Raw genomic sequence first — 134,074 nt, 5'->3', positions numbered from 1 at the left:
GGGAGGCTAAGGTGAGTGGATCATTTGAGGTCAGGAGTTCAAGACCAGCCTGGCCAACACGGTGAAACCCCATCTCTACTAAAAATACAAAAATTAACCAGGGGTGCTGGCATGCGCCTATAGTCCCAGCTACTCAGGAGACTGAGGCAGAAGAATTGCTTGAACCCGGGAGACAGAGGTGGCCGTGAGCCGAGATCATGCCACTGCACTCTAGTCTGGGCAATGGAGTGAGACTCCATCTCAAAAAACAAACAAACAAAATTCTCACCACCACCCTGCAGGGGAGCAATTATTATAACCATTGTACAAACGAAGAAACTGGGGATCAGGATGGTTAAGCAACTCACCTAAAGCCTCACAGCGGATAAACAGCCTGATCTTCCTCTACATCTGCTCCTTCTCCTTCCCTAGGCTTTCCCATCTCTAAGTGGCAATTTATATCTTTCTAGTTACCCTGGCCAAAATCTTAGAAGTTATTCTTGACTCCTCTCTTCCTATTATAGATCACTACCCACATTAGCCAATCCTGATGGCTCTACTTTCAAAATCTTCAGAATCTCACCACTTGTCAGATACTAGTGTGATTTCCCTCATCGGAACATCCATCATCTCTTGCCAGAATCATTGAAGTATCCACCTAACTGATGTTCCTGTTTCTCTTTTCCACACAGTGGCCTGAATGATGCTTATAAAACATGAGCTGAATCTGATCCTTTCCCTGCTCAAATTATCCAATGGCTCACATCTCACTCAGAGTTAAAGCCAAAGGTTCTGACTTTTCAGCCCAGGATTTCAAGACCAGCCAGGGCAACATAGTGAGACTCTGTCTCTACAAAAAAATAAAAAATAAAAAAATTAGCTGAGCATGGCAATGCACACCCGTAGTCCCAGCTACTCAGGAGGCTAGGGTGGGAACATTGCTTGAGCCCAGGAGTTCAAGGTTGCAGTGAGCTATGTTCATGCCACTGCACAGCAGCCTGGGTGACAGAGTAAGACCCTGCCTCAAAAAAGAAATAAAAATTTATTTAGAATTTAATTTTGGGAAGTTGTAAAAAATGTCAAAATCTTTAAAACTCTTGATTAAATAGGATCGCTTGTCATTATGAAACAATACTAGAGACCGGGTGCAGTGGCTCACGCCTGTAATGCCAGCACTTTGGGAGGCCAAGGCGGGCAGACCACCTGAGGTCAGAAGTTCGAGCAGCCTGACCAATATGATGAAACCCCCTGTCTACTAAAAATACAAAAATTAGCTGGGCATGGTGGCATGTGCCTGTAATCCCAGCTACTCGGGAAGCTGAGACAGGAGAATCGCTTCAGCCCAGGAGGTGGAGGTTGCAGTGAGTGGAGATCGCGCCATTGCACTCCAGCCTGGGTGACACAGCGAGACTCCGTCTGAAAAAAAAAAGGTAAAGAAAAACCTTTTGCAATCTCTTTTATTTTATTTTATTTTATTTTATTCTTTTCTTTTCTTTTTTTGTTGCCCACGCTGGAGTGCAATGGCGTGATCTCAGCTCACTACAACCTCTGCTTCCCGCGTTCAAGTGATTCTCCTGCCTCAGCCTCCCGAATAGCTGGGACTACAGGCATGCGCCACCACGCCCAGCTAATTTTTGTATTGTTTTTAAGTAGAGGGGGTTTCATCATGTTGGCCAGAATGGTCTTAATCTCTTGACCTCGTGATCCACCCACCTCCACCTCCCAAAGTGCTGGTATTACAGGCGTGAGCCACGGCACACAGCCAGCAATCTCTTTTCAAGAGCTGACAAAAGCTCCTAGAAAACCTTGTCATTTATTGATTTATTCATTTATTTTTATTTTTATTTAGAAACAGGGTCTTATCCTGTTTCCTAGGCTAGAGTACAATCACAGCTCACCACAGCCTCGACCTTCTGGGCCCAAGCCATCCTCCCACCTCAGTCTCCGCAGTAGCTGGAACTACAGGTGCATGCGTGCCCAGTCAAGTTTTTTTTTTTTTTTTTTTTTTGGAGAGACAAGTTCTCACTATTGTTGCTCAGGCTGGTCTTGAACTCCTGGCCTCAGGTGATCCTCCTGCCTCAGCTTCCCAAATGGATGAGATTACCGGCATGAGCCACCAAGCCCAAATTCTAGCTTTGCATAAGCGTATTTTTTTATATTAAGGCTAATTTGTAAAACCTTTTAAACAAATTCATTAAATTTTAGTCAGTTTGACTATACAAAATTCTCTTTCTCCCAATGTTCTATATCCATTCAGGGTTTTTTGTTTCATTTTATTTTAATTGATAAATAATTGTTTATATTTGTGGGATACAAAGTGATATTTCAATACATGTATACATTATGGAATAATCAGATCAGAATAATCGGCTTATATGTCACCTCAAATATTTATTATTTCTTCGTGGTGACAGTACTTTATTTTTAAAAATTTTTATTTATTTATTTATTTATTTATTTATTTATTTATTTTTTGAGACAGGGTCTTACTGTGTCACCCAGGCTGGAGTGCAGTGGCATGATCATGGATCACTACAGCCTCAGCCTCCTGGGTTCAGCTGATCCTTCCACCTCAGCCTTCCCAGTAGCCGGGACTACAGGCACACGCTACCACGCCCAGCTAATTTTTGTATTTTTAGTAGAGACATGTTTGGCCATGTTGCCCAGGCTGGTCTTGAACTCCTGAGCTCAAGTGACCCTCCCGCCTCAGCCTCTCAAAGTGCTGGAATTACAGGCATGATCCACCATACCCAGTAGACAACATTTTAAATCCTCTCTTTTAGCCAGGCATAGTGCTACATGCCTATAGTCTCAGCTACTTGGGAAACCGAGGCAGGAGGATTGCCTAAACCCAGGTGTTCAAATCTAGCCCAGCCAACATAGCAAAATCCTGTCTCTAAAAAGAAATTCTAGATTAGGCACGATGGCTCGCACGGGTAATCCCAGTACTTTGGGGGGAGGAGGTGGCAGATCACTTGAGGTCAGGAGTTCGAGACCAGCCTGGCCAACATGGCAAAACCCTTTCTCTACTAAACACACACACACACACACACACACACACACACACAAAACCTAGCTGGACATGGTGGCGTGTGCCTGTAATCCCAGCTACGCAGGAGGCTCAGACACAAAAATTGCTTGAACCTGGGAGGCAGAAGTTGCAGTAAGCAGAGATCACACCACTGCACTCTAGCCTGGGCGACACAGTGAGACTTCGTGTCCAAAAAAAAAAAAAAAAAAGAAAAGAAATAATGTATTTTAGTTATCTTGAAATATATAATACATTGTATTAACTATAGTCACCTTGCTGTGCAGTAGAACACCAGAATTATTTCTCCTATCTAGCTATAGCTTTGCTCTCATTGAGCAATGCCTTCCCTTTCCCCATGCACCTCCCCATTTCCTTCTTTCATTCTGAAACAACCTTAAATAACCTCCAAACTAGACAAAATTAATATTTTCCTTTACCCCCCAAAAATTCTTATACCTTATAAGTTTCCTAACCAAAAGTATGCATTAGTTTTCTTGTATATTTTGCATACAAACTTGTTTCCCTTATTATTTCTAGTTTTAACTACACATATTAATTAAAATTCTTAACCCTTAGTAACCTTAATTTCTAGCGAAAACTAGGAAGTAAGCAGTTACAAACTGTTACAGCAGCATTCGTAGAATGACAAATCTATAAATACATCATTTTATAATTTCTAGAAGTATGTGCTTTTATTTACTTGTTTGTTTATTTATTTATTTAGACAGGGTCTTGCTGTATTGCCCAGTGGAGCCATCATAGCTCACTGCAACCTCAAACTCCTGGGCCCAAGTGATCCTCCCACCTTGACCTCATGAGTAACTAGTACTACTACGGGGTCTTGCTCTGTCACCCAGGCTGGAATGCAGTGACATGATTATAGCTTACTGGAGCCTCAAACTCCTGGCCTCACGTGATCTTCCTGCTTCAGCCTCCCAAAGTGCTGGGATTACAGGCGTGAGCCACTGTACCCTGCCCCATAGTACAATTTTGAAGTGGCAAAGGACATATTTACTAACAGACCCAACTATCTCTAGTTCCTTTATAATAAGAAGACAAAAGTAGATAAACTTATGTTCAGCAATTAATGTTTCAGTATTTTATCTTGTTGGGAAATGATCTAGATATACAATGAATAGCCATCACTTAATTTAACCTAGTATAACTTTAAGAGAGTAAGTTACCGAAGAGATTTGGGAAATTATTTTTAAACAGACATATTATAAAACATAATTATTGGCCAGGCATGGTGGCTCACCTGTAATTCCAGCATTTTGGGAGGCTGAGGTAGGAAGATCGCTTGAGGCCCCCAGGCCTTGGAGACCACCCTGGGCAACATAGGGAGACCCTGTCTCTACAAAAATAAAAATAAAACCATCAGCCAGGAGTGGTGGTGCACATCTGTTACTCAGGCGGCTGAGACAGGAGGATCACTTCAGCCTGGAAGTTCGAGATTGCAGTGAGCTATTATCAAGCCACAGCACTCCAGCCTGGGTGATAGAGGAGATCCTGTCTCCAAAATGACGAAAACAAAACAAAACAAAACATGATTACTGTTAAAAGGTATATATATTGGCCGGGCGCGGTGGCTCACGCCTGTAATCCCAGCACTTTGGGAGGCCAAGGCGGGCAGATCACAAGGTCAGGAGATCGAGACCATCCCTGCTAACACGGTGAAACCCCATCTCTACTAAAAATACAAAAAATTAGCCAGGCGTGGTGGCAGGTGCCTGTAGTCCCAGCTACTCGGGAGGCTGAGGCAGGAGAATGGCGTGAACCAGGAGGCGGAGGTTCCAGTGAGCCGAGATCGTGCCACTGCACTCCAGCCTGGATGACAGAGTGACACTCCTTCTCAAATAAATAAACAAATAAATAAATAATAAAAAAAATATATATATACTTTTTTGTTTTTGACACGGAGTCTTGCTCTGTTGCCCAGGCTGGAGTGCAATGGCGCGATCTTGGCTCACTGCAACCTCCACCTCCCAGGTTCAAGCGATTCTCCTGCCTCAGCCTCCTGAGTAGCTGGGATTACAGGCACCTGCCACCACGCCCAGCTAATTTTTGTATTTTTAGTAGAGACAGGGTTTCACCATGTTGGCCAGGATGGTCTCAATTTCTTGACCTTGTGATCCCCCTGCCTTGGCCTCCCAAAGTGATGGGATTACAGGCACAAGCCACCGCAGCCTGCCAAAAGGTATATTTTAAAACTTTTATCCTACTTACATATATTTAAGTCACTTGTTCTTAACAATGATGCTTGGGCAACAATTATGCATGAAAATCTTATGAAACATTAGACAAAGCTAGCCATCATCAAGTTATTTCCCTGATAACTGTTTTACAGCACATGAATGTTGAGCAAATATCATGAAAGCAAAAACCTACAAGTTAAATACATGGGATTTTGGCCGGGCGTGGTGCCTGCAATCCCAGCACTTTGGGAGGCTGAGGCTGGTGAATCAATAGCTATCCATGGCTCCGAGAATGAATCTGGGGACTATTTGCCTGTTATCAGAGATCAATCTTTTGGGGGTCCCTGAGTCCTTTAAAAGCAGGAAGCCAGGTACAGTGGCTCACACCTGTAATCCCAGCACTTTGGGAGGCTGAGGCAGGAAGATGGCTTGAGCTTAGGAGTTCAAGACCAGCCTGGGCAACATAACCAAACCCTCTCTCTACCAAAAATACAAAAATTAGCTGGGTGTGGCAGCGTGCGCCTGTAGTCCCAGCTACTCAGGAGGCTGAGGCAGGAGGATCACCTGAGCCCTGGAGGCAGAGGTTGCAGTGAGCTGAGCTCATGCCACTGCACTCCTGCCTGGGTGACAGAGCAAGACCCTGTCTCAAAAAAAGAGAGTGAGAGACAGCAGGAGAGCCTAAAGTTTAGTGACTGAGTGGGAAGAGGGATTAGTTCATAGGGCCTATTCCTAGGTGATCTGCCACTGTGTAGAGAGGTGCTGTGTCTTCTGAACTTGTGAAAGGGCAGACACAGCATGGGGAGCATAAAGGTGAGTGGGGAGTCCCCTGAAGTGGGCAGAGCTTGACTGCAGAGTTCTGGCAATGGGAGCCTTAAGGAACAGCAAAGTGATCCTTGCCACTCACCCTAGGTGCTTCTGCCAAAGTAACTCAACCTATATGTCCCAGGCCTGGAGACCAGTGCTCTCTGTAATTCTTTCAGGGAAAGGGAAGTTAAAACAGGCACCTAGTGTTTAAGGAATTTTCTGGGGAAGCTGGAGGAGCTTGGGGAGTTTAAGGAATTTGCTGAGGAAGTGAGGCCAGATTTTGAGGAGGGCAGTTTAGGGGGTCTAGAGATCCGAGAGATCTTCTGGAGGGCCAGGGCCAGGGAGTTGGGGGTAAACAGGAGTATAAGAAGGTGGAGAAGGGGATTTATGGTGGATTTGGATTTCAACTTAGTTCTAACTGATTTCTGTGTTCTTGTTTTTTGATCTCATTAAGGGAGTTCCCAAGGTTAGCCTTTATACCTCTTTTCAATTTGATCTTCCCATGGGTATTAATAAGACAGTTGTTTAGGAGGAGAGCTGTAAATGTTTTTTTCTTTCTTTCTTTTTTTTTTTGAGACAAGATCTCACTCTGTTGCCCAAGCTGGCATGCAGCGGTTTGATCAAAGCTCACTGCACCCTTGACCTCCTGGGCTCCAGCGATCCTCCCAGGCTTAAGCGATCCTCCTGCTTCCGCCTCCAAAGTAGCTGTGACCACAGGCATACGCCACCATGCCTGGATAATTTTTGTATTTTTTGTAGAGACGAGGTTTTGCCATGTTGCCCAGGCTGGTCTTGAATTCCTGGGCTCAAGCAATCCACCTGTCTCGCCCTCCCAAAGTGCTGGGATTACAGGTGTAAGCCGCTGCACTTGATCAATTTTTTTTTCTCAAATAGTGCCAATTTGTTTATTCCAGAAGTGACTCGAACCAATAAGCTTTTTCATTTAAAGCCCCAGAGGAAACGTTCCAGGCTTAGAATAAATCTTTACTGACCGGGCACAGTGGCTCATGCCTGTAATCCCAACACTTTGGGAGGCTGAAGTGGGCGGATCACCTGAGGTCGGGAGTTCGAGACCAGCCTGACCAACATGGAGAAACCTCGCTCTACTAAAAATACAAAATTAGCTGGGCGTGGTGGTGCATGCCTGTAATCCCAGCTACTCAGGGGGCTGAGGCAGGAGAATTGCTTGAACCCGGGAGGTGGAGGTTACAGTGCACCGAGATCATGCCATTGCACTCCAGCCTGGGCAACAAGAGTGAAACTCCTAAAAAAAAAAAAAATCTTTCCTGTGGGTACAAATAGCATTCCCGATGTGGATGCAGAAGTTGCAGCCCTATGATCCAAAAAGTTCAGTCCCAGAGACAGCCAAAGAAAGCAAAGACCACCAGGCACGGTGGCTCATGCCTGTAATCCCAGCATTTTGGGAGGCCGAGGCGGGTGGATCACGAGGTCAGGAGATCGAGACCATCCTGGCTAACACGGTGAAACCCCATCTCTACTAAAAATACAAAAAAATTAGCCAGGCGTGGTGGTGGGTGTGAGGCTGAGGCAGGAGAATGGCGTGAACCTGGGAGGCGGAGCTTGCAGTGAGCGGAGATCGCACCACTGCACTCCAGCCTGGGAGACCGCGAGACTCCGTCTCAAAAAAAAAAAGTAAAGACCTTCCCTGTCACAGGCAGTTAAGGATAGTGTTTGTGAAAATGAAATCTTGGTTTGCCAAGGAATGTGGGACGACTGTAGTCATTAACCTGCTAATCTGCTCATCTTTGACAGCAGTTGTCCTCTCTCTGGGCAGGCATTAATTGGAGGGGACTTTCCCAGCACTAACCAAGCAATGGAGGTTGAGAGGTCATAGGCCCCTTATAGACTGGGACCTCTTATTAAGACAAACACCTCGAGAGCTGGCAAGGCCACACGGAGAGAATGCTCCTGTCACTTCATGTCTCGGGCTCCCAGCCTGTTAGACTGGCTGCCTGATGCAAGCCAACACTTGCACCCCTGGCTGGCAGAGACCACAGAGAATACCCTCACTGGTCACAAAGCCAAGCCATCAAGACATAAAACAAGACAAAAGGAGACCCTCATTCCATGATTCTCCTCCTTATGACAAAGGACACAAAAGATAGAGGCAAAAAACAAACAAACAAAAATGACTATCCCCAGGAGGCAAGGGATCAGAAACAAGTACTAGACCAAAAAATAAAAGAAAAAACCCCAAACCCTAGTGTGCTACACAAGAACACACAAATGTTTTATCTTGTTAATCTAAATTCAGAAAGGGGAAAAACAGGCCAGGTGCAGTGGCTCACGCCTGTAGCCCCAACACTTTGGGAGGCCGAGGCAGGTGGATCATTTGAGGCCAGGAGTTTTAGACCAGCCTGGCCAACACGGCAAAACCCCGTCTCTACTAAAAAAATACAAAAATTAGCTGGACGTTGTGGCGGGCGCCTGTAATCCCAGCTACCCGAGGCTGAGACACAAGAATCACCTGAACCCAGGAGGCGGCAGTTGCAGTGAGCCAAGATTGAGCCACTGCACTCTAGCCTGGGCGACAGAGTGAGACTCTATCTCAAAAAATAAAATAAAATAAAAAATAAGTAAATAAAGAGAAGAAACAAAACCAAAGACACATTTACCAATCTCACTTTGACCATACCCTGCAGGCAGAGATCTAGGAGCCTAATATGATAAGAATCTTACCTGGAATCCTGCATTGTGGCAGTACTGGAGCTAGCAGGTCCCAGACAGTAAGGTCCCTTTGTAACAGAGCCTATATTACTAAAAAAGAAACAACAACAACAACAACAACAACAAAAATGAGGTATTCTTTTTTTTTTTTTAGAAAGGGTCTGGCTCTGTCTCTCAGACTGGAGTGCAGTGGTGTGATCTTAGCTCATTGCAACCTCTGCCTCCCAGGCTCAAGTGATCCTCCCACCTCAGCCTCCCAAGTAGCTGAGACTACAGGCATGCACCAGTACGCCTGGCTAAATTTTTTCTTTTCTTTTTTTTTGAGAAGAAGTCTTGCTCTGTTGCCCTGGCTGGAGTGAAGTGGAGCGATCTCAGCTCACTGCAACCTCCACCTCCTGGGTTTAAGCAATTCTCCTGCCTCAGCCTCCCAAGTAGCTGGGATTACAGGCGCCCGCCACCATGCCCGGCTAATTTCTGTATTTTTAGTAGAGATGGGGTTTCACCATGTTGGTCAGGCTGGTCTTGAACTCCTGACCTCGTGATCCACCCACCTTGGCCTCTCAAAGTGCTGGGATTACAGGCATGAGCCACCGCCCCCAGCTGCTAATTTTTGTATTTATTTATTTATTTATTTATTTATTTGGCAGAGATAGGGTTTTTCCATGTTGCCCAGGCTGGTCTCAAACTCTTAGGTTCAAGCGATCCACCATCCTCAGCCTCCCAAAGTGCTGGGATTATAGATGTGAACCACTGCTATTTTCCTTTTTCTTTGTCCTTTTCCTCTTCCAATGGATAATTGCTTATACATAGTCATTTTGGTAGAGGTTAGTCACTAATAATTGATTAACTTCATACCCTGACCCTGGGGGGTTGCCCGCAAGACTAATGAATTTTTTTTTTTTTTCAAAGAACGATGATCTCTAGGTCATGCAGACCTCCTTGAAGGCATCCAGAAAGTTTGATCGACCTGGGGCTGTTAGCAGCTTTGATCACCGGGGAATATCAACTCCCACAACCTACCTTACTTATAAAAGCCCCCAGTTATGTTCAAAGGCAGGTCAGATTTGAAAGTTTGTCTCTCCCATGCTCACCCGTTGGCCAAATCAAATAAACCATTCTCTCTTCTGAAGCACTGATGTGTCACTGTTTGGCTTCCTGCACATCAGGTACTCAAACTGAGTTTTGGGGTTCTACAACTATAGAAGAGAAAAAAATATTGCTTCTTGGTACCCTTCTAAGTTCTTTGGCAGGTCTATGAATTAAATTGACATAGACAGATTTACAGGAGAAAAACATTTTTAATTTCATATGTATGCACAGGAGTCCCACAAAAATATAAGACCCCAAGAAACAACCCAAAAATTAAGGCTTATGTACTATCCTGAGCTACACAATAGGGGTTTGGGGCCTCTAGGGGTGATGGAGACATAGGAGGGTCGGGGGAGGAAATGGGTGGTGAATAAAGGGTGCCTTGCTATGTAGATACAAGTCTCTCAGGTGATAAAAATTGTCTGGAGTAAATCTCTTCCTGATATAGATACCCTCTCCCGTGAAAATTTCCTTGTTAAATGTAGATTTCCTTTATAAAAGAACAGCTTTTCAGAGCAACTCCCATGTCTGCAGTTTCTTAAAATAACCAGCTTGAAATAATCAATATCCCAAAGAGGTATATTTTGGGGTGGCATAGTCTAGTCACTGGCAGTTCTGTTTTGGAGTGGTGTGTCCTGAGCCCCTACTCAGGCTCAAGCACCTACGAAAAGGGTCTTTATCCAGAAATCTACGTGGCTTCATCTGTGACCTCCTTCAAATCTTTGCTCAAATATTACCCAACCATCCTATTTAAATGTACTCCACCCCACCTCCAGCTGCCCTGCCATCCTTTCCTCTACTATCTTTACCTCTCTGCTAAATCATTGTCAGACATGCTATATATTTTACTTCCTTATCATGTTGGTTATCTGCCTCCCTTACTAAAACGTAAGTTCCACCAGGCGCAGTGACTCACTCCTGTAAACCCAGCACTTTGGGAGACCGAGGCGGGTGGATCACCTGAGGTCAGGAGTTTGAGACACCAGCTGGGCCAACACGGAAACGCAGTCTCTATTAAAAATACAAAAAATTAGCCGGGCATGGCGGTGCATGCCTGTAATCCCAGCTACTCAGGAGGCTGAGGCAGAAGAATCTCTTGAACCTGGGAGGCAGAGGTTGCAGCGTGCCGAGATCATGCCACTGCACTCCAGCCTGGGCGACAGAGCGAGACTGTCTCAAAAATAAATAAATAAATAAATAAAAATAAATAAATAAAACATAAGTTCCTTCAGAGAAGGGACTTGAGAGTAGGAACTATTTTGTTGTGGCCCAGTGCTTGGCAATAAATACTAGTAAAAAATGTTGTAAGAAATGTGAAAGGAAAAGAGACCCCAAACTCACAAAGGGAAAAGTTAAGCTTGGGAACTGAGTCACACAAAAACTGCCTTATTTTGGTTCCTAAACAGACAGCTGCAGCAATGGAAGGCCGCATATTTCCCCAGGTGACCTTTCTCACAAATTGCTCAGGAGGAATTCCTTGTGGGCTCCAAAGTCCTCACCCTAAAGCCAAGTTCTGTTGAATCTCACCAGTAATGGACTGTTCCTCTTTTCCCTCCTGCCGCTCTTTCCCCTTTAAGAATGGAAATCCTGAAACTCTCTTTGGAAAAAGGACAGGCCACAGAGCCTTCTGTAACTTTTGTCTCTTTTTCCCAGGCTTATCGTCAACCTTGGCAAAATAAACCGCTAAGTTGATGGAGATCTGTCTCACACACTTTTTTTTTGGTTTATGGAACAAATAAATGAAGGTTCTGTGGCAGGATCCAAACCCAGGTTTGCTTGCCCCAGAGTCTGTGCAGCTGGGTTCCAGGGCTCCACTGATCTAAACACACTCCCAGGATGTGTGTGAGAACCCCTGGGCTGCACAGACAGCTGGAGAGAGTCTCGAGGGGAGGAACGGCAGGCCCTGATGGCTCCCTCTGAGAACCACAAAAGTGCGTACTCCACGGGGAACCGTGGAGGCCCCACCAAGCACTGGCCCACATCTGTGGTTGCTGTGACCTTGGCTAAGTCACATCCCACTCCTCCCAGCCTCAGTTTCCATAGCTGTGGGATCTTCCAGCGGTGAGATCCTTGGACCCTGGGGTGAGGCCCAGATACTCCTACCCCACCGCTGCCTCTTGTAAACAGAGTGAGAGATTCCTGGGGACTGGGATGATGAGGCAGGTAAAGGAAACTAGCTATTGTCTCTGGGAACAATGGGGAACTCCAGAGGGGTTTGGGCAGGGAGGTGGGGGAGGGGCAGTGGCTGGCTCCAAGGAATGGATCCAGTCTTAGTTTACTCTCTAACCCCTGACCCTTCCTGGGATTAACTGCCCTCTCCACCACCTTCCCATCCTCACCTCCATTAGCTCCACCCCACCTCCCTTGCCTGCCCCAGACATTTTCTCCAAGGCGGGAACACTAAAGCTGCTGTGGATTTCCTCAGCATTCCTGGAAAAATAACCATCCTCGTCAGCAACAAAGCCGCCAGGGAGCGGTTTCTTCCAGTTCCCAGTTTAGCCTTGTGTCATGGATCCTTCCTGTACTGCCCTGACCTCTGCCTCCCATGCTCTGCAGGCAACTTTGAGGAAACTGACCAAATCTCCTGTTTCCTTAAGGTCAATTGAAAAAAAAAAAAAAAGAGAGAGTATCTGGATACCAACCTGTGAAGGTGAGGACTGTGGGCTGGCACTAAGTGGCCCCTGGGATCTGCCTTTGTGGTCCACTCCCCAGATGCCCAGGGCCATCCAGAAACATTCTGGATGATGCCCATACACAGGCATCAGTTAATCGGGCCAGAGATGACAACATACATTGCGTGCCAACTGTGTGAAGGCCCGTGCAAGGCTCTGGGTCAATGGTGAAGAGGACAGACACACCAAGAGCCACCAGAGTGACAGACAGCAGATGGGGAAAGCAGGAATGATAGCAAGAGTTGCACTAGAGCTAATGGGTTCTTGCCAGACCCATGGGCACCGAGAGTCCTACCTTCCCACCCCTTCTGCATGTCTCCACCCAGGCGCTCAAGAGCATGCTGCGACAGGCCACTGCCTCCGCATGACTTGCATTAAAAACACGTGTCTGGGTCCCAGCTCGTGAAGTTGGCTGGAGGTGCTTCTGAGTTGGTCGCTCTGGCACCACATGCTGGCTCTGGGACCCTCTCTCAGGGCCCCTGTGGATGCCAGAGCAGGCTGTATATTGCACAGCGGGAGTTGAGAGTGGCACCTTCCGGAGCTGTGCTATGGGGTGGTCCCCCTCCCTAAATTGGGAATTATAATAATACCTACAGCTGACCAGATAAAGAGATGAGGAGAATGTGAGCCTCAGAGTTTGGCTACTAGGTAGGTGTCTCATAAATATTAGTTTCCTTCCTCCCACCCTTATGTCAGAGGCCAGCGGAGAACTTGCTGCTCCTTGGAGGCCTGATGCAAGGCACCCTGCTGCTCGTGGGCAGCACTTAGATCAGAGGCTGGGGCTCTGTTAATGCTTGAAGAATCAAGGGAGGCCTGCGGAGGCTGTGGCCCCTCGCTCTGTCATGTTTCACTGGCCTGTTGTCCTCTGGGAAATCAGCACTGGTGTGGGACCCTTCCTGTTTGTGGGAGGTTGAGGACAGCTCTGATCCCTAAACAAGGAGTTCTGACAAGGAGCCAGGGAGGCCTCATCAAGGGCAGGGAGTGTCAAGGGGTGATGTTACCAAGGAGCAGGTGGGGAGACCTTGGGGCCAGGAACCAGAGCCAGCCAGGTATAGGCAGTGTGGGTGGGGAATGGGCAGAGTTCTAGCCCAGGAACTGGGAGCTCAGCCCTGTCATAATCATAGTGCCTTTCTGCCTGGGACAACAGGCCAGAAACCACCTACCTGAGTGAGGAGCTAGGGCCTGAATGTGACCACTGAAAGAAGAGGTGATGCGCTTTGGAGAGATGGTCCTTTATCCATGACCATCATTCCTCTGCCCACCAATTCCAGGCAATGATAGACCCATGCACAGGCGACCGGGCAGTGGGACACACACTGGATATGCCGTAAGACATGAGCAAAATGGGCCAGGGAGTTGGAGGTTGCCTGAAAGAGTAGCTAGCACAGACAGATGGGATTCCCCAATCCACAAGAACAGTTGTTCTGGCCAGGGAGGAGGAGGTGGCCCAGGAAAGGAGCTTGTATAGAATACAGCCATTGTCCCCACTGCAACAGCTGTTGCCCACTGCCCCCCACCCCCCACTCAGCTGACAGGACCCTGAGGGTGGGAGGTGGGGGCCCTACCCTCTCTGGCAATGCCTCAGAGGGAACAGTCAGTTGTTGGGGCAGGAGACAGCTGTTTCCTGGACTGTGAGAGGGATGAGGGTGGACAGAGGAGCTTGAGGAGAAGGTAAGGAAGGACATGCCTAGCATATCTGATGTGGGGAGGGAAAGCAGCAAAAACCACAATGCCACAGGGAAAAAAATCTAATAAAAACCTGGTGGCCAGGCGCGATGGCTCACGCCTGTAATCCCAGCACTTTGGGTGGCTGAGGCAGATGGATCACCTGAGGTCAGGAATTCGAGACCAGCCTGACCAACAAGGTAAAACACCATCTCTACTAAAAATGCAAAAATTAGCCAGGTGTGGTGGCAGGCGCCTGTAGTCCCAGCTACTTGGGAGGCTGAGACAGGAGAATTGCTTGAACCCGGGAGGTAGAAGTTGCAGTGAGCCCAGATCGTGCCACTGCACTCCAACCTGGGTGACAGAGCGAGACTCTGTCTAAAAATAAAAATATAAATAAAATAAAAAAAACTAGGCAAGACCTCAGTGGAGACACAAATTTTTTATGGAGAAACCAAAAAAGAAGACCTAAATATTCGAATATTTGAGTGAATGAGGCAAGGTAATGGTCAGTAAAGTATTATGTTATAATTTTTTTTTTTTAAGAGGTAGGCTCTTCCTCTGTCTCCCAGGCCTGGAGTGCAGTGGCACAATCATAGCTCACTGTAGCCTTGACCTCCTAAGTTCAAGCAATCCTCCCACATCAATCTCCTGAGTAGCTGGGACTACAGGAACAGGCTACCATGAGCCACTGTGCCTGGCTATAATTGTTATAAAGATGTTAGTTCTGACCGGGCACGGTGGCTCATGCCTGTAATCCCAACACTTTAGGAGGCCAAGACGCTTGGATTGCTTGAGCCCAGAAGTTTGAGACCAGCCTGGGTAACATGGCAAAACCCAGTCTCTACCAAAAAATACAAAAATTAGCCAGACATGATGGCTTACTCCTACAGTCTCAGCTACTTGGGAGGCTGAGGTGGGAGGATGGCTTGAGCCCGGGAGATTGAGGCTGCAGTGAACAGTGATCATGCCACTGGACTCCAGCCTGGGTGGCAGAGAGAGACTGTCTCAAAAAAAAAAAAAAAATTAGTTCTCCCCCAAATTAATTTAGAAATTCAATGCAACTCTGACCAAGAATCCACCAATCTGTGTTTTTTGTCTTTCTGGAAGCTGATTATAAAATTTATATGGGAGTCTCAAAAAAGAATAAAATAAAATTTATATGGGAAAAAAAGACCAAGAATAACCAAGTTAATGCTGAAGAAGAAAAAGAAGAGGGGGGCCAGGCGTGGGGGCTCACGCCTGTAATCCCAGCACTTTGGGAGGCCGAGGCAGGCAGTTCACTTGAGCCTAGGAGTTCGAGATCAGCCTGGGCAACATGATGAAACTGTCTGTACTAAAAATACAAAAGAAAATTAGGGGGCACAGTGGCACACACCTGTAGTCCCAGCTACTCAGGAGGCTGAGGTGGGAGGATCACCTGAGCCTGGGAAGTCTAGACTACAGTGAACCATGATAGCACCACTGTACTCCAACCTGGGTGACTGGAGTGAGATCCTGTCTCTAAAATAAATAATGAAAGAAAGATAACAAAAATAAGAGGGCACTAGCCCTATAGATACCAATCTGGCCAATCTGGTAATATGGGAATGAAAACAGTGTGGCAAAATGCAAGAATAGACACAGTGACTAAGGAACAGAATAGAGAGATTAGAAACAGATCCAAGAACATGTAGGGGAGAGGGGGAATTGCTGGTCAGTGAAGGGACAAAAATGGTCAGAAATAGGGCTGGAACAGTTGGCCATCCCCAAAAGGAAAAATAAGATTTGATCCTCTGGCACATCAATTACAAAAATAAATTCTGGGCCGGGCGTGGTTACTCACGCCTGTAATCCCAGTACGTCTGGAGGCCAAGGACAGATCACTTGAGGTCAGGAGTTTGAGACCAGCCTGACCAACATGGAAAAACCCTGTCTCTCCTAAAAATACAAAAATTAGCTGAGCATGGTGGTGCACGCCTGTAATCCAGCCTGGGCGACAGACCAAAACTTAAAAAAAAAAAAAAAAATTCTGGTGGCATTAGAGATCTAAATGTATAAAGTCAAACTATAAAATATAGGCACTGGTGCCTGTAATCCCAGCTACTGGGGAGGCTGAGGTGGGAGAACTGCTTGAACCTGGAAGGTGGAGGTTGCAGTGAGCTGAGATTGCGCCACTGCACTCCAGCCTGGGCAACAGAGCAAGACTGTCAAAAAAATAAATAAGTAAATAAATTAAATTAAATGTAGGCACAGATCTTTAGGAATTTGGGATAGGCCGGGCACGGTGGCTCACGCCTGTAATCCCAGCACTTTGGGAGGCTGAGGCGGGTGGATCACGAGGTCAGGAGATCGAGACCATCCTGGCTAACACGGTGAAACTCCATCTCTACTAAAAATATAAAAAATTAGCCAGGCGTGGTAGTGGCGGGCACCTGTAGTCCCAGCTACTCGGGAGGCTGAGGCAGGAGAATGGCATGAACCCAGGAGGCGGAGGTTGCAGTGAGCCGAGATCACGCCACTGCACTCCAGCCTGGGTGACAGAGCGAGACTCTATCTCAAAAAAAAAAAAAAAAAAAAAAAAAAGAGGAATTTGGGATAGTAGAGAATTATGTGTTGTATAGATTCTTACAAACTTTTTGTTATGGCAATTTTTTAAATTATGAGAATAGTATAATAAACTCCTATGCATGAGCCACCTAGCTTCAATAGTAAGTTGAGATCTTTTGATACTACAAAAGATACTACAAAGTGAAAAGACAATCCCCCGCAGGCTGGAAGGAGATATTTGCAGTCCATATAATTGAAAAAGGTTTAGTATCAATTACAAGTAACATACTTTTATAATTAATAGGGCCAGGAGTGGTAGTTCACCCTTGTAATCCCAGCATTTTGGGAGGGTGATGCAGGAGGATCACTTGATCCCAGGAGTTCAAGGCCAACCTGGGCAACATAGTGAGGCCCTGTCTTTATTAAAACATAATATAATATAATCAATAAGAAAATGACAGAAAAAGAAACAAAGGATCAGAGGTGGCAATCTCCTGAAACGTGAGTAAGTAATCCATAAATGTGAAAAGCTAGTTATCCCTGACAATGGAGAACTGCAAACTATACCCAGAAAGAGTTACCACATCATACTCCTGAGAAGTGGCAAGTCATAGGGTACTGGAAGGAGAGGTGGTGCTTTTTTGTTGTTTGTTTTTTTGAGACGGAGTCTCACTCTGTCCCCCAGGCTGGAGTGCAGTGGCATGATCTCAGCTCACTGCAACCTCCGCCTCCTGGGTTCAAGCGACTCTTCTGCCTCAGCCTCCGGAGGAGCTGGCATTACAGGCGTCTGCCACCACACTCAGCTAATTTTTGTATTTTTAGTAGAGATGGGGTTTCACCATGTTGGTCAGGCTGGTCTCGAACTCCTGACCTCAAATGATCCGCCTGCCTCGGCCTCCCAAAGTGCTGGAATTACAGGCGTGAGCCGCCGTGCCCAGCCTGTTTGTTTGTTTTTGAGATGAAGTCTTGCTCTGTCCCCCAGGCTGGAGTACAGTGACTCGATCTCGGCTCACTGCAGCCTCTGCTTCCTGGGTTCAAGTTATTCTCCTGCCTCATCCTCTGGTGTAGCTGGGATTACTGGCTAATTTTTGTATTTTTAGTAGAGATGGCATTTTGCCATGTTGGTCAGGCTGGTCTTGAGCTCCTGACCTCAGGTGATTTGCCCTCCTCAGCCTCCCAACATGCTGGGGTTACAGGCATGAGCCACCATGCCCAACCTGTTTGTTTGTTTTGACACGGAGTTTTGCTCTTCTTACCCAGGTTGGAATGCAATGGCACCATCTCAGCTCACTGCAACCTCCGCCTCCCAGGTTCAAGCGATTCTTCTGCCTCAGCCTCCTGAGCAGCTGGGATTACAGGCATGTGCCACCACATCCGGCTAATTTTGTATTTTTAATAGAGACAGGGTTTCTCCATTTTGGTCAGGCTGGTCTTGAACTCCTGACCTCAAATGATCCGCCCACCTTAGCCTCCCAAAGTGTTGGGATTACAGGCATGAACCACTGCGCCTGTCCTGTTTGTTTGTTTGGAGACCGAGCCTTACTCTGTAGCCCAGGCTGGAGTACAGTGACGCAAATTCCGCCTCCCGGGTGCAAGTGATTCTCGTGCTTCAGCCTTCTGAGTAGCAGGGATTACAGGTGTGCATCACCACGCCCAGCTAATTTTTGTACTTTTAATAGAGATGGGCTTTCACCCTGTTGGCCAGGCTGGTCTCAAACTCCTGACCTCAGGTGATCCGCCAGCCTCAGCCTCCCAAAGTGCTGGCATTACAGGTGTGAGCCACTGCTCCCAGCCTAGAGAAAGAGTTTATAACACAATGATTTCAGAGGGCAATTTGGCACTATCTGATAAACCTGGAATTGCATGTTTATTATTTCCCTGGAACCCAGCAATTCTAAACTGTAGGGGTGGCTCTAGAGAAACTCCCATAGATGTGATACGGAGACATGTACACGGATGTCCAGGCTGGGAGTGATGGCTCTCGCCTATAATCCTAGCACTTTGAGAGGCCGAGGCAGGAGTTTGAGACTAGCCTGGCCAACATAGTGAAACCCTGTCTCTACTAAAAATACTAAAATTAGTTGGATATGGTGGCAGGTGCCCGTAATTCCAGCTACTCAGGAGGCTGAGGCAGGGGAATCGCTTGAACCTGGGAGGCAGAAGTTGTAGTGAGCTGAGATCATGCCACTGCACTCCCAGCCTGGGCAACAGAGTGAGACTCTGTCTCAAAAAAAAGGAAAAAAAGAAACCAAAATTGTCCATTCATGTTCTTTATAATAACAAAAAAAATTAGAAACAACTTAAGTGTCCATGAATAGGAGAATAGAAAAGTAAATTTAGATTTATTCATAAAACAGAATACAGCAGATAAAATGAAAGTACTATCTCATGTATCAAAAGGGATAAGTATCAAAACATGATACATAATGTGAGTAAAATAAAACCAAATGGCAAAAGGATATGGGCCAAATTACATATTTGTAAGAATTTATGATACATGAACAATAATATATATTTTTGTGGGTGCATATCCATGTAGTAAAAGTAGAAACATAGCCAGGTATAGTGGCTCACGCCAGTAATCCCAACATTTTGGGAGGCTGAGGTGGGAGGATCACTTGAGCCCGGAAAGTTGAGGCTGCAGTGAGCCACAATCATGCCATTGCACTTCAGTCTGGGTGACAGAGTGAGACCCTGTCTCTCACACACATAAAAAAAAAATTACAGCATAGATGGGAAAGACTGAATTTCAGGAGAGTGGTTCCCTTTCAGGGAGAACGGGCAGAGACGGCGATGTTCCACAAGGACAGGAGGAGACTATAGCTGTTTCAGTAATGTGTTATTCCTTTAAAAAAAAAGAAAGTGGCCGGGCGTGGTAGCTTGTGCCTGTAATCCCAGCACTTTGGGAGGCAGAGGTGGGCAGATCACTTGAGATCAAGAGTTGGAGACCAGCCTGGTCAACATGGCAAAACCCCATCTCTACTAAAATTACAAAAATTAGCTGGGCTTGGTGGTGCGCACTTGTAATCCCAGCTACTCGGGAGGCTGAGGCAGGAGAATTGCTTGAACCCAAGAGGCGGAGGAGGTTGCAATGAGCTGAGCTTGTGCCACTGCACTCCAGCCTGAGCGACAGAGCAAGACTCTGTCTCAAAAATAATAATAATAAATAAATAAATAAAAAGAAAATGGAAAGAAATAAGACAAACTGTTAACACTTTAATCTTGGTGGTGAATATACGGCAGTATTCTGTTTATTTGCTATCCTCTGTATTTTATTATTATTCTGCACACCATCTATGTAACATGGTGTGAAACATGTACTGGTCTCCCTAACCGCTGCAGTCTTTCTCTAGATCTCCCAAACTCTCTTCCATCTTTTTCCCTCCCTTTCCTTCCCGACCTCCCTCAAGTTTCTGGCTCCCCAGAAGTCGAGGCAGTGTGGCCTGGCAGTTAGGGAGTGCGGTGCTGGCAGGCAGGCCTCTTGCTTCCAGCTGTCCCCGAGCATCCTCCTTTCTGTCCTCAGTGTCTCCTTGGGTGTCTAGAGCTGACCCCTTTCCACCCTGCCTTTCCTCTCCAGCCCCCATAGGCAGGAGTTGGCTCTTTGTGCCAGGGATGAGGGATCCTGCTGGAGGTGAGGCTGCCATCAAGGGAGTGGAACAGGATGGGCAAAGAGGGAGGCTGGGGGTGACCTTGCCACGCCACGCCATGCCATGGCAATCCTGGGAGTGCAGCCTGCTCCCTGCATCATGGCCCAGAAGGACTGCAGGTGCCCAGCAGAGCTCTGCTTATCACTCTCCTCCTGCTCCTTGAAAATCCAGTGGATGCCCCTGCCCAGGCTAGCCTATTTTCTTCCCCCCTTGCCCCATCTTCCTCTTAATAAGAGAGTTCTGGAAATATGAGGGAAGGGACTAGAGACTTCATTCTAAGAGTGATGAGGACCTGGAATGGTGGGTTTGGGGAAAATACATTTTTCAATACCACTAAAGGCAAGTCCATACCAATTATGACAACAGATGTCGTTAAACTTCTCTGTGTTTAGTTCACCTGATGAGTATTCTATTTGGATCTGATAACATATATATCAAAGAACAGAAAATATTGGAATAGTTCTTTTTAAAGAGCTGCTACATTTTGAACATATCTCCAAGAAAGTGGGTACCTGCACAAAACTCTACCTATGGAAATTACTTTTTTTTTTTGGAGACGGAGTTTTGCTCTTGTCTCCCAGGCTGGAGTGCAAGGGCATGATCTCAGTTCACGGCAGCCTCTGCCTCCTGGGTTCAAGTGATTCTCTTGCCTCAGCCTTCCGAGTAGCTGGGATTACAGGTGTGTGCCTCCACGCCCGGCTAACTTTGTATTTTTAGTAGAGACAGGTTTTCACCATGTTTTGGCCAGACCAGTCTCGAACTCCTGACCTCAGGTGATCCACCAGCCTTGGCCTCCCAAAGTGCTGGGATTACAGGCATGAGTCACCGCGCCTGGCCAGAAATTACTGTTAGAGTTAGAATCATGCTAGAAGAGAGCGGCTGTGTGATTGGATTCATTTTAGGTGGAGAGGGCAGCTCTGAGACCAAATAATAGTAATAGTATTATTTCATAGAAAGACAATATGGGGTGATAGTTAAGCAAATGGACTCTGGAGCTATGCTGCCCACGTGCAAATCCCAGCTCCTCTACTGCCAGTGTGGAATCTTAGGCAAATAAGTCATTAGCCATTCTGTGCCTCAGTTCACTTTTCTGTGAAATGGAGCCAATTTGTTAGGATTAAGGGCATAATACAGGTTGAATGTTAGAATGGTACCTGGTATAGAAAACATGTCAGGTGCAGTGGCTCACACCTGTAATCCCAGCACTTTGGGATTACACCCAACCTGGGTGACAGAGCGAGACTCTATATGGAAAAAAAAAGAAAAAGAAAACATAACAATGTAAATATTCAATGACTAGTAGCACTCTTTGTTATATCCCATAGCTCATATTCATTTATCCTATTATTATTTACAAGTATATGGTTCAATTGGCCCTTATAATTTTCCCCTGAGTGTTCTCTTCCTTGACAGATGAGTAAACTGAAGTTCAGAGAGGGCCTCGGTGACAGAAAAGGGTGGTAGGAAGACAGTCAAGGTAAAAAAGTTTGCGCATCAGACCTGGGAGGGTTCCAATTCCAGCTGGGGCACTTTGGCCCTTAAGAGGCATCCTGGATGGAGAGCTTTGAAGTTCAAAATAGGAAGCGGTCACGTTAGCTGGGACCGCCATTGGTTGCTTTAGTCAACACACTCTTGTGCAGGCTCTCGAAGTACATCAGAGAAAAAGACAGTCCTGCTCTCAAGATATGGTCAGTAGGAGAGGCAGGAGGAAACAGGAAATTACAAGACAGAAAAAGAAATGGCCTGCACCTTAGGAGTCCAGGACACTTGGCCAAAGTGTGAAAAGTGAGAGCTGGCTTCCTGGAGGGTGGAGCTTTAACCCGAGGCCTGGAGGAGTGGCCAGAGAGAGAGGAGGGCTTCCAAGAAGAAAAGAGGGGGTGTCCTGGGAATGAAGAATGGGTAGAATGTGACAAACAGCCCCTCTATCCATGCTGTAGGGAGGGGGTTAGGGTCCAGGTGAGGAAGAATAGGAGCAGACGGGAGCCAGACAGTGGGGTGAATTCAGGAAATGCTTAGCGGACCTGAGGCGTCAGCCAGCCACAATGCTCAGGCGAGTCCTGGACGTCCTTCCTGGCTGTGTCACTTACAGAAACAGGGAAACCAGGACCCTTTTGGGCGATGAGGTGATGATCCATGTTCCCAACAGGATTCTGAAGCCCTGTGAAACCTAGCGTTTGACGTCTCTGGAGGGAGTGGATGGGGGGCAAGAGAAAAGTGGGTGGGGGAAGGGGGGTCAAGGAGAGAATGAAGCTGTTGTGGGGGTGAGCAGGATGGGAACTTGGAGATTCCCACGTCAGCACCTCATTCACCTTCCTTGGAAGACAGAATAAGCTCAGAGAGCTGTCCAACAGGTAGGAAAGTGCAGTTACAGACTCCCACAGGGATGGAGTCAGTTTAAGACAATTATTTTGTAATTACTTTGTAAATAAACACACACACACACACGCAAGCGTGCACACACACACACAGAGGCACTGATAAAGAGCAAGAAGAGGCCGGGTGCGGTGGCTCACACTTGTAATCCCAGCACTTTGGGAGGCTGAGGTGGGCAGATCACCTGAGGTCAGGAGTTCAAGACCAGCCTGGCCAACATGGAGAAACCCCGTCTCTACTAAAAAATGCAAAAATTAGCCGGGCATGGTGGCACGTGCCTGTAATACCAGCTACTCGGGAGGCTGAGATAGGAGAATCGCTTGAACCCAGGAGACAAAGGCTGCAGTGAGCCAAGATCCCGCAACTACATTCCAGCCTAGGAGACAGAGTGAGACTCTGTCTCAAAAAAAAAAAAATTATAAGAAAAAACAAAAACGGGCTGCGCACAGTGGCTCACGCCTGTAATCCCAGCACTTTGGGAGGCTGGGGGGAGCTGATCACCTGAGGTCAGGAGTTCGAGACCAGGCTGGCCAAGGTGGTGAAACCCCATCTCTACTAAAAATATAAAAGCCAGCCAGGCGTGGTGGTGGGCACCTGTAATCCCAGCTACTTGGGAGGCTGAGGCAGGAGAATCGCTTGAACATGGGAGGCAGAGGTTGCAGTGAGCCTAGATCACACTATTGCACTCCAGCTTGGGCAACAGGAGCAAAACTTTGTCTCGAAAAAGAAAAAGAAAAAGAAAAAAAATGTCCAGTACAAAAATGGGCAAGGACAAGAGGCTCAGGCAGGAGGATCACTTGAGCCCAGGCGTTCCAGGCTATAGTGCCTGATGACCCCCCCTGTAAATAGCTGCCATACTCCAGCCTGGCAACATAGTGAGACCTTTAAAAAATATATATATATATATATATATAAAATATGTAACTCTATATTCTTTGGGAACATATATATAACATATATGTTACATATAATATTATCTATATTTAATATATAACATACGTTATATATACACATATATGTAACATATATACCATATGTTATATATAATATATATTTCATATATATAACATATATGTTCCCAAAGAATATAAAGAGTTCATAGAAAATAAAATGCAAGCAAAAGCAAAAAATGAACAGTTGCTCAATCTCATTTGCTGTAAGAGAAATGCAAATTATGGCTATGCTGAGATACCATTTTTCTTCTACCAGATTAGAAATATGTAAAAACTTGCCCACACACGGTGTTTATGAGTCTGTAGGGGAAAACGGCAGTCTGTTATCTTGCTTGTGGGAGTACAAATTAGTATTACCCTTATAGAGGGGAATTTCCTTTTTTTTCAGAATTACTGATATACATACTCTTTAGCCCAATAATCCTACTTTTAGAAATTTATTGTATAAAAATATTTTACTGGGATAAAATAACATGTATAGTGTTATTTATTGCAGCACTATTTATAATAATGAAAGATTGGAAAAAACTGTCAACAAAGAACGGCTAAATAATGAGACTTTAATCCAGTGCAATACTATGCAGCTATAAAAAAAATAAGGAAGCTCTCGGCCAGGCACGGTGGCTTATGCCTGTAATCCTAGCACTTTGGGAGGCCGAGGCGAGCAGATCACTTGAGGTCAGGAGTTCAAGACCATTCCTGGCCAGCATGGTGAAACCCAGTCTCTACCAAAAATATAAAAAATTAGCCGGGCATGGTGGCGGGTGCCTGTAATCCCAGCTACTCGGGAGGCTGAGGCAGGATAATCGCTTGAACCCGGGAGGTGGAGGTTGCAGTGAACCGAGATGGCGCCATTGCACTCCAGCCTGGGCAACAAGAGCAAAACTCCAACTCAAAAAAAAAAAAAAAAGGAAGCTCTCTATATACTAATAGAAAAATATCTCCAAGATATATATTTTAAAATTGCTTTTAAAAATAAGCTAGCTATTGGGCTAGGCACAGTTGCTCATGCCTGTAATCTCAATACTTCGGGAGGTCAAGGCAAGAAGATCATTTGAGCCCAGGAGTTTGAGACCAGCCTGGGCAACATAGTGAGACTGTCTTTACAAAAAATTAAAAAAAAAAAAAGCTGGCCATGTTGGCGTGCACCCATAGTCCCAGCTACATGGCAGAGTGAGGCAGAAAGATCACCTGAGCCCAGGAGTTCAAGGATGCAGTGAGCCATGATTGTACCACTGCACTGCAGCCTGGGCGACAGAGGGAGACCCTGTGCCTAAACAAAACAAACAAAAAGCAACCACAAAAAAACAAAAGAAGCTAATGAGCTCATCCTGCTTTACTTTTTCTTCACTCAGCATCTTCTCAGGCTCTACAGCTGTGGCTGGGTGGCATCTAGTCTGCTGCTTCTGTTGCATGGCATTCCATGGTTTTCAAGCACATTTGGGACCCAATTTTCTCAGAGACCAGAGGATGAAGCTGCGAAGATATTCTGAGGGAGAAGAGAAGTGGGGTTGAGGCTGTTTCTCTGATGTAGCCTCATTCTTTGCAGTAAAAATGAAGGCTGTAGTGAGAGGTCTGGGGGAAATCAGGGCAGTGGGTGTGGAGAATGGCAGTCAGTCATCAGGAGAAGAAATCTAGCTTGCCACGTGGCCTCCATCGAGGTCAACCAGCATGAATCAGGAGGATGCAGGCAGCATGGTTTAGTGCCCATTCCCAGCAAAACTCAGCCACCTGGTTTTATGAGCAGAGGACTAAAAGGGACTAGAAAGTATGGGCTGCCTGCCTGTGGTTACAGGTCCCTTGGAGACAGCAAGGACATAGTGGGAATGGCCTCCCAGGGCACTAAGGCTGAGCTGGGATGGAGTTGCAGTGAAGTTGGATGGAAATGGAGCCTGAAGGGACTAGAAGAATGGTGTGCCTCATTTTCCAAATGTTAAATAACATTGTATATAGCCATTGCTAATAATATTTAATGCAAGCAAATGGTAAACACTAATGTCAAGGACTATTGTAAATCTAATATGCATCTTGCTTATTCAACTGTATGTCATAACCCTCATGCCATTTGTGTTATTTAGTTCAATGGCTTGATATTTTATTGTGTGTAACATCTAATGTGTATTTATTTATTTATTTTTGAGACAGAGTCTCCCTCTGTTGCCCAGGCTGGAATGCAGTGGTTTGATCAGAGTTCTCTGCAGCCTTGAACTCCTGGGCTCAAGCAATTTTCCTGCCTCAGCCTCCCGAGTAACTAGGACTACAGGCATGACCCACACCACTCCTGGCTATAACATGTTCACAATTGAAAATTTGTTTTTTTTTTTTTTTACTATTATAGATAATATCAAAGTTTTTTTAAAAAAGAATGATATGCCTAAGTGCTTCACTTTCATTATCGCAGTTGTCCATACAACAGCCCTCTGAGATAGGAATTGTCACCTCTAATTGACAGATTCAAAAGGACACTCTGTTAGAAAGGTAAAATAATTTGCCCAAAGACACATAGCTCGTGAATCTTCACCTTAAGCCACTATGCAAATTGTTGGGAAAAGAAAATAACTTTTATTTGGTGAGGTGGCAGGTGCCTGTAATCCAGCTTCTTGGGAGACTGAGGCCTGGGAATCGCTTGAACCCGGGAGGCGGAGGTTGCAGTGAGCTGAGATCGCGCCACTGAACTCCAGCCTGGGCGACAGAGAGAGACTCTGTCTCAAAAAAATAAAAATAAATAAAATAAAAATAACTTTTATCTGAGGAATGCAAATCCTTTTAATTATCAGACCCAGAGAGACAGTAACATGACACACAATTGCACCCTATACCCTGCACTCCCCTTTAAGTTATGTATTCATCTCTTGAAACTGCTTGCTATTTCTACAAGTAGCTATAAATTATCCTAATAATGGGACACCAGACACTATAGCCAATAACTAATCAATGTTATTTCTGAAAACCAGTGAGAATTCCTAACAAATAACTTTGTATCATTCCACTCACTGTCCTCCTTTTTTACCTTTCTTTTCTTTTCTTTTCTTTTTTGTTTTTTGAGACGGAGTCTCACGCTCTCACCCTGGCTGGAGTGCAATGGCGCAATCTCGGCTCACTGCAACCTCCATCTCCCGGGTTCAAGCAATTCTCCTGCCTCAGCCTCCCAAGTAGCTGGGATTACAGGTGCCCACCACCACACCTGGCTAATCTTTTGTATTTTTAGTAGAGACAGGGTTTCGCCATGTTGGGCAGGTTAGAACTCCTGACCTCGTGATCGGCCTGCCTCGGCCTCCCAAGGTGCTGGGATTACATGCATGAGCCACTATGCCCAGCCCTTTTTTACCTTTAAAAATGCATTTTGGGCCAGGCGCAGTGGCTCATGACTTTAATCTCAGCACTTTGGGAGGCTCGGGGGGGTGGGCGGTGGGGCAGATCACTTGAGGTCAGTAGTTTGAGGCTAACCTGGCCAACATGGTGAAACCCTGTGTCTACTAAAAATACAAAAATTAGCCATGCATGGTGATGTGCACCTGTAGTCCCAGCTACTCAGGAGGCTGAGGCAGGAGGATCACCTGAGCCCGGGAGGCAGAGGTTATAGTAAGCCAAAACTGTGCCACTGCACTCCAGCCGGGTGACAAAGAGAGGCCCTGACAGACACACACACACACACACACACACACACACCCCAAAACAAAACAAAACAAAAACCTTTTTGTTTTTTCAGACAAGGCCTCGCTCCGTCACCCAGGCAGGAGTGCAGTGGCATGATCACATTTCACTGCAGCCTCGACCTCCTGGACTCAAGTGATCCTCCCACTTCAGCTCCCCACACAGCTGGGACCACAGGTGTGCGCCACCAGTCCTGGCTAACTTTTTCTTTTCTTTTTTTGAGATAGTCTCACTCTGTCACCCAGGCTGGAGTGCAGTGGCACAATCTCAGCTCACTGCAACCTCCGCCTCCCGGGTTCAAGCGATTCTTATGCCTCAGCCTCCCGAGTAGCTGAGACTACAGCCGTGTGCCACCACGCCTGGCTATTTTTTGTATTTTTAGTAGAGATGGGGTTTCACCATGTTGGCCAGGCTGGTCTTGAATTTCTGGCCTCAAGTGATCTGCCCACCTCAGCCTCACAAAGTGCTGGGGTTATAGGTGTGAGCCACTGTACCCAGCCTAAAAATCCACTTGTAACTGCTGCTAATCGGGATGTATATTCAGAATAATTTGAATCTATTCTCCAGGGTTACAATCCTTAAGTTTAGCCCAAATAAACTCTCTACTTATGTGAAGTTTGCTTCATTTTATGTTTACAGAGTGTTCGTGAGTAACCAGCTTTGTTACAAACCGGAAGGGATAGTCCTGATTTGAGAGTTTTCTGCTTCCTTTCCATCCTGGCTTGAAGTTGGCAGCATTTCACCCTAGGCCATGGAACAAGAGGTGGGGTCAGCATCTTCCTAGGGTTCCCAGAACCAATCGGGACTGCCCGGGACCTCTCAGAGTCTCAAAGGACCTGCTAGGTTTTTGTTTTTAAAAGATGGAGTCTCCCTGTGTTGCCCAGGCTGGTCTCAAACTCCTCAGCCTCCCGAGTAGCTGGGATTACAGGCATGCGCCACCATGCCCAGCATGGACCTGTTAGCTTGAGGCTCTCACTGACCTCTCCCTGCTGTCTCTGGGGACTTTTGCTCATCACTCAGAGAAGCTCTGTGGAGAGCAGGTGGTGGCTGCCATCTCTTAGAGAGAGAGGGAGGACGACAAGTGGGAGAACAGTCTTTCAAAGAGGCTCCAAAGAGAGTGTGACCTATTCTTTCAGGCAGGACTGGAGACGGAGAGGAAGCAGGGAGGGCTGACAGGACAGGAAACGATTCCTCTGAAGGCGGTGTGGGGTGGTGATAATGGAGGGAAGGCGGCTTTATATCCAGGCAGACTAGCTTTAGTCTTTGAAGTCACAAAGAAGGCAGGGGCCAGGGCTGGTGCAGACAATCAGTCACCAGATTAAGGAAGATCAGAATCCCACCTGCCTCACTAAGCACACAAGGGCTGGGTTTAGTGCATGTGGAAGGAAGCTAGCGACCCCAGGAAGCTGCACAGGTACACAGAGACAGGAAGGGTTTAGCTTCATTGGGGATGACAGATCTCTAATCTAGGGGAAGTTGGCGGCGCTGTCTCTACCTGAGAGGCTGAGAAGCGCATGTGCTTGGGCTCCAGTGTCCCTGCCAGAAACCAGAAGGGGAGGCTGTGGAGGGCTCTCGAAGGATAGGAGGAGAAGTGCAGTTTAGGGGCTGCTGTGAGTGGCCTGGGTGTTCTCACTACTGCAGGGGGCTGGGGCTGGGGTTGGGGTGTGGGCACCTGGGACAGAGACCCCGAGGTCAAAAACAGGTGGACCCAGAAATAAGTGTTTCTTCCATGCCTCCTGCAAGGACAGTAGCTTGACAGGCAACAAATTTCTTTTTTTTTTTTTAATTTTCTTTTTAATTCTCAGCAAGGCAAGTTACTTCTATATAGAAGGGTGCGCCCTTATAGATGGAACAATGGTGAGCACACATTTGGACAAGGGAGGGGAAGGGGTTCTTATCCCTGATGCACGTGGCCCCTGCTGCTGTGTCGTTCCCCTATTGGCTAGGGTTAGACCGCACAGACTAAACTAATTCTGATTGACTAATTTAAAGAGACTGACAGGGTGAGTGCTTTGGTGGGAGTCAGGGCAGAGCAGGTAGCACGTGATTGGAATAAGTTAGGGTGGAGCAGGTGATCGGAATGAGTCAGGGTGGAATAGGTAATTGAAAAGGTTGCTTTACGAGGAAGTGAAGTTTAAAAATAGAAGGCAAAGAATTGAACATACTGACATATTAATTCTTTGAAAAGAAATTTAGAACTCATATCTAACAATCCCTCCCCTTGTATTTCCTTACAGCTTTCTTTTCATACTTTTTTTTTTTTTTTTAACATGTCTTGGCTTAGTTGCTTTGCTTGATTTTCTAAAAGAAGAAGCTTCTCTGGATAAGGTGGAGGATAGTTAAGGGGGGTTTTAGTAAGTGGACAGGCAACAAATTTCTAACAATAATAATAATGATTTGAATCTGAACACCTTTAAGGCAGGAATGAGTTCACCTATTGCCACAGTCCTCAGCCTTCCCAGTCCCACACCAGGAGGATTTGTTCATTTATTTATTTAATTTGTTTTTGAGACAGAGTCTTGCTCTGTCACCCAGGCTGGAGTGAAGTGGTATGATCTTGTCTCACTGCAACCTCCACCCCCCAGGTTCAAGCAGTTCTCCTGCCTCAGCCTCCCAAGTAGCTGGGATTATAGGCGCGTGCCACTACGCCCAGCTAAGTTTTGTATTTTTAGCAGAGACAGCGTTTTGCCATGTTGGCCAGGGTGGTCTCAAACTCCTGACCTCAGGTGATCCACCTGCCTTGGCCTCCCAGAGTGCTGGGATTACAGGCGTGAGCCACCGCGCCCGGCAGGTTCGTTCATTTATGTGACCTGCTGGCTGCAGGTGTCAGATTTTTAACCTTTGAGGCTCCTGCAGTGCCACCTTTGGGGACCCCAGTTTGAAGCAGCAGATGAGAGTCCTGCCAGCCCTGGCTCAGCCCCCGTAGAGGCGCTCCACCATAGGGCACACCACACAGTTCTTCACAGGGAGGGACTTGTGTGCTTAGCATCTGGCACTGCCCATAAACGCCAACTATGGCCTCTAGTTATTGTGACAACTGCACATTTCTATATGCTCCCTATCACCCTTGGCTGAGAGCTACCCAATCCTTTGGTCCTGGGTAAGTGACTTCCACCCTCGCCAGTCTTTTCTTGGCATAAAAACACAGAGACATGGAAGCCAATGGCATGTGCTATTTATTAGAATAGTATCCACAGATGGGGAGGAAAACAGAGGCTGTGCCAGGATGGGTGGTCAGCAGGTAGGTGTGAGCAGGACAGCAAGCATGGAGGGTAAGAAACGGGCTACAAGTCCCTTCCCTATTCTTGGCCTCCCCAGCCAGGGGGACCCTGGGGAAGCATCAACTACTCTTTAGTAAAATATACTCTGAGAGAGCGATGGTGGGAGAAAGCCAGCCATCAGAAGCCGGGTTGGGGAAAAAAGAGAAAGCCTCTGAGCTGGGGGAGTGGGCACGGAGGTCCCACTGCTGCAGTAAACACGGCACCTGGGACCCAGGCACTGCCACCTGGAGCCCATTTCATCAGCAGAGACCGGAGAGCTGAGGGCTACAAGAAGCACCCCACCCTCCTGGGCTAGAACCTTGCTGCTGCTGCTGCTGGTAGAGATGACCAGGCTCCTACAGCGCCTCTATCCCCACATGGTCATCTGCAGCCACTGTGGAGACAGGAAGCAGATCCCAGGGTGGGAAGAGACGGGGGCAGGATGCTGGCCCAGGGACATCAGAGCTGGGTGGGGGTGGGGTTGAGGGGCAGGCAGGTGCAATCATGCAGATTCCTTCCCACCCTTCTCCAAGTACCTGTTCCAGGTTCAAGCAAATATGGCCAGTATTCTTGGGGTCCATGGTTAGAAAGAATGCTGCGTTACAGAGGAAGCGGGGGAGAGGGGCTGAGTGCTAAGTCAGTGTTCCGAAAGAACCACTCCCAACTAGGTAGGAAGGGGCGACACCAGGTGTTCCTGGCTGTTCCCCACATAAATCCCCTAGCCAAGTGGGGAATTAATGATAGCAACTCACATAGCCTCACCAGAAGCCAGGCCCAGTTCTGATTGCCTTCCATAGACTAACTGGTTTAACCTGCACCTCAGTCCTTTGAGGGCAGTACTATTATTATCCACATTCTAAAGAGGAGGGAATGGAGGCACAGAAAGTTTAAGTGACTTGCTCAAGTCACCTCTGCCAGCAAGTGGCGGAGCTGGGCTTTGAACCCATTTCATGTGTGCCTTGTAAGGGGGAGGGGATCTGGAGCAGCACCCATCAGCGTGGGTGTTTGGGAAAGGGCCCGCGGCCCCTGGCCCAGGCTGGGGAGTGGGTAGATGCCTAACTCACTGAACATGGTCTTTAGCCTCAGGAAACAGCTGATGAAGCTGTCAAAGTCTATGATCAGGTCATCATCTGCATACCTGGCCACCAGGACCTGCATTACCTTGTTGTTCAGCTTGATGCCTGAGAGAGAGAGAGAGAAGTGGGGAGGGGAAAAGTCTGGGCCTCTGGACACTGCCATCCTCTTCCCTGCCCCAAGGCCCACTCCTGACCCTTGGCCACCTGCTTTCTCAATAGCCAGGCGCATCTCATAGGAGTTCAAGGTGCCTGAATGGTCCTGGTCACACTCTCTGAAGATGTCCTGAAGAGACAGACAGATATGGTAGGGCCACGTGCATGGCATGGTGGTTGAAATAATGAAATACTGAGGCCGGGCGTGGTGGCTCATGCCTGTAATCCCAGCACTTTGAAAGGCCGAGGCAGGCGGATCATCTGAGGTCAGGAGTTTGAGACCAGCCTGGCCAACATGACGAAACCCCGTCTCTAATGAAAATACAAAAATTAGCTGGGTGTGGTGGTGCATGCCTGTAATCCCAGCTAGTCAGGAGGCTGAGGCAGGAGGCGGAGGTTACAGTAAGCAGAGATCGCACCACTGCACTCCAGCCTGGGCGACAGAGTGAGATTCCGTCTCAAAAAAAAAAAAGAAAGAAATACTTTAGGACAGTTGGCTCACAGCAGTGGCCTAAGACCCCATGCCCCCCTCCAACCCTGGCCCACTCCTGATATTCCTATCATCTGGTGACCTAAGGGTTAATTCCAAGCATGGGTTGTCGGGGGGCACTGGTGCCCTGCCCAGCGCTCTTTGTGTGCATCCTTCATGACTAGATGATACCTAAGCTATACTTGTTATAAAATATTTTGACTGGGTAATATGCCACACACACACACACACACACACAGACCCTTTTCGTGTGTGTGTGGTGTGGTTGTGTCTGTATGTGAGTGTATGTGTGTGTGTGAGTGTGGTGTGGTTGGGTGTGTGTGTGTGTGTGGTTAGGGCTTGGGTTCTAGCTTCCCCTCATTAGTTCCATCTCTCCTAAGACCCTCTTTTCCTCACCCCTGGAGGCTGCCCCTTTAGTGCCCCTTACCATCCATTTCTTGAGTTTTTTCCACAGGATCTTGAACTCTAGAAGCCCCAGCTTGCCAGAGCCATCTTTCTGGAAGGTGGTCAAGGACATCAGAGAAGGGAGTGAAGAAGGCATCCCAGGGGATAGGGAAGCAGCGGGGGTTCCTGAGGGGACACACAAGCCCTGGGGTTCCGGTACTGTAGCAGCCAGAAGAACTGGCATCTTCTGCTACCCCAGAGCCTAATCCCCATCAGGGAGGAGGATGTGGCTGGCCCAGGGTGGCCATCTCTGGGCCAGGCTTGTGGGCAGGGGACAGGGCCAAGAGAGCACTGGACAGGAGGATACATCCATGAGGTTGATCATGCAGCGGCAAGCATCCAGGCCAAAGCCCTTGGTCTTGAAGCTTTTGACTGTGAGGAAGGGAAGGGGTAGAAAGGAGAGACAGGGTAAATGAGGTATCGTGGGGGCACTGGGAGTGATCAAGAGGGGCACAAAATATGGGGGAGGGGTCGTGTGCAGCAGGAGCGGAAGACTCACATTTGATGGCTATCCTGTTGAGCAGCCTCTGGAGCTCATACACCCCTATCTCCTTGCCCTAGGAAGGGGAACTGTGAACCCCACTCGGGCCCCTCCAGCCCCTCATCCCCCTCCCGTCAGCCCTCCGCCCATGGCCTGCTCACCTCTCCTGCCACTATCTTAAACAAATGTAGGAAGTCCTGGTCCATGTCATCCTCAGAGACCTTTTCCTGGGGGCCGGGGAGCAGGAAAGGGACCTGGTCAGAAAACTTCTTTCACAGGCCCAGGAGCTTCCTTCCAACCCCCAGCCCTACAGTCTCCCCTCACCTCTTGGAGTTGCTCAGCATAGTTGACTTCATCCAATTCCCTGGGCAAAATGATTGAAAGCTCAAGAGTTACCAGGGGGAGGGAGGTGGGGGTTTCAGTGGGGTGCTCTGGGGGTCATGTCACATCTTTGAAGCAATATAGGGCAGCTCCATGGAATATGGGTTCTAGTTCTAGTTCTGGTTCTGCCACTAACTGGGACTTCACCTTCTCATGCCTCAGTTTCCCTGACTGTAAAATAGGGACAAAGTGAGGGAGGACCCGACAGCAGCTCCCTGAGCTTGATATCCTGCAGCTCTTGGGTGGCGGGCCTTGGAGCAGTGAGCTGCAGCCCCTTACCATGACTCGCTGTGCTTCTCGGTGAAGACCCGAAGCAGGAAGTCAGCATCTCTGTGTGGCTCAAAGGTGGAGGGAATAATGATATATTCCCCCGGAGGCAGCCGGAGTTGGCTGCTCACCTCCCGTGAGTTGGCAAAGATCTCTGAGAAGCCGTGGTCCTGATACTTCGTGAAGAATTCCTTCTTCAAGTGGACATCCTGAATGTTCTGAAACTATATGCATCCTGGAAGTGGGTACAGGACTGGCATGGGAGGTTAGGGAGGGAGGGTCCCCCAGGGTGAACAGCCTGGCCGGGCAGGGTTGGAGGTAGGTGCCACCACCAACTGACCTGGCCTGGACACCATCTAAGTGGCCTGCAACTCCAACAGGGTCTCTTCCTTTCCCGACCCCTACCAGCCCTGAAGAGGGCTGGAATCCTAACCCAGTGACCCCCAGAGCCTCTCGCCAAATTCCACCCTTTGCCAATCCACTTGCAGCCAGGGGTGGAGTGGGTATGTGTCCAGGAACAAGCCCCACATCTTTATCTTCTGTACCTCTTTTGGGACCTGGGAAGGGAAGAAAGAGGAGAGTCAGATCTCTAGGGTGGTGAAGGGCCTCAGGCCTTCAGAAGCCAAGTGGGATGTGTATAGTGTGTGTCTGTGTGTGTGTGTGTTGTTGGAGGGGTATTAAGGGCACTGGGATACTGGTGGTGGAGTGGGGCACGGGCTCTGACAGTTCAAAGGTCCTGGCATTAACAATCCCTCTGCTGCAGAGGTGGGAGGATTGCTTGAGCTGGAGGTCAAGGCTGCAGTGAGTCACGATCATGTCACTGCCCTCCAGCCTGGGCAATAGAGTGAGACCCTGTCTCCAAAAAAAAAAAAATTCCTTCAGCTTTGGATAGGAAAGTACAGTTTATGCAAGGTAGATTTTTATCATTCCAGGTTAAGGGAAGGAAACAGAATCCCAAAGATGTGAGGTGATTTGTCCAACCTCAGATGGCTGAAAAGTGAAAGGGTTAGGATAAAAATCTAGGACAGTGTTTTGCTTTTCCGTGGAACACTCATATCCTGCAGGAAGTGAATAGAAGATTACTAAAATTGAGGATCGAGGACAAATAAGTTTGTAAAAATGTGAGTTAAACCAAGTTAAACAGGTTGCTCTATTGCAGAGGTGGCTTATCAGCACCTCAGTGTGCTTGTGTGCACCGGAGAGCTCAGGCTGCAGTAGTCTTTCCTGAGCTTTTTTAACCTTGAAGATATCTTTGAGACAGGGTCTCACTCTGCGCCCAGGCTGAAGAGCAGTGGTGCGATCATGGCTTGCCGCAGCTTCGACCTCCTGAGCTCAAGTTATCCTCTCACCTCAGCTTCTCGAGTAGCTGGGACCACAGGTGTGTGCCACCATGCCCGGCTAAATTTTTTTTTTTTTTTTTTTTATCGAGACAGGGTCTTGCTGTGTTGCCCAGGCTGGTGTTAAATTCTCTGGGCATCCTCCAAGTGATCCTCCCACCTCGGCCTCTCAAAGTGCTGGGATAACAGGCATGAGCCACCTCCCCCAGCAAAAATGTTATCCTGAGGCACCAGTCTGTTAGCCTGGTGGACTAATGGCCCTAAGAGTAGGGCAAGGCTTGTGTCTGTTTTGCTCACTATTGAACCCCTGGAGACTGGACAGGGGCCTGGCACACAGTAGATGCTCCATAAATACTTGCTTATATAAGGGAATGCAAGTGAATGAACAACATTCTTTTGGAGAATGTGGAGAATTTTGCAAAGCATGGTTTGGCTTGGGAAATGCTTATCAGGGCTTTCTCTTGGCTCCTGGAGTGAGTACTGCTGGTGGGGCAGACAAGGGGGATGGATTGTCAGGCGGGGCGTGTGGAAAAGTCTCAGAGCGCCTGGGAATCAGGACACAGGCTTGGCCTCTGACCCTTGGATGTGTGAGCTTGGGCAAGTGACTTCATGTCTCTGGCCCGCAGGCTCCTTCCGCTTCCTTAAAGGCATTAGTAGTTAGTATTCCTAAGACCTTTGGAACAATGCCTGGCACAAAGGATAAAATCTGTGAAGAGAAAACTGCCGGCTCTGGCTTGAAAAGCACAAAGCACCATTCAAGAGTCAGGGCTCAGCCTGGGCAACATAGTGAGACCCTATCTTACAAAAAATTAAAAAAACTAGCAGGACAATCGCCTGTAGTCCTAGCTAGTCAGGAGGCTGAGGTGGAAGGATTGCTTGAGCCTGGGAGGTCAGGGCTGCTGTGAGCCGTAATCACGCCACTGCATTCCAACCTGGGCAACAGATTGAGATCCTGTCTTTAAAAAAAAAATCAGGGCTGTGAAGCCTGTTGGAGCCTGTCCCTCTCCCAGGCAGGAAGTGGCCCTGGGGAGAAAGGAGTGAGGCCAGGCAGCCGGGTGTGGTGGCTCACACCTGTAATTCCAACACTTTGGGAGGCCGAGACAGGCAGATTACCTGAGGTCATGAGTTCCAGACCAGCCTAGCCAACATGGTGAAACCCTGTCTCTACTAAAAATACAAAAATTAGCTGGGCATGGTGGTGCATGTCTGTAATCCAGCTACTGGGAAGGCTGAGGCACGAGAATCACTTGAACTGGGGAGGCGGAGGTTGCAGTGAATGGAGATTGTGCCACTGCACTCCAACCTGGGCAACAGAGTGAGACTCTGTCTCGAAAAAAAAAAAAGAAAGAAAGAAAGGAGTGAGGTCAGGTGAGGGAGAGTGAGTGGCCGGGGAGACCAGCCAGGCACCCACCGAGTAGAGGACAAAGCCAATGGTCTGCAGCTGGGCTCCCTGCTGCCGTGCATGCCGCCAGTTCTTCTGCATTAGGGCCACCAGGCAGGTGCAGACCACAACATTGCCCTCTGCGTCATCCTCTGGGTCATCCCCCTCAGGAAGAGAGATCTTAAACTGGGGGTTGGTCCAGAACGTGCCTGTGGCGGAAGTGGGTCAGCATGGTTATACGGGGGCTTCCCTTGGCCACGCCCTTCCCAGGGTGGACCGAGCTTCCCCAGCCACACTGGAGCTGTCTCCTCCACAGGGGCTGTGAAATCTGACTAACCCTTGACCTCATGGACCCTGACTCCGGTGACTCATGCCCCAGGTCTGGTTTCATGGTGAGCCGTGGCCCATCCTTCACTCCCTGCACACCCCCTCCCCTCTCACCCCCTCACCCACCAGGGTGGTTCCTGCAGCCCCCTGCGGAGCTGCCTCTGCGCCAGCTGCCCTCGTAGAAGGTGGTGTGCCAGTAGCTCTTGTAGTCCCCAGAGAGTGTATCAGGCGTGAGGTTGCAGATCTCCAGGAGCGTGAAGTTGTTCAGGAAATCTTGGTAGGACATCCTGTGGTGGGGTGGGGGTGGAGCCCGTCAGCAGCACACTTGCATCCTCAGTTCCCTCTCCCTGAACCACCCCCCACAACCACCCCAAGCCTCCCCATCCAAGGCACAGAGAGGAGCGGAGCAGGGAGATGAAGGACCAGGGCCTGGGGTGGTGGTAAGAAGCCCACCCCAAGCCACACTGACCAGAACTCCCCGTCCTCCGTCTTGTGCAGCAGCTGCATCTGGATGTCTGAGGCCACCTCTTCCCACTCCCTGGCACTGGAGCAGAGATGGGCGGTGGAAGGAGAGGGGCAGAGGTCACGTGGCACCTCTTTCCTCTCCAGGGGACTGCCTCTTCCCTGAATGTCTGCCTGCTGGGGTGCGGAGCTAGATGGAGAATCTAGAGGGAGGAGCTTTGCCCTGTTGTACAGGTTGTTCTAGATGGGACACCAGTCGGTCCACCTGGCACCGCCTGCTGTATCCTCCGACCACCCCTCACCTGGGTTGGGGACACCTACCTGTCACTCCAAGCTCCATTCCACTCAATCCGGCCCCAGGGATTCCGGATCCGAATCAGTGTTTCCATTTTGCCTCTGTAGTGGACCTGGGTGGGCGGGGGTGGTTAAAGGTCAGAGTTATGGGGTCAGGGAGACGTTCTCCTCCTTCTCAGGGTCCTCGGGGTAGGGCGCATTTCTCAGGACTCACATCCTGAAGGCCAGTCACAGAGTAAGCGTGCCCTCTCACCAGCATCTTGTCAGTCATGGATTCCAGTTCACTATCACTGGTGACCTACAGAACAGAGAGGGAGGGAGAGCATGGAGGGCATGGAGGGCATGGAGGACCTGGACTGGGCACCCAAAGGAAGGGGCGAGCTCTCCAGGTTAATTTTTTTAAACTAAACTTTTAAATTATTATCATTATTTTGAAATAATTGCAGATTCACATGCAATTGTAACAAATAATACAGAGAAATCCCATGTATCCCATACTCAGGTTCCCCCAGTGGTAACATCTAGCAAAACTACAGTGAAATATCAAAACTAGACCGTTTTAAAAATTGTTATTATTATTATTTATTATTATTTGAGACAGAGCTTCGCTCTTGTTGCTCTTGGAGTGCAGTGGTGAGATCTCGGCTCACTGCAACCTCTGCCTCGCAGGTTCAAGTGATTCTCCTGCCTCAGACTCCCAAGTAGCTGGGATTACAGGCGCCCGCCACCACGCCTGGCTAATTTTTTGTATTTTTAGTATAGATGGGGTTTTACCATGTTGGCCAGGCTGGTCTCGAACTCCTGACCTCAGGTGATCCGCCCACCTCGGCTTCCCAAAGTGCTGGGATTACAAGCATGAGCCACCGCACCCGGCTTTATTATTATTTTTGAGACAGGGTCTCGCTGTGTCACCCAGGCTGGAGTGCGGTGGTGTGATCTCGGTTCACTGCAGCCTCAACCTCCCAGGTTCAAACGAGCCTCTCACCTCAGCCTCCTGAGTAGCTGGGACTACAGGCTCTTGCCACCATGCCCAGCTAATTTTTGTATTTTTAGTAGAGATTGGGTCTTGCCATGTTGCCCAGGCTTGTCTCAAACTTCTGAGCTCAAGCAATCTGTCCACCTCAGCCTCCCAAAGTGCTGGGATTGCAGGTGTGAGGCACCGTGCCCAGCCCAGAATGCTGATATGGATGCAATCTGTAAACCTTATACAGATTTCCCCAGTTTTACAAGAGCTCACTTTTGTGTGCTTTTGTATGCAATTCCATTATGTGTAGTTTCATGTAGCCACCACCACTGTCAAGATATAGAACATTTCTATCACCACAAGCATCCCTTGAGTCGCCCTTTTATAACCAAACCCATCTCTTCTCATGACTCCCCCTCCCTAAACCCTGGCAACCACTCATCTGTTCTTAATTTGTATTATTTTGTCATTTCAAGAATGTCATTTAAGGCCAGGCACAGTGGCTCACACCCGCAATCCCAGCACTTTGGGAGGCCAAGGCAGGCGGATCACCTGAGGTCAGGAGTTCAAGACCAGTCTGGCCAACATGGTGAAACCCCGTCTCTACTAAAAATACAAAACTTAGCCATGCATGGCAGCAGGTGCCTGCAATCCCAGCTACTCAGGAGGGTGAGGGAGGAAAATCTCTTGAACCCAGGAGGTGGATGTTGCAGTGAAACGAGATCGCATCACTGCACTCCAGCCTGGGTGACAGAGTGAGACTCTGTCTCAAAAAAAAAAAAAAAGAATATCGTGAATCATGCAGTGTGTAACCACCTTTGGAGGGGATTGTCTTTTTTTTTTTTCTTTTTTCTCAGCTAATTAATTTTTTTTTTTTTTTTTGGTAGAGATGAGGTCTCACTATATTTCTTAGGCTGGTCTTGAACACCTGGGTTCAAGCAATTCTCCCACCTCAGCCTCCCAAAGTGTTGGAATTACAGGCATGAGCCACTGCACCTGGCTAGGGTTGGCTTTTTTCATTCAGCATAATTCCCCTGAGATCTGTCCTAGTTTCTCTGAGTATCAATAGTTTGTTCTTTTTTATTGCTAAGTAGTATTCCACGGTGTGTAATAAACAGTTTGTTTAACCATTTACTCATTGAAGGACATCTAGGTTGTTTCCTGTTTCGGGGCTATAATGAATAAAGTTGCTGTAAACATTTGTGTACAAACATTTTTGGAGACATGTCTTCATTTCTCTGGGATAAATGCCAAGAATGCAGGGTCATATGTAGCACCCTGGGTTCATGTATTTTGTCGAGCAAATGTTGGTTGGGTGCCTATTGCATGCTGGGCTCCTTCCTAAGTTCCAGGGTCCAGCAGTGAATGAGACAAAGAAGGTCACTGCCCTCATGGAATGTGAGTACTATCTGGAGAAGATGGGCTATGAGTGAAAACATAGATAAGTAAGATAATTTCAGGTCACAATAAATGTTGGGGAGAAAGTAAAAACCAGATAGAAAGTAAACAGGGCTGGCCGGGCACCGTGGCTCATGCCTGTAATCCCAGCACTATGGGAGGCCGAGGTGGGTGGATCAGTTGAGGTCAGGAGTTCGAGACCAGCCTGGCCAACATGACAAAACCCCTTCTCTACTAAAAATACAAAAAACTACGCAGGCATGGTGGCACACGGCTGTAATCCCAGCTCCTTGGGAGGCTGAGGCAGGAGAATCACTTGAATCCAGGAGGTGGAGGTTGCAGTGAGCCGAGATCTTGCCACTGCACTCCAGCCTGGGAGACAGAATGAGACCCTGTCTCAAAAAAACAAAACAAAACAAAAAACAAAAAGAAAGTAAATAGGGTGGGGATGGCGACTTTAGACGGGGAGGTAGGGAAGGCTAGTCTGGGGAAAGGGCAGTTGAACTGAATGAGAAGGTGCTGGCCATGCAAATACTGGGGGAAGAGCCTTTTGGGTGACAGCAACAGCAGGTGCAAAGGCCCTGAGGTGGGACCATGCTTTGCTTACTTCAATGGAGCAACCCATGAGGGAGGATCGCTCCACGGCCTTCCTAAGGAGCCTGAGCAGGTTCTGAGGGGGCCTCTGGAGTTGGAAGCTCTGGGCCACGCCTCCTGTGAAGTCCTCAAGGCCCTCCATGGTACTGCCCCCTGACAATGCTTCATAGGACCCACTCAGCCTGTGGGCACAGAGAAGGCACTGTTGGGCTCTAGGATGGAGGTGAGGGGAGGGAGGGATGTCCTGCTACCCCCTCCCCTCCCCCTGATTCCAGCTGTCCAGACAGAGGCAAGGCAAGCCCCCTTCCTCAGCTCCCAGCACTCACTTGGCATACGCCTTCTCCAGCAGGGCACTCCAGAACTCACTGCGTTCGGTTGAGTGCACAAACACCAGCTTGTCATTCTTTGTGGGCAGCCGGTCATCTACCACCACGTTCACCCACTGTCCAAACTGCCAAATCTGTGGGTAGCAAACACACACCCCTTGCGTGGGAACCCTATCATCAGGCGCCTCCTAGTGGCCAGACCTGATGACACGCCAGTGTCAGAGGCTCCACTCTCCAGAATCACTGAATAGAGAGGGAAAGGCAACCCAAAGCCTGAGCCCGGCCCCGCCTCCTCTCCAGCTTCTGCCACGGTCTCCAGAGGGGAATTTGTCCACACGTTGCTAAGTCAAAGGGGCAGATTACAAAAATTATGTGACAGAGACTACCAGTGTCACACACACCCACACACACAGTGGAGAGGAAGAGAAGGAGAAGGGAGAAAGAGCCACAAATTGCTAACAACTATTTTCTTTGGGGACTTAAAAAATTAGCTTACATGATTTCTTTGGTGGGCAGATATTTCTCTGATAATTAGCCCAAAACCCACCCTAATAAATGCTATTTTTCAAAAGGAAAGAAGGTAAACTTCAAAGCATATATGATTCTTCCCCCGCCCCCCACAAAGCCACAGTGGCTCTCACACTGTCCTTCACCTGAAAATGGAAGATGCCAGCATAGTTTTTCTTGAAGCTCTGTCCTCTGGGCACCACGCGGTATAGCAGTTTGGGGCAGGTGGTAAGGGAGCCGATGGCAGCCAGCAGCCAGCAGTCCCCTGGAAAGACAGGCAGGGCTTTGCCACCCCTGAGCAACCCCATATGTGTGGGTGGGCCTCAGAATCCAAGGCCTAGGGGAGCAGGAACTTGACCCTGTACCCCATTCTCACCCCCCCGGCAGAGAGGCACCCTCCCTCAGCCCTCCCACTAAAGAATGTTCAGGAAGGAGGTAAACAGGGAGAAACTGAAGGCAGAGAGACTCTAGTAAGGTGAGTTTCTGTACATTTTCTTTTTTGAGTCAGTGTCTTGCTGTGTCACCCAGGCTGGAGTGCAATAGCATGATCTCAGCTCACCGCAACCTCTGCCTCCTGGGTTCGAGCGATTCTCCCGTCTCAGCCTCCTGAGTAGCTGGGACCACAGGGGCCTGCCACCCCACCTGGCTAATTTTTGCATATTTAGTAGAGATGGGGTTTCACCATGTTGGCCACGCTGGTCTTAAACTCCTGGCCTCAAGAGATCTGCCAGCCTTGGCCTCCCAAAGTGTTGGGATTACAGGTGTGAGCCACAGTGCCTGGCTGTACCTTTTCTATTATGTGAGAGCCACATGCTTTTGTTTTTCTTGAGTTTGGAAAAGAGGTACTTTTGGCCTCAGGCTCTAGGAACCTATTTTTTTTTTAAAGTAAATTTTTATATATAAGTAGAGACAGAGTCTCACTATGCTGCCTAGGCTGGTCTTGAACTCCTGAGCTCAAGCAATCCTCCTGCCTTGGCCTCCCAAGGTGCCAGGATTACAGGTATGAGCCACTGCACCTGACCAGTAACCTGCTTTCTTTGAGACAGAGCCAATACTCTCCACATTCTTCCAACAGATCCAGTCACCTTCCTGCACCCTGTGAGTACACTGGTGTGGCTACGAAGTTCCCAAGAGGTCTCTCCCTCATGTCACCCACATTATATTGGGGACCCAGGGCTCAGTATGTGCCCCAGCAGGGTCCCTGGAGCTAGGCATTGAAGTGGGTATGAGGCAGTGTCCCTGGCCTGAAGTTCGGCTAAAGGGAATCCTATGGGAGATGAGCACTACAGACCTCCATTGCCACCTGTCTCCTGGGCATCTCAGCCCTTGCTGGGTGGGGTCCAGGGGCGGGGTGCTGGGCATCCTATGCCAGGCTGAGGTTGAGGGAGCAGAAAGTTTCTATGATTACCAATGGCCTCTTGGCTGCCTGGAGAGAGGAATATCAAGGGCGCTCCAATCCCCCTCACTGTTAGAGTGCCTCGGAGAAGTGAATTCCCTCCTCCAGCCCATTGTCCCTCCAGCCTACTGAGCCACAGCAGCCACAGCAGCGGCCCTGGGATCTAAGGTCTCCTTGGCCTCTGCTCTGCCCACACCTTGCCCTTTTTTCTGCCCCAAGGGGACAGAATTCGGTCTCAGAGAAAGCCCACCCTGGCTTTATCCCTAAAGAGGCAGCGAGGGATCTGGAAGAAACCCTTGAACGGGACCAGACTTAGGGAGAAAGATCTACCCTGGGGCTTTCTATGGGAGCCCTGTGAGAGTGGGCTGAGTAGACCCCGTTGCCCTCCTATTTGATACCGCAGATTGATCAGGTTCTAGCACCTGTAGTGGTTTCCACAAATTCTTTGACCATCCTCCCTTCCAAAGGTAGAGCCTAATTCCTCTCCTCCTGAGTGTGGACCAGATTCAGTGCTTGCTTCTAACAAATAGAATATGGTGGAAGTGATGATGTGCAACTCCTGAGACTAGGTCAGAAAAGGCATTATGGCTTCCTCCTTGTCCTCTCTCTTAGATAACTCGCTTTGGAAGAGCAAGCTACCACGTTGCGTGGACACTCAAGCAGCCCCATGGAGAAGCCTATGTGGTGAGGAACTGGGGCCTCCTGCCAACAGCCAGCAAGGACCTGAGAGCTCCTTCCATGTAAGTGCACCCTCCTAGGAGCAGACCCTCCAGCCCCAGGCGAGCCTTCAGATGATCACAGGTTGCAGACGTCTTGACTGTAACCTCCTGATAAACCCTGAACTAGACCCATCCAGTGATTCTGCTTCTGAATTTCTGACCCACAGAAACCGTGAGATAAGAAATTTTTTTTTTAAGTTGCTAAGTCCTAGGTAATTTATTATGTAGTCAAATATAACTAATATTCCCCCCGCAAGACCCAGGCTGCAGCAGGCAGGGTCTGGCATCCAGACTTGGGAGGGGCAGGAAGAATGCACGGTGTTCTCACTGTCATCTCCTCAGAAGGGGAGGGACAGGGGAACAGAAGCAGGCTGTCTGACCTCAGGGCTCCCTGTTTCCAAGCTTCAAAAGACACCCTGGCACCCCTCCCCCAATCCTCTTGCCCAAGTGGAGACCAGCTTCCTGTGCCCCACTCACCGAGGATCCCCTGGCAGATGTCTGTTGGAGAAATCCCATCCATGATGAATAGAGGGTTGCTTATGATATCCTGCAGTGAAGGAATAAAGGTTTCAGGGGGCCCAGGACACCCCCTCCCCACCTTTCTCCCACTTTTGCTGGGGAATGATGCCCACCTTGAAGTTCCAGGGGAACAGATATGAGGGGCAGGGAGAGGGTACAGGACCAACTTGGCATAGCTGCAGCTTGTGATAGCAGAGGTTGGTGGGTGATTTCCTTAGGGTTACCTAGGAGGTTTGGCTTAAGCATATTCAGAACTGTCCCCAGCTCTGATGAAGGTGGGGCCTAGTGCCAGGGTCAGAATGGGGTAGTGGGGGGTTGAAGATTCTAAAAGTGATAGAGGGATCACTACAAGCTCCCTTCCATCCATGAGTCCATGCCTCCCTTCCAGTGCCCACCTTGGGCCGCTGCCAGGAGATGTTCTGCACATTTTTGGAGTTGGGGCCCAGGTCCTTGAAGCCCAGTGAGCTGGGTTCAGCAGGGAATAAGGGGTCCTCGAAGAGCTCCCCCTTTCTTAGACAGGCTGCTCGCAGCTCCTCAAAGCTCTGGTTACCAAAGTTCTGGGCGTTGTCGTGCTGGCCAACGCCCTTGGCCTTGAGCCGGCTGTTGTTTATGTGAGCCACCATTCCCGTATCAGTAAAAGTGGGCTCTGCTTAAGAAAAGAAAAGACAAATAACGCAATTAAAAAATGTAATAAGCTGGGCACAGTGGTTCACTCCTGTAATCTCAGCACTTTGGGAGGCTGAGGTGGGAGGATCTCTTCAGCCCAGGAGTTTGAGACCAGCCTGGGCAACATGGTGAGATCTCATCTCGACAAAAAAATTTTTTTTAATTAGCTGGGCATGGTGACGTGTGCCTGTAGTCCCAGCTACTCAGGAGGCTGAAATGGGAGGATCACCTGAGCCCTGGAGTTCGAGGCTGTGGCAGTTTGAGGCTGCAATGAGATGTGATGGCACATCAATCTGGGTGACAGAGCAAGACCTTGTCTCTAAAAAAAATAAATAAACAGGCTGGGTGTGGTGGCTCACACCTGTAATCCCAGCACTTTGGGAGGCCAAGGTGGGTGGATCACCTGAGGTCAGGAGTTCGAGACCAGCCTGCCCAACATGGCGAAACCCTGTCCCTACTAAAAATACAAAAAATTAGCCGGGTGTGGGGGCAAGATGCCTGTAATCCAGCTACTTGGGAGGCTGAGGCAGGAGAATCGCTTGAACCCAGGAGGCGGAGGTGCAGAGCTGAGATCATGCCACTGCACTCCAGCCTGGCCAACAAGAGCGAAACTCTGTCTCAAAAATAAATAAAAATAAATAAATAAATATCTTTTTTAAATGAAAGAAGACAGTCACAAAGAACCCCATATTGGCCTGGTGCAGTGGCTCATGCCTGTAATCCCAGCACTTTGGGAGAACAAGGTGGGTGGATCACGAGGTCAGGAGTTCGAGACCAGCCTGGCCAACATGGTGAAACCCCGTCTCTACTAAAAATACAAAAATTAGCTGGGCGTGGTGGCGGGCGCCTGTAATCCCAGCTATTCTGGAGGCTGAGGCAGGAGAATTGCTTGAACACAGGAGGCAGAGGTTGCAGTGAGCTGAGATGGTGCCACCGAACTCTAGCATGGGCGACAGAGTGAGGCTCCATCTGAAAAAAGAAAAAAAGAGAAAGAACCCCGTATTGCGTGATTCTATTTATATAAAATGTCTATAGAGAGAGACAGAACGTAGATTAGGGGTTGCCTGTTGCTTAAGGAGATAGGAGATTAGAAGTTGTTGGCTAAAGGGTATGGGGTTTCTTTGGGAGGATAATGAAAACAATCTAAAACTGGTTGTGGTGTTGGATGCATAACTGTGAATATACTAAAAGCCACGGAATTATACACTCTGTTTTTTGGGTTTTTTTCCATTTTTTTTTAAGAGGCAGAGTCTTGCCATGTTGGCTGGTCTTGTACTCCCACCACACCCAGCTGGAATTGTACTTTGGAATTATCCTTTGGTTTTTTTTTTTTTTTTTTTTCGAAACAGAGTCTCACTCTGTTGCCCTGGCTGGAGTACAGTGGCTTGATCATGGCTCACTGCAGCCTTGACCTCCTGGGCTCAAATTATCTTCTCATCTCAGCCTCCTGAGTAGCTGGGACCACAGGTGTGTGCCACCACGCCTGTCTGATTTTTTAACTTCTAATTTTTGTAGAGACAGGATCTCACTATCTTGCCCAGACCAGTCTTGGACTTCTGGGTTCAAGCAGTCCTCCAGTCTTGGCCTCCCAAAGTGCTGGGATTACTGGCATGAGCCACTGCACCCAGCCAAATGGTACGCTTTAAATGGGTGAACTGTAGGGTATTTGAATTGTCTCTAAATAAAGCTGTTTTTCTTTTTTAATGGCCTCCAGACCATCTAAACAGATGCTGCTATTTTTTTTTTTTTTGAGATGGAGTCTCACTCTGTTGCTCAGCCTGGAGTGCAGAGGCACGATCTCGGCTCACTGCAACCTCTGCCTCCCAGGTTCAAGTGATTCTCCTGCCTCAGCCTCCCGAGTAGCTGGGATTACAGGTGCCCACTGCTACATCTGGCTAATTTTGTATTTTTAGTAGAGATAGGGTTTCACCATGTTAGCCAGGCTGGTCTCGAACTCCCGAACTCAGGTGATCCACCTGCCTCAGCCTCCCAAAGTGCTGGGATTACAGTCATGAGCCACCATGCCCGGCCTAGATGCTGCTCTTTTAAGGAGAGTGGAAATAATGGAGTGTAGAGAGCAGAGGGCAGAGGGAAGGGCTGCTGGTGTTGAGCTGGGTCAGGTAATGGCTGAGCGGGTGGCACTGGGCGAGTGTCAGGGTAAGAGTCGAGTCAGGCTGACTGATGGATCCCGGGCCTGCCAGGCGGCTTGGGACTCTGGACATCCTGCCCACACCTCCGCCCCCAGGGGGACTGCAAACTGCCAACATCCCTTCCTGAGGGTAGCCTCCCCTCCCCCCGCCACCATCCCCACACAACACGACTGACTTCCCCCACCAGCAGGCCCAGGGGAAGAGAAGAGAGTGAAGGAAGAGGAAGAAAAAGGGAGGCCACAGAGCCACGACGAGTCTGCAGTCCTACCCGCGCATGAACCCCGAGGCTTATCCTCCTGTGATCCATCCAGGCTCTCTGCTGACTCCGGAAGACTCGGCCCTAGAATAAGAAAGAGAGTGGGAGGAGGGGAGGAAGGCTGTGGTCTAAAGTTAAACAGAGCCCAGCTGGGGCTGGGGTGTAGGAAGATTTTAGAATGAGGAAAAGAAGTGGGTTGGGGCGCAGCTACAGGGAGGGCAGCAGGGTTCTGGGGTTGTTTAGAGGTGAGACCCTGATTGAGCCCACAGAAGGGTGAGTCCCCCAGAAGCAAGAGCAGGAGGTCTCAGTTATTCCTCCTCCCCTGAGTGACAGAATCAGGAGACTAGTTATAACAGCAGAGCTGACAGCACTGAGCACCTTCTCTGTGCCAGGCACACCAGCCCTACAAGGGGGTACCTGCAATACCCTGATTACTGGAAAAGGGAGCAGAGGCCCAGAGGCTAAGCAGCTTGCCCGAGGTCACAGAGTGAGGGTTGGGTGCGAGGTGAAGTCCGTACTGCAGACCCTGGACCAAGCTAGCAACCTTCACTCTATGCTGAGCCTCCTGAAGGGAAGTGTTTCTCCTCAGCCTGAAGGCTGGCAGAACCCGCCCCATCTCTGTTAACAAAGGCATCGACAGACGATTTGTTGCTGAACTTATCCCTCTTCCTCTTGCCACTGCCCCAAGCAAACCCCTTCTCCTGTTCCACACGAGTACCTCCTTGGGATTTCCTCAGGTCGTATAATGACCCCCTGTTCTCCTGGTCCCCCAAGATCCCAACACACCGCATCCCACATCAAAACAGTCATGGAGTCCTTCACAAGGGCATCCCCTCCTAGGACCCTAATTTCTCATTGCTACCATCACTGTCCGAGGCCAGGGCCTTCAGACAACCCCCAGACCTCAAATGGCCTCTTGTCTCCTGAAGACCCTCTCCAATTCATCACATATGCTCCCCCCACCACACACCACACCAACTCCCTTTGAGTGAGGTTTTGAACCCTTTACTGCTTCCGGAAACTTTCAGGACATCGCTTTGCCAGCAGGATAAGGCCAGCCCCCAGAGCCCCCTCCAGCCCTGGGCCCACTACTCCCAGTACAGACCCATCCCTTTGACCCCTCTTGAGTGTTCCAGACTTGGGGAGACCCTGTCTGTCCAAGCAGCTCTCCTGAGCTCTGTGCCCCAGGAGAGACAGTCCCTCCAGCAGCCTCCTCAACCTCATCCTCCCCTTCCCTCCACCTAGCCAGAGAGCTGGGGATCTTCCCAGACCCTGTCACTATGTCCCTTGCATTGTCTACTGCACCCTCTTAGCATCTCTCCTGTCCTCCTCCACACAGCCCGCGATAGGGGCTGCCCCTGTGCAGAGCCATATCCAGTGCAGTAAGCAAGGACTGGAAGCCAAGCATCCCCTCACAGGGAGGCCTCCCAAAACATCACTTTATCTCCCCATGCCTTGGCTTCTCCACCTGTGAGATGGGTGATATTCTAAAGTGTTTGCATTTGTTTCTGACACAAAACTCACTCAATAAATTAACCTTAAATAGCAAAAATCTAGGCCAGAAGAATGATTCCCTAACTGGCCCCTTTCTTCTAACATCCTCCTCCCCCGCTAGTTCTCCACAGTGTTAGCTGAGATTTTGAAAATGCAAACCTGGGGCAGCATGGTGGCTCACCTCTGTAATCTCAGCACTTTTGGAGGCTGAGGCAGGTGGATCACTTAAGGCTAGGAGTTCAAGACCAGCCTGGCCAACATGGTGAAACCTCGTGTCTACTAAAAATACAAAAATTAGCCAGGTGTGGTGGTGCACACCTGTGGTCCCAGCTACTCCTGTGGCTGAGGCAGGAGGTGGCTTGAACCTGGGAGGTGGAGGTTGCAGTGAGTTGAGAGAGCGCCACTGCACCCCAGCCTGGGTGGCAGAGTAAGACGGTGTCTCAAAAATAAATAAATAAATAAAAAAAACATAACATAAAATAAAATGCAAACCTGATTATACATACTGCTCCCCCTCCCCAATACTTTAGATGTCTCTCCCTTGTTAGCATGACAAACCCAAACCAGGCTTCCACCTGCCATCTGGCCCCACACCTTTCTGCACAGGTTACCCTCATTCCTCTTCCCATCCTTGTGCCTCTGCCTGCAATCATTCCTGATCCCATGCTCACACTGGGTCCACTGGGAAAAAGTCCTGTTCAGCCTCCCAGTGCCTGCTTGATGCTGCCTCCTCTGTGAAGCCTCCCCTGTGGTGTCCGTGCAGAACTTGGGCTGCGCTAGCATCCTACACTTTTGTTAGGACACCCATCACTACCTGCCTTCCCTGAGTTGACCTGTCTGCCTCCTCTGTGAGGCTGTGAGCTCTTAAGAGGAGAGGGTGAGGCCACCTTGTATACTACTGAGTTTCAAAATGCTGGCTCAATAATGCTTGCAATGAATGAACAGATGCCTTGCTTGGTATTGTGGTTAATTGTTCATAGATGTTTTCTCTCTTCCACCCCTCCCCTACTCCCTATCCTGCAGCAACCCCAATATACTATATATTTTGTTTATTGTTTACCTCCCTCATGAGTGAAAGCCTGTGAGGGCAGGGATTTTTGTCTGTTTTGTTTGCTGCTGTATTCCTGCTGCTGTATTGAGTACATAGTAAGTGTTCAAATAGATACACTTTTTTGAGACAGAGTCTCACCCTGTTCCCCAGGCTGCAGTGCAGTGGCACAGTTATGGCTCACTGCAACCTCAAACTCCTGAGCTCAAGCAATCCTCCCCCCTCAGCCTCACGAGACCAGCAAGGGGAACATGGTGAGACCCCTGTGTCTACAAAATAAAAATTAAAAAAAATTAACTGGGCATGGTAGCATGTGCCTGTGGTCCCAGCTCCTTGGGAGGCTGAGGTGGGAGGATCACCTCAGGCTGGGAATTGGAAGCTGCAGTGAACCATAATCCTTCCACTGCACTCTAGCCTGGGTGACAAAGCGAGACCCCCCATCTCAAAAACAAACAAACAAAAAATAATAAGCTTGAGGAGACTCAGGATCCTGAATTTTGCTTCTCCATAGAGCCTGTAACTTGTGATGAGAAGATATTAGGAATCCTGCCTCAGTTATGAGTAGTGAGCACTTATATAGCATTTCTAAAAATAATAATAGCTAGCAGCATTTGAGGGCTCATGACAATAGAGCTTTCGGCTTGTGATGAGAAGATATTAGGAATCCTGCCTCAGTTATAAGTAGTGAGCCCTTATATAGCATTTCTAAAAATAATAATAGTTAGCAGCGTTTGAGGGCTCACTACATGCCTGGCACTATTCTAAACACCCGATGTGCATTAGCTGATTGAATCATCCCAACAACCCCACTGGTTAGGCTTACTCTTATAACTTCCCTGCTATAGACAGAGAAACTGAGGCAGAGAGAGGCTGAAATTCCTCAGACTCAGTGGGCATTAGAGTCAGGGCAGGCTGCTCTATGCTCTCAGCCATCAGGCTCGCTGCCTTGCTGGGAGGTCACCATGGTGAGGAGCCATGGCTGTGCTGGAGAGGGATAAGTGAGTCAACTGGCCTCGGTGTGGCCCCTTTGTCCACTGTACTGCAACTTGTGTGTGGTCTTTGTGAAGTCACTTCCCCCGTGTGGAGCAGCTGACAGGGGGTGTTGAGGATGGATAAAGGTGTTGGAAAAGGGGTGGCTTGTCCCTTTTTAGCAGAGCTAATGCCCTAGGCTGCACTGGAGCCAGAGAATTAGCTGTGTGACCTTGGGCAAGTTGTTTGACCTCCCCGAGCCTTGGTTTCCTCACCTGTGTATAGAGGCTGCTGCATTCTACCTGCGAGGGTGTTTCAGGATTGAAGAATGCAACGTGTGAAAAAGACTGGAGTTTAGCAGGTGCTCAGAAAATGTTACTCACCTTCTCCCCACTGACCTAGTTTGTCAACTGGTATTTGTTGAGCTCCTTCTAGGATCACATGGCCCATGCTCTGTGTCACATATGTGTCCCTCCATCATAGGATTTAATGATACTAGTGATATTACTCCAATATTGGAGTCATGTGTGTGCTTGTCTGTCTTTGCCACTGGTTTGAGCTCCTGAGAGCAAACCCTAACTTGTGTTAGGCATGTTTTATGGAGAATTTATTCTGGGCTGGTACTGAGGGGTCAAAGTGAATGCACCCCCAACATGGAGCGTGGAAAAGACCTTCCCATGCAATTCCTTCCCCAGGTTCAGCTCCATGGGCCGCAAAGACAGGAGAAAGTGCCATGAAAAGGGGCCACCAGGTTGATGGGATCATCAGGGAGGTTCTGTGGGGGAATGACTATCCCCCTTTCCCTATTCTAAGCACATCCCATTCCCCTGAGGGTGGGGTGCACTTTGACGTCCTGGTTCTGGAAGCATCAGGGCTGGGAAGCAGGGAAGAGGGTGGGTAGAGCCAGAGTCTGGGAGTTCTCCTCGCTCTTTTCTCCCTCCATTTTCCTCAAACCCTGTCTCTTCTAACCCAAGCCCTCTGGGATTATCTTAGAAATGGTAATGGAAGCTCCCTCACCCCCTCGGGCTATGATTACAGGTGTGTGTGTGTGTGTGTGTGTGTGTGTGTGTGTATGTGTGTCTTTATTCAAACAGACTGTGAGGGGGGCTGCGGGGGCGGGGTTAAACAATGGAGCCCCTTTCAGATGAAGAGGGTTCCGAGGGAAGGGTGGAAAGCAGTCCTGAGAGGGGAGAGCTGAACACTTCTGTTTCAGCCCCTGATCCCTATCTGCGAAGCTGGCAGATCAGGATAACTATTCCCATCTGACCTGGGTGGAAGCCAGGGCCTCCACAGACAGATTGAGTCAGAAGTTCTCAACCCGGGGTGATTACGGCCCCCAGGGAACAGGTGGCAATGTCTAGAGGCAGTGGTGGTTGTCATAACTGGGGCAGGTCTCAGGGGAGCTACTGGCATCTAGTAAGTAGAGGCCAGGGATGCTGCTGGGCGCCCCTCAGTGTAGAGAAAAGTCTCCACAATAAAGAATTTTCCAGTTCAAAATGTCAAGAGAGCTGGGGTTGACAAACCTGGGTTGAGCGAATCATCTAAGGTCATTCACACGATAAGGCAAACCACTCCATGCCCTTCCACCGTGCAGTCACTCCAGGCAGCCTCTACCCTGGCTGCTCCGAGGACTGAGGGTGTTGAGCTCTCCTGGGGGCCTGGAAGGACCAGGGAAGATGCTGTTGTTTGAGAAGACTGAAAGAACATCAGAGGGCAGGCCAAGGCAATTCAGGTTCCATCTTAACTCCCTTGTCTCACTTCCCCAGAGCCCTCTGTCCCCTAGTCACCACCCAGCCCAACAAGCCATTTCTCACTGTCTGGCCCCCAAACCCTGCTTCGAAGCTGCATACCCAGTCCCCAGGGTGTGAGGTCATTACTCAGCTCTGACTTGCAGGAAGGACTGACACACCTATCCATACCACCACAGTTGTCATGGAAAATGTCTTTAAGTTGGGCACTGTGGCTCACGCCTGTAATCCCAGCACTTTGAGAGGCTGAGGTGGGCGGATCACCTGAAGTCAGGAGTTCAAGACCCGCCTGGCCAACATGGTGAAACCCCGTCTCTACTAAGAACACAAAAATGAGTTGAGTATGGTAGTACATGCCTGTAGTCCCAGCTATTCAGGAGGCTGAGGCAGGAGAATCGCTTGAACCCGGGAGGTGGAGGTTGCAGTGAGCCAAGGTTGGGCCACTGCACTCCAGCCTGGGCAATAGAGTGAGACTCCATCTCAAAACAAACAAACAAACAAACAAAAACACCAAAAAAAAAAAAAAAACCCAAAAGAAAATATCCCCTTAGAGAGGGCAAAAGATCCAAGCTGTCACATGGGCTAGGAGCGTGAGTAGGCTGAGACAGACAGACCAAGGCTGCCTGTGGGAAGCACAGACAGATGGCCAGAGCAACACAGTAGCTCCCCTTATCCCTAGGGGTACCTTCCAACACCCCCAGTGGACACCTGAAACTGCGGGTGGTACCAAACCCTGTATATATCAATACTATGTCTTTCCTTTATGTACATACCTATGATAAAGTTTAGCCTATAAATTAGGCACAGTAAGCAGTTAACCATAACAAGTAATAAAATATAACAAATACAACAATACAATAACGGTAATGTGAATGTGGTCTCTCTGTCTCAAAATATCCTGATGTTTTCAGGCTGCAGTTGACAGCGGGTAACTGAAACTGCGTGGAAAGCAGGGGCTGCTGCATGTTAAAAGGCATGAATGGACAGGAAGCTTTCTGCTGCAGCTGCACATCCTGTCTCCTCCATCAGACTGAGAACCTATAGATCTTTTTTTTTGTTTTTTTGTTTTTTTGTTTGTTTGTTTTTTGGGTTTTTTTTTTGAGGCGGAGTCTCACTCTGTCGCCCAGGCTGGAGTGCAGTGGAGCGATCTTGGCTCACTGCAAGCTCCACCTTCTGGGTTCACGCTATTCTCCTGCCTCAGCCTCCCGAGTAGCTGGGACTACAGGCGCCCGCCACCATGCCTGGCTTATTTTTTGTATTTTTAGTAGACACAGGGTTTCACTGCGTTAGCCAAGATGGTCTCGATCTCCTGACTTCGTGATCTGCCCGCCACGGCCTCCCAAAAGTGCTGGGATTACAGGCGTGAGCCACTGCGCCCGGCCAGATCGTTTTTAACTAAATCTGTTTTATTTTATTGACAAAAAAAGTATATATCTGTTGTATACGACATGGTGTTTTGAAATATGTATTCACTGTGGAATGGCTCAGTTGAGCTAATTAATATCTGCATTACTGCACATACTTGTTATTTGTTTGTGGTGAGAACACTTAAAATCTACTGTCAGTGATTTTCTTTTTTTTTGAGATGGAGTCTCGCTGTGTCGCCCAGGCTTGGGGTGCGGTGGCACGATCTCGGTTCACTGCAACCTCCAATTGCTGGGTTCAAGAGATTCTCCTGCCTCAGCCTCCCGAATAGCTGGGATTACAGGCGCCTGCCACCACGCATGGCTAATTTTTGTATTTTAGTAGAGACATGGTTTCACTATGTTGGCCAGGCTGGTCTCGAACTCCTGACCTCAGATGATCCACCTGCCTTGGCCTCCCAGAGTGCTAGGATTACAGGCGTGAACCACTGTGCCTGGCCTCTCTCAGTGATTTTCTAAATGCATTGTTATTAGGGGACTATAGATTTAAGGACAGTTTGATTTCCGGCACTGGGAAAAAAACTAAGATGTTGTGTCAGGGAACTTTAAAAAAAAATAAATACTAATAAGTAATAATAATAAATAAATAAATTATATTTTGAGATGAGGTCTTGCTATGCTGACCAGGCTGGTCTTGAACTCCTGGGCTCAGGGCACTTCTGAAGAACAAGGACTGGGTTTGGGGTCACCAGCTAGGCCTAAACTTCCTAGGGTCAGGTAAACAGGGAGGGCCTGAGAAGCTGGGAGGCTGGGTCTAGGGGCCCATGGTCTCACGGTGCCCCAGGCTGAGGGTGAGGTACAGGGCTGACCTTCTGCTGGCCAAGGCTGGCTGCCCTCTGTGCACCCCAGCCCCACAGGAACAACTCAGTTCTGCCCAGCCCTCCCCTTCCCCCCAGCCCACTCTCCCCCGTCTCCTGGAGTCTGGTCCCAGGCTTGCCTCAGGTAGTCCTGCCCCTGCCACCCTGAGGAGCTCATCTTCCTGGGCTGAGGGACCTGCTTTTCCAGGCTTAGGAGAGGTTCTCTCTGTTCCCTAAAGTTCTCTTCTCTACGTGGGCTTTTTCACACAAACCCTTTTCCCCAGCAGCCATGACAGTGGGATGGCCGGCCCCTCTCCTCTCCCCAACTCCAACTGTCAGTGGAGAGGAGAAAGAGTTCCTGCCCGGCCTACCACCCAGTCTGACCACCAGTGGCCTATCCTTCCCCAAACAGTCTGAGAATGAGGCCCAGGTCCTGTCCTTAGGGAGCATCCAGTCTGATGGAAGAGTCACTGTCTGTACCCTCAAGGGGAACCCAGTCTGATGCGGGACACAGCTCCTCCCCTGGGGGGAGGCTCTAGCCTGCAGGAGGTACAGGAGTGGGGCAAGGCCCCATGAGTGCCTACCTGGGGAGTACAGCATGCTGGTGGCTAGCTCGGTGCTTGACAGTTGAAGGTTCTGGTGGGAGGGGGAGAAGAGACCCTCCCCCCAGAACGCTCTCATTGCAGTGGGATTCCTAGGTCAGCAGCCCGTTTAACAGCTGCCTTCCCTTTTCTCCTTCTCAGTAACCCAGCCCCTTACCCAGCTGAGGGCTACCCGCTTTAGGGACAGATGACCCAGCACCCCTGCCTTGCACAGCCTCCACCAGCCTGGCTGTCCTCACTGTATCACGGTCATCCCATCAGGGTAGGTCCCAGTCCCTTTTTTTCAGCCCAAGGTTTCCGGGAAGGGGTTGTCCCTGACACACCAACCTGACCTTTACATCCAGAAAGCCTTCTCATTCCCAAAACCCCCTTTCTCACTGACCTGGCATTTTTCCTGTGTTGCTGTCTTCACATGGCACCCTCCTCTGTGTCTCTTCTTCTTATAAGGACACCAGTCATATGGGGCTAGGGTCCCATGCATTTCAGTATGACCTCATCTTAATTGAACGAATTACATCTGCAACCACCCTGTTTCCAAATGAGGTCACATTCTGAAGTACTGGGGGCCAGTACTTCAACATGCCTTTTTGGGGGACACGATTCCACCTGCAACACTCTCCTTGCCTGGCCCCAGTCTGGCATGGTTAGGCCACTGGTCTGACCACATGTCCTGCCTCTGCACTGGAAAGTGGGAATGCTTTGAGCTAAGAACTCTGCTCCAGAGTGCAGTCTTCTCTGGAGTGTATGATGGCTGAGGACAGGGACTGTCAAGGTCATCCCAGTGCCCCTCAGCCCTGCCTGGTGCTAATCAGGCACAGAACAGGTGTGAGAGCACCCAATGGGATCAGAGAACCTTGTTCCAAGCTCTGATACAGGAGCTGACCTTGGGCGAGCCCTCCCCCTTTCTCCTTTCTGGGACTCAATCTCCTCATCTACGAGAATATTAATTATGGTTTGTTATTATGTGCCAAACACTGGGCTAAGAACTTCCTACTTATTTAATCCTTAAAACAGCCAGAGGCCATGACATTGCTATTCCCATTTTATAGATGAGGAAAGTGAGGTCTAGAGGTATGATGCAACTTGCCCAGGGTCACACAGCTGTTAAGCGGTCGAGCCAGGATTTAAACTAATAACTTCAGATTTTTTTTTTTTTTTTTTTTTTTTGAGATGGAGTCTCGCTCTTTTGCCCAGGCTGGAGTGAAGTGGTGCAATCTCGGCTCACTGCAACCTCTGCCCCCCGGGTTCAAGCGATTCTCCTGCCTCAGCCTCTCAAGTAGCCGGGATCACAGGTGCCCACCACCATGCCCAGCTAATTTTTGTATTTTTAGTAGAGATGGGGTTTCGCCATGTTGGGCAGGCTGGTCTCGAACTCCTGACCTCAGGTGATCACTCGCTTCGGCCTCCCAAAGCGCTAGGATTATAGGCATAAGCCACTGTGCCCGGCCATAACTTTAGCTCTTATCCGTATCTTCTGCTGCCCCCAGCTGTGAAAGGAGGAAGTGGTCTTTGGGGATCCTGTGGTCTCCCCTGCCCACTCCTGATTCCACTATTGCACCTCTTGGATGCCTCTAATGTGATCTGCCTGGACATGAACTCTGTGACGAGGTGCCAGGGGTAGGGTGCAGGCGGGCACGGGTGTTCCTCTCTATTACAGCCTCCCACCCTGGGGAAGGGCTGTCCTCAAGACTCTTGCTCAGTGTGCTGCTTGGGCATTATCTGGAGTTTCACATTTGGAAATGCTGGAACCTGGTTTTGAACTTCAGGCCCTGCAGGAAAGGGAAGGCATGCTGGGCAGATGAGGAATGAGAGGGTCTCGGCTAACCAGAGGTGGGGGCTGAGGTCTGTCCAGGCCATGCTTTGCAGACAAGGGGGCTTGCCAGGCAAATGGCGGTGGTGTGCCTGCCCATCCATACAGAAAACAGGCTTCGGGAGCACCGGGAAGCCTTCACACAACCAAGGTGCTCCTTTCAAAGCCATGCCAATATTTGTCCAACCACCAGCAGGCACTCCCTTGGCCCCAAGACTTTGGGGACTCTACCTGGGAGCTCATGTTTCACAACTGCAGATCTGACATACATAGGCAGGCTGAGGCCAGGACCAAGGCCTCAACTTTCACCTCCACTGTCACTGGCCCATCCTCCACCCACAGCCCGCCCATAAACACTGACCCTCCAAGCTGTGTTTGCCGCAGCTCCCTGCAGCCTGGGGCTGGACCTTGGGCGCTCTTTGCTCCTGCTCCTTGCTGGCGCCTGGGCAATCTTTATCAGGGTTGCTGTGTTTGCTGTTCCTGCTGTTGGTGGTTCCTGTTGACTTCTGTGGAACCTGGTTCTCCTTCTCCTCTGAGGTCTCTTTTCTTCCCTCTAAGAGTTCCTTTTTCTTCCTTTTCTTCAGGGTTGCAAAGTGATTTAGTGACAGAATAAGGACTGGAATGCAGGCCTCCTACAGTACATGCAGTACCTGCTGTGTGTACATGTGTGTGGGTGTGCACCACATGGCTCTGTGGGCCTTTGCAGGGTGAGCTACAGCAGTCACAGGACCTTTTTTCGAGAAGGTGATTTTTTTTTGTTTTTTTTTTTGAGACAGGGTCTTGCCCTGTCGCCCAGGCTGGAGTGCAGTGGCATGATCTCAGCTCACTGCAGCCTCCACCTCCCAGGTTCAAGTGATTCTCATGCCTCAGCCTCCCAAGTAGCTGGGATTACAGGGGTGCACCACCATGCCCAGCTAATTTCTGTATTTTTTGTAGAGATGGGGTTTCATCATGTTGGCCAGGCTGGTCTCGAACTCCTGAACTCAAGTGATCCACCCACCTTGGCCTCCCAAAGTACTGGGATTACAGGCGTGAGCCACCGTGCCTGGCGAGAAGGTGAATTTGAGCTGGGTCTTGGAGAATGGGTAAGATTTGACTGGAGGGTGGGAGGGGGCTTCTCACTGAGGAGATCAGGCCCTCCTGGGGAAGGGACAGATGGGCTGGCGCCAGGCTTACTTTGAGGTGCTCAGAAGGGCCTTCGTCCTGGCCCAGCATGGACCCTGTGGCTTTGCACGACCTTTTCTCCCTGAATCTCTGTCCCATGTGTGTTGCTCAGGGACTCAGGGGAATGATCAGAGTGGGCGAGGCTGGTATGGTGGCCACCTGGGCACAGGGGCCCTTCCTGCCTCTGAGATATCCCTTAAGTCTCTCCCCAGCCCCACTCTCTCCTCTCAGTGACACAGAAATGAGACTCTGAACAAGTCCCTTGCCCAGCGTCATGCAGGGACCTCAAACAGGCCCTCCAGATAGGAGGGTGGGGACCTGGCCCAGGTGCCCAGGGCAGCACAAGTCAGACACCTGCCTCAGAGCTTTTCTTTGTTTTTATTTTAAAGGAAAAAAACAAACAAACAAAAACAAAAAAACAAACCAAAAAAAACAGTGCAAAAACCCATTTTCCAGTGTCAGCCTTGCCCACCCCCACCCCCAGGCCACCCCAGCTCTGAGCCTGACTCTTCCTCCCACTCAGCACCCCCTCCCCTCTCATGCATCCCCTAGGGGCTGGAGGCTCCACTTCCCTGGAGGGCCAGATCCCAGGAGGAACTGTGGGGTGGAAAAAACGGAGGCGGGGGAACAGCCCCAGATCCACCTGCCCCCCAGGTCTCCAGCCACCGGCACCAGGTGCACCAGGTACTCCTCTTGGCTCTCATTAACCCTTTCCTGGTCATGCTACTAGCTGGGGAGGGGTGGGGGGTACTGATCTGGGGGAACTCCCTCTGCACCCCTCTTTGCCCCGGGGCCGGCTCGGGGCTCTCCTCACTGAGGTTGGGGGGCTCCATCCCTCCCTCCATCATGGGGGAGAGCAGTGAAATCCCCAAGTTTAAATACCTTAATGAAAGCAGGGGCTGGGGAGGAAGGGGCTTTAGATCTAATAAATTATTAGCGTTTTAGTGTCCGTGGGAGTGGGGGTGGGGTGGGGCAGGATATGGCCTCCAGGGCCCCTCCCTCCCCTTACTGGTGAATCTCATTCTCTATGAGGCTGTCCTCGCAAGACTGGAAGTCTGTGTCCGTGAGGGCGTCGGGTGGCATCAGCAACTCCTCATCTTGGGATGAGGATGATGGGGGCTCATCCCCTGAGCTCCCAGGAGCCCCATCCCCATCCCCGTCCACCTCTGAGTCCTGCAGCACCTGAGCGATGTATTTCTGAAGGAGGAGAGGAAATGGGGGCAAGGTGAACAGCTGCCCCTCATGGATTGTGGGAACACCAGGGCATGTAGGACAGCAGAGTGGGCAGGGCCCTGGGGGGCGGGGGCAGCCCTCCAGGGAGACCAGCTCTCTTCCCGCCCCCATGGGGTCTGGCACAGGTTCCCCTTTCTGCAGGACTAAGGGAACACTGGGCTTTGAGGCTGAGTCTGTCAGAGGCCCCTCCCAACCCTTGAGGGCACTCACCGCAGATTTGGGGACAGCAGCAGCAGTGGGGGGCCGTCCATTGCTTCTGGGGTCCACAGTATCTGTCTCTGTGTGCTCAATCTTGAGGGGCCCAGAATGAGTCAGGAAGTGGGGGCATGTCCTCAGCCCTGATCATGACCCCACGCCCGCTTGGCCCTGTTGGCGCTGCCCTCAGCCCTCGCCAGCCCTGTGGCCCTCTGCATTCCTCCCCTTGAGCTCCTGCCCGCAGCCATCCGCCTGCCACCCTTGCCCCACACCTTGTAGTTGTGGGCACTGAGGTATTTGAAGTGTCCAAAGCAGACGTGGCAGAGACAGATGACGATGGTGATGACCAGGACCACAAATGTGAACATAGACGTGGGAGCTAGGAACCCTGGTGTTGGGGGGCAAAGAATGGGGTTGCTATCTCCTGTGGGCCTCCCCACCCCAGCTTCTGATACCCTCTGAATGCAGTCCTCACTCTCCTAGGTGCTACAGACTGGCCCCAGCCTCTCCCAGGCCCCTTGCCTGCCACCCCCAGCCATGTGGCTTCTCCTGTGGCCTGCTCTGGCTGGAATCCACTCTGCTCGCCACCCCCCGTTCCCTGGGTAGGGATCCCTCACCCGTGCGCATGGTGGAAAAGAAGAGCAGCCAGAAGAGGCAGAGGATGGGCGCGGCCACCACCTGGTTCACAGCCCCTGAGTGGATCTTCTTGTCCAGCTTGGCCGGCAGGTAGGCGTAGTAGAGATTGTACCTGTCTACCAGGTGCTTCAGCAGCATGTACATGAGCCCTAAGGGAAGCCACATGGGCCCTGACCTCGGAACCAGTGCTGCCGAACCTTTTGTGTGTCTGTCACAGGTTGTTCTGGTCCTGAGAGTGCTGAAGGGTTGGCCCCCTCCTCCTGCCCAGGCCCCAGGACGGGATAGTGCCCCATGCCCCAGCATGATCACAGAACTTCAGCTTCCTCCGCTACAACCCCTCATTCTGCACTCCTCATCAGGAATTCTACTATTGGAAATCTAGTCATTTGAATCAACAAGCATCTTCTTAAAACCCATATCATTTTTCTCTAACCCTGTCCCTAAACAGATACGTATAAATTAAGGGACAAGTTCTATTTCCCCAGAGGCTGAGGGATAGGGAGTTTCTAATGAGGACAAGGAAGTTAGTTTGGGAACTTGGAGCCTTCAATAACCAGGGAGGGTTGGTTAAGGAGTTAGGATGTTATTAGGGAGGAAAGTAGAGGCTACCAGTGGGGGTGATGGTTAAAGAGAAACTTTGCTAAACTTCAAAAAGGAAGAGAGACCTGGCCAAGTCACATAGCTCAGATACAGCAGACTATCTCCATGAGTGGCAAGGACCCACCCTACCCTGGAATCCAAGTCTTTCCTGAGTTTACAGGGTGGTGTAAAAGTGTGCACATGGATGCCTGTGTGGGAGTGTGTGTGTGAACATGTCAGCACGTATGTGATCTGTGTCCAAGCACATCCCGCTGAGGGAAGGCACAGGTGTGGGTTAAGTATGGCCATGTTGGTGTGACTTTGCCCTGGGGCCCACATGCCAGCTAGGTCTGGCCTGAGCTGATGGCTCTCCCCCTCCTCCCCACAGGCCAGGCCCCAGACTGAGCCAGGGACCGGGCGGGAGCCCCGAGGGGCCGGTCTCCCAGCCGGGCCCTGTCCACTCGGGGTGGCCTGCATTCCTAGAGTGGAGAGGGTGAAGTCCTGGGTCCCCCCGAGCAGGGCCCAGGTCCCGGCGCGGCGGTGCCTACCGAAGGGCACGATGATGGGGCAGGTGATACTGTAGGTCATGACCACCGTGAAGACGCACATCATCCAGGCGTAGGCTGCGCCAAACTGGAACTCGTAGGCCTGATGCTGGGGGGGAGACGGGCAGGAGGATGGCTCAGGGAGGCAGGGACTGACCAGAGGGGCAGGGAAGGAGGGAGGGGGAAGGGAGCCAGGACCTCTGGGGCCGGAAAAGAAGCCATGGGGAACAGGACCTAATGTCTAGGGTAGGGTAGGGCAGAGCAGATGGAGAGAGGGGCTATGGCCGAGAGGAGGGCCAGGGCGGTTGCAGTGATGGGGCACGAGAGGGGCCTTCAAGGGTCGGGGCCTGGCAGGTAGGGGGCAAGAGTTGGGTGGACTTGAGAGTGGGATGCCCAGAGCCCTCTTATTAAGACAGAGGGACCCTAGCGCTAGGGACCCAGATCTCCCCAACTCCCATCATAGAATGCTACTGTCAGAACTGGCAGGGGCCTTCAGGGTTACCTATGTCCACCCATGGCAGAATACGAAGGCCCCAGATATGGGAAGGGGATGGCCCGGATCCACCGTGAGTCAACTGTACTCCCCAAGTCTCAGCCCTCCTGTGCCCCTCAACCCTAGCGCGATGGCTGCTGTTTCTTGTTGGGCCACCAGGGGGCGCTGTGCGGGCCGCTGCTGCCCCAGGCAGCCGTACCCGCTTCACGTTGCGCCTCTCGGCGGCCGAGCGCGCCAGGCAGAGCCGGATCATGTACATGAGCAGGCCTGGGATGCGCAGCAGGTCCATGGCGTTGCCGATAAAGGCTGAGGCAATGACGTAGTTCACGAAGAAGGCGCCGTTGTCGGGCAGGAACACACACCTGCGGGCACCAGGTGCTCCAGCACTGCACCCTTGGGGTGACCCGGTGGCCGCCCGCCCACTGCCAGAACTACAGCACCCAACACCTCCACCACCAACATGCTTCTTCCATGTGGACACCTCCAGCTTAGCGCCCCAAGCACCTGTGCCCTGTTGCCCCCAGAGACATACAGAGTGGCAACAGACAGCTCCAAGAACTTGTGCCCCATAAAGACCCATGGAGAGAGTGCTCAAGACCATCTAAGGCTGCTAGAATGTTCAGGGGAGAACTGTCCAGGACCCCCAAAGACAACCCAGTGAGACCCTCAAAGAACCCAAAGGCTGACAGCCCCAGGAACACCCAGAAGATTCCCCCACTTAGACCATAACTCGAGTTACCCCCAGAGTGTGACATGAGCCTCAGATACCTCCACAAACAAGCTTTGAGACCCTCCCCCCGACATCTCTGGGGGAGCCCAGGAACCTTTATCAGTGCCTGAGATGCCCCAAGTGTGACTCAAAGATCACCACAGATGGCCTAGAGCAAAACCCCTAGAGTTTGTGCCCACAGCCATGGTGCATGACCTTCAATATATCCTCACATGATTCCCAGAGAAGATGCCCATACAGAACTCCACAGTTACATCTCTGAATAAAAGCCTGAAATTTTAGAGATGTTCCCAGAACTTGTACCGCTAAACATCCCAAAGTGTGAGTCCTTTAGCCTCCCCACCCACAGACACCCCCAGAGTTACAAGGTCAAGAGCCTCCTACACATACCCAAAAATATGGGCTCTAGAGACCTTCAGGGATACCCCTAGTAGCCTCCAAGACACTCCCTAAGTATCACCAAGACCTCCCTAGAGATGGTTCCCCAAACCTCCCAAGTGGAACTCCAGAGACGCCCACAGTTAGTCCCAGAATATGGGCACAAGACACCCCCATAGAATCTACCAGAATGTGGAGCCCCAAGCCCCAAATATACCTTGAGGGTGATCTTAGCATCCAAACAGGTTACCAGAGAGTGAACACCAACACAGACCCCAGGGACTTCTACCATGTATACACACCCAAGACACCTTGTGGGTGCCTTTGGGGTAACCCCGCCAGATCCTCTCTCTTCTGCCCCCTCCAGGAGTTGGAAGCTTTGTTGCACCCTCCCATGGGGCTGGCAATGTCTCTCAAGCATACCCACCTCTGCTGTCTGGTCTCTTTCCCTAGGGGCCCCAGTCACTCACTCAAACCGAATAGCTGCCTCAGCCAAGAATTTCTTATCAAAGAGCCAGCGGAAGAAGAGGTCCAGGCTGGAGGGAAGCAGAGGAGAGATGGGGTGGGAGCTGGAGTGGTGCAGAACACCAGGGGAGGGGAAGTCCCTCTTCTGTGAGCCACTGGGGAGACTCCCAGACATGGGGTGGGTAGCTCAGGAGGTCTGGGGGTGGCCAGGCTTCCCATCTTGGGCCCCTTGCTTTGTAGGGGAGGTAGGGAGGCTGAACTGCTCTCCTCTCCCTATCCTGCAGTCCCCCTACCCTGGCTCCTGCCCCATCCTCCTCAACTCACCTGCTCAGTCCCAGCGAGGGTAGGAGCAGCACCATGAAGATGAGGAAAGTGTAGCACTTGTGCATGGTGGTCCTGTTCTCCCCAGAGCTGGAGGGAGGGGAGCAGGGAACGGTACAGGTCAAGTGAGCCCAGGCCCCAGACTTGCTCCCCCAACAAGGACAATGTCCAAGGAGTGTCCCCTGGGAAGGGTGGGCCTCCCAAGGTGAGGGTGCTGGGCACTACCCCTTCCCTACCAGCTGTGGGACTGCCCAGGGCCAGGAGCCTGAAGGGCAAAGTGCTGCCCAGTGAGGATGGGTCATTGAGGGCAGGCCACAGCGAGGTGTGGTGTGAGTGGAGGCACCTTACCGTGTCCAGTGGGCTTCAAAGAAGGCTGAGTAGTAGACGATGGTGGGAAGCAGGGCTGAGAAGCACCACAGCAGCAGGGTGGGGAAGAACTGGGTGATGATGGGGTTCTGCAGCAGGGCACAGGGGGGCGTCAGGCAGGGCAGTCTAGGGGGCCCAGGTGGCTTTGCTTATGTGCCTCCTCCCCAGCTGGGCCCTGGGCCTCACAACTCTCAGGGCTCCCATGTTGGAAGTCCAGAACATCCGGAGGGCTGGGGTGAGGGTGGGGGCCAGGGCCATATGTATAACCCCAGGGTGGATAATACTGATAGTCAGCATTTGCTGAACACCTACTATGTTCTAAGCACTGCTGATGTACTTTCCATGTCTTAATCCTCACAATAATGCTGTTACCCCATTTGACAGATGAGTAAACTGAGGCAAAAAAAAGATTCAATAGCTTCCCTAGCTAGCAAGCCATGAGGTAGGGATTTGAATCCATGCAGTCTGGGTCTTATCTATTATGGTATTATCACTCCAAGTGATTTGCAAACTGTCCTTCTTCAAACTCTGAGGTTCCAAAGAGGTATGCTCTATGCGTGGGAGGAGAGGTGAGGGGAGGCCAGGCAGACATGCATGCCACCCTACTGTCATCGGAGCAGCCCTGCTTTTCCACACTGGGTTTCACACCGATAAAGAGATCAGAATCCAAGTCCAAAGCCACTGATCTAGTCGAACCTTTCCATTTTTTCAGTTAGAAAGACTGAGGGGTGAGGGAAGGGGACTTCTCTGAGATCAGGACTAAATGCAGGCTCTCTCTCTTCCCTGGGTGTTTCTCCAGGTGTTGCACACCTGAGGGTGGCCTCTCTGAGGGGGAAGGTGGCAGGGAGCCCAAGGGAAGTGCACACAGGGGTTTTTGGGAGCTGGTTGGTGGCATGGGGTTGGAACAAGCAGAACGGGCTGGGCTGGGCAAGTGGAAGAGGGATCAGGGCCTGGTATCTGTGTGTTGTGACCCAGCGTGGAAAGTGACAGGGGCATGGGGCCTCACGTTGAGGTACTCCACAGGCTTGGTGACGTTGAACTTGTCCATGGTGGTGATGATGATGGCTGGAGTGGTGAGGAAGAAGAGGAGGATGAAGAGGACGACATTGATGACCAGGCAGCGCAGCCACCAGATGAAGCCTCGGATGGAGAGGTGCTCCCTGGCAAGGTGGGGAACCAGTCAGTCCAGGAACCAAGGGCAGGATTGGCCCCCAGTGACACCAAGACACTCCCTCTCCTCCGCCTACCTACTGAGCCCATCCCAGGCCCTGGAAAGCCTGCCCTGACACCTGTTTGCTCACCAGTAGATGTTCTGGGGGTCAGGGGCATAGGACACGGTCCAGTTGGAGATGTGCAGGGACTCGCTGCAGGATGAGGGGCGTGGCTCCCCACGGCAGGTACAGCCCTGGCATTTACACACGTTGAAGTCCTTCAGGATGCTAGAAAGATGGGCACTGGTTACCACAGGCCCACCTGGAGGCCACACTGCTGGCAGAAGGCCATGAGCACAGGGGTCAGGGAGCCCTGGAGGGCTGCTCAGGGCCGAGGGCCGAGGGCTGAGTTGGGGACTCACATGGCGGTGATAGTCTCATTGTGGAAGGTGACAAAGGCCATGCCAAGAGGCTTCTCATTCACCTTCTCCTTCTCCCGCTTGTAGTCTTCCTTCAGCTTCTGCTCCAGCTTTGTGTAGTACTCAATGGCCTCCACCTTTGTGGGAGGGTTAGGGACAGGGCCTCTAGTTGGAAAGCCAGGCTGGGGCCTGCAGCATCCAGCCCACGCTGACTTGGGGCTTCCTACAAGCCAGGCACTGCTCCTCTAAGCATCTTTTTTTGGAAACAGGGTCTCGCTCTGATGCCCAGGCTGGAGTGTAGTGGTGGAATCTCAGCTCACTGGAGCCTCAAGCTCCCAGGCTAAAGTGACCCTCCCACCTCAGCCTCCCAAGTGGCTGGGACTACATGTGTGCAGCACCATGCCTGGCTAATTTTTGTATTTTTTGTAGAGATCAGGTTTTGCCATGTTTCCCAGGCTGGTCTCAAACTCCTGGCTCAAGTGATCCACCCGCTTCAGCCTCACAAAGTGCTGGGATTACAGGCATATGCCACCGCACCCAGCACCTCTAAGCTTTTTTATATGTATTACTCACTTTACCCTCACAACACTCTCATAAGGTGGGTACGTTAACCCCATGAGGAAACTGAGGCACTGAGCAGTAAGCAACTTGCTCAAGTCCCCAGAGTCAGTGGGTACAGCACAACATTGTCCTTTTGGCTGACATTTTCTAATTTGAGGTTTGAAAACCTGGTCACTGTAGGGACATTAGACAAACCCAACAGTGGGAACTGAGGCTTCAAGGATTCCAGGGACAGGTGGGGACTCACTGAGGGCAGGGCCCCAGCCTTGCCTGCCCAGGACCTGTCCAACTTCTCCCGACTCAACAGCCAGCCCGCTTCTCCCAACTCAACAGCCAGCCCGCGTCATACCTGCTCACAGCCTCGCACCACACAGCAGCAGAGGTGGCCACAGGGCTTGGGGTTGATCATGGTGGGCACGTTCTCCTTGCTCTGGAGGTTTGTGAAGTACAGCTTTCCCCGCTCGGCCTTCTTCCTGTGGGACCCAGATGCCTGTTCACCTACATCTGGGGCTGGGGCTGGCTCAGCTTGGGGGTCATCTAGCTCACTCCCCAAGGACAGGAGCTGTCTTGTTCTTGTTTAGGATACATGCTTCAGATGTGGCCACATCCCAAGGTCTCCCCACCCATCCCTAGAGGGCCAGAAGTTCTTCCTGCAGGCTGACCTAAATTTCTCATATGTAGCCAAAGAAGGGCATGTCCTCAGATGCAGTGGGGACCATGGGCCCCCCTTCCCCTCACAACAAACTCTAACCTCCAGGCCTTGCTCTTTCCAGAGCTGAATTAACAGGCACTCCAACGAGTTGAATTAAAATCAAATGCCCTAGGAAAAAATCTAGAAGGGGAGCCTGTGTGGTAGCCAAGATGTCCTCCACAATGGCAGGGGGCCCTTGGTGTCACCCTCCTCTGCCCCCAGTCCCTTACCTCTCTGCATCGAGGAACATTAGGCGAGCCACGTTGTAACACGGGCGGGCTTCGAGAACTGTGCAGTTGGGGTAGGCTTCCCTGAAACACAGTCCATGTATCATCTTGTGCAGGGACCCCACCCACCTGCCCCTGACTTTCATCCATGACCCCATCACCTTCAAGAAACACATCTCTGGCCGGATGTGGTGGCTCACGTCTGTAATCCCAGCACTTTGGGGGGCCGAGGCGGGAGGATCACCTGAGGTCAGGAGTTCGAAAACAGCCTGGCCAACATGGTGAAACCCTGTCTCTACTAAAAATACAAAAATTAGCTGGGCGTGGTGGCACATGCCTGTAGTCCCAGCTACTCAGGAGGCTGAGGCAGAAGAATTGCTCGAACCCGGGAGGTGGAGGTTGCAGTGAGCCAAGATCGTGCCACTGCACTCCAGACTGGGCGACAGAGCGAGACTCCATCTCAAAAAAAAAGACAAAAAAACCCACATCTCCAATTCAAGCTGCCTTTTTCTTAGTCTACAAAACTGAGAGTTCCCCAAGAATAAAGCTTTGGAGTTCCTCCTCATGCTTATCTGAGTGGGGAAGTGGGAGCAGAAGGCCTGAGCACTGTGCGACTGCAGGCTGGGCTAACAAACCAGGATGTGTAGGGACATACTGCATGCAGGTAGGGAAGCCAGGGCTATGGTCTGATTCCTGTCCAGGGCTGTGACCTTTAGGTTGAAAGAAACTGCATCTAGTCATAGGCTATATACTTCCTTAATCCTATTCCCAGAAGACCTGGTCACAGCCCAACACTTAGCCTTGACCACAGACTGACCTCGACCAACCCATAACCAAGTCTACAAAATGATCTCTAACTTTGGCCCAAGACAGACAAGAGATTGATCCTGACCCCTGACCAGGGTGAGACTGACCTGTAACCCTGGCCAAAGACTGACCCTTAAGCCCACCCTGGCCAAATACTGACCCCAGACCTGTTACCCAGACCCAAGACTGACCTCCTAACCCTGACCCCAGATTCATCCTTACCTTGACTTAAGACTGACCAGAGAGAAACTGGCACTGACTCACTAGTACCTGGTACCGGGCAGGGCTTGAAGAATGCTTGCTGAGTGAAGGAATAGTTCATTTTTTTGTTTGTTTGTTTGTTTCAAATATTCTGAGATGGGGTCTTGTTGTATTGCCCAGGCTGGTCTTGAACTCCTGGGTTCAAGTGATCATCCTGCCTCAGCTTCCCAAAGTGTGGGCATTACACTAGTGAGCCACCATGGCTGGCGGGAATAGTTTCTTTTTGTTTTTTGTTTTGGTTTTGTTTTGTTTTTGAGACGGAGTCTCACTCTGTCACCTGGGCTAGAATGCAGTGGTGTGATCTGGGCTCACTACAACCTTCGCTTCCCAGGTTCAAGTGATTCTCGCTTCAGCCTTCTGAGTAGCTGGGATTACAGGTGTGTGCCACCACACCCGGCTAATTTTTTTTTTTTTTTTTTTTTTTTTTGTATTTTTAGTAGAGATAGGGTTTCAACATGTTGGCCAGGCTGGTCTCGAACTCCTGACCTCAGGTGATTGGCCTGCCCTGGCCTCCCAAAGTGCTGGGATTATAGGCATGAGCCACCATACCTAGCCTAATAGATTTTTTTTTTTTTTTTTTTGAGGCGGAGTCTTGCTCTGTCGCCCAGGCTGGAGTGCAGTGGTGCAATCTCAGCTCACTGTAACCTCCACCTCTTGGGTTCAAGTGATTCCCCTGTCTCAGCCTCTCCAGTAGCTGGGATTATAGGCACATGCCACCACGCCTGGCTAATTTTTATGTTTTTAGTAGAGATGGGGTTTCACCATCTTGGCCAGGCTGGTCCTGAACTCCTGACCTTGTGATTCACCCACCTCGGCTCCCCAAAGTGCTGGGATTACAGGTGTGAGCCACCGCACCTGGCCAGTAGTTCGTTTTTAAATCTGATCACGCACTGTTCCTTGATCCTAATCCTTAATCTAGACTGAGTCCCCATCTTTTTATATTTTATTAAAATATTTAGGTTGAACACAGTGGCTCATGCCTGTAATCCCAAAACTTTGAGAGGCTGAGACAGGAGGATTGCTTGAGGCCAGGAGTTCATGACCAGCCTGGGCAACATAGTGAGACCCCATCTCTAAAAAAAGAAAAAAAAATTAGCCAGGTGTGGTGGTGAGTGCCTGTAGTTCCAGCTACTCGGGAGTCTGAGGCAGGAGGATCGATTCAGCCCAGGAGGTCAAGGCTGCAGTGAGCTATGACCACACACCTGTATTGCAGCACTCCAGCCAGGGAGACAGAGTGAGACTCTGTCTCAAAAAAAATTGTTTTTTTTTAAAATGAAAGACCACCAAGTATTGAATGCATGAGTTACTGTTCTAAAGTATTAAGATAGTCCTCATAAACCCATGAGAATTTAGAAACTTAAATCTGGGATAGGGTCCTTGAAATGTACTTCCCAGGAGGCTAGAGACCTTTCCTCTGATATTGTTCCTCAAACCATTTGAGGTTTCCCCTTTGGAAGGGTGAGCTCTCATTCTCACTAAACTCATCTCTAATCCTCTAAATCCAACCACACAGGCCCGTTGATTTGCATGCAAGATATTTCCTAATTGTGCTGAGACAGTCTTCCAATCCAGACAGACTGCAGACTTGGACCACAAGCCCTGCCTAATCCTGACAATGAGCTCAAGGGCTGTCTCTTAGTCCTCACCATATACCCAGCCCTGTCCCAACAGCTTGTATATAGCAGGTGTTCAATACACATGTGGTAAATGAGCGGATCAATGAAATGGCTACTCCATAATGCTCATCCCAGTGATCCAAAAAACTCCAATTAGGACTAGAGTCTCCCTTACCCCTGCTTATAGGCTGACCTCTCCTAAACAAAACTATAGACCAACCCCTGAAACACAACTAGGATCTTCAGCTTCCCAAGGGCACTGATCAGGTCTGATTATACTCTGTCTCCCAGGCATGAAGCACATAGTAGGTATACAATAAATGTGGGCTGAATGAATAGACAGTTGACTAGTAGGGTTCACTCAGATCTCTGTTCAAATGCCACCCTGTCAGAGTCCCTCCCTGTCTATCCCATCAGAAATAGCAACCCTTCCCAACCCCTCTTACCCTGCCTGCTTCCCTGCTGTGGTTTTCTTAGCACCTACCCCTTCTTGACACAGTCTCTATTACTAGTTCATCTGGTCCCTGTCCACCCCTCCCCACTAAAATGAAAGCAAATGAGGGCAGGTCTTCTGTTGTTTACTGCTATACCCCCAGCTCCTCCCCAAGCAGGCACATAGCAGGTGCTCACTAGATATTTGTATCAAAAAACAAAAACAAAAACAAACACCAGATTTCAATACAAGCTGACAACTGATTCCAGCTGGATGGTAATATTAAGATGTCACCTAATTCATTGTTACAAAAGATGGTATGAGAAAAAAAAAAGATGTCACTAATTCTGAGTACACACTGTCCTTAATCCTGACCCAGAGTGCCCTTTAATGCTGATGACAGCTTGAACCTCAGATAGGACCCCAAATAGTTCTCTCATACTGACAAGAATGATCTAATTTTGACTGCTGTTTTATAGCCTGTATAAGGGCTGGGCTTGTTTCTAATTTATTTGTGCCTGGCACATAGAAGGTTGTCAATAATTGCATGTAGTATGAAAGAGTATCCATCTACTAATGCTGATCACACACCAGTCCTTAATCTTCTAACACAGGCTCTGGAATCTGACCCTGACCAGATAGATGTTCACTCTCAATCCTGCCCAAACACTATCTCTGATTGGATCACACACTGGCCTGACCCAGGACAATGAGTGAACTCTTCTAGCCAACTGACAGGTCTGGACCTCAGATTAAACCTTGATTCTTTACTTTCTTTCTTTTTTGAGACAGGGTCTTGCCCTATTACCCAGGCTGGAGTACAGTGGCGCAATCAGTTCACCACAGCATTAGCCTCTTGGGCTCAAGCCATCCTCCCACCTCAGTCACCTGAGTAGTTGGGACTATTGGTGCATGCTACCATGTCTGGCTAATTTTTATATTTTTTGTAGAGATGGAGTTTCGACATGTTGTCCAGGCTGGTCTTGAACTCCCGGGCTCAAGCAATCTTCTCAAGGGGATTACAGGCATGAGCCACCACACCTGGCCTAAACCCTGATTCTGATGGTAGACTGAGCCCAAATCTCAACCTCAGTCTGGGCCATGATCCAGACCACCAACGTCCTTTATCATGACCACTGGCCAGCTCCTGATTCTGACCACAGACTGACCTCAGAGCAATCTCTGATCAGACCCTGGACTAGCTCCTAAAGCCGATTGCCATACTATGAACCCCCTGAGAACTCAATGATTTTTTTTTCTTTTTTTGAGACAGAGTCTCGCTCTGCCGCCCAGGCTGAAGTGCAGTGGCATGATCTCGGCTCACTGCAACCTCTGCCTCCTGGGTTCAAGCGATTCTTCTGCCTCAGCCTCCTGAGTAGCTGAGACTACTGGTACGCGCCACCATGCCTGGCTAATTTTTGTAGTTTCAGTAGAGATGAGGTTTCACCAGTAGAGATGGGCTTTCACCATATTGGCCAGGCTGGTCTCAAACTCCCGGCCCTCAGTGATTTTTTTTTTTTTTTTTTTTTTTAAGACATGGGGTCTGACTATATTGACCAGGCTGGTCTTGAACTCCTGGCCTCAAGTAATTCTCCCATCTTGGGCCTCCCAAAGTGTTGGGATTACAGGTGTGAGCCACCGTGCCTGGCCTCTTCTATTTTTTATTTTTTGAAACATTTGAAACAGGGTCTTGCTCTGTCACCCAGGCTGGAGTGCAGTGGTGCACAGGGCTCACTGCAGCCTCGACCTCCTGGGTTCAAGCGATCCTCCCACCTCAGCCTCCCAAGTAGCTGGGACTACAGGCGCACGCCACCACACCTGGCTAAGTTTGTATTTTTTGGTAGAGATGGGGTCTTGCTATGTTGCCCAGGCTGGTCTTCAACTCCTGGGCTCAAGTGATCTGCCCACTTTGGCCTCCCAAAGTGCTGGGATTACAGCCATGAGCCACCATGCCTGGCCTCATTCATTTTTTACAGTCCCAAAGCCCACCACAGTAACTTATGACTAACAGCACTTGAGAAGTTTGCTGAGTGAACAGATGCCTGTGTGAGAGTAGCCCTAATCCTGTGGTATAGAGACTGTCCCTACACACCCCCATGGAGGGGCCCTTCACTGATTCCCCACCCTATGAGCTGCGCCCCAAGGTGCATCCCTAGCCATGGGGTGACCAGGTAAGTTCCCTAGTTTTTCTCTAGTTTCTGGCCATCAGTCTGCTCTACCCACCCCAAAACATAATTCTAGAGCTGAAAAAGCCTCAGAGAATACACAGTTCAAGTTCTCCTGGACTCCTTGGAATCCACTGGAAACCAAGGAGCTTCTCCCTGTCATGGCTGCACACAAACTCCAGAATGCTGCTTTTAATTTTGAAGAAGATATGTACTCCAATGGACCTGGGTCAACAACCTATGACCCAGTCTGAGCCAGGAGGAGGTTTGGGGGTAGGGGGTTTGAATGACTCACTCTTCAGGTTTTTGTCTTATTTTTCCTGTTCTTAAAGGGGCCTATCACCCGACCCAAGTGCTAAACCACCCTGGAATTGGACATTTCTTCCTGGATCTAATCTCTATCCCACCCACGGCAGAGCTCCAGGCTAGGGTATAAGGATGTTCTTAGAGTTCAAAGGCAGAGAAGGCTCTGCAGCAGGGCTTGAGGGTAGGGGGAAGCGTGGCTTACTCACTCAAAATGCTTCTTGATCTTTTCTGACTCTGCATATTTGGAGATTCCATTGATGAAGAGGGTCCGCTTCACCTGGGTGACAGGGGAGTGGGTTTGCCTTCTGAGGCTTGACCCCAGTGGAGCCAGGGGATGTGAGGGGTGGGGGGCACTAGAGAAAGAGGCTTTGTTTTGAGTGGGTAGAGAAGTAGGTGAGCAGAGGGGAGCAGATGGGGTGGGAGGAGGCCTTAGTTATGGATAAGCCAGGTCCCAGAGAAAGCAGGGAAGTGTTTCTAACAGAAATCAGGCAGTGAGCCTAACAAAAGAGCTACGCCGTCCCATGCTCTTGAGGGGTTATAGAGGCAGAAGGGGGTACTACTTTCAGCTCCTTAGACCCTGAGGACCCAGCACAGTGGCTGGCATGGAGTAGGTGTCTGGTTCTGGCTTGATGAGTGCATGTAGAAGGGGAAGGAATATTACTATCCTAGGATCAGCCACTGCTATTTCCCCAAGTGCTGAGCACAGCACAGCTGTTTCTGTGCATTCCCCACAACCTTGGGGGAGGTACTGTTGTTATTCCATTTTACAGATGAGAAAATCATGGCTTGGGAGGTTATGTAACTTCAGGATGGGAGCTCCTGAGCTGCTGTGCCAGCATTCAAACCTAGCTGACACCTCTTGGGGCTGAGACAAAAGAGGCCTGCAGGGAAGGGAAGGGAAGGGAAGAGGCTGGGGATGGGGCAGGACCTGGGCTCTGCTCCACGCACCAGATCATCCTCCTTGTAGCGCATCTTGGAGGTGTGTCTACGCATGCTGTAGACGGTGAGCAGCAGATACAGGAAGGCGAAGGAGGTGTGCAGCCATAGCAGGTTGTTCCTGGGAGAAGCAGAGAGGATACATGGGAGCCACTGGGGCTAGGACACACTCAGAGGAGACACCTTAGCCTGTCAGTGTTAAACCCTTGATACAGACAGGGCCCTCTACTGCCACCAGCCTTCTGGCACTGACTCCTCACAAGGCAGGCCCACATCCCACATCCCCTAGACACCAAGATTCTTCGATTCCAATGAAAATATCCCTGATAGGTCACCTTTCTACGCCCTACCCACTGGTTACAGTGTCCCCAACTGCCCCAGCTGGCCCTCCCTGGTTCCTGAGATTTCACCCTCCTCTTCTGTATCCTCTTCATCCTTGGGGGATCCTCAGCAGGCATTTCCCTCTTCTGTCTCCAACCCAAGCCCTCAGGGACCCACAGCCATTCCTGTAGCCTCTGCTCCCATCAACGCAGCTGCCTTTCCTCCCTGTCCCACATCATGGCCCAGACTCTGGTCGTAGACCTTGGCCTGGCCGACCAGCTTCGCATCTTACCCTGATTTCAAGTTGGCAATAGTAGTTCTCCCAAAGCTGTAGGCATTGTTCTCTGCGGGGTGGGAAGAGGGAGAGGATGATGGTGGGGTCAGGGCACATCCCCTCCAGCCCCATCCTCTCTCCACCCTAGCCGTCCTGGCCCTCACTGACCCAGCAGGTCCCCTGAGAAGTTGACAGGCAGCACGATGCCTACGGAGAGGACGCCCACAACCACCAGCAGCCCGATGATGTGCCGCTGAAAGGACAGGTAGTGCACGGCATCGCCCCCACATTTGTCCCGGATCTCATCATCCCTGCAGCCGTACGGGTTGGACAAAGGAATTAGGTTAGGACCAGGGCAAGAAGGGGGCTGCAACTTGCCTGCCCTCACCCACTCCCACCCCAAACCCACCCTAGCTCCAGCTGATCTGGCAGTAGTATAGGGCTGAAATGGGACTTCTTGGTCCCCTATTTTCTGTGAAGGGAGAGGGGCGAAAGGGAGAAGAGAGGGGGAGGGAGAAAAAGGAGAAATGCATGGAGAAGGGGAGGGATGAAGGCAGAGGGCTAGAAGGAAAAAATAGGTAAAAGAAAGAAGAGACTGCAGAGACAGGAAGGGGAAGAAGAAAAATGAGGAATGCAGAGAAAAGGGAAGAAAAAAGAGAAATATCTGAGGAGGGAGGAAGACGAGAGAGGAGGAGGACCAGCAGGAGGAGGAGTGGTGAAAGAGGCAGAAGTGAAGGAAGGACGGGAGGAGGGGCAGCAGCACCTCATGGGTGTGGCTGAGCCTGGCATAGTGAAGCCCGGGTACCCTTGGGGGAGGCCTGGGGGAGTGGGTGGCGGCAGTGCTGACCTGTCCCGGCTTCCTGCCTTTCTCAGCGCTCACTGCCTGCCTGCTGGACTCTGGCTGGATCTCCTGAGTTCTGCCTGCTGGACACAGGCTCTGCCTGCAGCTGGCTGGCTGCTCCCAGCCTACTGCTGCCCCCACCCACTGGCTGCACAGAGGCTGAGGCAGGGGCTCCACCCCCTCCCTCAAGGTGGGACGGGGCAGGGAGAGAAGCGGGGCGGGGGGGGGGGGGAGGTGCCGGCAGGGGGTCACAGAGGAGATTATGGGGTCAAGTGAGTGTTCAGGGTACAGCAGAGGCTCAGGCACCCGAGGCTTGGCCTTTGAGAGCAGGGAGGAGGGTGCTGTGCTGGTGAGGAGTGCTAAGGCCCTGAAAGCTGCTGGCTTCTGAATTTTGTAGGGAGATGCCAGGTTCTGAAGTTTCTCTCTTTCTTTAGAGCTTGAAGATGGTCCACTTACTTTATCCTGAAGATGGCTGTCAGCCAGGAACAGAAACCCTGGGGGAACAGAGGGCTGTCAGCGGGAGTCCCCAGCCCACCAACCCGAACCTCTCTTCTCCCTCAAGTCCCGCCCATTCTCATAATTACCTCCAGGCATAGCTTCCACACCCCTCACTAAAAAAAAAATCCTTATACCCTCAGAACTAGCTTATACCCAAAAAGGGAGAGAGAGAGGGAAGGTCTCAGCCCTCAAAGAAAAAAGACCAACACTAAACAGGGTTATCTGTGAATCCTCACGTCCAGATCTACAGATTTCTGCAAATACCCTGTGGCTGTGTGGGCCAGGGTGGGATGGGTAGGGCTTGGGGTTCTAAGGTTAGCAGGACCTCCAGACCTCCGGCTAATAAGTTTGCAACATGGCTGCCAAAAGCAGAGAAGAGGGCCTTGCTGCCTGAATTCTAGCTATTTATCCTCTAGTCTACCCTAGAAGGACAAAAGCCCAGGGTCACTATGAGCTGCAAGGTATCTCCCCACCTCCGGCCAGGTGCGGTGGCTCACACCTGTAATCCCAGCACTTTCGGAGGCCAAGGCGGGCGGATCACCTGAGGTCAGGAGTTCGAGATCAGCCTGGCCAACATGGTGACAACCCGTCTCTTACTAAAAATACAAAAATTAGCTGGGTGTGGTGGTGCGCGCCTGTAATCCCAGTTACTTGGGAGGCTGAGACTGGAAAATTGCTTGAACCCAGGAGGCGGAGGTTGCAGTGAGCCGAGATCACACCACTGCACCCTAGCCTGGGCGACAGAGCAAGACTCTGTCTCAGGGAAAAATTAAAAAAAAAAAAAAAAAAAAAAGATATCTCTCCCCTCCACCCTCCAGGCATGTAAAGGCAGAGAATGGGGATATTCAGGGGAGGGCTGCGCAGAGGGCACCCTGCCCCAAACTCCATCCAGCAGAAGGTCCAGACATAACACAGGATGGGGTAGAAAGGTGCCTTTCGGCTGTGATTCAGGACCATGCTACCTGTTGCCAACATCACCTGAGTCTGGGGACCATCTGGACACCTCTGGCTAGCAGATGTGACAACTTTGCCACCTACCAGTATGAGTCCAACTCAGGAAGCTGAAGGCCATCTTCTGCTGGGACTGCTGGAAGAGCTGCCACCCCTAGGACTTGCAGCCCAAGAGGGACTGACCAGGGCCACACCATGTCTGAGGATTCGAGTTCTGACTAGGCTCCTTACCCTCATGGAATTAATGATGGAGAGCCAGGCAGGTAACACCTGTGTGTTAGGTCTGATATGAAAGGGGTCTGGAGTCTGTTATGAATTGCCATTCATATGCCTTGTTGAAACGGACCACTGCCACTCAGCTCCAATCCACAAGCAGGTCAACCGGCCCCACACGGCCAGGGGCCACCCACCTGCAACCTCCGAGCAACATGACAGATTCTGTTTTTCTAGGCAGGGCTGGAGGGCTTATTATTTCTTTTTTTGTTTGTTTTGAGATGGAGTCTCGCTCTGTCGCCCAGGTTAGAGTGCAGTGGCGCCATCTCAGCTCACTGCAAGCTCCGCCTCCCGCGTTCACGCCGTTCTCCTGCCTCAGCCTTCCAAGTAGCTGGGACTACAGGCGCCCACCACCACGCCTGGCTAATTTTTTGTATTTTTAGTAGAGACGGGGTTTCACCGTGTTAGCCAGGATGGTCTCATCTACTGACCTTGTGATCCTCCCGCCTCGGCCTCCCAAAGTGCTGGGATTACAGGCGTGAGCCAAGGGCTTATTATTATTTCTAAAACCATGACTACGGAAAAAAGGTGGCCTTAGGATTAATCAGCAGAAGTGGGCACAAAACTCTTTATGGCAAACAAAGTTGGGAATTCATGAATGTTAGGGCTGTGCTAGTTTGGAGACTGTGACATAGAGGACAGCAGCCAGGAGTTCAGGGCCTGGGGGGTCATCCTGTGGCTCCTTGGTTGAATCACTTTCTTTGCTGAGGAGGCGGCCAAACCAGCATCCCTGACTCCACATCACTGAAAGTGAGGGACTTCTCAGCCCATGTGCCCTGGGGGTGGGGTGGGGGACTAAGAAGTTTGGGGGGAGGGCACTCACATTGTCCCTTTGGTCAAAGTCAACGGAGCTGGAGACAGAGGTGAGACGCTCATACCGGTCATGGCTGTCCCCGTGCATAGCTGAAGCCACACTGGGGGTGAGGGAGATGAGAGATCAGAGAGCCTGGTGAGTCTGAGCCCCCCGGAAGCTGGGCTGAGTGCTCCAGAGCTCCAGGGCTACAGAAGGCACAGAAGGCACAGGAAGCGCAGAGGCTGAAGCAGAGAGGAATGACTGCCCTCTACCCTGCTTCCTCAAATATGCCTCTTCCTTTCAGGGGGACTCAGGGTGGGAGCGGAGGTGGGCACTGATGGTGGGCAGTGGGGACTTGAGGGAGGAGGTAATCTTCATCATCTCCCTAAGGAGGCTGAAGCGAGAATGCCAGAGGGCCCTGCAGTTCCAGAGTTGACTGGCAGAGGCCGGGGGCGGGCAACGGAGCCAACATTATGCAAAGAGCAATGAGGAGGTGGAGGAAAGGATGGACCAGGAGAACCTGGAAGGGCTGGGGAGACTGGAAGGTCTCCTGGGTGGGACCCTACCCTCCGCTCCCCTCCCTCTTCCCTGACTCCAACAGCTGTTACAACTCCAACTCCAATCCTATAGACAGAGATGACAAAGTGACAAAAAAGCCCAGACTGGGGGGCTCCTTGGGCAGCCCTCCTCCCAGGCCTCCAGAAGAGGTGGGCAGGGAACCCTGGAATATGAAGAACTAGCTGTTAGCGGACAAGAAGCTGCTGGTGACACCCAATCTTGTCTCTACGTGATTGTGCTGAGGATTTCCTGGAGGACAGCCCCTCCCCTCCAGCCAACAAGGGCTGCATAGGCAGGGGCACACAGGGAGGGACTTCTCCCAGGCAGGGAGCCAGAGGGAGAGATGAAGGGGAGGTGAGGCAGAGACAAGCTGGGGAGCCCCCTGCTCTGCAAAGCACACCGCCTGCGTTAATCCGAAACATGAGCCTGCAGAGGAGAAAACTGCAAAAAGAAACCAGCAACTTGGCAGGAAGAGAAGAGAAGCGTGAGAGAAGAAAAGGGAAAGCTGGTTTAGTGGGAATGAGGGGGCTGGTGCCCCACATACTATTCCTGTTCCACTCGGTCCCTCTCCTGCCGCCGAAGCCTGGGGACAGAGAACAGACAGGGTTAGCAGGGGTGGGGGAGAGTCCCTGGGGACAGGTGAGGAACAGGGGCCCAACTTAGGGCCCTCATGCCCCCATTGGGGCTAGTCCCTTCTCATCCCCCCGGCAAAGGGGAATGAGAGAGGGCTGGCTCCTTCCTATTCCTGAGGAGTGTGGAACAAGATGTGTGTGTGGAGAGCTAGAGGGAGGGTCCCAGACCCTTACCTGTCTGCATCTGTCACCAAGGCCAGCCGCCCATAGTCCCAGGCCACCTTCCGGAGGATAGAGAATAAGAACAGCAGTGCCTGAGGGAAGAGGGGGCAGTTGGCAAGTGCAGAGGCTGTCCACCTGCTGGACTAGGGGGCAGAAGCAGAGGGTCCAAAATCTTGTCTAAGAAGGGGATGACCCTGGCTTGGGTAAATGGTCAAAGGCGAGGCTTGGGCTGGATGATGGGGACTCCTCCTGCTTAAGCCTGGGAAACCAGGGGCAGGTGGGAGAGTGGTTAGAGCTGGAAGTGTTTGCCAGGTGTGTACAGGGCATGGATGCCAAGGTAAGGGGTGGCAGCAGGCACTCACAAGGAAGCACATGAAGTCGAGAGCCAGCACGGTGGGGACGCCCCCAAAGGGCAGGCCCTGCAGGACAGTGCTGCGGATGCGGGCGCTGTAGCAGTAGTCCTTGGGGTTGCTGTTGTTGAGGGCCGTGGTGCCCAGTGTGGCCAGCAGAAAGGGCAGCATGGCTGCTACTGCCGCATGGTCCTCCTGGGCAGAGGGTGGAGCAGTCAGCTGGGCTTGCCCCCATCCCCTTCATGGCCCAGTAGGGTGGGCGTGGGGAGGGGGCAGTGAGGACAGATCACCAGGCTGCCTGGGTGGATGGAAGCTCTGGCCTCTGGAGATAAGGGCCTAGGGAGGGGAGAATTGAGTCACATGGATTTACCTTCACTGGCTCTCTGGCTATGACCCCACCCTGGGTCTGGGGAACTCAGTCTAGATGCCAGGCCTGGACTGGGGAGGCTGGTTTCATTAAGCTGGAAGGTATCTGTGATTTTCTGACATCTATCTAAATCCCTCCCTGCCGCCGCCACCCCCACACTCTCATTCTCTCTGTCTTAGGGCAGGGGGCGGAGCTGAGTCTGGGAAGACAGGGAGGGGTCTTAGGCCTGAGGACTCAAGGGTAAGATGAGGGGTCTCCATGTCAGGGGAGAATGGGTCAGGAGCCAGCTGCCTCATCCTGATCTTTTCTTTCTATGCCTATTAGAAAAAATGGCATGATTTCATTTGGTTAGAGTTTTGAACTCAATATAACTGGCTTAGGTTCGACGATGGGTCAGAGTAGGAAGTCAAGTAAATAGTAGGACTTCTGGGTTTGAGTTACCTGCCTGGCCCTAGCCACTCCTGCTTATTCTCATTTCTCTTCCCCATACCGTTCTCCTCTCTCCAGTTATTTGCACAGGGATCGCCTGACTGTTATGAGCACTACAACTCCCAGAGTGCCATGCTCCTGCCTCTGAAGCAGGGAAGGCTGGGAAAGCTATGCCCTACGGCAAGCTTTTCCACTGGCAAAGGAGGGGAGAGTCGGTGGGGGCCTTTTAGCCTGCCTGGGCAGCCAAGGTGCTGCCTGGTTCCCTGCAACTGGCCGGCTGCATTGATGCTCAGAGTGGATGGGGTGGGCAGGAGGAGAAAAGGGACAGCCAGCCTGAGTGCCTGGGTTCTCAAAGTGCTTGGGGACAGAGCAGAGTGGGGCCCTGGGGAGGATCCCAGGATAGCGGAGAAGTGTGGCCTCAGCAGATGCAGCACTGCCCCACCCATTTTACTGGGGGGTCCCTGGGGGACCCTTCTGCTGACAACACTGAAGCTCTGCCTCGGGGGCGGGCTGTGGAGCGGGGGAGGAGGTCCTCAGGGAAGAAAAAGGAAAACCAAAGAGAACAACAAAACTAGAAACAGTGACTGCAACTTCGGGAGCAGCGTCCCTTAGCCCCCAGGGGGACTCAGAGGGGTTCGCCTGCCTCTTCCTAACACTTCAACCACAGGGCAAGAGGCAGAAGCCCTCAGATGGAGGGGAGGATGGAGTTGTTTATGTGTTTCACTTGGTCCCAGGGAGTCTCTGCAAAGCCTGGATTACGAAGACTAAAGGAGTGTGTGCTGGTGTGTTATGCCTCTCCCTTTTCCAGTCCAAGCTGCCTTTAAAAACACACTAATTTAGTAATTGTATCAGGTACCATTTGTCCAGTGCCCTCAGTTTCAAGAATAATATATTACATGATTTCATTTAATCCTCGACGATCCTGAATTGAGTGTCATTGACATTTTAGGGTGGGGGCACAGGGCCTCAGAGGTTAAGTAACTTTCCCAAGGTCACACTGCTAATAAAATGAGGGACCTAGGACTCAAACCTAGCTCACCTTCTTTCTAAAGCTAGAATGATTTTCAGGGCACCACGGTGCTTTTCTGATGTTCCTAGAACAGGACTCGGCAGACCATGGAAGCTTTATAAATGCTCATTAAATGTTCTCAGGCCAGAGAACTTGTGGGTGCTGTGGAAATGTGTGTGTCCAGGTATGTAAATGTGTGTTGATGTGTGGACCTGTGTCCAGGAGGAGCTAGGTGACTGCATGGCAGTCCACGGAAATGAAGGGAGTTGTTGGCTTCGAAGTGGGGGTGTGAACATGGGTGTGTCTGGGAGCCTGGGTATGTAAACATAAGATGCACAGAACCCTGGGGCACTATGGGAGGTTAAAGGTAGGTATAGGTATCTTGGGTTGGGGGGACTCTAACTAGTCCCCCTTTCTCAATTCTCAACTCCAATGTACTCCAGCAATCTCAACACTCTATTCCCACCCCTTGCCTGTTTCTCTCTCTGAATTCCAAGGCTCCATCAGATCAGAATGAAATGAGAACAAGCCCCGGAGTACCATTCCTATCAACTCCTGTCTTCTCCACACCAAAGAAAGGTAGAGCATTTTGGAAGCTTCTACATGAAGTGGCCCCAGCAGGGTGGACAGGATCTAGCTAGATGGTTAGTAACTGAAATCACCATGCTCCTCTGCTGTCTGCCTCCTTAGGGTCACAAAGTACTCTCCCCTCCACAACAGCATTAATCTTCCCACCTGCATGGGAGGAAGGCAGGGCACACTCACATCACTATCCCCATTTTACAGGGAGGAAGCAGGAACCCAGTAGGGGAAGCAACTTGCACAGTGACAGGACAGGTAAGGTGTGGAGCCTGGGCTGGCAGCTCTGCCAGTTGACAGGGCTGCTCCAAGCTTTTAATTGTGGGGGTGGGGTTGCTGGGTTGAGTTTCATCAAGGGCAGCTGCTCTCAAAGCCAGCACTGGGCTGAGCAACTGAGAAGAGGGAAGACATTGAGGCAGAATACCTTGGGGATGGGAGGTGGCAGTTCTTCCACTCCACGAGGTGCCTGCACCAGCTATATCCCAGTTTCTCTAGTCTGATATTGAGGTTTTGGTTGAGGTGTGTCCAGAGAGTGATGGAGCATTTTATTTCTAGATAACTTTTTTATTTTACCATTAAGGAGTGTGTGCATGGTGGGGGTTGGAGAGCTATAACTTATAAGCTTTTTTTGGGGGGGGTTGTTGTGTATTTTTTTGAGACGGAGTCTCGCTCTGTCACCAGAGTGGAGTGCAGTGGCGCGATCTTGGCTCACTGCAACCTCTGCCTCCTGGGTTCAAGGGATTCTCCTGCCTCAGCCTCCTGAGTAGCTGGGACTACAGACACATGCCACCACGCCCAGCTAATTTTTGTATTTTCAGTAGAGACAGGGTTTCACCATGTTGGCCAGGATGGTCTCGATCTCTTGACCTCATGATCTGCCCACCTCGGCCTCCCAAAGTGCTGGGATTACAGGAGTGACATAAGCTTTTTCAGTGGAGTTACTGGGCAAGATTTAAGTTAGGGCTTTGGATCAAAGCAAGGCCATGTGGTCTGAGGGGAGGAGGGGAAGATGGAAGCGAGCTCTGTTACTACGAAACCTGAGTCTCAGTCTTCCAATCTGTAACAAAGAGATACGAATATCCGTACTCTACCCCTACCCACTTCAGAGAGAAAGGCAAGAATATATCCACAAGTGAGCATAAAAGTAGTAGTAGGTGCCAGGCACGGTGGCTCACACCTGTAATCCCAGCATTTTGGGAGGCCGAGCTGGGCAGATCACAGGGTCAGGAGTTCGAGACCAGCCTGGCCAATACAGTGAAACTCTGTCTCTACTAAAAAAATACAAAATTTAGCTGGGAGTGGTGGCATGCGTCTGTAGTCCCAGCTACTCGGGAGGCTGAGGCAGAAGAATCACTTGAACCCAGGAGGCAGAGGTTGCAGTGACCTGAGATCACGCCACTGCACTCCAGCCTGGGCGACAGAGTGAGACTCCATCTCAAAAAAAAAAGTAGTAGTAGGCAGGGTGGGGTGGCTCACCCCTGTAATCTCAGCACTTTTGAAGGCCAAGTGGGGAAGATACCTTGAGCCTAGGAGTTGGAGGTTGCAGTCAGCCATGATCATGCCACTGCACTCCAGCCTGGGCAACAGAGCAAAACCTTGTCTCGAGGGAAAAAAAAAAAAAAAAGCCAGGCATGGTGGCTCACACCTGTAATCCCAGCACTTTGGGAGGCTGTGGTGGGAGAATCACGTCAGCCCAGGAGTTCGAGACCACCTTGGGCAACATAGCAAAACCCTGTCTCTACAAAAGACACCCCCCACCACCAAAATTTAGCTGGGCATGCTGGTGCATGTCTGTAGTCCCAGCTACTCCGGAAGCTGAGGTGCGAAGATCACCTGAGCCCAGGGAGTTCCAGGCTGCAGTGAGCCAAGATCATGCCACTGCACTCCATCCTGGGCGACAGACAGAGACCGTGTCTAAAAAAAAAAAGGAAAGAAAAAAGAAAAACAGAAAAAGAAAAAAAAGTAGTAAAATAATACATGTATTAAATGTTTATTTAACTTTTCTTTTGTGCCAAGCACTGTTCTAAGCACTTTACAAATGTAACTCATTTGCTCCCCATCACAACCCCAGGAGGACACTGAGGTACAGAGAGAGTATATGAGCTGCTCAAGGTCACACAGCCAGTCTGTGGTAGACCCAGATAAGGACCCAGGCTGCCTGGCTCGAGTGTATGCTCTTAACCACTGCACTTTGCAGAGTTATCTGCAAACAAGAGCCACTTCCACCAGGGAGCTGGAGGCAGTCAGTTACCACTCTGGAGAAATGCCATACCCTATTTCTACCTGCTTGCCTTTCCTCTTGCTTGTAGCTTCCCTCCACTCAGGCCTTGGGTTTGTGATTTCAGGTTCTGAGGCAGGCGTAGGGGACAGGCACCATAGTCTGGTGGTTAAAAGCACAGACTCTAGGATGTGACAGACCAGGCTTCTAACCTGGGAAAATTACTTAGTCACCCTGGGCCTCAGTTTCTTCCTTTGTAAAATGGGACAAGTCATCCTGGGCCTCAGTTTCTTCATTTGTAAAATGGGACAATAATCCAGTTGTGTTGTTGTTCTGGGGATTAAACAAGATGACTTATGTAAAGCTCTTAATATAGTTCAAGGCATATAATGGGCTCTAGGAATTAGTTATTGTTATTAATAAGGTATGGAATAAAAGGGGTTGGTTTAGAGAAAGAAAATTGGTAAAAACAAAAATAAGATAAAAACACAGAATGTAACATGATAGAAATATAACAGAGCCCCTCAGTCAGGTTGGGCTTCTTATTTAGACCTAAGGGTTTACACTGTGTTAGGGACTCTGCCACTGAGTGACAGGGAATATTCTCACTCTTTGAACATACCCCATCCATCTGTGGTAGCCTGGGAGGTGGAGGCATGGGAGAGTAATGGGTCAGAAGTTCAGAGATGATAACCCATTATTGATCAATTACCAGGAAGGATGCCAAGCTCTTTACTTCTGTTACCTTGTTTGATTCCCATGATAAAACTTGTAAGGAGGTGGTAGTAACCACACTTTTTTTCTTTTTCTTTTTTTTTGAGACAGTCTTGCTCTGTCACCCAGGCTGGAGTGAAGTGCCACAATCTCGGCTCACTGCAACCCCCGCCTCCCAGGTTTAAGCCATTCTCCTGCCTCAGCCTCCTGAGTAGCTGGGATTACAGGTGTGTGCCACCATGCCCGGCTAATTTTTGCATTTTTAGTAGCGATGGGGTTTCACCATGTTGGCCAGGCTGGTCTCGAACTCCTGACCTCAAGTGATCTGTCTGCCTCAGTCTCCCAAAGTGCTGGAATTATAGGCATAAACACTTTTTAATGAAAACTGAGGTTCAGACAGGTTAAGTAACTTGTCAAGGTCACACAGCTGAAGAATAGTAGAGCTAGAATTTGAACCCAGGTCTCTAAGACTCTGCTATACTTGGAGGGAACTTGAATGATGTCCAAGGGGGTTCTTAGTTACCCACTGCCTGCCTTTTGCCTTGCCATGTCCCCATCAACCCACAGGCCAAGACTGCACTGAGTGAGCCAACAGCAGGCCCCAGCATGTGCCACCTGGGGCATGCCAAGGCCTGGACCCTCTGGTGCCCTGGAGGACAATCATGCTGCCAGCACACCCCCACTTGAAGCCTGGCTGACACTCCCACTCCCCACCTCACCCTGGCCTGGGAGGCAGGATGGGCCCCTCTTCAGCAAGTGTTGGGCACAGCCTCATTGCTCCCCGGCTGCTGCAGACTGGTAATGGGTAGGCAAGCCCCAGCCCCCCAGGGCAGTGGAGTGCTCAGGCTTGCCCCGAGCGGCCAGACCTCTGCCCAGGGGACCCAGGCAGGGGGCAGCACAGCGCCCCAAGGGCAGCCAGCCCCTCTGACCTCTCCTCCCCACTTCCCAAGCGTCCTTTCCTTTTCTGGGGAACAAGGTGCCAAGCTTTGGGACTGTCCGCCTTAGGCGGTCAAGACAGCCAGGAGGGACAAAGCGGCGCCCCCTCCCCGCAACAGGGCCTTTGCCCCACTCTCGGTTTCGCGTCTGAATCTTTTCCCCACCGCACCCTCCAACGCAGGCCCGGGCGGCTCATGAATGAACTGCACTGTGTGGGGCGCAAGGAGAGGACACGCTGCCGGGGCCGGCCGCCTCTCCAGCCCGCCGACCAGTCAGTCCCCAGAGCCGGGGGCAGCGGCCGGCCTCGTGCCAGCACCTGCGAACCCTGCCCTTGCCCGAGCCTGAGCCCTTACCCCGGGCCGGCTTCGGGTGTACTCGCCCCCGGGAGCAGCAGAAAAAATAAAAGGGACACAAGGCATCGGACTTGGCGACCCCGGGGTCCAAAACTCGGGGGCGGGGGCGGCTAGTTCCCCAAACGGCGGCGGACAGGCGGGGCGCAGCTGGCACCCCCGAGGGTCGCGCAGGGGACGCGCACCTGCACCGGGCAGGTGGGAGAAGAGTGTCACTCGGGGGCCGGGGGCGGGGGTCCCACCCTTTGGGATCTCCCCGGGGCTGGGGAGAGCCGGCGGCGCGTATCTGGACCTCCGGCAGGGGTTGGAGGACTCACATTTGCTTCGGGATGGTGCGGGGTTGGGGGCAGCGCGCGCCACCCCTGGGTCCCGCGGGCCCGGGCACCTCTGGGTCCCGCAGGAGGTTGAAGGGAGGGGACGCGGAGCTGAGTCCAGGTTTTTTCTTTGGGTGGTGGTGGGATCTTCGAAGAAAAGAGCGAGGGCTGGGTAGGGGTCGCGTACTCACCCCCAGGCGCAGACTCGGCTCCGGCTCGGAGCCCCGGGTTGGGGCGGGGCGGGGCTGGGGGAGGGGGAGGGGGAGTCGCTGGGCGGCTCGAGCTCCGGGCTCCTGCGGCGGCCGCGGCAGTGTATGGGGGAGGGGGAGCGGGAGGAGGGAGGGGGAGGGGGCGGAGCCCCGCAGGTCCCGCCCCGCACGCCGGCGCACGCAAGGCGCGCGCGCACTCTCAGATCGCGTCCGCCGGGCTGGGCCTGGCGCGCAGGCGCTAGGGAGAGGCCGCGTGGGGCGAAGGCGGCGCTTGGCTGGTGGGGCCCGCGGCGGGATTTTCCCGGGCGGCGAGAGCGGTATGGTGGGGGGCAGGGGTGGGCGTTAAGTCCTCATTCCCTCCTTCTCCTCTTCCTTTCTCTCCAGTAGGGGAGGCCCACTCCCCGGGGTGAGTGAGGAGAGGCCAGAGTGGGAGGCAGAGCGTCAGTGGGAGGGGTCCCGACGGGGAGGGGAGGCCCCTTACCCGGATCATCCTCCCTTCCGCTCTCCGTGGGCTGCTTCTGCGACCCCCAAGTCCGTGGCCGGCGCTCACCTGCTTTACCCGGGTTGCGGCGTCGACTTGGGGAGGGCGGGCTGCGTTCAGCCGTCGCTGGTCACTCCGGAGCGGCTTCTCCGCTTTCCGCGCTCCCCTCCCCTTTCCCAACTTGGGTCTGGAGATGAGTTAGCCAGACGCCTCTGTGGTGTGAGGATTGAGTTTTTGCTTTCACTCTGTCAACGCTGATGAGTGCGCCCTCCCCCAGGCCAGGGGGTTCCCTGGTTTCTTATTTCACCAGAGACTGCATCTACCAGTGATTAAGACTGGAAAGATGAAGGGAGAGACTGAGACTCTTTCTATATATCACCCACACAAATAGATCATAAAGGCACAACGGGCACCAACCTGGTCATTTAATTTCTGGTTCCTGGAGGAGACAAAAAGGAAGTATTGCTTTCCACAGCCGACGATAAATGAACTTTGCCACCGTAAGAGACGGACGGGACTGAATTTATAAAGAGGTTAAAAGGGCATATGACAGACACCTCAGGCTACTTGGGAAACTCTGGGAGTTTGGGAGATAATTAACTCTCAGGGCTGGTGGTGATGGGGAACTGCCACTGCTGAACAGAAGGACACTGCTCACCTGGGGGGTTTGGATCTTGTAGTTGGTCAGCGTCTCTGCTGTATGCTGGATTTTCAAGAGTGCATTAGTAGCTTGTGGAATGCAACTGTAAGGTTTGATTTATTGCAGTGTTTTTCAAACTGAATCCTATTGGTGAGTTGGAAATCAGTTTAGTAGATCACGGCCACTTAAAATGAAATAGAAAATATCAGAGGGTGTTGCACTTAGGGTACTGTTTCTTGACACTTCAGGTGTACACACACGTGTGAGTGTATTAGGTGTTCTACAGTGTGTTTCTGTAGGTCGCAGTGAGAAAAATTTGAAAAGCGTTGTCTCCTGTGCCCTTCTATTTGCCCTCTTGCCTTTCTTTGCCTGAGTTTTCAGTCACTTAAAATTGTCTGTGAGGATGCAGTTAGCATGCCAGGAATATACAGTAAAGAGCAAGGTGGATCTTCTTCAGGGAGGTTACTGTGTGAGACGAAAGACAGTTCACTATTCATCACTGGAAATACTGTACGTGCTACTGAAAAACAAGGATTTTATTGAGGTAAGAAGTTGGTTGGCTTAATTAGGAAGGGCAGTTTTTCAACTGTGACAGAAAGGAAGATGGAGATGAAGCCCGTTTTTGGTAAAGTGCTTGGTGGGAAGGGTCTTTGTGGGTTTGGATTCTGGGAGTTGTGAAATTGGTGTAATCTATTGCTTGTGTGGAACAATAAAATTCTCTTTGAGGTCAAATAGCATTATAATGGATATCTGAAAAATGGAAGTGGGAGCCATAGTTGTCTGGTTTTTGGATTTCTGAGGATCACTAGAAGGCTTTTTTTTTTTTTTTTTTTTTTTGTGACAGTCTCTCTTGCCCATGCTGGGGAGATCTGGGTGCAGCAGTGCGATCTCAGCTCACTGCAGCTTCTCCTGGGATCTAGCAATTCTTATGCCTCAGCCTCCCGAGTAGCTGGGACTGCAGGCGCGAGCCACCACTCCTGGCTAATTTTTGTATTTTTAGTAGAGATAGGGTTTCACCATGTTGCCCAGGCTGGTCTCCAGCCCCTGACCTCAATCGATCTACGCAACTCAGCCTCTCAAAGTGCTGGGATTACAGGCGTGAGCCACCTTGCCCAGCCAGAAGGCATTTTTTATATGTTTTTATTTTTTACAAAAAGTATAGTTATGAATCTGAGCATGTGGATTCCTGAACTATTTCTGCCTGTGCCTAATTAGGGTCAGCACCTAATCCTCAAGGAGTGTGTGAGCCATCAAGTGACACTTTCCAGGGCAAGCATTTCAGAAAGCCTGACATGAGAATTAAGTGCCTTGTGGAATCCTTGAAGAACAGTGGCCAAAATATTTTATTATTGCTCCTGAATATTAAAGATAAAATGTTTCCCTTGGGGCGGGGTGGATAACAACAACAAAATTTCCCTGGAGTCCACTTTTCAGGTGGTTGGGCACTGAGCATGGTTATTGAGACTCTCCTTAGCTCCTAGTCTTCAGTGTTGCAAGAATTCTTTAAAACCTATTTTGCTCCATTTATGTCTTTGGGATTATCATGCCTGGGCACACCTAAGGTGGATTTTCCTACTGTCAGGTTACTTGGATAGTTCTTAGGGCTGTAGGGGGGGGTCTCGAAAAGCAGGATATGGTTTAGCCTTCTATTTTATAGGCTCATGGTTTGTCTGGGTTGTAGCTTACCCTGGTATGATTTTACGTGTGTATTTACAGTGACAACTAGTATGCAAGAGAAGACTGCAGTTCAGATCTCAGAAATGTTGTTCTGGGTCAGGTAATATGCTGAATATTTAAAAAGGTCATAGTAAAGTAGCTTACCATTCACCAGTGAAACAACTCAGAGTAGGAGAGCCCTCTGTTAAAAACTCAAAAAATCTTTTATGTGTTAGAAAAGAGAGGAAGTAATTTACCATGTCCACTCTAAACTGAAAACACTTTCAGGGCTGTGGTCTTAAAGAGGCACCTATGGTGCTGCCCTGAGAATCAGGGAACAAGCTTGATCTTCCTGGCCAGGATCTGGTAAACAAACTATTTATCCTGCAGATCTAGTCTGTACTGGATAATTCAGAGAAGGATTGTCCACATTAAAATGATCCCTTACATGAGTGAAGCTAAAGCACTTCCATTTCCAGACCTCTTTGCTTTTCCCAATATGATCTCTGCTTGACAGAGAGTCGTTGAGACCTGGACAAGTGATTCCAGGGCCACAGACTTGGTGTGAGAGAAGGGGAGGATGGAGTGAAAGAGATATATGCTTTCCATCAGCAGCACCCTCCCACCCCCATTCTTTAACTTTTTCACACTACTCTCCTGCCTATCTGACATCTTAATAAACCTGGAGCCCACCTAAACCTAGCCCAATGGAGGTACTAATAGGAAGGGAATTATGTATATGATTCAGTAGAATTTTACTTTGACTTGTGCAGTTTTTCCTGAGTTTGACCAGATGAAGAATATTACAAATTTATATCTGGATTATAGATGTTTGTACACTTGTGAGGTAGGGATGGGAGGGGGAGCAAAACTGGAGTAGATAAAATATACAGATCTACACATTGAAAAACCATCTTGAATAATTGAGAATTGTCAGATCTATCTAAGTACTACTGCTTACTTTTTTTTTGAGGCAGGGTCTTGCTCTGTCACCCAGTCTGTAGTGTTGTGCTGAAATTATGGCTCACTGCAATCCCCAACCCCTGAGCTCCAGTGTTCCTCCTCACTCAGCCTCCCAAAGTGGTGTAATTACAGGTGTGAACCACCACGCCCTAATTTAAATACTTTTGCAACAAGGTGGGGCATAAGTTATATAAACAAATATAGGACAAGAACCCTAGACATGTTTTCCCTTTGTGAAATGGGGTTGAGAAATGGGGTTTTCTAAGTGGTAGCTGTGGTGGAAACAGCTGATCATGCTATTGAGGGATACTTTACTTATTGATAGTGCTGCTGTGAGAACTCACATCTTGGCAGACCACTCAAAATCAGCTTTAGCTTTGGTCCGAGGCTGTCCTGAGTGTAGTGCAGATATTTAATGAAGAGATGGCTTTTTGTTTCCTGAGTTTTTTAAAGATTATGTTGCAGCCTTGCCAAAGGAGAAGGTGTACTTGCCCTGCATGTGGAACATTTATTTGTATCCATGAAGCTTATTAGTGGCTAAAGCAGCATCTTCACTGTGCAAGTATTGCGCAGTGTTTAATAAAAACAGCCTTGGGCTCTGGTCTGGGCCTTGTTGCCTTGTAACCTTGGACGAGTCAACCAACAAATCTTAGCATTTCTGTCTTCGTTTCTCCAACTCTGTGGAGCCTGCAGAACTATTTAAAATCCTTAGCAGATTCAGCCCCCTTGCAGACTGTTGGTCTTTCCTGTTTGTCTTTGTTTCCATTGGGTGCTAGGACTGAAATCTTCAAAGAAAGTGATCTGTGTGAAAGTACTTTGAGAATTATAACATGCTATTGTGGCTATTGTGTGAGGTTACAAAACCACGCACACACCAAACTTCCTAAAAGGAAATAGTTGGGCAGCAAAAACAGTAATGAGTCTGTAAGCAACAAATGAAAGTACTTACTGGTCCAGAATGATTGAGGAGAAACCTGAGATGGGAGGGGTTGTGTTTGCATGACAGGACAGAGGGTCCCAAGAATTCCTTTTTGTTTTTGATTTATTAGAGCTGCCAGGCCTTTGCTTTTCCTACTTTGATTAAGAAGGACATTTATATCCTCACGCTGACAGAGTTTGTCCTTTTTGTGTCTGGGCTTTCCATTTGATTTCTCAGTGTCTCTTTTCCCGTCCGTTACATACTAGCAGAACCTCCTTTAAAGGCTCATTTGTGATTGTGCTGAACTTTTTGTTTTCTCCTTTTTCTGTCACATCTAAGTACTACTTAGAGGCCATTTTCTTTGAAAGGTCTTTAAAATGTAACTGGCCAGGCACCTAAAGATGGAAATTGTTTAGGTAGAAACAATGTGTAATTATATATAGATCTGTGATACTAATTATATTTTGCTGATCCTCAAAACTTAAAGTAATGGTACTTTCCAGCTTTCCACAAAGCATCAGAGGTACAGGGTCTTTGTGTCTGCCCTTCCAACTCAGAGTAGCTAAAAATGAGCTCTCTGGCAGGGCGCGGTGGCTCATGCCTGTAATCCCAGCACTTTAGGAGGCTGAGGCAGGCGGATCACGAGGTCAGGAGATCAAGACCATCCTGGCTAACACAGTGAAACCCCCGTCTCTACTAAAAATACAAAAAATTAGCTGGGCTTGGTGGCGGGCGCCTGTAGTCCCAGCTACTTGGGAGGCTGAGGCAGGAGAATGGTGTGAACCCGGGAGGCAGAGCTTGCAGTGAGCTGAGATGGCGCCACTGTACTCCAGCCAGGGCGACAGAGCAAGACTCCGTCTCCAAAAAAAGGCGGGGGGGAAAGAGCTCTCTGTGCCTATGAGGCTCTCCCAAGTCACTGGGAGCCTGGGTGAAGGGCACAAGAAAAACCACCAACCCCACTGAAATGGAGCCTCTCTGGAGCTGGAGGTTGAATTATAAATCAGTTCTTTTTTTTTTTTTTTTGAGACAGAGTCTTACTCTATTGCCTAGGCTGGGGTGCAGTGGTGTGATCTCGGCTCACTGCAACCTCCACCTCCCAGGTTCAAGAGATTCTCCTGCCTCAGCCGGGCTGTAGCTGGGACTACAGGCACGTGCCACCACGCCCCACTAATTTTTGTATTTTTGGTAGAGATGGGGTTTCACTATGTTGGTCAGGCTGGTCTGAAACTCCTGACCTCAGGGGATCCGCCCGCCTTGGCCTCCCAAAGTGTTGGGATTATAGGCGTGAGCCACTATGCCCAGTCATAAATCAGTTCTGTCCACCTAACAGAGAGTCACTAAGCTGTAGGTGTGCTAGGCACAGTTCTGGGCACTGAGTGTCTGGCACTGAGCAGAGCAAGGGCTGGTCCCTGCTCTCACAGAGCATACATTCCAATGGGATCTGTAGGGCGATGGCAATTCCCCCGTATTCCGTTGAAATCCATAGTCCTCCCTTGCCTCTACAACTGAAGGGAGATCTTAAAGCAAGATGGAAAATTAGCATGGCTTAGATTGTATGAATTTCTTTTTTCTTTTCCTTCCACCCACCCTCTCTTCCCACCCCCCACCCCAGCTCTTTTTAAGGAGAAGTTGTGATTCATATTCTAAAACAGGAGGGTAATACTTAGTGCTGACCAGGAAGTGGCATGAAATGCCATCTCTGGCGCCAAAGTTTTCCAAATACCTGTCCTCCTCTAAGTGAGAGTGTTGTAGAGAAGGAACTGTCATTGAAGTCAGTCTCCTGTGGACAAGATCCAGAGTGACATTGCTTGTAAAACAACCATTATATATAGACTAGGTCTGAAGTGATTCAGGGTCTGTGTCCATAGGGTGGATTTATGCTAGGAAATAATATCAGGGTCCATCAAAGTTGCTTTGAAGTAAATTGCTGCCTCCATTGCTCTTCCCTGATCTGAAACAGTTATTTTAGTGGTGGGATCAGGCATTTTCCATAGCGGGCAGTGTAGGCACCAGGCCCAGGAGGTGAGTCCAGGGGGCCTGGAAACAAAGCACGGGCTAATCCTCCATGATTAGCACCATCATTCTCTTACAGCATGTTTGCCTGACATGTCCTGATTCCAAAAATACAGATAAGAGCTCTGCCGTTTCTGGATTTCCCTCCGTCAGAGCCATGGGGGATCTGTCTTTCTCCTGGCTACCTCATTTATTTTATTCAACAAGTATTTATTGCACTCCTACTGTTATCAGGACTGGCTGGGGTCTTTTGCTAGGGTGGAAGAGGAGGGTATAACAGTTTGTTTTTTTGGAGGGATAAGGGACATATATACAATAAGTGAATATTTGATTCTTTTGTGCTTTCAAGTTCATAGGAATGCTAACTGCTGGCCATTTGATGTCTGAGTCCTTTGGGTTTAGGTCTAGAGGTCAATATCAGATCCACTAAAAAGCTAGTGAAAAGTCACTGAATTGGGAAGTGCTTCCTGGAGACATGAATATATCACTCTTGGGTTTGAGGGCAGTACAGGTAATCCTTTCCATCGAAGTCTGTGTGGCTCCTGAATTCCTGTAGCACGTTCAGATGCCATGTTGTCAGAATATCTGGTTTCTGAATTTTGGATAGTGAGTGGGAAGAAATAGAATGTTAAAGGACATCGGCCTTATCTCAAAGTATACAAATTTACTCATTATGGGTGTTTGGATAGTGAATATTGGTTCAGTGAGAGTTGCACTGGCACAAGGATGTCCCAGTGTTCAGGAGGGGTAGCAATTGATGCTGCCGTTTGACACAAGACTTTGTGGAGGAGATGCTTGTGGAGCTGGGTCACATTTGTCTGGGCGGAGATGAGTGTTGGTTGTGGAGATGGCTTGTGAGCAAGGTGCAGAGAGGAGGCCTGAGTTTGTGTTTGTGCACTGACAGCCTTACAGAGTGTAGGGAGGTGCTTTGTGATGATACCTGAGTCAGGAAAGTTCTGGGAAGCCCTTAAGTGCTTCTGCAGTTCTTGGACTAATGTCAGTGTTCTTGAGGAAGCAGTGCGGTGTTGAGAGGCAGGGAGTTGCACTTCTCGGGAGAGGGAATGTGGGTGGTGCTGGGTTAATCTTGAGGGTTCTGTGGAGTCGTTCAGGACACTCTTCTCTCTCAGGGAGCCAAGGGCCTGCCAGCATCAGATGGGAACAGCTTGGCAGGGATTTGAGTTAACTGCAGCCTGGACCAGAAGGACTCTGCTTTTCAGAAGTTTTGTTTTGTTGTTTTTTTGCCAGTTTTTAGTTATTGCTCTGAGTATTGATCTCTTCTTGCCTCCTACACTACAAATTGTCTTCAAAACTTAGATTAAAGTGAATAATTTTCACCTGATATGTGTCTACATTTCAGTTGATTCAGCAAGCACTGAATTGGCTGTGAGTACAATGTGCATGTGACGTCAGTATTCTTTTTTTTTTTTGAGACGGAGTCTCACTGTATTGCTCAGGCTGGAGTGCAGTGGCCCAACCTTGGCTCACTGCAACCTTTGCCTCATGGGTTCAAGCGATTCTCCTGTCTCAGCCTCCTGAGTACCTGGGACTACAGGCGGCCTCCACCATGCCCGGCTTATTTTTGTATTTTTAGTAGAGAAGGGTTTCACCATGTTGGCCAGGCTGGTCTCAAACTCCTGACCTTGGCCTCAAGTGATCCGCCTGCCTTGGCCTCCCAAAGTGCTGGGATTACAGACATGAGCCACCGCGCCCAGCTGACGTCAGTATTCTTGATGGAACAGGAATGATTTAATAGTTGTAAAATATTAATATTTAAATTAAAGTTGCCATGTTTACTCTGTTGAGTAAGAGCATGGGTTTAGGAAGCCCACAACTGGGGTTCATATTTCAGCCTAGTCATTCCTAGCCATGTGACCTTGGGCAAGTTATTTAACCTCTCTGGGCTTTATTTCCTTGTGTATAACAATGAGGCTAATAATAATTGTACCCATTTCATAGGGTTTTTTGAGGTTTATTTTATTTATTTATTTTTGAGACGGAGTTTTGCCCTTGTTGCCCATGCTGGAGTGCAATGATGCGATCTCGGCTCACCGCAACTTCCACCTCCTGGATTCAAGCGATTCTCCTGCCTCAGCTTCCTGAGTAGCTGGGATTACAGACATGTGCCACCACGCCTGGCTAATTTTGTATTTTTAGTAGAGACAGGGTTTCTCCATGTTAGTCAGACTGACCTCAAACTCCCGACCTCAGGTGATCTGCCCACCTCGGCCTCCCCAAGTGCTGGGATTACAGGCGTGAGCCACCGTGCCCGGCCATGAGGTTTAAATGAGATAGTTAATGTAAGACACTTAGCCTGCTGTGTGACACATTGTAACCATTTGATAAGTGTTCATAAACAAAGAACACAGAAGGAGGCCAAATGACCCTTAAAGCTGCTTGACACCCAGGGCTCTCCTGTGAAATGAGCTTTGGTATAGCAGAGCAAGGCTGCAGAGTGCGGTTGGAACACTCTTGGACTGAACCTGGATCCAGTTCTGTTTCTGCCCTTGACTAATTGTGGGACTCTACACAAGTCACTTAATCTGCCTGTATATCAATTTTCTAATCTTTAAAATGATATATGACATCATGATGATGATAGCTAATAGGTAATGAGTGCCAGGCACTGTGCTAAGGTGCTTTGCATGGCTTATCTAATTGAATCCTCATAACTACCTTGGGGGCAGATACTATTAGTATCCCTGTGTTACAGATGGTAAACCAAAGCTCAACAGTTTGGTTACTTGTCCAGGGTCATCTCACCAGTAAAAGTAAAGCTAGTCTCATTTGGTAGTCTGTGATTCTCTGTGTGTCAGATGTTAGTAGTTGCATACATTAGCTGCCTTCTTTTGCATTTGATTTTTCTAATTATAATTACATTTTGGCTGATGCTTCATGGGTTGTCTTAAGGAAAACATTTGGGAGTAAGTTTGGGATTTGAGGCTAAATTATAGTTAATAAGCATTTAAAGGCCAGGTGTGGTGGGTGGCTCACACCCATAATCCCAGCACTTTGCAGGGCTGAGGCGGGAGGATTGCATGAACTCAGGAGTTCAAGGCCAGCCTGGGCAACATAGTGAGACCATCATCTCTACAAAAAAAAAAAAAAAAAAAAAAAAAAAAAAAAACCACAAAAAATTAGCCAGGCGTCCTGGTGCGTGTCTGTGGTCCTGACTACTTGGGAGGCTGAGGTGGGAGGATCACCTGAGTTTGGGGAGTTCGGGACCGCAGTGAGCTGCAGGTGCACCACTACATTCCAGCATGGGTGACAGAGCAAGACCTGTCTCAAGGAAAGAAAAGAAAGTATGGAGTGTCTAGGTATTCCTGGGGAGGAGTGGATTCCCCTGCCCCACCCTAACATTCTTATTAAATAAAATCTTATCTGAGGTGGTTTGAACTTGTGCATAGCAAAGCTGTGTGTAAATACTACAATGTAGAGGCTTTTCTCGGCAGACCTCTTGAATGGGCACCTCTGCTGCCAAACGTTTGGGTGGAAAAACAGGTGTGTTTTGCAGCTGGCTACAGGCCTTTCTGAAGCATGCTCTGAAGTGATGTTCAGGTGTTTCAGGGCACTGGCAGCCTCCATATTTGTTAGTGCTAGGGAGCAACAGGGTTGAGATTCTGAAAACTGGAGTCACAAGTCTTGGGTTGGTGTTTGCTCTTTTAGGTAACTCTTCAAGTTGGTTTCCCAAAGCCCACTTTCAGCTGTAGTATGGTGTAGGTCAGTTTTCCATGTTACAGTGTTGTTTGGGAGACTGACCCAAATAAAGACTTTGGTCTTTGACTTGGCAAGAGCAGCCTTTGGCTTTGCTTTGCTGGCCTTGAGCTGTACAGGTGTTCTGGCCTTTACATTTGGGGGAAAGGTGATGTAGTGATAGACAACTTGGGTGGCTGCTTAGATAATTTACTTTCTTTTAGGGAGTTAAAGTGCTGGTTTCAGAAGGCATATGAATATCAAAAAGGGCAATAGTGTGCAGTTTTTCCTCTATGGAGGACTCGAGAAGAAGTCCCTGGCTGGGTTTATAACCAAGGGCTCATATTTTCCTCCTGCCTGTGGAAGTGATATAATAAGGAAGGCATTCTCTGTGCTGTTGTATTTTTTTATAGCAGAAGCTGTTGTGGGCCATTCTCCCTCTCCAACCCCAGAGTTAGAATGTGAATCAGCAAAATCGGAGCTACAGCTCTGTCTAATCATCTGTGTATCCTTTAACCACTAAGATTTATATTTTGTGACTAATGATCTTGTGCTGGAAGTGCCATCTCCCACACAAGTCCCCAAAGAAAACTGGCTTTAAGGGCTCTGACTTAGAAACCAATTTTTCCCCCCTCTCGTTTTTCCTGCAGGATCTATCTTGGGATCCCATGGCTTTCTTTACTGGGCTCTGGGGCCCCTTCACCTGTGTAAGCAGAGCGCTGAGCCATCGCTGTTTCAGGTAACTTTTCCCATTAAGTTCTTAAAACTGTGTCTTTGTGTAAGCTTCCTATCAGGGCTGGGTATTATGGTGACTAGAACAGGAGTAAAAACTCAGGGAGGTGGGCATGGGGTTGGGGAAAGCTAAAGTGATCAGGCTGAGCTGGCCTGGTTGGTCTGGTCACAGGATGGGGGATAGGTAAAGAGGTGATGTTGCTGTTAGAAGTGTGACGGGGAATGGCATATGGCGGAAGCTTTTACTCTTCAGTCCTTGCAAGACTCTTACAGTGAATCTGACATCTCTCAACCCTATCATTCCCCTAGAGCATTAAAATCCTTTTAAAAACGGAATTTTTTAAATTACAAAAATAATACATGCTTATTACCAAGAACTTGAGCATGATAGAAGTGTGACACCCTCCCCTCCTTGTAGATGCTAAGCCAGGAGAGCACAGGAGGCACACTCGTTGGCAGACATGCCTCCTGGCCCCGTCATGCCCTCATCCCACAGGCATTTCCTGAGCACCGCGCCTGGGGTTGGCCATACAGAGATGAAAGAGAGTTGCTTTCTGTCCTGAAAGAATTCTCACTGTCAGCCACAGGAGCAAACTTGAAAATAAGTAACTCTAAGAAAATGTGATAGAATATTATAATAGAGGATTGTACAGTGCTTTGGAAGGCTTCATATAGGAGCTGCTAGTGGAGGAAGAGGAGGAGAAAGAGTGGAGGCAGTCTTTCAAAAGGGAGGTGGGGGCAGATCCTGTCTAGGCCTCCAGGGAGAATTGGGAGGCAGGGTGTGCTTGGGGAAGTGGTTCCTGGTTCTCCTGCCCAGAGTGGTAGGATGTGTAGCCTTAGAAGGTAGGTAAATTGGGACAAGGTTGTTGACAGTGTAGATGGTGGGGAGTAGCATCACTTTTATGTTCTAAAGAGAGCTCTTTGTTGGCAAAGTGAAGTGCAATGGGAACCAACTAGGACACTAATGTCACAGTCTTGGTGTAGGAAAGTGAGCTGCTAAATGAAGGAAGTTGTTGGCGGGATTGGAGAGAAAGGACATAGGTGCTTAGGGGGTGATATTAACAGGACTTGGTGGCCAGTTCATGTTGGTGGAGAGAGGTTTATGGCTTGGCTTCTGGTGCTGCTGGAGAAGCCATTATCTAGATAAGAAGTGTAGCAGCAGGAGGAGGTTTGCAAGGGGAGGCAGTGAGATCAGTTTGGGACCTACTGAGTTTGCAGTATCTATAGAGCATGTTGTAGGGAGTTGAGGAGAGTGGAAATATATAGAACTAGAATATAGAGGAGAGGCGGGGCTGGAGATGGAATTTACTAGTTGGCAGCAATGCTAATGGGTAAGATTGCCCAGAGTAGGCATAAAAAACGAGAGAAGAGGTCCTAGGATTACCCTGCGGAAACACCAGCATCAGGTGCTAGCATCAGGAAAATAGGAATCCCACTGTAATCAGCTTGCTTAATAATACCTTGTCTGTCTTCAATAAGTACTCTCTAAAATTTTTTTTTCTAATGAGAAAAAATGTATTAAAACAGAAGATTGTTACCTTGACTTATTACCAGTTTCTGGTATGTTGTGTCAGAGAATTCCCTTAGTAAACTTACCCATATCTTCTAGTTCCGAGCAACATGTAAATAAGAAAATTAGGGGACCGGGCGCGGTGGCTCAACGCCTGTAATCTCAGCACTTTGGGAGGCTGAGGCGGGCGGATCACGAGGTCAGGAGATCGAGACCATCCTGGCTAACATGGTGAAACCCTGTCTCTACTAAAAAATACAAAAAATTAGCTGGGCATGGCAGCAGGCGCATGTATTCCTAGCTACTTGGGAGGCTGAGGCAGGAGAATGGTGTGAACCCGGGAGGTGGAGCTTGCAGTGAGCTGAGATGGCGCCACCGCACTCTAGCCTGGGCGACAGAGCGAGACTCCATCTCAAAAAAAAATAAAATTAGGGAATGGTGTATTCTGGGGAAGCAGGTTTTTCAGGATAGGCAGTGGGTGAGGCCTAGCCCATAAGGGATTCCTTTAAGTCCTCAGAGTCCTTTTGGAAAGCAAAGGCTTTAAGTTATGGCTGCTGTGAAGTTCATTGTCACAGAAAAATTGGGTTCTCTTTAAAACCCATCCAAATCGAGACCTTGACACAACAGCAGAAGCTCTCAATTGTGAGGAAACTGTTGTGGGTACAGATAAGTCTTCACAAAGTCCTGACTTTCTGTTGCTGCTCCTGGACAGCACTCTGCTCTGTGTGTGTTGCTGACATGTACATTCTCCCTAGCCTTGACCTCTCAGAGGCCTGTGCACCCTGACCATGAGAGATACAGACTGCAGACTTTTTTTTTCCTCCCACCAGCACCACTGGGAGTCTGAGTGCGATTCAGAAGATGACGCGGGTACGAGTGGTGGACAACAGTGCCCTGGGGAACAGCCCATACCATCGGGCTCCTCGCTGCATCCATGTCTATAAGAAGAATGGAGTGGGCAAGGTGGGCGACCAGATACTACTGGCCATCAAGGGACAGAAGAAAAAGGCGCTCATTGTGGGGCACTGCATGCCTGGCCCCCGAATGACCCCCAGATTCGACTCCAACAACGTGGTCCTCATTGAGGACAATGGGAACCCTGTGGGGACTCGAATTAAGACACCCATCCCCACCAGCCTGCGCAAGCGGGAAGGCGAGTATTCCAAGGTGCTGGCCATTGCTCAGAACTTTGTGTGAGTTGAGCCCAGGCCTCTGGTTGCAGGACTCGTGAATGGAGCAGTTCTGAGAACCACACTTTTGCTAAGGGAGCTTGGGAGCCACATGGCTGCTCCCTTCACACTGGGTAACAGTGTATTATCCTGTGAGAGAATAAATGTATTCATTTATGTGTTTTTCCAGAGCTTTCTGGGATGTGGGAAAATAAATTACACTGAAGCAGTTGAAAGGTGGCTTACCCAAGTCTGGCCACACGGGGTAGCATTCTTTACATGGAGCAGCCTTGGTGCCAGGGTCTGAGCCCTTGCTTTTCTGGTTTGGACCCTGTAAGTTCATCCAGGACTGTCAGGCCCTGGAAAACTGAGGTACACACCAAATGCCAATTTATAAATGTACCGTGGCTCTAACCAAAAGATATTTGTTTTTATTTTTCTCATCCAAAATATCCTCTTCCTGTATTAGTGGGCTTGAGGCTTTAAATGGTTATAAAGATGACCGGGTTAGCATGGAATAAGAGCAGAGAGGCTGATTTAATCTAGTGAACATTTCTTTTAGGCAGCAGTAAAGCCCAGACAGTAATCCTTTCTTTATTCTGGATAGTCTGCCGGAACACTCCTCTGTGCCCAGTAGCAGAGCTTCCTTCCTGGACTGCTGGAGAAATGGATACATTCTTACATTTTGCAGATGACATAATCTTGGGCCTGTGCAAGTGATTCAGTGACAGTTATCTTTCGTTCATCTGTTGGTCTGCATGGGAAGATTTAGAGGCTCCCTTAGTTTCTTTAGTGGAACCTCATCAACTTATTTGTAAATTCTTTTTTTTTTTTTTCGTTTTTGAGACGGAGTCTCGCTCTGTCACCCAGGCTGGAGTGCAGTGGCACGATCTTGGCTCACTGCAACCTCCGCCTCCCGGGTTCAAGCAATTCTCCTGCCTCAGCCTCCTGAGTAGCTGGGATTACAGGCATGCAGCACCACACCCGGCTGATTTTTGTATTTTCAGTAGAGACAGGGTTTCACCATGTTGGTCAGGCTGTTCTTGAACTCCTGACCTTGTGATCCGCCTGCCTGGGCTTCCCAAAGTGCTGGGATTACAGGTGTGACCCACTGTGCCCGGCCCTTTTTTATTTATTCATTTAGAATACCTTAGGTAGTTAACTCATTAAATGAGTAACTAATCACAGTGGCTTCTGAGAGTCAGAGTAGGATAATAATTAGGAACACAGGCTCTTGTAGCCAGACTGTAAGGGTTTGAATCCTGACTCTACCACTTAATGACTGTAGGCAAATTATTTTACTTTTCTGTGGCTCAGTTTCCTTATCTGTAAAAGGAGGATGTAATAATGGTCCTTCTTGATAGAATTGATGTGAAGATTAAATGAGTTTGTACCTGTAAGTGCTTAGAATGATAACCTGGCAATAATAAGCACTCAGGTTGGGCATGGTGGCCCATGCTTGTAGTCTCAGCTCCTCAGGAAGCTGAAGTAGGAGGAGCACTTGAGCCCAAGAGTTGAATCCAGCGTTAGCAACATGGCAAGACCTGTCTCTTTAAAAAAAAAAACACACAAAACACTCAATAGATACTTTTAGAAATAGGAATTAGCTGTTTCCTATTGTCACGACTGCATGGGTCAGCACTGAAAAAACAAAGGTGAGTAAAAGCAGGTGTGGCCCCTGCCTTCCTGGAGCTTATAGAGTCCCAGGGGAAACCAACATGAATCAATTCCTCAAACAAGTGCAAAGTCCCAAGTGTAGCAAGGGTCTGTGATAAAGGAGCTAAGAGTTTTTCAATGGGATCAGAGGCAGCTCCCTGAGGAAGGATTGCATCAGCTGCAGTCCGAATAGGTACAGTGATAGAAGTCAGTAGTGGTTACCTGGGGGGTAGGGAAGGTGCAGACTGGAAAGGGGAAAGAGGGAAACTTCTGGGTCTCAGGAATGTTCTAAATCTAGATCTGTGTGGGAGTTCCATGAAGATAGACATCTGTAAATACTTACTGAGCTGTATACTTTAGTGCACTTCACTCACAGTGAAATAAATGAATAGGCATTAGCTAGGTGAGAGAAGAGGAGGAGATGTTGCCGGTAGAAGGAAGGGCATGTGCACAAACCCTGTGACAGGAGGGAATGGGATAAATGCCAGGTCTAGAAGAAAAAGCCAGTGTGGCTGGAGCCACAAGAGGGAACATGGTGTGGGTTGAAGCCAAAAGAGGAGTGGGGCCTTACGAGCCCTCGGAAGATTTTCCTCATACTGGGGGCACTGGGATGTTGTTGGAGAGTAATTTAGCAAGTGGGATAAAGCTGGTGGGAGGGGAGACATGGTTAGATTTGCTCTGCAGAGAGCTCCTCAGGGAGGCCAGAATGGATGAGTGTGTGCTTTGCAATAGACTATATGCGAGGTGATAATATGGACCGGGATGGTGGTGGAGGGCAGTGGGCATCTTTAGGAGGTGGAGTTGACTTGGTAATGGGTTAGTAATGGGGAATACTAATGGGGAAAGGCCAGGGATGGGTCTGAGGTTTCCGGCTTCTATGCCTGGATGGTTGGTTGTGTTGAACTTGGAGCTAGGCTGGAGGATTAGGGAAGAAGAGCAGTTGTGGGCAAGCTGAATGGAGGCGCCTTTGAGACATTGAAGAGATGTTGAGTAGGTAGCTGGATATAAATCTCTTAAATTGGAATAACACTGAGGACACTGAGTTTCAGAGGTAAGAGGTGATTTCTCAAGGTTCTACAATTATGAAGTGGTACAGCTGGTCTCAGAGCTGGATCCTGTGATTTCCAACCCAGGGTCCTCCCACAACATCATTGGGTCTTCCTTTCATAATTGATGAGTCTACTCCATCTTGACCTGATTCTTACTAGCTGTGATTCTAGAGGCTGATGTTCTGATTTTCCTGAGTTCTGTGGGCACACCTTGGAGCCCGTTGCCCACCGAGCGTTGACTGCAATGAGGCAGAGGCTCTTAGTTTCACATCTTCCATTGGAGGAGCACATCGCTCCCCAGGGCTCCTCTGACTAAGCCTGATTCAAGGTACTCTGGGTATTTTAGGAGCTAATATCCTTTCCTTCTGGCCCTCTGGAAGGACATGCTCTGCTGCAGTGGTTGGATGTGGCCAAAGAGGAGGAATCATCGAAACCAGGGCCTGCTTTGCCAGTGTTGGTTCTCTCCAGTGGCAGGAGCTGGTGCTCAGCAGGTTCTGAATGTCCCTGCTTTCTGTGCTACTTCCTAAAGGCTGTGGGAGGTAGAGAACCCTGGCCTGAGGCAAAGGGAGGGTGGAATTGTTCTTAGCCTGGCACCACTTGCTCAAGGGCTGGACCTTTGCTCTCACTGGGGCAGCTTGACCCAAGCTGCCTTCTGGCTTCTCAGGTGGCTTGCTTTCTGGGGTCAGCCTCACTTCTTCCTCTGCCCTTAGTCAGCAGGAAGTGTCTTCCTTTCACGTGCTTGCAGGGTGCTGCCTCCCGTCACCTGCCTCCCTGCTGTTGAGGTTCACCAGAGTCATTCAGATGACTCTCCTCTGTCCTCGCTGTCCCCTCCTCTGGTCTTCCTGGACTTAAACCCTCTCCCCAAGGTGTTCTGTGCTGACCGCTGGAAGGCTGTGGTTTCAACAAAGACTGTGGCCAGGGCCTGTGACGCAGGCCCTCGCAGCACAGCCCAGAATAGCCTCGGCTTTGCTGCTTTTCCAGCTGCCCTATCACTTTGCAGGCTGGAATCTAATTTGCTGTCCACCCTCTCCCTCCAGTCTCTCAGCCAGTGCTGCTTTCTTTGCCCGTAAAATATTTATAATCACAGATTATGTTTCCCTGTGAATATAAACTTGCTTTTGTTGTTTTCTGTGCCCTTAAGAATCTGCCCCTGACATATTCTCTGGGTTCATGGACTTCATCACACTTTCTTTGCTGAAGTGGCTGGCTCTGCTCGTGATCCTACTGCCTCTGCTAGATAACTGCTGAAGAAATGTGAGAAAAGAGCTCTAGGTTAGTTACTGTAGTCAGAGACCTGGGTTCCAGATGGAACCCTGCTGCTAACTAGCCACAGCCTCTGGAGGAGTTGGGAGCTTATTGCTTGAGGGCTTGGTGCTCAGGACCTCTGGCCAGTGGGTGTGACTCCTAAGGACCAGCCACATTGAGGGATGTGCTCTTGGCTGTTGATGAGGTGAGGGGGGACCTGACCAAAGCATGTGCAGAGAGGCCTTGCCACCATCGGCACTCCTGAAGCTAGTCACCTCTGGCACAGATGTCCAGTCCACTTTCTGTGTGCCTTTGGGAAGTAGCACAGAAAGCAGGGAAATTAAGAGCCATTAAGTACCAGCTGCTGCAGCTGAGGAGAAGCACTCACCACTGAGTTTCTCCCCTGAAATTCTCAAGCCCAGCCTTGCACTTAGGAGGGCAGCAGCCACTGTGAGGCAGAATTCACTGGAGGCGTGCCTCCTCCTGTGTCAAGAGTGTGGAGGAGGGCCAGGGCTGGGGTCAATCCGAGGGTGAGATCCTACTGTGCAGGTGGGAGGCCAAGGCTGTTCCGCTCCAACCTCGCCGTGCGCAGCCTCCTCAGTGTCCTTGTTCAGGCCTCTCATTGCCTTTCTTGGCCTCTTCTCATGGTCTTTCATTTTCTTTCTCAGTGGCTGAGAAATCTTGTTTTTGACAAAAATTGTATGATACTGGACTCAAATGCTTAACTGAAATTCAAATCTGTACCAGCAGCTGCATGCCTTTTCTTCCTCTAATTTTGTAATTCATACTTAAAATCATGGGACTTCTGTTTCATTCTTTCCCACCGGGAGAATGGTAACGGATCACAATTCAGTTCTTTCCAGCATTTTCGACACCTTCTTGCTGAATTATTTTGCCAAATATTAGTAATTTTCTGAATTATTTGGGCTTCCTGAGCTGAAAGTGGTGATGAGTTTGCTTCTCAACTTTCAGTATAAAGATGGTGATTCCCAGCTAGATTTGGGAACAGTAATCTGTTGTCATTTGCTTGATATTATGGCAGGCTGTTTCATAAGACATGCTGCAGGCATTTTTTTAAATGAAAATTAAACTTATTTTATTTTGGGAGTTTCACAAGAACTCTTGAATAATTGTGATACCTTTGGATATTATGAAACCTTGATTGGCAACTGATTTGAGGCCAAGTGTTTACATGCTCAGTAGAGACAGTTCTTGGCCGATCTGGACTGATGATCCAGTGTGTGATCACAGCTGCTCTCCCTGCTCCCCACTGAGCTCCCTGTTGATTGGCACCACTTCTCAGGGGGCTGCCCAGCACAGGAAGAGGAGAGAAAGAGAGACCTTTGGGTGCTGGCCTTCTCAAGGGATACTATACCTGGCCTCCAGTGGGTTTCCCAGGCAGGGAGTGGGCTGTGCTGCCCCATCCCCACAGGCTAACCCAGTGCCCTTCCTGGCTGGCCATGGCTGATGTCTGCAAAGAGGCAGGTACACATGGGTCAGGGAGCAGGGCTTTCATTTGTCCGTGTGTCTACTAGCATCCTGTCAACCAACTGCATTAACTCATCAGTTATGCAGCCAGGTCTGGTAAAAGGTTTGCAGGTAAAGAAGGATGAAATCCTTGTCTGAAATTAGGTTTCAAGGTTATCTCTGGATTTTGTTTCTCCAGGCTGGGTCCCCATAATTGAGGGCAAGGCTTTGTTGGAGTTAACTCACCTATAGCTTCAGAACAGTTTATTTCAAAACAAAGCTGAAGTGGATTCCCACCATTGTGGTTTGGACCATTCATGATGACCATGTCGACTTGGGGAGCTGAGGAGCCACCCACATTTCACATATGAGAGTAACAGATTTGGGACTAGAACTTGAGTTTTCTCATGCCCAGTCCAGCTCTTTTCACTGCATCTGACTGTGACATAAGACACCGTTTCACTCTGTTGCCCAGGCTGGAGTGCAATGGTGTGATCTCAGGTCACTGCAACCTCCACCTCCCGGGTTCAAGCGATTCTCCTGCCTCAGCCTCCCAAGTAGTTGGGATTACAGGTGCCCACCACCATGCCCAGCTAATTTTTGTGTTATTAGTAGAGATGGGGTTTCTTTTTTTTTTTTGAGATGGAGTTTTGCTCTTTCGCCCAGGCTGGAGTGCAGTGGCACTATCTTGGCTCACTGCAAGCTCCGTCCCCCAGGTTCACACCATTCTCCTGCCTCAGCCTCCTGAGTAGCTGGGACTACAAGTGCCCGTCACCACGCCCAGCTAATTTTTTGTGTTTTTTTAGTAGAGACGGGGTTTCACCGTGTTAGCCAGGATGGTCTCGATCTCCTGACCTTGTGATCCACCCGCCTCGGCCTCCCAAAGTGCTGGGATTACAGGCGTGAGCCACCGTGCCTGGCTGAGATGGGGTTTCAACATGTTGGTCAGGCTGGTCTCAGACTCCTGATCTCAAGTGATCTGCCTACCTTGGCCTCCCAAAAGGCTGGGATTACAGGCGTGAGCCACCACGCCTGGCCCGAAAAATACTTTTGAATGGGGCCATACCTGTCCTGCCTGAGGGGCAGGAAGCAGCATTGCTTGTGAGGAGTTGAGAGAATTTCAGCTGCGCTGAGGAGCAGGACTTCCCAAGGCATGTGGACCAGGTGGTTGGAGTATGTGGTGCTGCTGGGTCAGAGGGAGGCAGGATGCTTGTGAGCTGTGGTCTGAAACCTCTCCGACCCCTGCATTCCTCACTGGGTCTGAAAGCTTCAGAGCCCACCTCACTGCTTTTTCTTCTGAGTAGGTGCTTCCTCACTGGGATCCATGTGATTTCTGAACCCCCCTGGCAGACCTCTACCTCTGTGCAGCACTTTCCAGTTTGCAGTGCCTTCACCTTTTAGTCCTAGAAAGTTTCTTCCAGCCTAGAACTTCTGTGACTCCAGGCCTTGGTAACAACTCTGAGTAGTAGGTAGGGCTGGTGTCCCTGTTTTAAAGATAGGAAACAGTAAGTAAGTGGTAGAGTTGGGCCAGTGTTTTCCTTCCTCTGTGGGGCCCAGGCTGAGCCTTGTTGGTCCTCAGCATAGCACTTCTTACAGCACTTTGAAACTGGGCAAGCCCATGGGCTCAGGAGCAGTCTCTGTCTTGTTCATAGTTCTATCGCTGATGCTTAGTAGATGCACAAAAATATGAGAGCTGAAAAGTTAAAATTTGTATTCTCAATTTACGAGTCTGCATATAGACATCTAGTATAGGGGTTGGTAAAAATTAAGACATTATGGAGTGTCTACAAGGACCCATGGTGGACAGAGTTGCCTATCTCCACATAGATCCTTATCCCAAGGGCTTCACCCACACTGGCCAGATGCCCAGTGTTTCCTGTTTCCCCATTAAACTCCGGTTTATGACTCCAGTTTAAGATATTCTATGATGTCTATAACCGCTTAAGCTGGCATGTATTTTTACTTTTCATGTTTAGGGGGAAAAAAAAGCTGTACAAGAGATAAGGCAGTGGTTCTCAGCTGGGGACATTTGGCAATGTCTGGAGATAGTGTTGGTTGTCACAACTGGGGGCAGCATCTAGTGGGTAGAGTCCAGGGATGCTGCTGGCCATGCTACAATGTGCAGGACTGCCCGCACAACAAAGAACTCCCTGGCCCCAAGTGTTGACAGTCTTAAGGGTGAGACTAGGTGGGACCTGTTGTGTATAAGGAGGACAGAGAGCATCTGGGAGTCATAGTGAGCCAATGGTTCATAAATAGTGGTGTAGAATTACAGGAATGAAGCCACATTGCAATCCATGGAGATATGCACTTGATCACTGTTTATCTGCCGATTGCCATGATTTGGGCCCTAAAGCTGGAGTAGGTGTTGGAAAATGTAGAAAGGCTGCAGTTTACTGAAGGGTTGAGGCCAGCAGTCAAGGCCATTGGAGGACTGGGGCCATTTGGCTCACAGAGTGAGGTGGGGAGAACTGGTCCACATGATTGCATGTGCAGTGCTCTGGGTGGGGGGTTGAGGCCAAAGCTTTAGCTTGGGCTCCACCACTGGCTCGCATCTCAGGTCACTTTAGCTGGTCACATTTCTCAGAGCTTTGGTTTCTGCCTCTGCCCTTACCTCTCAGGACTGTCTTAGCAGTGGCACCAGCAACCTTCTTGCCTTACAAATCTTACAACTTTGGAGTCACTTTTGGGTTTGTCCTACTTTTCTCTTTTCTTTTTTTTTTTTTTTTTGCAGACGGTGTTTCACTCTTGTTGCCCAGGCTGGAATGCAGTGGCACGATCTCGGCTCACCACAACCTCCACCTCCCGGGTTCAAGTGATTCCCCTGCCTCAGCCTCCCGAGTAGCTGGGATTACAGGCATGCGCCACCACACCCGGCTAATTTTGTATTTTTAGTAGAGACGGGGTTTCTCCATGTTGGTCAGGCTGCTCTCAAACTCCAGACCTCAGGTGATCCACCTGCCTTGGCCTCCCAAAGTGCTAGGATTACAGGCGTGAGCCACCGCGCCTGGCCTCATTTTTGTTTTTTACGAAGTCCTGTCCATTCTCCTACAGCAGCAGTGCTGTTCCTTTTCCTTCTGGAACTTCACATTTCAATCCAGGGCTCTGACCTGGTCTTGGCATGCTGCCAACTTCTTGCGACAATCTGGCTGCCCACCGGAGGCAGCTCTTGGAGGTAGAAACCACATCTCTTTCAGCCTTGGTCTGTGGCACATGGTAGTAGGAACAGACAAGAGAAACCAATTTATTGAGGGCTTGCTTTATGCCAGTTTTGTGCTGGACACTTTGCATATTCCCTTCCAAGTCTTCACAATGATGCTGTGTGATTATTGTGTCTGATTCATGCGTGAGAAAACCCAGGCTGAGAAGAGTTAAGGGACTTGTAGTCAAGTGGCAGGCTGAGATTTGAAGTCAGGACCACCTGACCGCATTTCTTCTGCTTTTTCTGCTGCACTGACCTGTGGTGGAAATATTTCTTGGTAATGTGCCTTCCCTCAGCTATTAAAATAGTTTTCCGGAAGCATCTGTTGGATGACCACTGTGGATACTTGTAGTTACTTCCAGTTGCCTCTTAGGTCACCACCTTCCGGCCCAAGCTGAGGTCAGTGCTTCCTGCTGGAGGTTGGCTCCTGGCCTTATTTAACACCACTGTTTCCTGTCACTCCACAGCTTGGTCATCTACTCTGCCAAGGAAATGGGCCAGTCTTCATTCTCTGCACTTGGCCAACTGGGGGCTTCCTGGGTCTTGGCTCACCCTGGAGCTGTTAACACCCATTTCCAAGTGGGTTCTTAATGTTTGCTGAGTGAGTTATCAAGTGAAGAAAGAGCGTGGGTTCTTCCCCATCCCCACAAAGGGCCATCACTCACCTCCAGACCCAGTTCCTCATCTGGAAAACCCAAGCTAAGGAAGTCCCTTGCAGCCTGGCGGAGGAACTCTGCTCACTCGGTGCTCTCAACCTGGAGGCGGGGGTTTGTCCCACTTGGAGACCTCGACTTTGCTCATTGCTTCTCCAACCCTGTCGGTACTGTTGCTGCCTTTACACCGGCATAAGCCATGCTGACCCCACAGGTGAGCCTTGGCACATCTTTGGCCTGGAATGTTGTTTTCTCCTTGGAGAAGTGGTCGGTCTGTGGAACCCTGCTCAGGGTGTCTCATCAGTGAAGTTCTGTTCAATTGACATTGATTGAGCCCTGGGTTGGACATCTTAATCTGTCCATCGGGGTCCCTCTCACCCTTTTCCACCCTGCCCTGTGCCCCAGGAGGCTGACCTGTATGGACTGCATCAGCGGGCTCCCATTCCTGCAGGGCTGACCACACTCTTCAGTCATATGTCACAGCCCCTCAGGCAGTGCTCTACACTCTTGGGGCCTTGGCGTCAGGGCACTGCAGCACCCACTGTACTGGTTCACACCTTTGTAAACAGTCCCTTTGTTAAATTCTCCTCACGTTATCCCAATTCAAGTGGCCCCCTGTTGCCTGCTTGGACGCTGACTGATGCAAACATTTACTGTGTGTGCCCAGATGGGCAAAATATGGATCTTGCCCTGGAGAAGCTCTCAGAAGGGAGACAGATCCATGAGCAGTTTCTGCCTCCTGCAGCAGGTGACAGGAGCCCATGTGCTGTGGCAACACTGACCCAGGAGGGTCAGAAAGGCTTCCTGAGGAGATGCCCAGAGCCTGGAAGCTGGACAGTCAGAGTTAGTCAAGTGACAGGCTGAAGTGGGAATACCCTTTCATCCCAGCCAAAACCAGAGGTGTGATGCCGGATGGGATGTGCCGGGACCTACCAGCTGTTTGAGGTACCTAGAGGGTTGCAGTGGGGCTGAGGTAGCTGACGGGCCAGGCCAGGGAAGGCTACATAGGTTGCACTAGGTGCTGGGACTTTAACCCTGTCACTGCCCTGCTTTAACTGGCCAGTGGCTCCCCATCCCAGCTGGACATTTATTAAGATCACTCAGCTGCTGTGCAAAGAACCCCTCTAAAAGGGATGGTATGAGGGGCCAGGAAGGGAGCAGGGAATTCAGTAAATTCAAGAGATGGCCAGGCGCGGTGGCTCACACCTGTAATTCCTGCACTTTGGGAGGCCGAGGCGGGTAGATCATCTGAGGTCAGGAGTTTGAGACCAGTCTGGCCAGCGTGGCGAAACTATCTCTACCAAAAATACGAAAATTAGCTGGGCGTGGTGGCATGCACCTGTAATCCCGGCTACTCGGGAGGCTGAGACAGGAGAATCGCTTAAACCCGGGAGGCGGAGGTTGAGTGAGCTGAGATCGTGCCACTGCACTCCAGCCTGGGTGACAGAGCAAGACTTCGTCTCAAAAAAAAAAAAAAAAAAAAAGAAAAACAAAACAAAACAACATAATACTCTGGTAAGGCAAGGCAGAGATGGAGGACAGGAGTTAAGAAAGATTTGAGGGAAAATAGCTATTTAGTAGGTAGAAGTAGCTTGGCATAGAGAAAGGACCATGCTGGGAAACAGGGCAGGGAGTTCAGAAATTCAAGTTAGCACAACAAAATTATCTTGGGATAGGTTATTGAGAGGTGGGCTTTGTATTCAGAGGAACTTCATAGTGAAGGAGAATGGGGTAGGGGGTTGGGGGTGAGCACAGGGCAAGCTGCAGGCTGTTCCTGTGGAGGGGAGCTGGGCCAGCTCAGCTGCTGACTGGTGGAGGCCTGGGCTGAGGCAGGGAGGGGAGATGCCTGCAGCAGCCAATGCACAGCTGGGGGTCTGGTGAGACTGTGTGTGATCTGGGCTACAGGGCTTTCTCTCCTGCTGGCCTGTGCTGCCTCTCGCCCTGCCCTTGTGCTCTGGAGCTGCCCCTCCTCTGAGCCATGTCCAAGAAATAAAGCGCATCCATGCCTCCCTGCACCTGCAGTCTTAAACCTGTTGGGCTACTCAATTGATAAACTTCCCCTGAGGTGGAATAGGCAGGATCTGGTGAAAGTTTGGAGGTGGATGGAGGTGAGGGTACCTTCTAGGGCTCTGACTTGGTGGAATGGATGGGGCTCTTTATGGAGTTCAGGATCTTAGCAGGGGAGAGAGGAGAAGGGAGGGAATTCTTTTCTGCTTGTTTAGTTGCAAGTGTTTTGTTGACAGTACGGTACACCAAACATAAGGTCAGGGGTGAGAATAGAGGGAGAGAGACTTGAGAGGCTTCAGAAATGCACGGTGCTTCTAATCATGAGGTCACCCAACGACAGGCTGGGGAGAGAGGCGCAGTAAGCCAGGGTGGAGCGCTGGAGAAGCCGATGTTTAGGAGGCAGGTGGGCAGGAAGAAGCTGGGTGGGGAGTCAAGAAGACAGTCAAGGAGATGGGAGGAGGACTGGGGAAGTGGAGTCCTGGAAGCCAGGGAGGCGATGTTCCAAGAGGAAGTGGTCAACCTCAACAGATGAAGTGAGGCCTGTGGAGGGACAGGTGGAGTGGCTACAGGCCGTCACTGGTGAAGCAGTGGGGTCAGGCAGCCTGTGGTGGGGTGAGAAGGGGGAAGTGCAGGTGACTTCTGCAAGAAGCTTGGCTGAGAAGGGAAGGAGAGAGATGGGCTGTAACTGGAGGTCGACATAAGGATTTTAGGATGGGAGACACCTGAGCAACTCTTCTTGTAGCAGGTGGTTCTCCCCTTGTTTCGAGGGGGTCTTTGGTAAGAATATGTTGGCACAGTAAGTTACTAAGAGATCAATATCATCAGCAAGAGAAGGCCCACTAGTATGGTCTGCATTTTACCCTGAAGGCTGTCCGGTGACGCCCAGACCCAGGGAATTGGGATCAGGCTGCCTGATGGAGAGCCTAGGCTCTGCATGGAGACCCCTGGGGGGACCCCTGGGGCTTATCTGACTTGGACGAAGGTTGATTTGATGGGGAAAGTAAACAACTATTTGATGCCATCCCTGGACGCTATTTCTGACCATCTACTAGAGGCTTTGTGCCCTTCAGATACTGTGGGTGCTGTCAGGGGCTTACAGCAGCAGTGATCACATTCACTAAACACTTCCTAGCCCAGTCCTAAGCATTTTATGTGCCCAGTATAATCTTATCTTCCCAGCGGCCTCATGAGGTAGGTTCTGTCAGCATCACTGGGTTTCGCCCTGTGCTACAGGCACAGGAACCAAAGCTCAGAGAGGTGGGGTAACTTGTCTAAGGTCCCAGGCCTGGGAAACGGTGACGCTGGGCTGCCTAACCGCGCTGCAGTGCCACTGCACCATAGTTGGTGGTGGTTTGTGAGTGGAAGTCGGGGTGGGGGTCAGTGGTGACTGATAGAAGGAGACCCCAGCAGAGCAGGAAGCAGGAGAATCTGAGCAAGCGAAAGGGCACCTCATTCCCTGAGCCTGGTGGGGGGACTGGGTGCTCAGAGAGGTAAGCTTGTATGTTAGTTGGGAAAGGGGGGTTGTCTACTGGGAGTGAGGGGAAGGGTGGGAGGGGAAAGATGGGGCCAGCTGCCAGAGGGAAGGTGAGGATGGAGAAAGGGTTATCAGTGTACTGAGGGCGATATGCCCCGTGATCTCCCCCGACAGAGAAGAGTTCTGTCCAGCATTGCTTGGTGGCCAAGTGAGGGAGGAGAGAAGGTGGCTGGAGATATTTTGGGTCTGAGTCGGCAGGGTAGGGGATGTGGCCCCTCTCAAAGGGTTTGCTGCCCAGGACAGGGTCAACTATGCCTTTCTCCACAATTTCTGGTCTTGAGCACAGCTCTTCCTGGGTGCCCTGTACAGGGCTCTACTCAGTGAAGTGCCACCGACTCCAGGGGTGTGTCGTGTCTGACCTTGGTGGAGGGCAAGGAATGTGTCTTTTTGTATCCCCAGTGCCTAGAACAATGCTGGCACCTGGAAATATTGCTTGAACCTAACTGTCTTGTTTTTGTCTTCCTGTGAGTTCAAGGACAGGAGCAGTGCTTAACACACAGTAGGTAATGGAATATTTGTTCCAGCAGCCTGGACACTCAAGGGGAGAAGCCAGGGCTGCTGCTGCCTCTCTGGAAACCCTGTCTTCCCTTTGGTTTCTGCCTCTCCCAACCCACGTGTACACACATACACATGCCAACACATACACACTCAGACACAGGCTCATACTCAGACATGCATACTCATTCACACACTTACATATGAGCACACAACACATGCACACTTGCATGCACACACTATTTCAGTCAGAGCTGCTCCTGCAGAGTCTCTCCAGTCCCAGGGCCTGTCCTGCAGCCTCCTAGTGGCACTGCTGTGGTATGACCTGGAGAGCCTGGACAAGGACTCTTCTCAGTGTATTCACTCCTAATTTGTCCATGACAGATTTAGGCTCAGAGCTCAAGGGGGTTGCAGACTCTGGGTGAGCCTTTGTCCCTGCCCTTGAGAAGGTCCCAGTTGCCTAAAGCTCTTGGCCAGAACTTAAGGAAACCAAGGGCACAGGTGCATAGCAGTACCTACTGTGCCTGCTAGATGCTTGGTGCAAGGGATTTTGTTTACGCCTTACAACAACTCTATGAAGCAGGTTTTACTCACCTCAGTTTGTATTGTGGAAACTGAAGCTTGGTTGTTAATTAATTGCCCCAAATTGCATAGTAATGGATGGAGCCAGGATTTAGGCCTGGGTCTGACTCCAGAGGTCCTTTCTTTCAGCACTAGATGGAATCCTTGTTGGCAGAACAAGGGGGAGAAGAGGCTTTATGTTGCCCAGCTTGTCCTTTTGAGCACATAACATCGTATATGAGCCAGAACATAAAGGTATGAAAGTTAATACAGGTCGGTACTTCTTAGCTTTTATGGGCCCTTCGAAAACCTGAAACTTGCTAAGGGTTGTGGACCCTTTCCCCAGATAGTGCATATATGCAGAGGCATACATAGGTTACTCTGGGTACAATTTCAGGGATTTGAGGTCCCCCTGAAACCTCCAGTGGTTCCCAAGTTGAGAACCCCTGTGAGAGGTGTTTGCTAACAATGTGACAGATGAGAAGAGATGACTGTCCATGCCCTGCACAGAGCACATACCACAGTGCCCAGAGAGGTCTGTACATACTCCTTTCAGCCTGTTTTTAATAGAATTGGAAACAATCTGAATAGCCATCAGTAGGGGCCTGGGTAAATAAGCAAAGTCCATGTGTGCCATGGAGTAGCACACAACTGTTCCAAGAAAGGATGGTGTAGGTATAGATAGATGTAGCTCTCCAGGACATATTGTTGAATGGAAAAAAGCCTGTTGAAGAGTGATATACCTCACACATTATTGTGGGTTTTTTTTTTTTTTTTTTTTTTTAAAGACGGGGTCTCACTCTGTCACCCAGGCTGGAGTGCAGTGTGCAATCTCAGCTCACTTCTACCTCCATACGCCGGGTTCAAGGTGTCTCAACCTCCTGCATAGCTGGGATCACAGGCCACCATGCCCAGATAATTTTTGTATTTTTAGTAGAGACGCGTTTTCGCCATGTTGACCAGGCCGGTCCTGAACTCCTGGTCTCAACTGATTCACCCGCTTTGTTCTCCCAAAGTGCTGGGATTACAAGCATGAACCACTGTGCCCGGCCCCACACACATTATTTATGTAAAATCACTTAACAACAGTATTTCCTACAAATACAGAAAAATTTATGGGACTGGGTGCAGTGGCTCACACCTATAATCCCAGCACTTTGGGAGGCTGAGGTGGGTGGTCACTCGAGACCAGGAGTTCGAGACCAGCCTGGCCAACATGGTGAAACCCCGTCTCTACTAAAAATACAAAAATTAGCTGGGCTTGGTGGTGTGCACCTGTAATCCCAGCCACTTGGGAAGCTGAGCATGAAGATCACCTGAACCTGGGAGGCAGAGGTTGTGGTGAGCTGTGATATCACACCACTACATTCCCTGCACTCCAGCCAGGGCACCAGAGCAAGATACCCTGTCTCAAAAAAAAAAAAAAAAAAAAGGCAAAAAAGCACAAGAATGATACCCAAGACAGTGCTAATAGTGGGAGTTCCTTTGGGGAGGAGGGAGGTAGAAGGTTCCTGGTCAAAGGTGACACAGCTCTGTAGTGCTTTAATTTTTTAATAAAGAGACTATATCTCTCTATTATTTGTGTACTTAAAATCACAAATAATTTTAAAATGCAATGCACATACCATGTGTATGGGGGAATGAGGGCAAGAGGAAGGGATTCTGAAGGAGGTGGTGTGGGGTAGAGCTTTTATATCAGACAAGCCTGTATTCCAGTCCTGACCTTGACAATTACCTGCCAATGACTTCAGGCAAGTCACCTTACTCTCTGAGTCTCAGCCTCCTCATTTGAGAAGTGGGGATGACAATGTCTGCCTTCCAGGGCTCTTGTGTGGATATGGAGTAGGCCATAGAATTATTGGCACATAGTAGGTGCTCAGCATATCAATCATAGCCATTATTGTTATTTCAAATTTCAGCCAAAAATAATCACTTGAGCTTTTAGTAGGTGACAGTTGGATTAAGGACATTGGGACTATATCTGGTTCAATCAGGGATGACTTCCTGGGGGAGGAGGAGCTTGAGCTGCTTAAATATATGTGGGAAGTGGGGCAGCATTGAGTTAGAGAGAGGGCTGTGTGCAGAGGCCAGGGAGGGATTATGCCTGTGTGCCTATTATTAGTAATGATATTACTTATTTCCATATTATAGACAAAGAGGGAGAGTCCAAGTAACTTGTCCACAGACACATAGCTAGTAAGTGTAGGGTGTTCACATGGAAGGGATGGGCAGAGGAAGAGAAATGGGAAAATGCAGGAAACCTGGATAGTTCTGTGGGAGGAGAAGGGAGAAAAAGAATGGGCTTTGTAATCAGGCTCCTGAAGAGAGGGATGTGGGGGATTTAACAGGCCAGCCATTGCCCTTTACTTAAAAAAAAAAAAAATGCCCAGGGGAGATGTAGGACCTTAAGGTCTTACCTTTGCAAGACGCTCTTGACAGAGGCCACTGGCTCTCCATCTCCCTTGGGCCCAAGCAGAAAGGATTGGGGCCCCTCCCCACAGGAAGGGGTGCTAGGCTGATTAGTCCTAGGAGGCTGGGCGTCTTTTCCCCAGGAACCCTCCAAGAACTGGGTGGGTTGAGAGCTGGCTGGCAGTACTGTGCCAAATGAAGTCGCTGCATGCCCTGTAACCTGGCAATTCCGCTTCTTAGGTTTTCAGGCCGAGCTGTAACGGTTCCTGTCAAGGACGGTTATGGCAGGGTTGCTGGGGTGTTGGAGGGAACTCGGGTGCCTGTCGCCCTCAGAGTGGGTAAATAAATGTGGAAGGTGCCCACCAGAAACTAAATGTGCCCACAGCAACATGAATGAGGTTTAAAAATACAGTGCTGAGCAAAAACAATTAAGAAATATATCTATAATGTGTGTGTGTGTGTTATTTTTATATATATATATATACACATTACTAATTGTGAAACTAAAAAATACATGCACTTGTTTTGCAAGGACACATACAAATGGTTGGCTATGGGTTAGGATGAGGAATGAGAATAAAAATGAGATAAATGCAGAGTGTGGTGAAATCCAGTTCCTCTGCAGGTGGAAAGGGTGGCCAAGCGGTCAACCCACATTTCTGTGCACATTGTGCCATCTAGTGGGCAAAGGGGCTTTCAGCTGCCCTGGTCCTGGAGCTGGTGCAACTATGGCACCATGACATCCTGGGCAGGTGCTGTCTCAGCTGGGACCCCGGAGCAGAGGTGAGAGGTGAGCACTGCCTGTCAAGTGGGGGCCAGGCACAGTCTGCTGTAGGCCTGGCCAGTGGGGCTGGTAGCCATTTCTGTTGCAGCAGGGAGGAGGGTTCAGACAGGCCTGCCTGCCTCCAGGAGCTGTCTGATGTCAGGGCTGGCTCTTCACCGCCTGCTATGGCAGGCAGGCAGGTGGTTCCCGAGGAGGGAGTGGCTGAGACTCTGATGCCAGATTTTCACATGTAGCCCTCCCTTCTGGCAGGAAAGAGAGCATCTGGCAGGATCATTGTGAAAGCAAAGAGGAGAGAGGAGAGCAGGTAGAGACACTCAGAGTCTAGAGAGAGCAATGACTACCTTGAGGCGGAGTACAGAGGACAGACCCTGGCACCAGACTGCCAGGGTTCACATCCCTTGGGCAAGTCCCCTGTGCATCAGTTTCCCCTCCTTGGAATGTAATAGTACCTACCTTGTAGGGATGAAGTGAGTCAAAATAAAGCACTTAAAACAGGTCCCCTTTCTGGGTCAGGGCTGTGTAAGTGTTGTCCACTCTCAGTATCTGAGGTTCACCCAACTCCTGTAAAGCCAGCACCCTGCTCTCATCCTTCATGAGAGTCATGGGGCATGAACAGAATGCCCTGGGCTGATGGGGGTCACTGCAGCAGGGCCTGGGGCTATAGGCTAGGAAGGGACTCCAGCCATGGACCCAGGCCAAACTGCGGAGGGAGGTGGGGTGAAGCAGGGCGGGGCCTGGGGCTGGGGACACTGCATTCTTTTTTTGTTTTTTGAGACGGAGTTTCGCTCTCGTCACCCAGATTGGAGTGCAATGGCGCCATCTCGGCTCACGGCAACCTCCGCCTCCTGGGTTCAAGCGATTCTCCTGCCTCAGCCTCCCGAGTAGCTGGGATTACAGGCTCCTGCCACCACGCCCAGCTAATTTTTTGTATTTTTAGTAGAGACAGGGTTTCACCATGCTGGCCAGGCTGGTCTCGAACTCCTGACCTCAGGTGATCCGCCAGCCTCGGCCTCCCAAAGTACTGGGATTTTACAGGCATGAGCCACCATGCCCAGCTGGACACCCCATTCTTGGGGTCTGTAAAAATACTTTCTTGGCCGGGTGTGGTAGCTCATTCCTGTAATCCTAGCACTTTGGGAGGCTAAGGAGGGTGGGTCACCTGAGATCAGGAGTTCGAGACCAGCTGGCCAACATGGTGAAAACCTGTCTCTACTAAAAATACAAAAATTAGCTGGGTGTGGTGGCACACGCCCGTAGTCTCAGCTACTCAGGAGGCTGAGGCAGGAAAATCGCTTGAACCCGGGAGGCAGAGGTTGCAGTGAGCCAAGATCGCGCCATTGCACTCCAGCCTGGGCAACAAGAGTGAAACTCCGTCTCAGTCTTGGTTACCTCTGGGGCTTGACGGGCCCTGTCCTGCCCCACCTCTCTCTGCAGCCTCTGGCCATTTATTTTAGCTGCCCCTCCCCACACACCAGCCTCTCCAGGCTCCTGCATCACAGTCATCTTTATAAAGCACAGTACAGCTCAGCCTGTTGAAGAACCTGCCTTGGCTCCTCGTTGCCCAGAAATTCAATGTAGACATCCTTGGTAGGCATTCAGGGTCCCTTCTGGTCTGGCCCACCCTGCCTTCCACGCCCATCTCCCGCCAGTTCTACTCTCAGCAACTCCATTGCCTCTCAGCTCCCACCAGGCCTCATGTTCCACATCCCTGGCCTTGCTCAAGTTATTCTCCTTGTTTTGAGCGCTCGTCCTCCCCACTTTTCCACCTGGCAAAATCCTCCTCATTCTTAGGGACCCAGTTAGTTCCTCCATGAAGACTTCCCCGGCAAACTGTGTCCCCCCACCCCAGGCTTCTGTCATAAACCACTTGTCATTAATCACTTAACAGTTATCACATTTTGTCACAGCCAGCCAGTTCCTGTTCAGTGAGTAGAGGAAAGAAAACATAGACTTTGTTACCAGACTGTATGATGGAATCTCAGCTTGGCTACTCACCAGCTATGCGACCCTGGGCAAGTTACTTAACCTCTGAGCTTCGGTTTTCTCATCTACTAAATGGGGATAATGCTCATATTTAACCCGGATTCCTCACCAGGCCTGCAAAGCCTTGCCTGCCTCCTATCTCCTGTTGCTCTCCACATCTCACCCACATCAACGTCCCTGCCCCTCCTTGAACATTCTCAGTCCTTTCTTGCATCCCTGCCTTTGCACCTGCCCTTCTCTACCTGGAATGTTTCCTTCTCATTCCATTCTCCACCTCATTTCCAATGTCACCTCCTCAGAGAGGCCCTCTGCAACCACCTTCTCTAAATCCCCCGCCTGGTTTTGCTTCATCTTACTTTCTGTTTATTTTCTTCTAGGGCTTATCCCAACCTGAAATTTCCCTACTTTCTGGCTTGGTTGTCAGCTCCGTGAGTGTGGGGCTCTTTTCTCTGGGAACTCAGAAGATGAACAGACTTGATATGTGTTAGTCCTGGCCTCTCCTCTTCTTCCAAGCCACACTTGATCATCTGTGAGCCCCTTCAGGGCAGGGCATCATGTCCTCCTCATTTTTGCTTTCTTGACCCTGAGCAGTATACCTGGTCCATAGTGAACACTTAGCCTGTATTTGCTGCCTGCCTGCCTGTCATTGTCTTCCCCAACCTTTTCCCTTAGCAGCCCTTGGTGATCTCCTGATGGTTTCTAACACATGCCGCAGGTTACATGTGGGGCTGAGCCTGATATCTCCCAGAGTGGGAATGCCCAGGGGTGGCCTCATGTTTCTGCCACTTACTTTGCTTTCCAGCCCAAGACAGGATTTTGAGTGGAGAGTTTGGGGTATATTACTGGCTGTAGCATTAGGGACCTTGGCCACGCCCTTCGCATTACCCTGCGTGGTAGGACAATACCTAGAATGGTCTGGTCAAACCCGAGAGACTTAGAGAAGGTCAAGAGGACACAGCGATGCTCATAGGCCCCTCTCAGTGGGGAGATTGGGCTGTGACTTGTTCAGGCGGAGTGGGGTCCACACAGTCTGATGAAGCTTCATTTGGTTCCGAGGAAAATTGCTCTCTGAACACAGACCATCCCTTCTTTTTTTTTTTTTTTGAGATGGAGTTTTGCTCTTGTTGCCCAGGTTGGAGTGCAGTGGCATGATCTCGGCTCACCGCAACCTCTGCCTCCTGGGTTCAAGTGATTCTCCTGCCTCGGCCTCCCGAGTAGCTGGGATTACAGGCATGTGCCACCATGGCTGGCTAATTTTTTGTAATTTTAGTAGAGACGGGGTTTCTCCGTGTTGGTCAGGCTGGTCTTGAACTCCTGATCTCAGGTGACCCACCCTCCTTGGCCTCCCAAAGTGCTGGGGTTATAGGTGTGAGCCACTGCGCCCGGACTCCATCCCTTCTTAAGCTGACCCAGAGGTCTGGTAATTGGGTGAGTGTGATGGCTCAATGTTACCCACCTCCTCTGGCATCAGGATGTAGGGACCAGTCCATTGGTATGCAGAGGTTGTGGTACCCAGCCTGGCATCAGCGATGCTGGGAAGAGGGAATGCTGTTGCCTGTCTGCTGCTGTGGGAATGACAGAGAGGGCTGCAAGGAGTGGCCTGGCAGGGATGGACCCCAGGGCCCGTGCCTTCCTCGTGCTCACTGAGCAAATGAAGCAGGATTCACTCCCTGCTGGGAGAGGGAGATTAGGGTTAGGGAGCACAGTGTTGTGCTCTCAGATTTGAGGATTTATCAATAAAATTTCAAAAAGTCATTTTGGGAACTGGCATAAAGGTTCATGGCATCTTATTTTGTCAAGTAAGGACACAGGATAGGTAAAAAATTAGTTTCCTACTATTGTATCCTAAAAAATGAATATTTTAATACCAAAAATTGAAAACAAGAATAGTTCTTCCCTAGAAAGGCCGAACAGCATTCTTATGCTGACATTTTGAGCTATGGACAGGGGAGAACAAGGTCAGAAACCAGCTCCTGGGAATTGTTGGGTTAGGAGTTTGGAGAGCATATGCGTGTGAAGGGAGATAGTGTTGAAGCAGGTTGCTGGCCTGGTGGCGTGATTGGAGGGAAAGGGCCTGAATATTTCCTGGATTAGTCCAGAATATTTCCTGGATTAGTTTAGAAATTCTTCAGTCCCCTCTATCACTTAGGCTTTCTGTGGATTAACTCGTTTTCTCTTTGAAAGTGTAAACATCCCATGGGCAGGGTCCATCAGAGAACCTCGACAAGTGCTGCTCTGTGCACAGCCTCCCGGGAGGGTGTCTGTACAGGTGAAATCTGGCTGGGATAAATGTCAAGGGCATGTGTGGGGAAAGGAGAGGGAGGAAAGAAACCAACCCTTGCTGGTCCTTACTGTGTTCCTGCACTACACTTAGGGCTTTTTCATGAGTTAACAAAGAGCTGCTGCTTATCTCCATTTTACAGATGAGAAAACTGAGGCCCAGAAAGACTCAGTGATTTGCCCAAGGTCACACAGCCAGTGGTGGAACCAGCATTTACATTCAGGCCTGTGTGAACTCAAGTTCAGAGCTTTTATTTCTCCAGCAGGCCAAGGCACAAAAAATTTTAAAAACAACTTGAGTCCCATCTTCCTGTTGGCATAGTGTCTGGCAGACATCTTTTTGATTCGTTCTGTCCATCTGGAAACACTGTGGCTGACTCTGTGTTGGCAGCTCCCAGGCCCTTGGAGGGGAGGTTCAAAACTCACATTTTTTTTTAACTTGAGAGAATTCTGGCAGAGTACACATAAAAGTTGCCATTTTAACCATTTTAAAATGTTTTATTTATTTAGGAGACAGTCTCACTCTGTCGCCCAGGCTGCAGTGTAGTGGTGCAATCTCGGCTCACTGCAACCTCTGCCTCCTGTGTTCAAGTGATTCTCCTGTCTCAGCCTCGCAAGTAGCTGGGATTACAGGTGTGTGCCAACACACCTGCCTAATTTTTTGTGTTTTTAGTAGAGATGGGGTCTCACCATGTTGCCCAGGCTGGTCACAAACTCCTGAGCTCAGGCAATCCGCCCACCTTGGCCTCCCAAAGTGCTGGGATTACAGGCATGAGCCCTGCACCTGGCCTTAAAAAGTGTATAATTTAGCAGCATTTAGTACATTGAAAATGCTGTGCAGGCTGGGCACGGTGGCTCATGCCTGTAATCCCAACACTTTGGGAGGCTGAGGCGGGCGGATTGCTTGAGCCCAGGAGTTCAAAACCAGCCTGGGCAACATGGGGAGACCCTGTATCTACAAAAAAAAAAAAAAACACACAAAAATGAGTTCTTGTGATGGTGTGCCCATGTAGTTAGCTACTTGGGAGGCTGAGGTGGGAGGACTGCTTGAGCTCAGGAGGTTGAGGCTGTGGTGAGCGGAGATCATGCCACTGTACTCCAACCTGGGTGACAGAGTGAGACCCTATCTCAAAAAAAAAAAGAAAAGAAAAAAAAAGAAAATGCTTCTTGACTGTCACCACTCCCCAGTTCCACACCGCTCCTCAGTCCCTGACTTCTAGCCCCTGGCAGCCAGCAATCTGCATTCTGTCTCTAAAAATCTCCCCATTCTGAACATTTCCTATAAATGGGATTGTACACTATATGGCCTTTTGTGTCTGGCTTCTTCTACTCAGCATAATGTTTTCAAGGTTCATCCATGTTGTAGCATGTGTCGGTATTTTGTTTCTTTTTATGAGACTGAATAATAATCCATTGTATGGATATACCACATTTTGTTTATCCATTCATCAGTGGTGGACATAGGGGTTGTTTCCACTGTTGGGGTTGTGAATAGTGCTGCTGTGAACATTCTTGGGCAAGCTTTTGTCTGAACAAGTGTATTTAATTTGTTTTAGTCTATACTAAGAGTGGAATTTCAGGGTCCTGTTGTGCTTCTGTGTTTAGCTTAAGGTGGAACTGCCAAACTTCCACGGCAGCTGTACCCTTTTACATTCCCACTAGCAATGTGTGAGGGATCTCATTTCTCCACATCTTCACCAACACTTATGTTTCATTAAAGATTTTTTATTATAACCACCCTAGTGGATGTGAAATGATAGCTCATTGTGGTTTTTATTTGCATTTCTTAATGACATCAGTCATCTTTGCCCTTCGCTCTTTGGGGGGTCACAGGAAGGCCTCTCTATGCCATGCCTCCATGCCTCAGAGTCATCTGTCTAGGGGTGGTGTGAGGGTTAAATGAGAAAATCATGTGAAGAACTCAGCATCTACGCCAGGCACATAGTAGGGGCTCTTAAGACCAACTCAGGCAGTCCCAGGCCTGCCCCTGTCAGCTGGTAGGGAGGCTGGCCGCTCAAAGGACCTCCCGGCTCTGACCAACGTGTAAGTTAGAGCTGCTCCCACGGCCTGGCAGTCCCCTCTGCCCACTCTGCCTCCACTGTCCTGGACTTCCTGGGGAACTGTGATCTTTCAGAGGCTGGGATGACATTTATGGAAGGTGGCAGGTCCCCTCCACCCCTTTTCCATTTTCATGGACCCTCCTGGCCCCTGGGTGCCTTCCCTTCTAGGTGGTCTCTCAGCACTGCCCTCTGCTACTGGAGCATGATGGGAAGTGCCTGGAAATCTATCCCCTTCATGGTGGCCCTTAGCCAATGACTGAGGTGCAGGAGAGTGAGGTCCCAGCTCCCTTGCCTGGGGCGAGGACAACCCTGAGGTGTAATTTACACTCCCAAGTTCCCCTGCGAGATCAGGCAGAAGTCACCCTCTGCAGAATTTTGCCTGAATCTGCACCCTTCTTGGCCTCTTACTTTCTTGTCTTGCTCCCCGAGTCCCTCTCCAGTTTCCCTGGGAGCACTCCCAAATCATTTAGCTATGAATCCTCATCTCAGGATCTGCTTCTGGGGAACCTGATCTAAGACATGGAGCACCTACTGTGTGCCAAGCCCATGGCAAATGCTCAAATAGACAAAGATAAATAAGATGCAGTTCCTTCCCCCGAAAGAGCGCATGACTTGGTTGGGGTGGTCCTGATCACAGTAGTAATGCTAATAGCCCATGCTGTGCACCTTCTATGTGCCAGGCCCTAGGCTGAATGCTTTACATACATTAGTTCATTTAAACTTTCTAGCTTTTCCGGTTCTAGGTGCTTTAGCAGCTGCGGCTTAAGGTGCAGACATGGCAACGTTCAAGAACCACAACACACACAACCAGTCCCCAAAATGGCACAGAAATGGCATCAGGAAACCCCGATCACAAAGATACAAATGTCTTAATGGGGTGGACCCCAAGTTCCTAAGGAGCATGCACCTTGCCAAGAAGCACAACAAGAAGGGCCTAAAAAAGATGCAGGCCAACAATGCCGAGGCCATGAGGGCACGTGCTGAGGCTATCAAGGTCCTCGAAAGCCCAAGGAGGTTAAGCCCAAGATCCCGAAGAGTGTCAGCCGCAAGCTCGATTGACTTGCCTACATTGCCCTCCCCAAGCTTGGGAAGCGTGCTCGTGCCTGCATTGCCAAGGGGCTCAGGCTGTGCCGGCCAAAGGCCAAGGCCAAGGACCAAACCAAGGCCCAGGCTGCAGCTCCAGCTTCAGTTCCAGCTCAGGCTCCCAAAGCTGCCCAGGCCCCTACAAAGGTTTCAGAGTAGAGATCTCTGTCCGCCAACATGAGGACAGAAGGACTAGTATGACGCCCCTGGGCTGCCATCTGCATGGGGCTGGTGTCCTCCTCTGCCATTTGTACAAATAAACCTGAGGCAGGAAAACAAAAAAAAAAAAGCAAAACAAAAAACAAACTTCTAACAACTTTGCAAGGAGATGCTATTATCACCCCACTTTACGGATGGGAAAACTGAGGCCCAGAGAGGTGAACTAATCTGTGGTCCAGGGTTTTACAGCTTGGAAGTGGCAGCACCCACCCTGAGACCTGTGCTCTTATCCACTCCTCTTTCAGCATGTTTCAGCTGGGAGCGGATGCCCCAGCTGCTTGCATTCAGTAGATGAAAGAGATTCTCCAGGGCCTTGCTGTGACTGGTTGTAAGGGTGTTTCATGACTACTTTGTTGCTGATCTTGGATAACTTTCTTTTGTTTTTTTGAGACAGGGTCTCACTCTGTTGCCTAGGCTGGAGTGGCTGGAGTACAGTGGCACAATCTCGGCTCACTGCAACCTCTGCCTCCCTGGCTCAAGCAATCCTCCCACCTCAGCCTCCTGAGTAGCTGGGACCACAAGTGTGCCACGATGCCCTGCTAATTTTTTTTGTATATATATTTTTGAGCCACTGCACTTGGCCCAGATCTTGGTTAACTTTTTATGAGTGATTTAAATGAAGAAGGAGGCTGGGCACGGTGGCTCATGCCTGTAATCCCAGCACTTTGGGAGGCGGAGGCAGGCGGATTGCTTGAGGCCAGGAGTTTGAGACCAGCCTGAGCAACATGGAGAAACCCCATCTTTACAAAAAATACAAAAATTAGCCAGGTGCAGTGGCATGCACCTGTAGTCCCAGCTACTCAGAAGGCTGAGGCAGGAGAACCACTTGATCCCAGGAGTCGGAGGTTGCAGTAAGCCAAGATTGTGGCATTGCACTCCAACCTGGGTGATGGGAGTGACACCCTATCTCAACAACAACAACAAAAAAGAAGAAGAGAAAATAATGAGTTAAAAACCCATCCCTCTGATAGCGTTATTCCCGCTTACCTTCTGCTCTGCTTTCCCGAGTAAGAGACAAGGTGGGAGTGCTGCCCGGGTACTAGCACTGCCACCCCTGGGTGAAGCTCCCATCCCAGGTGTTGTGGTATAAACAGGGTATCAGCTGTTATACCCCAGGGGGAATCAGAAGCGCTGGCTCAGGAGAAGCCAGGCCATGCTGTCTGAGAGTGTGCTGGGGTGGGTAAGAGCACAAACTCAAGGCAGGCTGGCTGGGGCCAAATCCTAGCTCTGCTGTGTGCAAGCTGAGTGACTTTGGGAAAGTTACTTACCCTCTCTTTGCCTAGGTTTCCCCATCTGTAAAATGAAGACAATAATAGCATTGGCCTCTTAGGGTTGTTGTGAGAATTAAATGAGATAATATACCTAAAGCAGAACACTGCCTTGTACACAGTAGGAGGTATACAAATGTTGACTATTATTATTGTTAATTAAAGGAAAGGCCAGGCAAGGCTAAGACTCCTGACTTAGGAGTCACCCAGCAGTCTCCTGGTAGAGTCCCTGAGTCTGGGTGCACTCTCCCAGACTGATGTACCTGGATACCTCTGTGTTCCGGGAGGGCAGGATAGAGGCTTCTGCCTCCTTCTTCCCCAGCCCTGTCCTTCCTGGCTTGCATCTGGCCCACGCAGGCTTCCTGGTGCTCTCCTGAGTCAGAGGCTCCTGGAATGGGAGTTGGGGCTGGAGGGCAGGGTCTCAGGGACACGGCCTCAGACTCTGAAAGAAGACATGCTGTCCACTGGCCTGAAGGCCTCATGGTGGGGGATGGGAGTGGCAGCTGGCACGGTGCCCTGCTCCCGTGAAGAACCCAGTTTTGCCACTAGCTGGCTGTATGACCCTGGCCAGCTCCCTCCCCTGCTCCTGGCAGCTCTGTCTGAGTGCACACTGAGCATTGCCTCATTTAATCTGCAAACTTGCCTGGTGATTCTAGTCCTCATCATACAGACGTGGAGGCAGAGGCGGTGAGAGGAGCAGCCACAATAAGAGCAGGAGGACTTTCTCACTGATAATGACCCAGGACTTGGATCCAGGCAGGTGTGGTTCAGGTGAGGTGCCTCAGGCCACGTGCAAGGTGGAGCTGGAACCAGAACCCGGTCTGCTCAGATGTGGCTCCAGTGCCTGACCCTTGGCTTCAGTGATAAGGCCAGGTCCGAGGCTGAGCATTTGTCAGGACCCCCATGGCTGTGTCCTACAATGTGGCCCCTGGCCAGCCGAGGCAGGCTAAGAAGATGCAGGGCAGGGGTTGTGTGTCCCCTGGCAGACTGGGTGGGGTTCCCTGAGGTCAGGGGCTAGTCCCCTCACATGGGAGAGTTTCTTACTGGGAAGTTTTTCTTTTTGAAGTTTTTATTATGGAAACTCTGAAACACATGCACAAATAGAGAATAAGGTATAATGAACCCCACGCACTCATTCCCAGACTCAGCAGCTATCAATTTATCACCAAGCTGGTTTCATCCACCTACTTGCCCCCTCTCCCCTGCCACCACACCTAGATTTTGAAGCACATTTATAACATTATATCATTTCACAGATTTTTCTAAATGTGTGTCTAAAGATAAAGACTCTCCTTAAAGAAAAAAAAAAATCACCTGAATTCCAGGAATTTTTTTTTAAAAAGTTGAGACAGGGTCTTACTCTGTCACACAGGCTGGAGTGCAGTGGTGTGATCATAGCTCACTGCAGCCTGGACCTCCTGGGCTCAAATCAACCTCCTGCCTCAGCCTCTGAGTAACTGAGACTACAGATGCAAGCCACCATATCCAGCTAATTAAAAAAAAATGTTTTTAGAGATGGGGGTCTCAATATGCTGGCCAGGCTGGGCTTGAGCTCCTGGCCTCAAGCAATCCTCTTGCCTTCGCCCCCAAAAGTGCTGGGATTACAGGCATGAGCCACTGCGCCTGACCTCCCAGGAACTTTTGTAAGAGTGAGGACTTGCTTCCCATTTTCTCCTGGCACCCAGCTCAGGGCAGAATCACTGCTCTAGTTTGAGGTCTGTCCTCTTCCACTTCCAGGGCATAAAAGGGGCCCAAGGTGGGCGCGACCCTGCATGTACAGCAGCTTGACTTTGGCCAAGAGCCTCCTCTGCTGTGGAGGGTGTGGGGAGGGGCAAGCTCTGAGGTTAGGCCCAGATCTGACCCTCATGGAAGCGGCTCCTGGCTCCACCTGAGCCTGCGCTGAGGACCTTGGGGACTGTTCCTCCCTGTGGACCTCAGATGTGGTCCTCAGTGTGGACCGGGGGTGTGGCTAGTGTTACTCAGGCCATGGCAGGCTCACTGGCATCACTGACCTTTCTCGTTTGGTGTTTATTCCTTTCCTCCCTTCCTCACACCCTTCTTTTGTTTCCCCATTTTACTGTCTTTGATGCCTTTGTTTGTATGGTTCCTGCAGGTGGGCATTACTCTTTTGTAAGCACGTATTTTTCTTTTTACTTTGATAAATGTCATTGTGTTATAGATCTCATTGAGTCAACACTGTATAAAATCTAGCCTTGAGCTGGGCATGGTGATGTACACCTGTAGTTCCAGCTACTTGAGAGGCTGAGGCGGGAGGATCACTTAAGCCTAGGAGTTGGAGGCTGCAGTGAGCTATGATTATGCTACTGCACTCCAGCCTGGGTGACGGAGTGCAGTCAGTCAGTCAGTCAGTCAGTCAATCAATCAATCAAAATAAAATCTAGCCTTGTTGCTTCCAACTGCTACATGGAACCCTATGATGTGCAGCCACACATTTTCCTGTCCACCCACTCTATGAATGAGCTGCCAAATTCCCCTAGTACATGCCCTGTGGGGATGGGGCTGTCACTCACATCCCCACCAATGCTGGGCTTTATCCAGCTTTCGAATTTTTCCCATCTACCAGAGGTAGAGTGATGTATAATGATTTTCAGCATCTTTTCTTTTCTTTTTTTTTTTTTTGAGACAGGATCTCACTCTGTCACCCAGGCTGGAGTGCTATGGTGTGATCATAGCTCACTGCAGCCTTCAACTTCTGCTCAAGTGATCCTCCCACCTCAGTCTCCTCAGTAGTTAGGACTACAGGCACACACTACCCTACCTTGCCCAGCTAATTTTAACATTTTTTTAAAGAGGCAGATTCTCACTATGTTGCCCAGTCTGGTCTCGAACTCCTGGCCTCAATTGTTTAATTGTCTGTTTACCTCTCATGTCCATTTCTGGGGTAGGGTTGCTGTCCTCTTGCTGCTCTGCAGCTGTTTCTTATATTGTCTAGTCTGGATATGGCTCCTTGGGCGGTTTGAGGTGGTGAGCATTGCCGTCATTGTGACATCTTCAGAGCCCTTTGAAATATGACTCCTCTCCTTCTTGCTGGCCTTTCCAGCCCCTTTGTGAGTGGATGGCACAGGGGAGGCCCTTCTCACTGTCTCTGCCCTTTTGGTAAATGCCACGTGTCTGGGACAGGGTACAGCTTGCAACAGGAACTTGCTCTTAGCATAGGGCTCAGGCATGGGGCAGGGATAGGCCAGGGCAGGATGGCTATGCCCCAGGGCCCTGTGCCTACTCCTGGGGCCCTTGCCCTGGCAGGTCTCAGCCCAGCATGGTCAGGATTCCTTCATTCCATGCACAAAAGCACTGGGCTGGGTCATGGTGTTGGATCTGAGGCCTCAAACTTGACTAGGACCCTGTCTCTGGCCTCAGAACCTTGAAGCTCAGCATGGGGAAATAACAGGTCCACGAACCAGGGTGGGGGCCAAGTCAAAGCCTCAAAAGAGGCCCCAGGCCCTGGCAGCTGGTCTGGCACGTCCCGGCATGGCCAGCCTGAAGCGTACGAGCCTGTCCTGGCAGAACACAGCTTGGCCATCTGGCAGGACAGCCATCACCGGTTAGGGTGGGCTTTCCAGAGGAGGTGTCTTCGGTCTGGGCTTTAGAGGAAGCACGAGAGTTCTCCAGGCCTCAGCAAGGTCTTAGTCAAAGCCCTGGATGGGAACAGGAGCAGAGTCTTGCATCTCTATTCCCAGGGAATGTGGTTTCTAGGTCTTTGGCCCCTGGCTTCTCTTTCTGAGCAGGAGCAGGGAAAAGGAAGTTGACTTGGGCTTAGCAGGCCTACCTCTATCCTCACTCTCTGAGTTACCTTGGGCAAGTCTCTTCTCCTCTGTGGCCCTTGGCCCCCTCATCTGAATGATGCAGGCATGGGGTGGAGAAAAGCTCCCCAGGACCCTCACAATTTCTCTGGAAAGACCCCAGCAGGGCAGCAGTGGCTGTCTTTACCTCTTCACCCTGTCATACCCTTCAAAGACAAGAGTGACAAGGACAGAGGCTGCCCTGGTCCCTGGCCCCAGCCCCTCTGCTGCCTCTCACCCATGTGGACCCCCTTTCTAACAGCCCACAGGGTAGGCTGTGGCTCACTTCTCAGGGTTTTCTCTCAGAGCCTCTGTACTTTCCAAAGAACAGCTACCGTGAATTGAGCAGGCTCTGTGTGCCGGACACAACGCTTAGCATTTTACACCGAGGACCTCGTTTTCTTCTCACGATCTGTGAGCTGGGTGCTATTAGTATGCCCATTTTGCAGATGACATGGAGGGGCTCAGAGAGGGTAAGCCACCTGCCCAGCGTCACCCAGCTTATAAGTGGCAGGGCCAGGATCCAAACCCAGTGCTGCCTGCTCTAGAGCCCATTTCCTAATCTCTTCCCAGGTCACACGGGTCTTCTCTTTCTTAAATTCCAACTACCCAGTTAGCACTCCTCGGCCAAGCCCTCTCCTTGCGTCTCTATTACCTCCACCCTTCCCAGATTCACCCCCTTTCCTGCTGGAGCCCTGCTGGCCCCACCTCAGCCTCTGCTTGTTTCTCTGCATCTCCTCGGAGTATGCCCACTCTCCCCAGGACTCCAGCAGGGGCTGGGTGCCCACAGGAAGCTGGGGGGCTCCCTGAGGCTTCTCATTAAACCCTACCTTGCATGGACACTGACTCCGCAGAGGGTTTGGGTGGGGTCTCACATCCCTCACATCACGGAGAGTTATCATCCTTCCTGAGGTTGAACAGGGTCAGCTATGGAGCAAGTCACCCTCTAGAGCCCAGCAGGCCTGAGGTTCTGGGCCCTGGCAGCTGGTCTGGCACGTGCCTGACGTGGCCAGCCTGAAGGGTACGTGTCTGTCCTTCTGGAAGCTGCTGGGTTATCAGAGGGGAATGAAGGGGGTGGGACACATCTCCTGGGACGTGCAGGGACTCATGCATGCATGTGTGTACGTGCGTGTGTGTCTGCATGTGCAGCTGTGCCAGCCAAGGGCATTGTGAGCCTGGCCCCAAGGAGGAGTGGGGGGTTCTGTGGGCAACACTTGACACCCGTGCATTTAGCAAAATCAGCACAGCACTGAGACCAGCAGGCCTCTGATCCATCTTCACTGTTATTATTTTTATAATTAGGGGCCAAAATCAAATTTTCATTCCCCCGGGGGAAATCCTGTTTCCACATGAAACCCAAGCTGGTGGAGGGCTGGGAGTGGGTGTGTAAAATGAATCTGGGGCTGGGAGCTTAGCTGCCTGGGCCAAGTCCTGGCCCTACCTTTCTTCCAGCTGCAAGACCATTTCACCTGCTCAGCCTCAGCTTCCCATCTGCCAGTGAGGGCCAACCTGTCTGGAATGGTGGCTGAGTCTGAAATGAACATCACCTGGTGATGTGCAAGCCAGGTGAGAATGCCACCGTGCAACATAAAGGTGGGCGGCCGTTGCTGATCAGCACCTTTTACTTCCACTTAGCACCATGTTAGGCCCAGGAGAGGAAATAGATGGACCCTTGACTCTATTTGGTAAGGATTTAGTCTGTGCCTTGAGAATGGATTGGGTTGCCTGGGCTGCAGAGATGTAGAAGATAGTTGGGCAAGGTTCATTGGATGGATGACTGAATGACTAAATATATGAAGAGATGCCTGTTTCTGCAGTGTTGAGAAGTTCAATGCCTCCCAACTGGGAGGCACGAGGGACTGGACCAGATGACCTTAAATTTTTTTTTTTAATATTAAAAAAATACACAGAGAGACAAGGTTTTGCTATGTTGCCCAGGCTGGTCTTCGACTCCTGGCCTTGAGCAATCCTCCAGCCTCAGTTTCACCAAAGTGTTGAGACGACAGGTGTGAGCCACCATGCTCATCCCAGATGACATTTGAAGCGGCTTTCCACTGAAGGTCCTTCCCAGGTTCTGTGACTTGAGCTGAGTTCTGCCCCCTTTCCAAGAGCCCCTGCTTATCCCCAGGCCTCCCTGTGATTGGTGCTGGGTTGGGCACAGGACCTTTTTGTCCCACATGGTCCTGCCCACAACGGTTCCCAGGTTAAGGTATGGAGAGAGCCCATGGCCAGGAGAACTGAGGCCCATGCGGGACCTACATGATGAGTCAGAGTGAGGCTGGGGGAGAGGACAGCCTTCGAGAGCCAAGGCTGTGTTGTGGGAGGGAAGTATTGCCAGCTTTTTGGGGGTTAGCCGGGAAGGCTTCCTGGAATTGGCATTGATTCTCAACGTGGGAGCCACTAGGTTGGCCCCTAGTCCCAGCCGTCACAAGCTTGTGTGGACTAGTATGCATCTGCCTTCTGCTTACCTTGCCATGTCTAGCCCATGACCCTGGAGGGCAAGAGGGAGGGGTGTCCTGCTGCGGGGCAGAGGGATTCTGGCCTAGGTGTGTGTGGGAACTCCTGAGGCTGCAGGCTTCAGTTTTTGCCGGCTCACTGAAGCAGTCTCTGGGGAAGCCGGGGCTTCTGGGAGTGGTTCTGGTGCTGCGTGGTCTTGGCTAGTTCTCATCTCTTGGAACATTTCCTCCCCTGCAAAATGAGTGGCTGGCAAAGGTGATCATCCAAATCCCCCTGCACTGGGATTCATGGCAGGAGTCTGCAGGGGGACACCTGGACAACCCAGGATGAGACCCTGTGCCCTGGGGTGAGCTGGATGACAGGCTCAGGGAGTCATGGGGGCAGGGGGGTTCTCTCTGTGCAGCTGCCTCCTGGAGGGCCTTTTGGGGGCTAAAAGTACCACCCTGCAAGCTTCCCTCCCTGGCTTCTGCCCCCCTCCCCTGCCCCATTTTGTCCCCTTTGTTACATTCCACAGTGGAAAGCGATCCCTCTCTCAAGGCCTGAGGATTACAGTCAGGAGAGAAGCCTGGGTCGCCCTGGGAACACTCACGTAGCCTTTTCCCACCGGTGCCCTCCTCCTCCTGACAAAGGCTGGGGTAGGGGGATGATCCTGATGCACCCCAGCCTGAGGGAGCAGTAGGGTCTCTGGGGTTGGGGGGCTGGTCAGCCTTTCCCTCCCTCCCTGGGGTTCAGCAACCCCAGGGAGGGAGTGAACTGTGTTGAGAAGCCCCCAGTGGGCCCTCTCAGGATGCAACTGGGGCCTAGGTCCTGGGTTTCCATGTGCCTGGGCTCCCCCTGCCCCCTCACTTCTGCCCTGAACCCTCCTGCAGGCTGCAGTGCCACTCCCCATCCCTACTAAGCTGGGGATTTCCGCAGGCTGAGCCAACCGCCTGACCCTAATTATGGCGCCTTCATCCTGTTGAGGTTAAGCTCCCTATGACTTTCTCTCCCCCCACCCCAGAGGCCAGGCTGGGGGTCAGAGACTCAAGAGTCTCAAGCCTACTGTGCCCGCTCTGGAAAGGGTTGATGGGCCCATGTCCCCTTGGGTGGTTGGGAGGCAGCTTCTTGTGGGTCTGGGTAGACAAGCTAAGATAGTTTCTCTGGGCCGGGTGCGGTGGCTCACGCCTGTAATCCCAGCACTTTGGAAGGCTGAGGCAGGCGGATCACGAGGTCAAGAGATTGAGACCATCCTGGCTAACATGGTGAGACCCCGCCTCTACTAAAAAAAAACAAAAAAAATTAGCCGCGTGTGGTGGCAGGCACCTGTAGTCTCAGCTACTCAGGAGGCTGAGGCAGGAGAATGGCGTGAACGCGGGAGGCGGAGCTTGCAGTGAGCTGAGATTGCGCCACTGCACTCCAGCCTGGGCAACAGAGTGAGACTCCATCTCAAAAAAAAAAAAAAAAAGTTTATCTGGAGAGCCCTTAGGACAGAGGGGAGCCCTGGGGAGCTGACCTCTAGAGGGCTGGGAAGTCTGAAGATGGGGAACTCCTAGAGGACCCATTCTCAACCCTGGCTGCCTATAGAATCACCTAGAAATATTTTCTTAAAATTACCTATGTCTTAGCCAACCCCTA

The 134,074-nt window shown here is 50.1% G+C and overlaps 3 protein-coding genes and 1 pseudogene across 9 annotated transcripts; 2 read left to right on the top strand and 2 right to left on the bottom strand.

Moving 5' to 3' along the window:
• Positions 1-28,071: 28,071 nt before the first annotated feature.
• On the bottom strand, positions 28,072-58,406 carry CAPN11 (calpain 11). Its single transcript, XM_003833229.5, has 23 exons — positions 55,192-58,406; positions 47,140-47,211; positions 44,451-44,701; positions 44,014-44,083; positions 41,568-41,686; positions 40,915-41,048; positions 40,602-40,770; positions 37,847-37,930; positions 37,660-37,745; positions 37,346-37,420; positions 37,003-37,163; positions 36,580-36,758; positions 34,377-34,388; positions 33,844-34,055; positions 33,508-33,547; positions 33,345-33,410; positions 33,202-33,259; positions 33,010-33,074; positions 32,686-32,754; positions 31,820-31,898; positions 31,604-31,720; positions 31,076-31,134; positions 28,072-30,933 (listed from the first exon to the last, which is right to left on the bottom strand). The coding sequence occupies exons 1-23, from the start codon at positions 55,286-55,288 to the stop codon at positions 30,907-30,909; spliced, it is 2,301 nt and encodes a 766-aa protein (XP_003833277.2). The 5' UTR covers positions 55,289-58,406; the 3' UTR covers positions 28,072-30,906.
• A 136-nt stretch (positions 58,407-58,542) lies between these two features.
• TMEM63B (transmembrane protein 63B) lies at positions 58,543-87,206 on the bottom strand. Of its 7 annotated transcripts, none has more exons than XM_055113643.2 (24): positions 86,957-87,206; positions 79,363-79,545; positions 79,013-79,092; positions 78,751-78,789; positions 77,679-77,769; positions 75,590-75,627; positions 74,461-74,603; positions 74,311-74,362; positions 73,710-73,818; positions 72,968-73,038; positions 67,177-67,257; positions 66,605-66,728; positions 65,698-65,831; positions 65,426-65,563; positions 65,131-65,284; positions 64,107-64,213; positions 63,762-63,848; positions 63,443-63,508; positions 62,064-62,226; positions 61,375-61,480; positions 60,229-60,396; positions 59,884-59,999; positions 59,627-59,707; positions 58,543-59,380 (listed from the first exon to the last, which is right to left on the bottom strand). In XM_055113643.2, the coding sequence occupies exons 1-24, from the start codon at positions 86,963-86,965 to the stop codon at positions 59,189-59,191; spliced, it is 2,532 nt and encodes an 843-aa protein (XP_054969618.1). In that variant the 5' UTR covers positions 86,966-87,206; the 3' UTR covers positions 58,543-59,188. The 7 variants fall into 7 exon arrangements, with proteins under 7 accessions (XP_054969618.1, XP_063461359.1, XP_008956980.1 ...); XM_063605289.1 differs by having other exon boundaries at positions 87,026-87,133; XM_008958732.4 differs by lacking the exon at positions 86,957-87,206 and adding an exon at positions 86,270-86,654.
• MRPL14 (mitochondrial ribosomal protein L14) lies at positions 86,656-100,425 on the top strand. Its single transcript, XM_003833233.6, has 3 exons — positions 86,656-86,792; positions 97,488-97,576; positions 99,910-100,425. Exons 2-3 carry the CDS (start codon positions 97,506-97,508, stop codon positions 100,274-100,276), a joined length of 438 nt encoding a protein of 145 aa, XP_003833281.1. The 5' UTR covers positions 86,656-86,792; positions 97,488-97,505; the 3' UTR covers positions 100,277-100,425.
• A 23,854-nt stretch (positions 100,426-124,279) lies between these two features.
• LOC100979366 (large ribosomal subunit protein eL29-like) lies at positions 124,280-125,333 on the top strand (annotated as a pseudogene).
• Positions 125,334-134,074: the final 8,741 nt, after the last annotated feature.

The sequence above is a fragment of the Pan paniscus genome, chromosome 5 (assembly GCF_029289425.2).
Source record: "Pan paniscus chromosome 5, NHGRI_mPanPan1-v2.0_pri, whole genome shotgun sequence".
Taxonomy (NCBI): Eukaryota; Metazoa; Chordata; class Mammalia; order Primates; family Hominidae; genus Pan; species Pan paniscus.
Note: the sequence above shows the minus strand (reverse complement) of the source record. Positions and strands in the feature narration are given on the sequence as shown.

Coding starts and splice junctions, on each gene's coding strand:
- CAPN11 (XM_003833229.5), bottom strand. CDS start 55,288: ATGAGAGCGTTCTGGGGGGAGGGTCTCTTCTCCCCCTCCCACCAGAAC. Junction 41,049..41,567: donor CTGGCATCTTCCATTTTCAG/GTGAAGGACAGT, acceptor TGCTACCCACAG/ATTTGGCAGTTTGGACAGTG. Junction 33,548..33,843: donor GAGAAGCACAGCGAGTCATG/GTAAGGGGCTGC, acceptor CATTTTGCCCAG/GGAATTGGATGAAGTCAACT.
- MRPL14 (XM_003833233.6), top strand. CDS start 97,506: ATGGCTTTCTTTACTGGGCTCTGGGGCCCCTTCACCTGTGTAAGCAGA. Junction 97,577..99,909: donor CTGAGCCATCGCTGTTTCAG/GTAACTTTTCCC, acceptor TCCTCCCACCAG/CACCACTGGGAGTCTGAGTG.
- TMEM63B (XM_055113643.2), bottom strand. Junction 67,258..72,967: donor AAGATCAAGAAGCATTTTGA/GTGAGTAAGCCA, acceptor ACTGTGTTTCAG/GGAAGCCTACCCCAACTGCA. Junction 59,708..59,883: donor TCAGTGCCCACAACTACAAG/GTGTGGGGCAAG, acceptor GGGCCCCTCAAG/ATTGAGCACACAGAGACAGA.